This window comes from Euprymna scolopes, chromosome 19 (genome assembly GCF_053919585.1).
Source record: "Euprymna scolopes isolate OS-2025 chromosome 19, ASM5391958v1, whole genome shotgun sequence".
Lineage (NCBI taxonomy): Eukaryota > Metazoa > Mollusca > Cephalopoda > Sepiida > Sepiolidae > Euprymna > Euprymna scolopes.
The window spans coordinates 130,133,036-130,277,214 of NC_136500.1; the positions used below are offsets into that span (position 1 = coordinate 130,133,036).

A 144,179-nucleotide genomic window follows, 5' to 3' on the forward strand; every position below is an offset into this window, starting at 1 on the left:
CAATGACGTGTACGGGAGACAACTGCTAACTGACTTGGATTTGAAAAATTGTAAAGAGAAGTTGTTTAAAGTATATTAGTTAGGACAGAGTTAGTTCCCTTTACTTAATATTCTGGATATGAACTTTGAAGAGCAAGGGAGATAACCCTGATACTAAAGGGAGATAACCCTGCTTCATTTAATCTGATTTCATTTTAGATAAAATAAATACATCGTTTTAGATTTAAGGAAACATACTTAAATGAAACAAATTATAATCATTATTTTCACTTGTGTTCATACATATATATTCTATAACTTTTTTTATAAATTAAACTACGTTGGCACTAATAATAAACTGAATATAATACACTTTGCATATTATTTCGACACTATTTAACCAAAGTCATATTCAGTAAAAATGCAATTTTCTTTTACTTTTTTTTTTTTAACATATATTGACATTTTTCTAGCGTATTTCTTATTAACAGAATTAATTGAATTTTCTCAATCTATATATCTATCAAAGTTAAATTGTGTGTGTGTGTGTGTGTGTGTGTGTGTGTGTGTGTGTGTGTGTGTGTGTGTGTGTGTGTGTGTGTGTGCATTTCCCTACCAAATTACTCTTTCAATTCTCAGTCTCCAAAATCGAGATTTGACATTTTTAATTGATTTTCTGTCAGAAATTTGGCTGTCAAGGCGTCAAAATCCAATGATTTGACCTTTGGAAACTCTACCAAACTCGTTCGCCAATTTTGGGTGTAAACACTTGAAATTTTAGATGTAGGTTACATGAACATTGATCAAACATTTTAATTTGATTTGAGCCCAAAACAACAAATGTTTGAGGGCCAAAATTGGAGTCAAAGTTTTTAAAAAATTGACCTCTGAAGTCTCTACTAAATTACTTTGCCATTTTTTCTTTTTTTCTTTTAAATTTTACATAAAGGGTATTCAGATGTAGGGCAAGCTTTTTTATCGGTTTTTGACCGAAAATTTGGCTGATAAAGAGTCAAAGTCAAAAAGATGTCACCCTTGTGGTCTCTAGCAAACTACTCAGCTAATTTTGAGTCTGAACATTTGAAAATTTACATATAGGATATTCAGACATGCAGCAAACATTTTCATCAGTTTTGGGGCGAAAATTTGCCTGCAACGCGGTCACAGTGGAAAGAGTTGACCTTTATAGACTCCACAAAACTCTTACGCCAATTTTGGTCTAAACACTGGAAAATTTAGATGTAGATTATCTGGATATTAGTCAAACTTATATATATATATATATATATATATATATATATATATATATATATATATATATATATATATATACATATTCACATAAAATTATGAACAATACAGAGGGCCCGAGCAAAGCCAGACATAACTGCTACACGAAACGATTATTTTGTTTGTCATATTTTAGCAGTTATTTCTCTCTCTCTCTCTCTCTCTCTCTCTCTCTCTCTCTCTCTCTCTCTCCTTGTTTCTTCCTCTTCCTTTCCCCCTTACTCTCTCTGTCTCTATCTATCTTTCAATCCTCTCTCTCTCTATATATATATATATATGTATATATATATATATATATATACATATATATATATACATATATATATATACATATATATATATATATATATATATATATATATACATATATATATATACATATATATATATACATATATATATATACATATATATATATATATATATATATATATATATATATATATATTGCTGTAATTATGTAAAAAGGAAATTAGTTACATTAATTTCCCAAAATTCAAACAAATGACCATTTTTCTTTCTCACTGTACACATGTAATTTGAGTTTTAATATATATATATATATATATATATATATATATATATATATATATATATATATATATATATATATATATATATATATATATATATATATATATATAAAACAAATATCGGAGCTTTTTGCTTCTTGTCTTTAAAATAAAAATGATAAACTCGTATTAAAAAGAAATCTATTATTATGTATGTGTATTTTTATATTTTAGGGAAGCAGGCCAAATATTTTTTCAATGTAACTAAATGTGTTTGGGTACGACTCGTTTGTTGTCGATAGTCGTAGCCCCGACACATGACACCTCCGATGATTGACTGGACTCTAAACGCCTGTGTGACAACAGGCCATCTACACATGAACACGTGTAGACTATCAAACAATATTGTTCTGAGAAGCAAAATTGTATTATGATTATTTGTTTTGTATTTCATTTATTGTATATTTTTGTTTCGATTATTTTTTACTTATAAAAATTCGGTCAATTTTATCGACTGTTTTATTTGCTCTTCAAAGAGATTCATGTCTTTTTTTTTTTTATTTCCTCTGTTGAATAAAACAAATGTAATGTTCTTGAAGAAAATTCGTCCAAGTTTTTTTTTTTTTAATTTATTTTCTTAGTTGTTGTATTCAGTTGGGAAGCAGTCCTGCAGTATTGTGTTCTTAAACATGAATTTTACATTTAGTTTTAGGTACACATGAAGTTACGGTTAGTAGTAATGGTTGCCACATGGATTTTCATTTAGTGGTAAAGACGCGACGTTGACTTGTGGTAAGTTGTAAGGTTGCCAAAAAAACTTGTTGTTAGTAGAAAGATTGCCACAGGGACTTAATGTTAGTAGTAATATTGTCACATGAACTTGTGGTTAGTTTAAGTTGTCACATAAACTTATGATTATTAGTAAATGTTGCACATGGAATCATAGTTACTACTAAGGCTGCCACATAGTTTTAAAGTAACGTTGGTAAAGTAATGTTGCCACATTGACTTAGGGTTAGTAGTAAGGATGCCACATGGACTTTTGGTTAGTAATAAGATTGCCACTTGGATTTACGATTAGTAGAAAGATTGCAAAATGGACTTGTTATTAGTAGTAAGGTTGCCACATGGACTTAACGTTAGTCATAAGGATCCTTCATGGATACTCAAGGTTAATAGTATGTTTGCCGCATCGACTTATCGTAAGAAGTAAGGATTCTGCATGGACTAATGGTTATTAGTAAGGATGACACATGGATTAATGGTTATTAGTAAGATTGCGACATTGATTTATGGTTAGTAGTAAGGTTGCCACATGTACTTATGGTTAGTATTAATTTTGCCACATGCACTTATAGTTTCTAGTAAGGCTTCCACATGAACTAATTGTTAGGAGTAAGGGTGCCACATAGACTTAAAGTTAGTAGTCATATTGCCACATGACTTAAGGTTAGTAGTAATGTGGCCACAGGACTTATAGTTAGTAGTAAGGTTTCCACATGGATTTATGATTAGGTGTAAGCTGCAAGAGAGACTGAGGATAAGTAGTCATAATGCCACATGGACTTATGCTTAGTATTAAGGTTGCCACATGGACTTAAGGTTAATAGTAATGGTTTCCGAATGGACTCATGATAAGTTGAAATGGTGTCTACATTTGCTAACATTTATTTCTTGGATAAATATTTTTCGACTACTTTTTTGTTGATTATAAAATGCCCTAAAAATGCCCTAAAAAGCCCTAGAATCATTTTCTAAGTTAGGTAATCGAAGAATTATTTTTACCCATTATGATATTGATAAAAAATGTAAATTAAAATCGCATTATGAGATTGAATCAATCCTAATGCATTTCGGTTTCTTCGTAAGTAAACAAGATAAAAAAAAAAGGCAATAAATGTTAGCTAAATCCTTTTTAGGAAACATGGCCACCAGCAATTATAACATGAAAATAGCGGGGAGGAGGAGGTCTAAAATTCGAGCCTCGCTTTCAGTTTTAGAAAACATAGGTCACGTGATATTCCGTTGATGGTGTCACAGCAAATAACATAGCCGCCTCTGTTCTGATCCGTTTTAGCACCCCACCCCAGCCAAGCACCTCTCTCTCTCTCTCTCTCTCTCTCTCTCTCTCTCTCTCTCTCTCCTCCGTTTTGTCCGTCCTCCTTTATCCTCACTTATTTGGTGTGATGACTGTTTATAGCGACACACTAGAAAAAAAGATGTGATACAGCCATTTTATTATTGTTATCCGTTATATCTTCTCAATCATCATCATCATCATCATCATCATCATCATCATCAACAACAACAACAACAACAACAACTTACTAGGAGTTTTCACACAAGTCGGCATCAGTGATTGCTCACTGACAATAGCCAATAGTAGTCCCTGGAATCTCTCTAGATCTTTCAATAAATATTGCAAATGAGTTTGCGTTATCGCAACAGCCGTTACCATTGACTTCTTACTGGCAACGACCTCCTCAAGTCGCTATCCAGTAAGTTCTTATTCTTAAATTATCGACTTCATTTTTATATCGCCGCCGTAGGTGTGTCAGAAACTTTGTGAAAATATTGAATAATTCGACCCCCTGTCCTTCCAAGCTTATAATTACTCGAAAAATGTAATTCAACCCCTAATTTTTTTTTTCAATTAAAGGAGCAAGGATAAGAAAAAACAACGTAATTAAAAAAAAAAGGAAGGGTTTTAAACTTCAGACTTTACAGGTAAATTTCTACAAAACACTAGTTTTTTTTTAGTTTTTTTTTAATTTGAATATATTATTTATTGATTTTTTATCTTCAATTTGTGATATATAAAACTTTGGTGAGTAAATTAGTTATTTACTTTTTAATAGACATTTCAAAATGGGAGGCGTGAATTAAAAAAAAAAAAAAACGTTAGTCTAAAATATTCAGTTTATTGGAAAGATCATAAAATTTCACATTGACCCTAAAAATATCGTAAAAATCAAATCAAAAGAAAAATTTTGATAAATTTTTAAAGTTTAAAAATTGAAAAATACTGAACTCGTAAAATTCAATTAATTTCATTACTGTTTTTTAAAAAGCAAAAAAAAATATTTTTCTATTACTTTTTATACAACTTTAATAGTTTATTTTGGAATTATAATCCATAAAGAAAATAAACAACCCACTTTTAAAAGAGAAATTACGAGTTTTTTTATATTTTATTAGCAGTTTCGTGTTAGGGGTGACGTGCTTGGGGTGGAGTGCTGAGCGCACCCCTCCCCAAGCATCTCTCTCTCTCTCTCTCTCTCTCTCTCTCTCTCTCTCTCTCTCTCTCTCTCTCTCTCTCTCTCTCTCTCTCTCTCCTCCGTTTTGTCCGTCCTCCTTTATCCTCACTTATTTGGTGTGGTGACTGTTTATAGCGACACACTAGAAAAAAAAAAGATGCGATACGGCCGTTTTTATTACAGTTATCCGTTGTATCTTCTCACTCATCATCATCATCATCATCATCATCATCATCATCATCTTACTAGGAGTTCTCACACAAGTGATTGCTCACTGACAATAGCCGATAGTAGTCCCTGAAATCTCTCTAGATCTTTCAATAAATATTGCAAATGAGTTTGCGTTATCGCAACAGCCGTTACCATTGACTTCTTACTGGCAACGACCTCCTCAAGTCGCTATCCAATAAGTTCTTATTCTTAAATTATCGACTTCATTTTTATATCGCCGCCGTATGTTTTCCTAACCGTCCATTTAAAAAGAGGCTTGATGTATACATTAATTATTGTTGTTATTAATATTGCTAGTCTTATTGGTCAGCCTTGCACGTGCGTTGAAAACAGAAATCCATTTCAAACTGAACTTGTCAAGGCTGTGTTTCTTCTTCAAAGAAACAAGAACGCCGACAATCGACATTTTGTCGCCGCTCACTGCTCACATCTTCGCACTAGTACGCTAATAAAATTGTTCTTTGTGTATATATTTTAATGGGATCAAAATGGTGAATCTCAATTTGAATTGAAAGTCAAGATAGACACAAGAACATTTTTTTTTAATCATAGCTTTTAATGATTTAATCTATTAAATGTAATAAGTTTTCCAAACTGTTAAGGTTTGCTACGAATTTTATCAAACTTTTCGTGTAATTTAATGTCAGATGCAGTCCGAGCATTAATTTTGTATTGTTTTACGGTATAACCCTTTTCGTTTTATTTCATGCCAGTTGCAGTGGTGGAGTTTGGTTTTGTCTTCTGTATAGTCTTACAACATATCAACCCAGCTAGGTAGAAAACGGGCACTTAGAAAAATCAATTTCATCCTTTTTAAGACAACAGTAAATAAGTAAAAATGTTCTTTTTTTTAATATTATGGGAGTGTAGTCTCTTCTTTTTTTAACAGAATAAACGTTTTAAAATAAGTTAAACCACTAAATCTTATCCAGCTAGGTAGAAAACGAACACTTAGAAAAATCAATTTTATCTTTTTTAAACAACAGTAAACAAGTAAAAATAGTAAAAAAAAAAAAAAAAAAAGAAGTATTATGATGGGGGGGGGGTCGCATTTAAAAACAATATCCCCTTCAAGAATAGTCATAAAATATATTTTCAATCGATATTAATCCAATAATGGCCCAATTTTTCCACCTAGCAAAAATCTTCCATGGACAGGTTTTCTTAAATTTATGAGGAGGATAGTTACAATGGATTTCCGTCCCTCTGGCCCTAGGCCACGCATTTTAGGGGAATGAGGAGTGATTGTTTAGCTAAGTGTACACATCTTGATATGTATTCATTTTATATATATATATATATATATATATATATATATATATATATATATATATATATATATTCCACAGCCAAACAACGTCGCAACCCACAAGAGTCATGACAGTCAACGAACCGGACGTCCAAGACTCGAGTTTCGCCCTCATTTGGGCTAGTCAGTTAGACAAATCCGAACTCAGGATTCATTATATACAATTTCTCAAATTCTGAAATACATATATATATATATATATATATATATATATATATATGTATATATATATATATATATATATATATATATATATATATATATATATATATATACACACACTCATGAGCAAAAAAAATGGGCCAAGAGTGAAAGAAGGAAGAAATTGATTTTTCAATATTTTTCCATGAATTTTTGTTAATTTTAACTGAAAATTTCTATTTTGCAGATCATTATTATTATAGCATATAATAATAAGTGAAAAAATGAATCCTAAAAATGGTAAGACCGCATCTTTAGCGAGGATATAAAAAAACGAATTGCAGGATTAAGGCTGTCCAAAATGACTTACGGGCATATTTTTGATATTTTAAGAAAAGAAAACGTGAAAACATCTTTTTCTACAGTGAAGCGAATTAGTCAAAGATTTGAAGTCGAACGCTTGGTAAAAGGGACATCTGGAACTGATCGCCCTATAGCATCCACTTTGAAGGACGACCACAGGCTTAAATTAACTGTTTTCAATGATCGAAAGAAAACATGTTGACCATAGCAAAGGATTCAAAACGGGCTGGAAATTCTTTTTCTAGATATACAATATGTAGATGAATGAAAGAAATGTGATTTTCCTCTAAAAGGTGTGCAAAGAAGCCATTTTTATCTAAGAAGAACATCAATGATAGAAAGAGGTTTTTCTCATATTATGGAAAGAAACATACAGACTGATTCAGAAATGTTTTCTGGTTAGATGAATCAAGCGTTTGACTTGTTAGTGATGCTCCCGATGCTCCCGAATGGTGCAATCAAAGAACTGGAGAAAGATTTTTGCCAAGTTGCATAAAAACGGCAGTTAAACACGAGAATGGAGGGATAATGGTATGGGGAACTTTTAGTATAGCAGGAGTTGGAGAACTTGTTAGATGTGAAAAGTCAATCAATGCAAAGGAATACATTTGAATATTAGAAACAGAACTGTTACTAAGTATTCAGAAGCTGGGAATATCCCAGAACATTATTTTTCAACATGATAATGCCCCTGCACACACTGCTAAAGTCACAGATAAATTGTTTTCTGATAACTCAATTGATATGATATTTTGGCTATGTCAAAGCCCCGATTTAAACCTAATCGAGATATTTGGTTCATAATATCTCGTGCATTGGCCGGAAGAACTTTTTTGAACAATGACAAACTGTGGGAAGCTGTGCAAAGCGAGAGAAATAGCATCTCCTCTTCATAGTGTTCCACTTTGGTTGAGAGCATGTCTAAAAGGATTGATCTCTTAAAGAAATCAAAAGGGAATGCGATTCCATCCTAAGCATTTATTAAAGTAAATGTCTTGTTCTGTGTTATTAGTCTCGTTTAAGTTTCCTTGTTCAATTGTTCTTTGTTCAATATAGCTTTTAATGCAATAAAATGTATAAAATTTGTTTGGCCCATTTTTTTGGCTCACGAGTGTATATATATATATATATATATATATATATATATATATATATATATATATATATATATATATATATATATATATATATATTGACAAGTAAACATAAGAAATCTAACGACGAGTAAATGTTTAGGATAAAATACACTTTTATCCGTTGCGCCACTGGTACAAAACTATTTTCTCCTTTTTGACGGAGTAGAAGTGTCGCTTATCGATTACTTGGTTGTAAATTCGATAACTGGCTTTGATGAGTTTTAGTATAGCAACATTTACGAACGCAGAACAACAAATAACAAAGGTTTTCCTTAAATTTTTTAAAGGTTAGTCCTCTTGTGATGTAATCGGCTGGGCTCTCCTTAGTTGGCACGTATTGGAAACTCAACTCCAACTTCATCTCCGACCTGATTGTTGCAGACATTTGCGTTATATCTTGCAGCCTGTTACGCGCAAAGATGTTTTTTTGTGGTTATCGACTTTGATAGTATCCAAGCTAATAGCACTTGAGCGTCCGTTAGAACATATACTTTTTTCTATCAGGGAGTTCTTTAAGACTTCCTTTATAAAGGAAAACATTTCAATGTCAGAAATACCGACAACAGCTCCAAAGTGGGGAGAGATTTACCTTGTAATGGTGCTACTTTGGCTTTAGCAAACACCAGTGCAGACTGTCCATCTTGTACGGCATATGCTGAAAATTTTAGAGGCATCACAAAATAGGAACAATTTTAGTGGCTTGTTTTTGTCTAGGACTCTCCTTGGAAATGATATAGAACCCAATTCCGTTAAGTCCTTCGCCAGAGCTTTCCGTGTTTTTTTTTTGTTTTGTTTTTTTTTTTTTGTTTGTTTTTTTGTTTTTTTTTTTTTTACTCCTCTGGAACTTCATCATCCCAATCCAACTTTTGCCTCCAAAGATCTCCTATCAGCATTCTGCTCCTCACTATTACTGGAAGACAAAAGGACAAGGGAGCAAACATTGTGGAAGCTTCAGACAGCATTTTCCTTTTTGTTGATGCTATTACATCGCATTGATGTTTACAGACCTTCGTAGTATCATGTTGGGTGCTGTATAAATACCCTAAAACTTTCTCCACACTAGAATCAAACCTTGACAGAGTTCCATCTGCCGCCATCTTTTTTCGGAACACTGCACTGTTGGAGTTAAAGGATTGTATTTTAAAGTTACCCTCTTGCAGTCGCTCCTTCACCGTTGTGTACAACGTAAATGGATTTTTAACGTCATTTCCTGTTTTCACCAAATTGTCCACATAAAAGTTCGACCTGAGTACCTGGAAACATTCATCTGATTGAAATTTTTCTGCATGATATTTTAAGACATAATTTAATATAAATGGACTTGCATTGAAACCAAATAAGATGGTAGAGTATCTGTAACAATGCAAGTTGTCGCTTTTCTTTAAAAAGAAACAGAAACGATTGCTGTCCTTTTCAGTTCTAGACGAATCATAAGGAATGCTTTCCTTATGTCGGCCAATAACACATATTTGTTGGCCCTAAAGCGAATCAACAGTTCTAACATGTCTCCCATTAGGTTGACTCCTGGATAGGCTGCCTCATTCAGAAATATAGCATTTGCCCCCTTGTAGGAACAATTGAATACAGGTCTCACCTTCGTGGTCGTCTGATCAGCCAGTTTGAGTACCAGTCTGTGCGGAATCCATATGTAATTTTGAAAGTCTTCTGGAGTCACCATTATTTCCTCTATAATTCCTTCGTCTTCCTGTTGTCTAAAGACGTCCAAGTATTGATCATAGAGACCTTTCTTCTCCAGGTCTTTAATTACTCTTTCTAGTATTCTAAGCGCGGCATTGTGGTTAGAAGGCACATACTTCACTTTGTCTTCATACCATGGCAGCTGTACATGGTATCGGCCATCTCTGTAGGATATAGTGTTCCTAAACTTCTGTACCATCTCTTCATCCACGGAGGAGAATTCCTCTGTGACAAGTAAACCTCGTGACTCCATGCTAAACATACTTTCCAGTCCTCTCTGGACGTTTCCTTTTTCAAACCAAGCTTTTAACGGGCCTGTGTATTTCTCCACTGGATTCAGCACAAAATTACTTTTGTACTCTGAAAGTAGAGGTGTTTTTTCCAACAAAGAGGTATAATTAATTTTTGCTCCTCTCTCTACTTTGTGCCTTAGTTTTAGTTGATTCTCATACATGAGGCAACGACAGTTACCAAAGGGTAAAAGTCCTTTCGGAGTGGAAAAGGCGGCTCTATACATGCAGGGGACGATTTGAAACGGTTCTGTGAATTGAATGGCGTCAATTCCCAATAGCCCCTCAATTTTAATATAACTGTCCCTGCGATTATACTTTATTGCCAATCGATGTCGTTTCAGGTTTTTAACTATTTGTGGAAGCTCCAGTAACTCATGTGAAAGATTCAATTCACAAGAAAAGAATTTGAAGAGTGTGAACTTTCTCAGGGATAAGTTTTAATTCCACAGAGGTCTCCTTAAAATGTCTTGTTTCTGAGCCCAAAAAGGTTTTCACTTCCAACCTACTTGCTTTAGCTGTAGAAAGGCAATTCAGTTTTTCCAGCACAGAGGTATCCAAGTAGGTCCGTTGGCTTCCGGTGTCCAGGAGATAATTTATTTCCAACTGACTATTTCCCTTTCCTACCACTATGCTGATTACAGGAGACATGAAACCATAGCTGTAGTCATTCATATGTAAACATGTGTCCACACGCACCTTGCCTCTCTTGTCTCGGCACATTGCTGTCACGTGGCCCTTAACAGTGAAGCTGCTACAGCTATTATTTCTAGCTGTTCTCAAAGGGCACATTGCTCCCTTTTTTAGGCATCTAAAACACATCCAAAGTTCCTTGCGCCTTGTAATCCGGGCTTCATGGGGGATGCAGTTGGGACAACTTTCCGAAGAATGTTTATGCTTCTTACAAACTCACATTTTTGTGGTTTTCATTCCACTTTGGTATTGAAAGCCTTCAGGGAGGAATAGGATTCATCTTACTTTTCTTTCCTAAGTCTCGGGGGGGGGCTCAGCTTAGCCACAGGGTGTTGTTAAGGTTTCTTAACAATCAAAAACCGCTTAATAATTTCTGCGCTCTTCAACAGGATTACTGACAAGGTTGGGTATGTCTTTCCAGCAATCCTGATCAGTTTATTTTTTTATGATGGGTGGTAACTTTGCAAACAATACCTGAGAAATTATTATGGCACCTGCCGACATGTCATCATATAAATCACAGCTGTATGATGCTCTAAGTTCCCATACATCCGCCTGCGTTTTTATCATGAAGTCCTTCAATCCTACTAAATCTTTAGGATTCTCCAAGCGAAAATATAATATATCTTGGATTATTTCGACGCGTATTTCTTCCTCATCCAAGTATTGTTCCTTCAACAATGTTAGAGCCACTGGATAACTGTCTTCGGAAACTGAAAGGTGGTCAATAAGTTGAAAGGCTCTCCCCTCAAGAGAACACCTAAAAAATACAGCTTTCTTGTTGCCGATGGTATTGACATAGCACGATTCTCAAACTTGGTAAGAAAGGCCTTAAAACTTCTATTTCTTTCAAAATCTCTTCCACTAAAATGTGGCCCTTTCAGTTTGATTTTAAAAGGTTCTACTGAAAAGGAAGACTGTGCGGTTGGGTTGAAGGACTTGGTTGGGTCTGGGATACTAGTGGATTCCTGACTATGAGGGTTGAAGTTTGGTTCAACGTTGGGGGACCTCCTATCTTTTATAGGGACCTCTAAAGTATTTCTTTTACTGGCTGCTCGTACAACCCCCAGTCGGTGTCGCACCTCTCTCTTAAATTTAAAAGAAGCTTGAAATAGTTCAGCAAGCGATTCAGCTTCCTCTTCGGCAGCAAGTTGTTCCTCCATACTCCAAGACACACCCTCTAGCTCTTCTAGCCATCCTTCTATATACTTAAGGATAAAAATACATTCAAGGACAGAGGTTCCTCTTCCATCCCCATCACAGTTGTCATTATTTTTCTTTGAAGAAGGTCTAGCCTTCTCTCTAGTTCCTTTCGAGTAACAGGGTCGTTCATTTTTTTTTTTTTTTTGCGATTCGGTGCAAAGTGTCGTATTTTAACCGATTAAAAGGGGGAGGGGTAGGCGTTTCTGAAACTCAACGGGTTAAACCAGAACTCGACGTAGAAGGAAAAAAACAATGAAACTCTTGCCTTGCGTGGTGAACCTTTCACGCCTTTTCTTGATCAACAGGAGTTGCATCGAATTGCCTCGTTGCTTACAACGACAGATCGTCTTTGTAACAATAACTATGAAACGGGCTGCTAGACTAAAACAAAAAGACCAACCAAAACATATCGACGATAGGGTGTGTTTTTATACCCACTAGTGGATTTTATGCAAATGTAAAGTCCGATCCACGTGAGTGGACAAAAAACAAACACTAATATTAAAGCAGTCGACCAAGCACTTTCAAACCTTTTGCTTGAACGACTGCCACACTAGGTGTGTCATAAACTAACCTTACAAATGTGTGAAATATATTGAATAATAATTCGACCCCCTGTCTTTCCATGCTTATAACTACTCGAAAAATGTAATTCAAACTCTAATTTTTTTTTATTAAAGGAGCCAGGACCAAGGTTTCATTAAAAAAAAAACAACAACGTGGTTGAAAAAAAAAGGTTTTATACTCTACGACTTTATAGGTAAATTTCTAAAAAAAACACTACTTTTTTGTTTTAAATTTGAATATATTATTTATTGTGGTGGTAGACAGCAAACCATTAGAGTTTAATCTTTTGGGGATGGGCGTTATCAAGAAATTTGGCGGCATGCAAAGGGAGGCAAAGCACATTTTGTTAGGACAGCTTTTGCTTTGGGTGCGAACATTCAGCTGGAACAACCCGACTTTTGCACGAAATTCGACCAACACAGCAAACCTGGACTGTGCCTTGGAAGTTGTCCGGTAATCAGCCACCACAAAAATTATACAATAGAGTGGCATCCCTGCAAAAGCCGGCAGAGGCTGTGATACTGAGCTCCAGGCCTGGATTAATAACGGATGGTTGGTTCCATTTCCAGAGAAGGAATTGGGGCCCCCAAAGGGTCTAATCCCACTAATGGCGATTATTTGGCAGAACCAACAAAAGGTGAGGCCGGTGTTCGATTATCGGGAGTTAAATAAGCATACAGACTTATTTACGGGTTGTGCAAATAAATGCACTAAAAAATTGAGAGAACGTTGGCAAGCGGGATCAAATGTACCGATGTTGGACCTTCGCAAGACATGCCTTCAAATAAGCATGCACAAATCACTGTGGCCATACCAAACAGTAATAACCAAATAGCAGAGATATTGCTTGACCCGTATAGGGTTTGGACTCAATGTAGCACCATCCATCATGCAAACCATTGTTGATGCTATCCTGACGAAGGACAAGCATATATAGCAGGAAACATCTGCTTATATTGACGATGTATATGGTGGACGAGTGCTTGGTTTGCAGGTCTAGGGAGAGGACAATGCTCTGCATTGTAGAAGAGGAAACAAGATCCCAGATATACCTATCGTCATGCCACGAAATATATTTTCACTTTGTGGCAAATTGGTTGGCAACTTTTCCATGGGTAGTTGGCTTCGTGTCGCTATGTCATTTATCAAAAACAGAGCATCTGACAGGGTGGGACGACAAAGTAAATGACGCCTTTCTCAACACCATAATCAAAGAGGTTCTCACCAGACTCTAAAAAGAAAATCCAGTCCAAGGCAAATGGTGCGTCAAAGGCCAAGCTCTTGCCATCTGGATCGATGCAAGCTCTCTCCCTACCGGTGTGTCATTGATATATAATGGGACTGTGATAGAGGATGCATGCTGGTTACGTCCAGAAAAGGACTCCCAACATATAAATTTAGCAGAACTCGATGTCATCATTAAAGGAATAAACTTGGTAATCTTCTGGAAAATTACTACCTTACACTCATTCACCAATTCTGCATGTGCTCATAAATGGGTCTCAAATACACTTATCAGCTGAGTCAGGGTATGGACTAAAACTACGAGTGAGATGCTCATCCGACGGCATCTTGACTCAATAATAAAACTGGTGAAGGAATATGCATTGTCTATAGTTGTAGTCTTGGTCAAATCTAGCCAAAACAAGGCGGATCAATTAACGAGAATGCCGCAGTAATGGCTTGATGCGATTAAGAGAAAACACTGAACCTATTCAACCTACCTGCACTGCATTTGTGAACTCGTTCGGGTTAGATCAGATTAAAATTGTTCACCAACAGAGCAGTTATCCTGATGTGAAGCAGACACTCTACTTGAAGCAAGTTAACCCTGGGGTTTCCAAAAATGCTGTTGAGAACCATCCTCTAAGAATGTGAAGAGTGTCAGTCGATCAATCCGTCACCCATACACTGGTCAAAGGGGAATTTGGACGTTAAACAAACATGGCATAGAATAGCAATATCACTCATTCTGATGGGGCCTATTTTTGACATTTATTGACTGTGGCCCTGCTGTTTGCCGACAGGATGCAAAATGTATAATCAATCAACTAAAGACTTTTTCAATGAGAGGTCTGCCATCAGACATTCTAATCGATAATTTTTCATAGCAGCTTGTTTAAAGCCTTCATGAACGAATGGAGAATTAGACTTCGATTTCGTTCTGCATATGTTCCCTCTGGTAACGACATCCGCAAAGCTGTCATAGAAGTTTCAAAAAGATTGCAGCCAGAAAACGGTGTACTATACTGGAAGCAATATATTGGTACAATGTTACGCCAAAGGATGATTTGTTCTCTGCTACAGCACCTGCTAATATGGTCCATACGGCTTAAAAGAATTGATGGAATATCAGCACTGATAGACAACAACAATCTGTCTACAAAACAGGTGACCGAATGTGGGTAAAGGCTTCACACGGACGACGTACTACAAAGTATGGAGTGAGATGTGTGACTGGGAATATCAATATGCAAAATATATCAATCGATGGAATGCCATGCCATGTCAGAAACCTGCGACCTATAGTAGGACTATTGACCTGCTCTGACATGCCTTTGTAAAGTGGAAGTGAGAGGTTTGTGACCATCAATGAGACGCTGGGTGAACAGATACCCAGTGTGAGTGAAGATGACGACTTAGTCGATGACATTCCAGATGAAGGCACAGTAAGTGTTGGAACTATTCCTGATGAAGAACCAATGATTGTGCTGCCACAAAGAAGCACAATGTGCAAAAGACCCTCCTCCCCGAGTGTTCCATGTGTGATCATAGGATGAGGGGGAGTGTAATAGTAATTTTTCTAATGCACTTACCTCCAAAAAGCAAAAAGTCTGTTCTGTTTGCTGTCAATACACAGGGGCTGGGAGGAAGAAGAGGTAACGTGGTTGGTTTTATGGCAAAGAGGGCGAGACTAACTGCAAGAATTTGCATGATTTGAGAGGAATAAAAGACCAGACTCAGACGGATGGGCGACTATGCTATTGCGCAAGCAGAGAAAATGGTGAGAGAAGAGGAAAGTTCCTCCCTAAAGAAAGTTTCGGCTCAAAATGAGAAAGAAAGTGAGGCAGAAGGACCCAGCAGTTTTCAGATATTTATTGAGAACACCTTACAAATATAGAAAGAGCGAATGAATAAAGATATTTATTGATAACAAACTACAGTGTAGAAATAGCAAAGAAATAAAGGCATTTATCGATAACAAACTACATTTATACAAATGGAAAAATGGCGAGGAAATAAAGACATTGTTTTAAAACAACAAACATTATACAAATGTAGAAATAGCGAAAGACTAAAGACATTCATTGAGAACAATTATACAAATATAGAAATAGTAAAAAGGCTTAGCCATTTAAAATCTACAATTCATGAGCATTTAATGACATTTAAGTGGAAAAACTGATGCGATATTTTGCCGATATCTTCTAATATGCAAGGATGAAATTGATTATTCACTGTAATTATGAGAAAACCATTACTGCAAGTAACAATCTTTAACCATCCAAAATAACGTTTTTCCCCGAATTACGTTGTGTTTAGTAGAATTTATAATTCTGTAAGACCAACTACTTGAATTCATGTACATAATGTATTTATTAGGATGAGGGGGGATAGTTATTATTATTTGGATTGGACTCAAAGTCCGTTAAAAATGGCCGTTCACTAGTTATGCATGTCAAATTGTTTTCCTACTTGAATTCATGTATATAATGCATTTATTATTGTTATTAAGGACATTTGTTGTATTAGACACAGAAACATTAAATCAACAGAGACATTACCTAACGCATACAGATTATTGTTGACAAAAATATTTATTTTTTAAACTATACAAATCTACTCAGAGAATTTGTGGGAACGCAGGCTTACCTCTTTAGCGGCATCAGTGTGCACTTTGCCGATGCAGCATCATGATGCTGAAAAGGGTCCAAGATGGCGCCTGCGGCATTATATAACAATTACTGAATCTCGTGTGCTCTTGCACACATGCAAATTTAGAGGACTTGTCTTTTATAAAAACCGGCCATTGAAGCAGATGACAGAGAGGTGAAAACGAGTCCACAGAAAGTACTGACGGACAACGCTGCTGCAGTGAGTTGAAGTTTAGTGTGCTCTTTTTTTTTCAACGTCATATACAAAGTCTACTGAGAAAAGATGAAATACACTGAATTCTTATAGTTATTAATCGTTATGTTCTAATGCATAATGATTCTCTTTTATAATTATCATAGAATATAAGCGAGACTTATGTAAATTCTGCATTTTCATAGGTGATATATTGTTGTTGGGCACTCCTTGGACATCCAGTGTGATTGTAGATACTGTGATATTAATTTATTTTTTTTGTTAAAACTGAAAAAAAATTTTTTATCTAAGTTATCTGGTTCTGTAGTGTCAGAATATATCTGGTTATTACGGTTTATCTCGAATTATATACAGTGCCGGCAAAAAGAAAGTCCGCACTTGTAACTTTTTCAAAAACTGCAAACTTAAGCTAAATTTAATGAAACTATTTAAACACCATATATGTATTTGATTCGCCTTTTATTCCTCTATAATTTTACCTGTTTATATTTGACTTTTTGACTTTTAATTGAAATATTCTAGTGTTCACTTCAATTTAAAAAAATAATTTTTCCGTTTTTTTAGTACTCTTGCATAATTTGATCTGAATTCTCATGAATTCCTGTCAAGCATGGATCAGGCGAGACCGGCAATCATCAGTGTCAGCCGAGCATCGTAATAAACACAGACTAATGGGGGGGAGGGGGAAACAAGAAAAAATGCCAGTAATTAATAACAAAAAACCTACCTTGAAAAATGAAAAATGTTTATTTATTTTTAGTATGTAATTGTTTATTTATTTATTTTATTTTTTTGTAAAATATTTATCAACAAAGCCTTTTTTTTCTTCCAGAAAAATTTTTTTTACCGTATAATTGTTAGGTGTAAGTACAAGTTTTTTGTTGTTGTTGTTTTGTTTTCTTTTTTTGTAACCATATTATTTTTTTTTCTTGTTTTTTTTATTTTCACATTTTTTTCAGTCAATGTTTGGGGGTGAAGGGTCCACAGAAATTAAAACATTTTTTTTTTCAAGAAAACTTGAGGTGTTTTGTTTTTTTTTGCTTGTTAATTGCCAGCGGAAGAACTTTCTTGAAATGAGAATATTTCCTTAGGAATCTTTTACTTTGATCGACTGTTGAGCGGCCATCGACGGCAAAGATGGAGGAGATGGGGTAGAGGAAATATTATTTAGGGTTGCCATTTCGAACGCCCATAAGTGATTTTTATTATTGGAGGAATTGCATCCCTCTGCCTTTTCTACAAGTATTTTAGTGGTGAATGCTCTGACGAACTGCAATCACTTGTGCCCCCACGACGTGAGCACCCACGAAAAACCCGACAGGCTGCTAAATCCCACCCCCACACTGTAGAGATCCCTAGATGTAAAAGATCTTTTTACTCCAATAGTTTCTTCCCCAGAACCGCTAGACTCTGGAATTCCATTCCAGGTCCCTGCTTCCCCAACAGTACTGACATGCAGAAGTTCAAGTGTAACATGAACCGACATCTTGCTGCCCAAATCCCTACATAGTACCCCAGTAGTTGTTGCCCCTGATAGTAGCCCCCTACACCAAAGTGGCAATTTGCCTTGTTTGGGGTGAAAATGTAATAAAAATTTTTTTTTTTTAAATCTTGAACTTGGATTGCGCAAAATAAAAACGATCATGTGCGAAAGGATATCCATTGTCTGCACTGTCTATTTGTTCATCTCCAGGAGAAACCATCCTTTACACACAATCATTTTTTAAGTAAACATTTGTGTTTACAATTGTTGCACCTCATATTTTTGGGCAGCAATTTCTTCTCCTGACAATATGAGATTGTCTGCATCAGTGTTTTCATTTCTTTTTCTAACCTGCATAGATTTATTTCCTTGCCTGTCATTTTTCTGTTTGGCGAGTTTGGAAATATATTTACCTGTCAACTTCTTTTTTTGTTTAGTCACTTTCTTCCAATTCGAATATTATCTGCTTCCATTTAGATAGCGCTTTTTCATTGGCTAATCAAACTCCCAGAAATTGAATTACAAAAAAAAAGAAAAAGTAACTAATCAGAAAATAAAAAAAGTCCCCATCCGTTTATATCACCTTAAAAATTACTAAAAATGTAAAAAAAAAAAATAAAATAAAATAAATAAAAAGTTTAGTTAGCGTTTCAACATTTGAACAATGCTCGGCTGACACAAATTATTGCCAGTCTCACCCAATCTATGCTTGACGGGAATTCACGAGAATTCAGGTCAAATTATGCAAGAGTACCTTTTTCTTACATCAGTTAATTTTAAGATATAAAGAATTTCTCCTCGACCTAACACTTGATTCCATTAATTATTTACATTTATATACAAAGGCTTTTTTTAAGAATAGACGCTGTTCCCTTTATGGCTGTTACCTGTATTTTGTTACAGGTTATTTTCCAATGATTGCTCCTAAGTATTTCTGAAGATTCTTTTTAGGCCATTTGCTCCAATGACCACCGGTATAATATTTCTTTCTTTCAGAGACCATATAGTTTTTAGATCATTTTAGGTCCTGATATTTTATCTTTTTCCATTCCGCATAATTAAGGCCTAGGTCATATTTTCACAATGTGAGTTCTCATATGTTTCACATAATTTGATTTTGCAAGAATATGGCTTTTCCTTTTTTTTTAAAATTTTTCTTTCTTTGAAGATTGTAATGCTAAGTATAGAGCAACCAAACCAGCTGCCAACATTGCCCTGCTTTTTATTGAAACCAACCGAGAGCTCTTTTTAGTATCCTTGCTGTTCCTTTAACTGCAATTGTCTTGATCTCTTTTGCACTTGGTTCACCAAGAATATTAGTAAGGTAAGACTTCAGGTTCTTCTTCATAAGCCCTTGTGCCACCTATAATAACTGGCATGATTGATATTTTTCTAAGATTCCAGTTTCTTTTCATATCATACATGAGACTATATTTTGTCTGTTTCTCCCTTTTAGCTCTGTTCAAACCTCCATCATTAGGAACACTCACTTCAACCAAGGTTGCAACTCTGACTTATTCCATATAACTATGTCAGGTTTCACAGAAGCATTTTCTAGGTAGGTTGCTGTAGGAATTACATAGTCGAAATGTATGATATATAAGTCATTTCCAACTGTTCTTTCCGGTTGATATACTCAGGACTTGTTGCTACATTGGATGTTTAATTTTTTACATATGGTCAAGTGGAGGTATTTTCATACTCCATCACGTCTTATTGTGTAGTGGCCATCTCCCAAAAGAACCTTGCAACATGATACAAGATGACTCACACTTTCCAATTATGTATGGCAAGACCTGCATCTGTTGTCATTACTGATATATGCCATCTTCTTGAATGCGTTGGTCATCAATCCCTGATCTTGAGCAGCCATTATTACCCTTTCCTGATTGAGGTGGAGGCCTTCTCTTTTGAGCCAGTCCAAGGAACCTTTTTAGTCTATGTATTCCTGGGAGAGTTCCCCCAGAAAATGTTTTGCATGCTGGAGTTGGTCCCACTCTTTAAGGTTCATCCTTTGGAAGGTTTCAGTATATTTCTGCCGGCTTTTTTTTGCTATTTCTGTGGCAGGCTTGTTCGGGGTTTCGTCCTCATCTGTGAGACAGCCCTAACCAAAATGCTTGGCCAGCTTGGTGACTGATGTTGTTCTGCTGGCTCTTGTCTATTGATATCTGTATATTATTGAGAGGCTATGATTCTCGGATACTGATCTGTGCTCATTATTGTTGCTCTATGTTGATGGTTGATCTCTGAGAACCCCAGTCCTCCTTCTCCGCTGGGTAAATACAGTCTTGGTACACACTTATTTCTATATATTATTTTATGAAGTATTAATAACTTCCGTGTTTTTACATCTAGCCGGTTGATGTATTCTTGTGGCCAGTAAATGGTTGATAGCAGTCATTTTTTATTTGTTAGCTGTGTTTTGCATATTTTCCTCACACGGTGTCCATATTCTTTACTAATCTTCTCCCTATCTTGACATGCTGTATGCTCTTCTAGTTCCCTGATGTCGATGTCTTCATTTAGCTGCATATTTTCTGTGCGTGTTTTCTTCCCAGCCCTGAGTGTACACTTGGTACATTTATCCAGACCAAACTTCATCTGATTTCATTGGAGAATGTGTGTACTACCTTCAGAAGCTGGTGCAGATCCATGTCAGAGCTAGTATAAAGCTTAAGCTCATCGATGAAGAGCGTGACTTTTGATGTTTTAGAACCGAAATATCAAAACACTTCAGAAGATTTTCATATCTCACTAAATCTGTTTTGTAGCACAAGAATATCTACACACGTCACAATAATATAGATTTTTCCCTTGTGTGAGTTCTCATATGTTTCACTAACGTGACCTTTTGAGAACAAGAATATCCACACACTTCACAAGAATGTGGCTTTTCTCCAGTGTGAGTTCTCATATGTGTCACAAAATTTGATTTTTGAGAAAAAGAATATCCACATACATCACAAGAATGTGGCTTTTCTCCAGTGTGGGTTCTCATATGTTTCACTAAAGATGATTTTTCAGAACAAGAATATCCACACACTTCACAAGAATGTGGCTTTTCTCCAGTGTGAGTTCTCATATGTGTCACAAAATTTGATTTATGAGAAAAAGAATATCCACACACTTCACAAGAATGTGGCTTTTCTCCAGTGTGAGTTTTTATATGTGCCAATAAATGAGATTTTCCAGAACTAGAATAACCACACACTTCACAAGTATATGGCTTTTCCCCAGTGTGAGTTCTCATATGTTTTACTAATGATGATTTTTGCGAACAAGAATATCCACACAGTTCACAAAAATGTGGCTTTTCTCCAGTGTGAGTTCTCATATGTGTCAGGAAATTTGATTTTTGAGAAAAAGAATACCCACACACTTCACAAAAATGTTGCTTTTCTCCAGTGTGAGTTTTCATATGTGTCACTAAATGTGCTTTCTGAGAGCTAGAATAACTGCACACTTCACAAAAATATGGTTTTTCCCCAGTATGCGTTCTCATATGTATCACTAAAGATGATTTTACAGAATAAGAAGATCCACAAACTTCACAAGAATATGGCTTTTCCCCAGTATGTGTTCTTATATGTTTTGCTAACAATGATTTTTTAGAACAAGAATATCTACAAAGTTTACAAGCAGGTTGCTTTTTCTCAGTGTGAATTTTCATATGTGTCACTAAATTTGATTTTACAGAACAAGAATATCCACACACTTTACAAGAATGTGGCTTTTCTCCACTGTGTACTTCCATGTTTCATATAATCTATGCTAAAATGAGGTTACCACCATATTTTTAATTTAGTATTTTTCAAAAAATTTAAATATGTGTATCAACTTTAAGAAACCTTTCTTCACAAACCTCATAAGAATAAGACATTTCCCAGTGTGATTTCTCATATGTGTTTCTAAGAGATTTTTCTTGGTGTTATGGTTTCTCTTACTGCATACAAAAGCCACATTTTTTTCTGAATTTGTCTTATGATCTCTTTCATACGTTTTAATATATTTGTACATCTATAAATATGATAGCGAAAATGCTTGTGTGTCTGTGTGGATTTTCGTGTATGTCCAAGAAAGTCTTTTTTCCGAGAATCAATCGGTCGCCTCACAACTTCTTAAAACTTTTTATATCACGCCTCAATGATAATATCTACGAGTTAACAACCGAGGTCGCCTGTCTATTTAATTTGCCTGACTTTCAAAAGATAAATATTTAACAATTTTCGACCACCGCATGTGAATTTTTTGTATAAAAAAAAGAAGTGAACAGACTTGCAGAGCACCCAGGCTGGTTGTGTGATTTTTTTCAACTATTTCCGTGAATTTTTATATAGTAGCCTCATGAGAAATAGATATTCGCATAGATGTCTCTGTTGTCTCGCACCTATGCTCTAATTGTATATAGAATTGCATGTCAAGAAAATGAGGATCCAGGTATTTAAATAAAGGCGTCTAAGCTGGAACATCTGTAAATAAAAAATAAATATAATTCAATATATTTAGTATCACAGTCCACAAATTAGTATTCTATGTTAAAAAATTTGATTGGACTGAACTTGAAACCTCTGAATTAATATAAAATTCCTTACTTTATTTTCAATTCAAATAGTAATCCTATCATACACATATGTAAAGGCTTTCACATATTTCTGGTTTTGCCATTAATATGGAGAGGGTGTTCAAAAATAACTATGTACAAACACAAGTTTTCATTCCTTAAAGAATGAACAGAGATGATATTCAATTCCGAAATAAGACTTTCCTCAGAACCCTCTAAAATCTGTACTTTTCAGGTCTACAAACACTATAGAGTTCCTGATTACTTTCCCATCACTTTTCAGGAACTTAATGCAGCATAAATATCATGTCAATCATTCCCTAGTATCCGAAAAACACAAAGTTGTGACTCACCAAGTGGTTGATCATTTCTATTGAATTTTATTAGTATATTAGTATATTATTATTGTATAACAATGAAATTTTACGATGATTATCACATACCTTGTTCTATATAGACATTTAAGTAAGTTTTTGATCACCACATTTACAGTTCTCCATTGAAATAGTCATTCCTGGGGCTTTACCTGACAATACGTCTATATAATTCTCAAAGACTCTTTTAAAGTGAGTCTGTGAAAGTTTAGAAACCTCCAATAATGAACCCTTCAAAAAGACAGTGATGGCATTCACCATATTAATAAATCTGACTTTCTTCAGAACCCTCTGAAAAGCTGTTCTATTTACAGAGTAAACGCCTTTTCAGGTCTGCATACACCATATAGAATTCCTGCTTATTGACCCGTCACTTCTCAGAAAGTCAATGTAGTGCAAACATGTCAATCACTCACCATTATGTGAAAACAACATCGTGACTCATTGATCATTTCTATTGATTATCCCCTGCATTTTATTAGCTAACTATAACAATCAAATTTTTCGATAACCTTTTTCACATAATCTTTTGTTATAATTGTTCTATATAGCCATTTCGCCATAAGATTTTATTATGGTCATTTGATCGGCACATTTAAATGTCTCCAATGAAATAGTTGTTCCTTATAATTATAGAATTATATATTTCAAGTGAAAGCTCAGAAAACTAAAATGAACCCAACAAGTTCGTCATCAAACTGAGATGGATAATTAGTTTAACAGTGATTGAAACTATTCGATCCAACATTTCAACAGATCGCCTTCGCTTGTTTGGAGTGTTTAATCATCGAAGGATAAAATAAGTGTATCACTTATTTGCCAAAATTTGGGCATCAATTCATGTGAGATTCTGTTTTTTTTTCAGAAATTTCACCTATAGTTATAACGTCAAACCAATTTTGGTTAGATAAGGAAATTTTGTCAGCAATTCATGTGACATTCCAGTTTATCAGAGATTTCATCAAATGAATGTTGGTGTTTCCGAACAGGAAGGCCAAGAACACCAATGAAACCTCATGCACAGCTTCATGTAACACTTTTCTTGATTGTCAATATTACTGGCAACTTCAACAGTGCTAATGGCTTTATGCATTTGTTTAAGAAGTTCAGACCTTTTTCTACTGATGATTACAGTGGAAAGATGTAAACATATTTTGGTGCTTATGATTTTATAAGATAAAATGATGATTTAAAAACAGCAATGGTGAAAAGATAGATTTTGGCAATATTAGACTAAATGGAAAAACGTATTGATTGACGTGATTCTTATTCACTTTTACCAGAACAATATAAACCAATCCCACTTTTACTCCTTCGAGTTGTTAATACTTCAAGTCCACCACCCATTTGTACTTTTTCAACTCCAAAGCAAATAACATAGTTTTATCTGGTGCCTCAACATTGTCAGAATAGTATGAACATTTCTTTGAACCTGAATTGGGTTATATTATTTAATTGGAATTCATTATTGAAATGAGTTTAGTTTTATTAATTTTATTTATTGCAGACCATTATCCTCATTTTTTTCTTAGTTTTTTTCACAACATTTTGGCTAACTGACAATGGCCAGAGGAATAGTTGGCCGAAACGTTGTGAAACAGCTAAGAAAAGATGAGGATAATAGTCCACGATAAATAAAATTAACTGAATTGGGTTCTTTATTCGTCAATGTGTTTTGACTGTGAATTGAGTAAAAAGAAAGCTGCGGTGCGCTGCCAAGTAAAATGTAAACAAGCATTTGTTAAGGGTTTCTTTTATCGTGCCCTGGCTTACATGCAAACGCAGAGCAATATCAGAAAATACCTGATTTTCCATCTTCAAGTGGACATGAAATGCACAATTGTTCATATTTTTTTGCATAAACTGCAATCACCCAGGGATCGGCACTGTGCAGGGATCGAAATAAGGTCTGCCAAAAATATTTTTCATCTGCCTCTGTTGTCATCATATCATCGAAAGTTGAATTTTATGGAATCATATAGTCCAGAATCAACAAATCTATAGTTTCCTAAAGGTGATGGCTTGTGTATGACAATCTACATGTTTTTGAGTGTTCTGTCATGAATGACAATCCTCAAGATTTTTTTGGTGACATGACTACTTGATAAGTTACTGTCTTCAGCTCAGCAAGGCTAATCTATCTTCACAAAGGGAGAGATTATCCATGCCAGTCCTTATTCTGAAATTTCTCAAGTGTCGATATATATATATATATATATATATATATATATATATATATATATATATTGAGATTTTTATTTGAAGCTTAAATGATTAGTCTTGCGCCAGTTGACACGGTTAAGATTCGGATTAAAAATTGTTATAAAAATAAATACAATTTGGGCGCACAGTGTGATTGTAATTGTGTTGGCGCATGAAAAATAAAAAATAACTCCCACGCAAATTCCGGCGTGGCCTTATATATTAAATCGACTCAAAACGAGCAGACGTAGTACAGAGCACCCCACGTGATGTTTCCGTCCAATGGGATTTCTCCAAGGACATTTTTCTAGACTTTTCTTTTTAAGCTCGCTGGGAGCCGGTCCAAATAGTATTTAAGCACACACAAACATCAAATCTCTCTCTCAACTGAATTTTCATTCGGACGTTCCACGCGTGTTACTATCACTCTTCCATTTTCACCGCTCCACGCGCTTCATACAATTTCACAGGCGAACATTACCTACTGCCTCTCTTAACATGTTTTAACATATAAACAGTTCAACAAAAAAAAAAAAAAGACATTCTCCTTTTTTTATACGAACACTTAAAAAGGACTTCTGAACTCATTATAACGAGAATTATATTTTATTTGTTAATGGTTGGTTTCTGTTAATAAACCTCCGTTTGTTTTGCATGTAAGTCTTCTTTTTATTTTTATTTATTTGTGGAGGAAGTTAGTTCCTAAAAAGGCCTGACGACCCCCACAGTCTCTATAATTATTATTTAAGTTTCTCTGAGACTTTTAGGTCTGAACTGCTTACCTGTTATTAAATAGCATTCCTTACATGAACATTAATTATGAACTTCTGTAATATCGTCTGAATGCGAGAACTGAATACTACAAAGAGCTGTAAACTTAGATCTTCGAAGACAGATAAACCTGTTTTCAGTTCCTGTTGAAGACGAAAGACTATAACTTTTTGAGGTTGTTAACATCTCTTTTCAGCGGCAAAATTAGCATTCCTTTTTGCAACCGAGGATCAATAAAATTTGTATTGAATATTAAGATATATTGTTTGTCTTATTTTGCCAATGTCAAGGAGCAAAGAGCGGGTGAGATAAAATATATAACATTGCACAGTAATTTATTATAATTGACAAAAAAAATCAGTAGAAACCATTTTTTTATCTAAAAACTCTACATATCACCTACAAAATTTCGTTCTGATAGTGTAGAACCGCCAACATTTCATTATTATTTGGATTAGACTCAAAGTCGGTTAAAAATGTCCGTTCATTAGTTAAGCATGTCGAATTGTTTTTTTTATCTCAAAACTCTACATATCACCTACAAAATTTCGTTCTGATAGTGTAGAACTGCCAACATTTCATTATTATTTGGATTAGACTCAAAGTCGGTTAAAAATGGCCGTTCATTAGTTATGCATGTCGAATTGTTTTCCTACTAAGTTTATTATATTTGCCAATGTTTTGATTTCTTTTATAATTTTATTTTCTCTCTAATTAACTAAAAACTAAAATGTATGAAGATATATTTAAAGACTGAAAATTTCATTATTATTTCGATTAGTCGAGCTACTATTACCATCAAGATGAGAACACTAGTCCCAATGATCCAAATGATCCTCATATAAAAAATTGCAAAACAGAATATTTCGCATAAACAACTCAAATAAGAGGAAGCAATTGCACAAATTGTAAAGTCAGTGAAATAACATAAATAAGTTTGGACCAAGAAAGTAAACAATAACCACATGATTTCATTATGGAATTTGTAACTCATTGTTATCAAACCCAAATGGCTTAAACTTATGATACCCTTCCCTTTGTGATTCAAGACATAATCCTGGGTATTATCATCGATATTAAACATACTATCAGCATCCAATCCATACCAATTAAATTTTAGTACAGATAATGTTTTTTGTTACATAATAACCATGTTGTACACACTCCCAGGCATTATCCCTTCCTTTGGCAGCAACGTAGCTAATTGTAAACAGATGAGGTGCCACTACACGGTAATTTCCAATGTCTATATCTCGGCTATTTTTTCTCAGCTCGGATAAGTTATCTTTTTTCCACATTAAATTGTTTTGTCTAAAAGTTTCGCACAAAGTACGAGGCGTGTGCAATAAGTAATGCCCCTGACCCACTTTTAGTTGTGTGATCTAGCTGAAATTTTGCATGTGCAATGATTTATATCTCTCGGGATTATGTGGCAAATTACAACTGTTTGAACTGAGTCAGGTGTGAAATGGAGCCTGTTGAATGTCGAGCAGTGATCCGGTTTTTGTATTTGAAAAGATGCACACCACAGGAGACTTTTGATGAAATAAAAGAAACTTATGGTGATAATGCCCCATCATATGATCTTGTAAAATGCTGGTATCGTGAATTCAAACATGGCCGGAAAGCTGTAGAAACAGCTCCCAGACCTGGTCGCCCCCCACCTGCCATTGATGAGGCATCTGTCCGTCAAGTTGAGGCTGCCATTTCGGAAGATCGGCACATTCTATTTGCCAAATAGCCCAAGATGTCAAGATTAGTACAGGGCCTGTTGTTCCTGACCATTTGCATATGCATAAGGTGTCTGCCAGATGGATTCCCAGGTTGCTCACACCATTTCAGAAGCAAGTACACGTCGAGTTCTTGGGGATGAATTTGGATATGTGCCAAGAAGATGAATCAAAGTTTTTCAAAAGACTGATTACACAGGATGAAACCTGGGTCCATCACTATGATCCAGAGACCAAAGCCCAGTCAATGCAGTGGAAGCACTTGTACTCACCACCTCCAAAGAAGGGAAGGGTGCAGCCCTCCGCTTGCAAGGTCATGCTCACAGTCTTCTGGGACCAGGACGGAGTAGTGATGACAGATTTCCAGGCAAAAGGTATCACAATTACACGAGCCTATTATGCTTCACTTTTGAGGAAATTAAGGGAAGCCATCAAAATCAAGAGGCAGGGCAAGATCAGCAAAGGTACCCTCCTCCTGCAGGACAACGCTCCGGTCCACAACTCATATGTCGCCAGATCAGAAGCAAGGACATGTGGTTATGAAATTCTCCCCCATCCTTCCTACTCTCCTGACCTAGCACCCTCTGACTTTCACCTCTTCTCAGCCATGAAGTTGTTTTTTAAAGGACAGTGTTTCCCAGATGATGCAGCCTTGATTTCTGAAGTCACATCGTGGTTGGAGGACCAACCTGGGGTGTTCTACAAAAACGGTCTCCAGAGCTGCATCAAACGATGGGAGAGATGTATAACCCAGGGTGGTTCCTATGTAAAGAAAGACTAATAACAGTGCCAAGTTTCGTTGCTCTACTGCTATGGAAAGTGAGTTAGGGGCATTACTTATTGCACGCCCCTTGTAAATCAATAAAAACTACTTCTGCTCAAATTGTTTTTAGTTTCACTTTTTCACTTTACACATTATCCCCATACAATATAATGAAATAATCTTTCACTGTACACTTTATAATGAATGAAATAACCTTTATAATGAACTATGTTGGAAGCCATGTTTAGTTTCAGAACAGTTTCCGATGGTTAGTTGTTCTATACATGTCCTGGAGGTGACTGGTTTTCAGTTTGGAAGCCATGTTTAGTTTCACACGTTTCCAATGGTTAGTTCTTCTATACAAGTCCTGCCAGTGACTGGTTCTCAGTTTGGAAGCCATGTTTAGTTTCACAAGTTTTTAATGGTTAGTTCTTCTATACAAGTCCTGCTAGTGACTGGTTCTCAGCAGACAGTTCTTTTGGTAAGGTTCCTGACTTTATAACCTTTGTAGCCACAGAGCAAAAGATTCTTCCCATGCTCACACGGAGAAAACATATGCAAAGTTGCTAAAGAAAAAGGTTTAATTTTTATGGAGCAATTCTGGTTTCTGATAGGTTGGTAGCAGAACGTGAATTAATTTGATTCATCAGTTCCTAGCAGTGTCGTTTATAAATAGAATCTTCCCACTGTGAGGGGCCATAACCCCAATTATTGATGAAAAATATTGCAACAAGTGTAGTGCCTGTTTTTGTTTTATCAACTCATACCAGAAATATTTTGCCTTATTATTCCGGCAAATTAAGGCAGACTTTGCTTTGTTGAATGAAGTATAGTTTGGTCTAGTCTCATGAGTTGCATCATTCCATGAATTATCTCCATCTTTCAGACAGAAGTTGCTAATTGCTTATAGTTAAAGTACCGTTAGATATAGCAGTATGGGTGATGATTAAAGAGAGGGAACAAGATACAAACTGTGGAAGCACCCCAGAGCCAATAGAACGAGGTTATCTCCCTTTTTATTGGGCACTTCTATAGTATACTAGGGGGCTCCAACCGATTTTGAAGGCCAGGGCAAAAAATCCCGTGACGTCAGACTGGTGTTAAGTATACAAATTTTTTTTTCATGAGTATGGAATAGCAGAAGTGACTTAATGATTTTTTTTAAACCTTTGTTTTTCTTTTTCAAACTGCAATCTTTGTCATAATTTTTTAAGTTTGTAAGATTTATACTGTTAATGATTAATAATGTTATATTTGTGTATTAAATATAAGATATTAACATTCCAGGTAAAAAGAAAAAAAAGGAACTACAATAAAAAAAGCTAAAATTATTTTTATTTTTCATTAATAAATCATAGATTTTTTTAATAAAAATGGTGCTTATGCACTTATACTACCAAGCTCTCCAAGTTACAAAATTCCCACTGTTTACTATGCTAAAATCACAATGACTAATGTATACCTATTAACCCTTATCCTTGAGTGGCCTCTGGGCCTTGATAAGTGGTGACACCCATGTAAAAAAAAAAAAGCTATTGTTTTAAATCATATTTACCAGTACATTTGGGATTTACGATATTATTTTATCACCTTGTTAGATGAAAGTACAAAATTGTTGAAAAACTCCCTGCCTTCCCTATGTTAAGAATGGTTTCTAAATAAAAACATTATTTTAGCACGTTAACATGAGTGCATACGTTCCAAAATAAGTAATTTCTCATATATTATGAAAAAAAAATCTGTTTTAAATTCAATGTAACTGTAAGAAAAAAAAACGCAAAACAATAAAGATTTATACGTTACTAAATAAACTTTTTATACGTTACTTATGTCAAAATTTATGAATAAATAAACATTTACAATAAAAAATGGTACTCATGCACTTATTGATCCGTGCTGAAGTAATAAAATTATTTAAAAACCCATTCTTAACATGGGGAGGGGAGGGTGTTCTGTACCTATTCTGTACTTTAACCGTATAATTGAATAAAAAAAAACATATCATAAAACTTTAATTAAACTTAGAAATACGATTTCAAAAATAGCCCGGATCAGTAAGTGCATTAGCACCTAAAAAATGAATAAAAAATATAAGACTTACGTGGGGCGTGCAATAAGTAATGCCCTTGACCCATTTCCAGTTGTCTGATCTAGCTGAAATTAAACAAATAGTTTTCTTTTTAACGAATTATACAGACAAGAGTTTACCGTATTAAATAACTTTTACCATATTCTGTGTTGACAAAAAATAACGGTACTGTTAATTAGAGGCCTCCATACATTTATTTGAAAAAAAGCGCAATAATAAAAGTTAATTAGAGGCCTCCATACATTTATTTGAAAAAAAGCGCAAAAATAAAAGTTAATTAGAGGCCTCCATACATTTATTTGAAAAAAAAAAGCGCAATAATAAAAGTTAATTAGAGGCCCCCAGACATTTATTTGACAAAAAGCGCAAAAAATAAAAGTTAATTTGAGGCCTCCATACATTTATTTGAAGAAAAGTGCAAAAATAAGTTAATTGGAGGCCTCCATACATTTATTTGAAAAAAAAGCGCTAAAAAAAAACTAAATTGGAGGCCTCCATACATTTATTTGACAAAAAAGTGCAAAAATAAAAGTTAATTAGTGGCCTCCATACATTTATTTGAAAAGAAGCGCAAAAATAAACGTTAATTAGAGGCCTCCATACATTTATTTGAAAAAAAGCGCAAAAATAAAAGTTAATTAGAGGCCTCCATACATTTATTTGAAACAAAAGCGCAAAAGTAAAAGTTAATTAGAGGCCTCCATACATTTATTTGAAACAAAAGCGCAAAAATAAAAGTTAATTAGTGGCCTCCATACATTTATTTGAAAAAAAAGCCCAAAAGTAAAATTAGAGGCCTCCATACATTTATTTGGAAAAAAGTGCAAAATAAAAGTTAATTAGAGGCCTCCATACATTTATTTGAAAAAAGTGCAAGATAAAAGTTAATTAGAGGCCTCCATACATTTATTTGAAAAAAAGCGCACAAATAAAAGTTAATTAGAGGCCTCCATACATTTATTTGACAAAAAAGCGCAAAAATAAGTTAATTAGAGGCCTTCATACATTTATTTTAAAAAAAGCGCAAAAATAAAAGTTAATTAGAGGCCTCCATACATTTATTTGAAAAAAAGCGCAAAAATAAAAGTTAATTAGAGGCCTCCATACATTTATTTGAAAAAAAAAAAGCGCAAAAGTAAAAGTTAATTAGAGGCCTCCATACATTTATTTGGAAAAAAGTGCAAAATAAAAGTTAATTAGAGGCCTCCATACATTTATTTGAAAAAAAGTGCAAGATAAAAGTTAATTAGAGGCCTCCATACATTTATTTGAAAAAAAGCGCAAAAATAAAAGTTAATTAGAGGCCTCCATACATTTATTTGAAAAAAAAAAGCGCAAAAATAAAAGTTAATTAGAGGCCTCCATACATTTATTTGAAAAAAAAAGCCCAAAAGTAAAAGTTAATTAGAGGCCTCCATACATTTATTTGAAAAAAAAGCCCAAAAGTAAAAGTTAATTAGAGGCCTCCATACATTTATTTGAAAAAAAAGCCCAAAAGTAAAAGTTAATTAGAGGCATCCACACATTTATTTGAAAAAAAAAGCGCAAAAGTAAAAGTTAATTAGAGGCCTCCATACATTTATTTGAAAAAAAAAAAGCGCAAAAGTAAAAGTTAATTAGAGGCATCCACACATTTATTTGAAAAAAAAAGCGCAAAAATAAAAGTTAATTAGAGGCCTCCATACATTTATTTGAAAAAAAGCGCAAAAGTAAAAGTTAATTAGAGGCCTCCATAAATTTATTTGAAAGAAAGCGTAAAAATAAAAGTGATACTCCTTCAATTAAATCTATCAAATCCAAACTAGCTTTGTGTAGGGTTCCTTTCATTGTTCCCTGGCTTACACACCAACAAAGTGCAATATATGAAAAGCCTGTGTTGACTAGCAGAAGAAACTGGTTATTTTTTAGATATTTTTCTGTACAAGACAAATTAAATTTGTCACACAAAGAGACACACATGTTTACCAGGAAATAACTTAACAAAAAAGACAATTTTTGTGCATGAACTGCCATCACGGAGGAACCTGCACTGTGCCAGGATCGAAGTAGAGTCTGGTGGATGATCTAGAGAATTGAGGGAGATGGGTGGATGATGTAGAGAATTGAGGGAGGTGGGTGGATTATGTAGAGAAATCTACCAAATCCAAACGATTTTTTAGGTCGATGTTGGATTTCCGATTTTAATGTTGCCTATATTCATACATGCTATTATTTGAATATATAAATATTTTTTTTAATATTGTAAACTTGTTATAAAAAGTGTATGATTAAACTTCATATCGGGAAATATTAGAATTTAATGTCATTTATATCTTTTTAAGATTAATTATTATTTAGAATTCTGTTATTCCGTTGTAATTCAAATAATATTGAGACAAAATATCATTGAGAAAAAGCCTGGAGTTTTTAACATAATTTTGATTTTATGTCCATTTTTTTTTTCAACTTTAAGGTAAGTAAAATAAACAATGGGTCTATATCAACTTTAAAAATGTTGCAATTTTTATGAGCCTAAATTTATTTTTTTTTACACAGACATCACCACATTATCTAGGCCAAGAGGCCACTCGAGTATAAGGGTTAAAACGTGTACAGTAGAAATTGGACAATATAGTAATCAATTCGGTAAATTTGTTAACTTATATAGAACGGCTCATCAAGAACTTGTTTACGTTAGACTTGAAGACAACCATATTGTAGTTTTCGTAACATGACTTATAGGGGGAAGACCATCTAAAAATGTTTCCCCTTATATATTAAACGAAACGTACTTTTTATATATGAGTTGATTTAAAAATGAATAAGTATAAAAAATATCATGAAAAATCTGACCATTCGTTGATTTTTCTAGATTTTTTATGGCTTTACAATCCTCAAACTTATTAATATCATGAAACACGTTTGTAGTATTAGACCTAAAAACTTGAAAAGGCTAGAGGTGATACCTATCTTAGACAAACAATTCTCCACAATAATATTTTTCTTTATTATAAAATTAGTAACAACAGTATACATATTAAATGAATGTTTTATTTAAAGAAAATATACTTTATTCAAAACAGACAAGGAAACTAATAAGAGAAAAATAAATGATTGTTTCTTTCTAACTTTCAAACTTTGGTGAATAAAATAAACGATTATACGTGGATACAATACATTTATTTTAAACTAAGGTTATTCAACGGTGAAATAGTTGCAAAAATTTAATTGATAATGAAAAATATAAAAATTCAAAAACGAGTGAAACATGAAAATGAAATCATAATGATAATGATAATGATAGATACAAAATCTGTATAAATCAAATATATTTAAGTTTATTTTACGACCAGGTCAGTCATATATTGGGTACAATATAATAATCAATGGACGAAATCTGCATAAATTAAAATATCATACAGGGTTGTCACTAGAAAAGCGGGAAATTTGTCAAATGGTACTATATTTTTACAAAAGCGAGGAATTGTTTTTTTTCTTTTTTGTTTTTTTAACTCGTTCCTTTTTGACAAGTAACAACTGCTTCAATACATTTTCGTTTCAAGTTTGTTACAATATTATCAAACTGATGCTTTGTAATCGTTAAAAAAATGATAACAAAACTAGATATTTTGTCTGTCCCTAAATCGAATTTTCATTTTTGAAAAGAATAATCCTATGCCTTTCAAAGTCTGCTGCCATCCATAATTTTGAGAATCAAGAAGCAAATAAATTAGACGCACGAGCTATAATTTCCCGCTTTTCTAGCGACCACCCTGTATTGAAGCATATTTTACGATCGGGCAACGGAAATCATTTTTTTGGAGGAACTTATGTTCAGACTATCAAGAATGTCTAGGAACAAAAAAAGTCAATTTCCAATAGTGCCACATGTTTCTTTGGGTCGCCATAGACCAATACCCAAATCTGGGCTTAAAAGTTCAATAACTCAGAAACAGTTCATTTTCAGAGGTTTTAAACGTGAGTTTTGGATTCCTCATGTGGAAAACCTTGTCCCTGCAAATTTTCAAGGTTCTACCTAGTCTAGAATTTGATATATGCCCAAAAAACGTAATTTCATAATTTTGCAAATTTGTGCCTCAACGCGATATAAATAAAATACCAAAATTGTGATATTTCCGGAACCGCTTGGTGTTAAACGCTCAAATTGTCAGGATTCCCTAGTTTTTATGATACCAACATATGGTGAAAGTTTGGAAAAAATCTGAGAGGTAAGGGTGTTATGGTCTGGATGATTTGAGATGGAATTACCCTATAGTAATATTAAAAAATATCATTTTCTTGGCATTTGTTATGGACTTAGTACGTAAATTTTATTAAGAAAAACTGTTAAAATTATGCGTCTATACAACTTACATTAGCACATGGATTATGTATTGTTTCAACTTCCATAACTATTTGCAACTTAGATAAATAGGAAAGAGTTTTAAATCAAGACTCTACCCTCTGGCCCATTGAAATACTGTTTTACATATATTTTAATGAAATGTGTTCAATTTTACTTCCACAACAAGACAAGATACAAATTCTAGTTTGAAATAAAAAAAAGTAAGTAAAACAACTTCTCGAGGAGAATGTTGTAGTTTGCTTGAAACATTGTGTGTAGTGTTAAAAGACTTTTTTTAATGTAATTTTTCCCACTGCATCTATGCATTTACAAGTCATCGAAAGTATTGAAAAACATTCATTTTTAGTAATTTTCTTTATTACTGCTTGGGGTGTATTTAGTATTCGTAGCATGGAATCTAAATTTTCAGAAATAAAATCCTATTGTCAAGGATGATGTTAGAACAAGGGATGTTTCGTCATAATTTTTCTCTTTAGTCGGCTGTGATTGAAACGAACGCAGATTAAGAACAAATCAATATCGATTTAATGTTTGTTAATTCAATATTTTAACGCATGCATGTACATTATATTTTATTCCTTTATTTTTTGTTTATTAAACATTTATAACATGTTTATTTTTATTTTACTTTCAATTTAACCGTTTTTATTATTTTATTAGTGAAAGTGCATAACTCTTGTTAGTGAAATGAACGGTTTATTTCACTTGTAAATAATTTGTGGAATTTCAAACTTTTTAATATTATTATTATTATTATTATTATAATATATAGATAGATAGATAGATAGATAGATAGATAGATATAGAACCGTGTATGTTTGTGTGTATGTATTGTAAGAAAATAAATAAAATAAAATAAATAAAAAAGAAAATTGCTTACGTGGTGGCGCCGGCCTCGAGGGCGGAATTCTAATCTGATTGGTTGAGAGGACGAGTCTCTTATAGACTTGGAGGAGTAGTGGGAGGCACAATACTTCTGTTATAAAAGAATTGTGTCTCTGACTAGTACCAGTAGTGTTAATGACTTACTGGTCAACGGTTGGCACAACTTAGTTACTCGCTGCTCGCCGTACTACAATACTTGTTACTCGACCCAGTAGGGGTGGGGGTCGCATAGGGCATCCTTTGCAACCCCTCAGAGCTTACGCTATCACTGGCTAATCTACTTTACTAAATAGTTTTTTTTGTTCCACAGTGTGTGCGTGATGGGGTGGAGAGGGTTCCCGTAAGCCGTGGTGAAGGCAACCTTTCTAGGAGAAGCAAATCTCTGATTTAAAAAAAAAAAAACATAAAGCGGGAAACCAGTACCCGCATTAAGGTGGTCTGCAGTTTAACTTGTTGCTGGCTATTTTGCTCTTGCTTGTTGCTGGATCTTAAAATTTTGAACCTAGAGAGAGACTTAGCTGTCGTACAAAGCAAAGACTCTGTAATATCATCTGTGTATAGATACTCTCTCAGGTATTTGTCTTTGAAAATGGTCTTGTGGCAATGGACATCATTTTTGGGCTCAAGGACTTTAAGTGTCTGAGAGACTGGCACTCGTCTGACAAGGCGTTGCAATCATCATATATATATATATATATATATATATTATATATACATTCCTTTTCTATTTATTTGCTATGTCTATGATTTATTTCCTCTTTGTCATTCGTTTAGCATAATTTTTAAATTTTCTATTTTAATTGAATTTGATTTAAATGTTTTTACTTTTTGTTGTGTTTTTTGTCTCTTTTCTTATTTCGTTACTAAAATGGAAAGGTAATCTCCCTTGATAATAAGTTTTATTTTATTATTGTTATCATCATTATTATTATAATTTTTATTATTTTTATGTAGTATAAATGTATAGCCATATAATATATATTTTGAAATGTAATGTATATAATCGTGTCTGTTTTGTATTGTATACTATAGTGTTATTGTATTGGCCATTTATTTAAACGTGAGCTTATATCAGTGTTGTATCTATTTACTTTATATAGTGTTAGTATGTTAACAGTGAAACTGTTGTAGTTATTTATCATAATATCATGAGGAAGTTGTTATTTGGTTCCAATCTACTGTTTTCTTTTGGTTGAGGACTGTTTTGTATCGATTTATTTATAGTAATATGTATATGGTCTTAATTATACTAAGAGGTTGTAATTCAGTTCTGTTCTCTTATTCATTTTGGGTGTGACTTTTTTTTTATTAATGTTGCTTCATTCAATATTAAGTTCCTCTGATGCCTTTCCATGGCTAATATTTTTATCTTTATGTCTTTGATTGTGTCTTTGTGAATGATAATGTCTTTGTAGTGGTGTGTTCTTTTATGCATATGTGTAATTATACTCCTGATGTAATTAAAAAACTTAGTATGTGCGTCCACAGTTTTATGTTGTTGTCTTCCAGAGTGTGTGAGTTTGATGTTAAGTTATTCTCTGCGGATTGCTTTATCACTAAAGTGTGGTAGTTTAAAGAAACATGTGTTGGAGTGTGTGCGCGATTGTTGTTTTATAGGTTTTTTTAGGGTTGTGTATGAATTTAAGGAGGATCGGTTCAGTTTTAATATTTGTTGTGAATGTTTAGTGGTAGTGATTTTGTCTATTTTGTAAGTGTATTTGTTATGGATGCAATTGTTTCATGTAGTGCATATCCTAATTATGATTTAATGGGAAGAGTTGATTTATATTTTATAAAGATGTCTCTGCAGGCGTCTTTTCCATAGAATTTAGTGTGTATATGTCATGTTTCAATAATGTTTAGGGTGAAGTCTAAGGGTGAGAAGGGTCTTCTTGAATCTTCACATCTAATTCATACAGAAGGTAAAATTATTTGTAACCAGAGGCATTTAATTTATCAATGTGTTGAATGTATGATCTTTAAATATCAGTAAGTATACATATTTAAATTATTATTTAGGGTTTATCCAAACAATTTACGACAATACTACAAACGTAGTCTTGTATTGATGTATATCTGTATTGATGCTGGTATTTTCTTTACTTAGTATATTTTGTATTGCTTCTCATATATTTCTCAATGATCAATTCTATTATCCTAATGATTTGAATGAGAAATATTAGTAGACCCTTTTTTTTTTTTTTTTACAAGGTGGTCACCACTTATCAAGGCCCGGAAGTCACTCGGGGATAAGTGTGATTGCATGTACAGTACGTTCGTATTAGAGATTTGATAAAGTATCTTACTTAAGGGTGCGGTTCATCAAGAATTTGTTTATGTTGGAGTTGAAGATATCCAGGTTGTAGTCAGGTGGGAAACAGGCAAACGGAACAGAGTTCCACAGGCATGCACTTCTAAAAAAGAAGCTTTGTTCATGGAATCTACGTTTTAGTTTTGGCACAGATAAAGAGTCGGGGAAATTTTTAATAGTGGTTTCAGTAAGACGGGTGTTTTTCATGAAAGATTGGTGAGGGGGGACCAGGGATTAGAGCTCAGACAAGCACTCTCCATGGAAGTAACGATAAAACAAAGATAGGCTTGCAATGTCTCTCCTGTGGGAAAGAGGTCGCAGGGAAGAGAAAAGGGCATCCCCCATTAAGACACAAAGTTTATTTTGTAACTCTGTCAAGGCAAGATAGGCTGTTTTTAGCAGCTCCTTCCCAGATGTGGAAGCAGTACTCCATCCTTGGACGTATTTGGCTTTTATATAGATAGAGAATTGCATCAGCAGTGAGATCTTCTGGAGCGGTAGCAGAATCCTACCATTTTTCCAGCGACCTTGGCAACACACTTGATGTACGTGTTCCATTTCAGGTCAAGAGTAAAGGTCAAGCCCAGAAGCTTAGCAAAACATGGAGCTTCCCCTAGGCGAGAGCCATCCCTTTCAATTGACGCCAGAGGAGATCAAAGTGTTGATGATGTAAAGATAGGAGCTTGGTTTTAGATGCATTAATTCATATGAAGGTTAAACATATTTGTAATCACACGTGTTTAACTTATTGAATATTTGATTTTTAAATATCAGCAAGACTTAATTTTTAAATTACTAATAACAGATAATAAACACCTAACTGTCTTTCGGTAAGCTTTTTTACATAGACAATGGACATGTTTGTTATGGATGCTTTTTTCAGTTTTTAGCAACTGCATATATATATCTATAAAAGTGAACGTGTCTGTGTATCTGTCTGTCTGTCTGTTTGTGTCTGTGTGTGTGTACATTTCCCTACACAATAACTCTGCTAATTTGAAGTTTACAGACTCGAAATTTGATATACAGGGTACTGAGATTTGGAAAAATCTTTGTAATCCGTTTTCGGTCAGAAATTTGGCTGTTAAGGGGTCAAAGTTCAACGATGTGACCTTTGAGAACTCTACCAAAATCCTCCAACAATTTTGGGTCTAAACATTTGAAATTTTAGATATAGGTTCCTCGGACGTGGATCTAAATAACTTGCTTTTAGCCCCAAACAATAAATGTTAAGGATTCATAATAGGGGTCAAAGTTAAAAAAATTGACCGCTTTTTTTTGTTTTTGTTTTTGTTTTTTTGCTCAACATACACCTCCAAACACCCGGGCAACGCTGGGCTGAAATACTAGTTATAAATAAATTCACTAATAAAAAGAAAATTCTCATTCACCGCAAATATGGTAAATTCCTCCTAAAAGTAAAAGTAAAAAACTATTTCTTAGAGAGCATATAAACAGAAACATTCTAAGTGAGTTGATCAGCGATATATTAGTTCACATCACATTTTAATTGCTGCATGTTCAGAGAAACTAGAAGCAGAGTGAAAATTACGAAGGAATTTAATTAACTGCTTTCTTCTTTTCTCCGTTGTTACAATTAAATTTGAAAAGAGGAATACTAAACAAATATGTGCAAAAGATTAAAAATATGCAGACATTAATCCATAACATTTAAGCAATGCTACACTAGGTGTATCAGAATTTTTGTAAGAATTTTTGACACCCCTAACACGAAACTGCGAATAAAATATAAAAATCTCGTAATTTCTCTGTTAAAAGTGCTTTATTTATTCTCTTTATAGATTATACTTCCAAAATAAACTATTAAAGTTGTTTTAAAAGTAATAAAAATATTTTTTAAAACAGTAATGAATTTTACGAACTCAATATTTTTCAATTTTTAAACTTTAAAAATCTATCAAAATTTTTCTATTGATTCTATTTTTAAGATATTTTCAGGGTCAATGTGAAATTTTATGTTCTTTCCAATAAACCGAATATAATATTTTAGACAAACTTTTTTAAAATTCACGCCCCCCCCCATTTTCAAGTTTCTATTAAACAGTAAATAATTAATTTACTCACCGAAAAGTAAATAATTAATTTACTCACAAATTGAAGAGAAAAGGTCAATAAATAATATATTCAAATTTAAAACAAACAAAAAACGTAGTGTTTTTTATAACTTTACCTGTAAAGTCCGAAGTTTAAAACCTTTTTTAACCACGTTATTTGTTTTTTCTTTTTTTTTTAATGGAGCCTTGGTCCTTGCTCCTTTAATTGAAAAAAAAATTAGGGCTTGAATTACATTTTTCGAGGAGTTATAAGCTTGGAAAGACAGGGGGTCGAATAATTCACGCCTCTCATTTTGAAATGTCTATTAAAAAGTAAATAATTAATTTATGTACCAAAGTCTTATATATCACAAATTGAAGAGAAAAGGTCAATAAATAATATATTCAAATTTAAAACAAAAAAAAGAACGTTTTTTTTAGAAATTTACCAGTAAAGTCCGAAGTTTAAAACCTTTAAAAAAAAAAACACGTTTGTTTGTTTTTTTTTAATGAAACCTTGGTCCTTTAATTGAAAAAAAAATTAGGGCTTGAGTTACATGTTTCGAGGAGTTATGAGCTTGGAAAGATGGGGTGGAATTATTCACTATTTTCACGAAATTTCTGACACACCTAATGCTACACCTAACTGATAAATATATGAGTAAAATATGCAATGTTTTTATTTTATTTTCCTTTTCTTTGCTATTTTATAATAATAATAATAATAATAATAATAATAATAATAATAAGGTACTCATGCACTTATTGATCCCTGCTGAAATAATAACGTTATTATTTAAAAAGCCATTCTTAACATGGCGAGAGGAGGGTGTTTTGTACCTATTCTCTACTTTAACCTTACAATTGAATAAAAAAAAAAACATATGATAAAACTTTAATTAAACGTGGAAACAAAATTTTTAAAAAATAGCGCGGATCACTCTCTGCATTAGCACTAATAATAATAATAATAATAATAAAATTAGCTCGGCATTATCTTGTCATTTCATCGCCCCTTCACACACACGTTTCTGCGCATCTAAAAACAAGCATGGTCGCCACGTTACTTTTATACATTTATATATGAAACATGGGGAAAAATATTTGTAATACCGTGAAAACTAGTTGCCGGCCCCAATTTTAAATGCGATATTCGTTTTCAGTACACCTGAAAACTCCTAGAGACGTTTTTAAAGGTAGGTTGTGGGTTAATTAATAATTAATTCATTTTTCGTTTTATTTCCCCCCCCCCTCTCATAAAAAATAAATAAATAGCGTCGTTTAATCCCTAAAAAAATGAAGATCTACTTAAACAGCCTTTATGAATACTATGAAAAGAGAAATTTGGTATTTCCCCCATCCCTCCACGAAAATTAATTTTATTGTGTTAATGTTTTAAATTCACCACCCCCCAACACTACTAAATTTTAATTAAATATATCGTTATTTTATGTTTCAAATGTTATCCTCTCCCTCTCCCAAAATTGTCATGTTTGCCGCCCTTACACACCTCTCCCCGCACTCGCCAAACTTGAAATAAAGCTGCGGTGACATGTCTCGTTGAACGTCAAGTGGCCAAGAAGTGGGTGATCACTTTAGGTTAAATTTATATCAGAAAATGATCCCCCACTCTAAAATGTTATTTATTTATTATTTATTTATTTATTTTTTCAATATTTATCTTTTCAGGGTGCAAGTGCAGAGAGTGATCCGCGCTATTTTTAAAATCGTATTTCCAAATTTAATTAAAGTTTTATGATATGTTTTTTTTTATTCAATTGTAAGGTGGAAGTATAGAATAGGTACAAAACACCCTCCCCTCCCCATGTTAAGAATGGCATTTTAAATAATAACGTTATTATTTACATCCGGATCACTCTCTGCACTAGTGCCCTTTTCAGTGCTTCTACACTTTATTGCCGAAATCAGAGACGCCATTTTATTTCATGCACCTGCTGTCCAAATGCAAGGGAGATACCATTATTTTAAACTATGGCCGAAGCATGAAATAAATAACAAAAAAATTAAAATGGTGAACGATTACTTCCGGAAAGGGAAAGAATAAATTAACTTAAAATTAACATTTATTACTTCCAGAAACGTGGTACAATCGACATTACTGGAGAAAATAAATCTTGACAAGATTACTCAAAAAGACATTTTTTTTTTTCACAGATAATACCATCAGGATGATAGACTTTCTGTATGTTTAAAATTATTTATTTGTTCGAAAAAAAAAACTATATTATAAAAATCCAATGTTGCTTTCATTACAAAATTGTTTTATTAAAATTATATTTTCTCATGCAAACTTTTCAATAAATGTTTTTACAATTATATTGCGATTCCCAGTTAAAAAAAAAAAACAATAAAAAAAACAACCCACTTCTCCGTTAAAAAGAAGAAAAAAACAATCATTTAAATTAATTTGTTGACCCTTCAAACTTGCTTTAATGTGTGGGAAAAAAATGAGTTGGATGAATGTTACTTACATCTGGCATGCTCAGCTTCGTGGGATATTGTAACTAACTTGAATGTCTATCTACTTCTGATATTTATAGTCAGGATTGAGTAGGAAGGGGTGGGAGGTGATTACAATATATATTCAGGGTTGGTCTCTCTCTTAAGGATGATTTCTTTTTGCAACCCCGATTGCTGCCTGCACCTTTAAGCATCGCCCTTCAACCTTTTTTTTTAATCAAATTGCAAAAAATAATTTTTAAAAATTATCCTTTTTCGCTGACCTGTGACATAATTTATCAACTCGTTATTCAGCATGGAAGTTTCCAGGGAATAGATCCTTCAACGGATAACTGGACTGAAGATAAAGGTTGAGGAACGGTTGAAGCTGTGTCATGGAGATAGAGTGACCCCGCACACTTATGCCATCTTCCACAAGGATATTTTGGAGTATATTTATGAAATGGAAGTATGCATCACCAAGCTGGTATTGACTCAAATTCTAGAGACAGATGTACTGGAAACAGAAGTTAGTTGGGCATCACAACTCATGGAATACCATATAGAGTTGGGTGAATTGGATGATTCCTTGGCTGCACATACTGCCAGTTCTTTCATGGATACAACTCCTCATTCGACATCAGGAAGAAGTTCAGCTTCCTTTGTAGTTAAACTTCCACAGATAGAGATCACCATACCCACATTTGGTTGTTCTGAGATGGCCACCGATCACGAGTTTCCAGAATTTTTTGTCAAGATTTGAAAACTGTGTGGTTGGTATGGCTAACGACACTGAACATTTAAATTTCTTAAAATGCTCCCTTACGGACAGAGCCTTAAGGCTAATCAACCATGTGAGCTGCACAGATGCAAATTATCAACGTGCCCTTGCTTTCCTGAAAAAGGAATATTTAAATATCGATGAGATCATCGATCAAATATTCCAAGACATACTTGATTATACACCAAGGAAGGAGATCTCCTACTCGGATTTTGGCGAGTTTATTTCCAGGACTGCTCCCCTCTTGGAGGAGCTAGGAAATGCTTATTCCTGTGACTTTTCTGTGAATACTTCAGGTGAAGCTCGTTTAATGACCAAGATTCTGTTTTTGAAGTTTCCTAAGGAGCTAAAGGGGCAAATGATTGGGCTGACGGGGATCAGCATACCGTTCTTGTCTTCCATATTAGAGCTCACCGGGGAGGCAATTAAACGACTAAAGGCCAAGGTCGGAACCTCTGCCAGTACTTCATTTGATAGGGGAAGGAGTTCTTCTCAGAGAGTGGCACGGAGACCCAAGACTACCTCATCATTGCATATAAACACTAGCCCCCAGACGTGGCCTGGATATTCTCGAAGCTTGCCCCCCATTTTGTTTGTGACCTTCAGCAGGGGAAGAAAGTCTATTGCAATCAATTGCCTCCTGGACACAGGCAGTAGGAGGTCATATCTGTCTGCTGATGTACTGCATGGCTTGGGCTCAATAGAGATAATTGGAATGGATTGCCAGATTAGGTTATCCACCCTGCTTGGCGAATGTGATAGAAGTTTCAAAGAAGTTGCTCTGGACATCAATTTGGGTTGTGGAAATCCAGTGACATCTCATGTTTTGGTAGCCGAGATGATCGATTTGTCCGACTAACAAATTTGGAACTCTAGTTAGATGCCTTCTGGGATGTTAAATGTTCCCTGGCCGGGAAATTTGAAACTGGCTCGGACTTCATACCAATCAAAGGTATTATCGGTTTGGACCTCCTACATCAATTGCGGCTTTTTCAACTCGTTCCTTGTCTGAAGGGATGGGCCTTCTCCACACCAGCAGGTGTTGTTCCATTTGGAACTGTGGAATCCTTCTTCTCTGAGGATTAAACTCCCTATGAGGTAGCACACCTCTCGTTTAACTCGGTAATGATGCAGACTCCACAAGTGCATTCCTCCCACCTGTGTTTTGTTCTTGAGAGCCAACCCACATACTTAGACCCCTTGGCAGAGTTCTTCCCGAATAGTGAAGTACAGAGGAGGTTGGAACAGATGTTCAACCTGGAATCTTTGGGAATACATGATGAAAATACCTTCTCTGACTTTGATCAAGAGCAGATAATGCACTTTCAAAATGCCATAGAGTTCAAAGATGGCACATACTATGTGGAGCTTCCCTGGCATGTTGACAAGTTAACCAGAGTCCCATCTAATCATGCTGTCTCTTTACGTATCTTGGACCGGGTGACTAAGGACCTGATAAAAAATAATATGTATCAGGACTACTTGAAAGTGTTCCGGCAACAGGAGCAGGATGGTATAATTGAGATCTTTGTACCCATCCACGAATTTTAGAATTATGTATGGATACCACATTGGCCAGTTGTTAAGCATGACCTTACAGCTACGACCAAGATCTGTTCTGTTTTCAATTGTAGCTTGAAGACTGGTAACGGAATGTCCCTTAATTAAGCCGCTTACTCTGGCATCAACCTCACAGGAGACATGCTAAATTTGTTGATGAGCTTCAGAACTAATAACTACATTCTGTTGGCGGACATTCGAAAGGCATTCTTAATGATACATCTCAGCCTGGAAGCTGACAAGAACAGGTTCTGTTTCTTCATCAAGGATGGAGATCATTTTTGTTGTTTAAGATATTCTACGTTGATTTTTGGGTTCACTGCCAGCCCATTCATATTAGGGTGTATTCTTAAATTTCATGCAGCTCAGTATCCATTGGATGATTGTCCAAAGATGATGGAAACACGATTTTATGTGGACAACCTTGTTACAGCTGAAGCAGATCCGCACAAACTTGTCGAACTATATTCCCTTACAAAGAAACGTCTGCGGGAGGGAGGATTTATCATCCAGTCATGTAACACAAATGTTGACACCCTCCGAGATAGGATGAAAAGTGATGGTACGCTAAGTGTACATGACAAGGAATGGGAGAGGGTATTGGGGTATCAATACAATCCCCTTTCATAAAAAATGCATGTGGCACCTATTCAGTGTGATCCTGGTGCCTCAACAAAGAGAAGGATCCTTTCTGAAGCTTCTAAACTATTCGACCCACTGTCTCTCTGCCTCCCGGTTACAGTGTGAAGTCATGTGCTTATTAGGACTGGAAGAATCATTTTGGTTGGGATGATCCTCTTCCTCCTGAGATTTTGAGTGGTTGGAAAGAACTTTCTAAGGACCTGTCAGGGTTAAGTGATCTTCATTTTGATAGACAGGCCCTTGTTGCGGGACAACCTGGCGACCTGTACATCTTTTGTGATGCTTCTAAGGAAGCCTATGGATTTGCAGCATATGTGTTGCAAGACTGCCGATCTTGCTTGCTATTCGCTAAGGTAAAGGTTGCCCCAATGAAGGAAAAAACTCTGCCTGTGTTGGAGCTAATGGCAGTTTATCTTGCACTAAAATACCTGCCAACCATCCTGAATAATTGTGAGCAGTTTATCCCAGCTAGGTTGGGCGTGGCCACCGATGCCCAGATAGTCTTGGCTGTTGTCGCAATCTATGGCCAGCAAAAACATTTTTGCTAAAAACAGACTGAAGGACATTTTACTGATGAATCGCGAGTTGGAATCACGATATAAACTAAAGTCTATTTTTAAATATGTGGCCACAACGCATAATCCCGCTGATATGATAACAAGTGGATTAACGATGAGACGGTTTCTGTCCAATTTTGTATTTTGGTGTACTGGTCTCTCTTTGCTAGGCAAAGGACTCCTTCAGTGGCCAGCACAGGAGTTACCATGCTTAAATGAACATAGCTGACGGATGGCTCATGCTTCGATGAACTATTCACTGGTCATGGGCCAAGAATACCCTTCTATCATACCTATCCATAGGTTCTCAACCTTTTCTCGTTTGCTGAGAGTCACCTCATTGGTCTACAAGTTTTTAGCTATTAAAGTGGGGCGTGAATGGGACAACAATTAATTCCAAAGCGGCAGTTTATTTGCTAAAATTACTCGAGAGACAGGAATTTCCTGCAGAGATTGAGTATCTGACAGAACCTATTAGGAACCAGGAACTCATGCGAGTTCATGCTTTGGATCTATTTCTGGATTCTGATGGACTAATCCTCTCAAGGGGAAGACTTGACTGATTTTCACATCTGGCATATGAGGTAAAAAATCCCATTTTGCTTGGAAAACATCACCCAATTGCAAAACGTATTGTTGTAGACTGTCATGTGAAATGTTCACATTTGGGAACCAGAGCAACCTTTGCTGAATTGAAGCAGAGCGACTACTGGGTTCCACAAGGTAGACAAGCGGTAAATAAGGTCTTGGCATCTTGTGCAAGATGTAAACGATACAATTCCAGATAGGTGCTTCCCAATGCTGTGGCTAGTCTCCCGGCTCCTCATGCTGATTTTGAAGTGCCTTACCAGCATACAGGCGTTGACTTCACTGGCCATGTCTGGGTGAAAGAGGGAAACTCTGACAGAAAAATGTATTTGTTAGTTTTCACTTGCCTGAATGTGAGAGCCGTCCATATAGAGGTGGTTCCGGACATGAGCGTGCTGTCCTTCTTTCATGCTCTGGCTCGCTTCACAAATCAATATGGGATTCCAAGGCTAATTTATAGCGATAACTCCAAGACTTTTATTGGAAGTGGGAAACTTTTTAGCCGTATTTTTCTAATGAACAAATATCAAGATAAATTTGGCTTGTGTTGCATGAAACTTAAGACTATTCCCTTGTTTTCACCATGGTATGGAGGAACTTGGGAACGTTGCATCAAGACCATAAAAACCTGTCTATTTAAGATCATTGGCAAAAGAGCAAATTGGATTATTTCACACTGGTGACCGTGATCTCCGATATTCAGAGATCGGTTAACAATCAACCTCTAACATACCAGGTGTCTGCAGACAATAATGCTACAGCTATTACTCCCAACATGTTCTTGAAACCAAACAAGAGCCCTGAGTTATTGTTATAATTGAGGCAGAGAGATCTTGCTACGGCAGTGCCACCCAGCAAGGAGAGACTGATCAGAACCATGGAGCATAGAACCAATGGTGTGCTGATTTCCATAAATCGTGGTACAACGAATACCTTTTGGATCTGGAATGGAAATCTCCAGGGCACTCACGATTGCAATCAAAGAATCACCTTCAAAAGGATGGTGTGGTCCTGGTTGAATCTTTTAAAACCGAGACCATTTTGGATTTTGGGAACCATTGTGGATCTTATACGAGGCAATGATAATGTAGTTAGATCCACCCATGTCAGGAGAGAAGATGGTCTTGTGGAAGTCCACTCATTGAAACATCTGTATCCTTTAGAGCTTTCTGTGGCCCCTAACAATATTTCAGAAGCAGAGCTCACCAATTCTATTGAACCCACCGTGGATGAGCCAGTTGTTGATGGGGATGGAGAGCCATCGTGCTTATCTTCCATTCCAGAAGACCCCCAAGAAGACTGAAATGGTACTGCCCTGAGTGTGCACCACAAAAACAACGTAGACGAAGACCAAGCCTGCTACCTGTTTAAAAATGTAATCAGCAATAGCATGTTGTAAGGGACAAGGAGGATATCATGTTCCTTATAAACAGTGGATTGGACATTGTTATTTTATTTCTTTTCTGAGCTTCAGTTTAATGACTTTTTTCCCTTTTGAATTTTTTTTTCTTTTTCTTGTTGTTGGGAGTGTGTGGGAAAAAAAACGAGTTGGATGAATGTTACTTACATCTGTTACATGTTAATTACAGTGTGTAGCAGGCTCAGCTTCGGGGGATATTGTGACCAACTTGAATGTCTATCTACTTCTGATATTTATAGTCAGGATTGAGTAGGAGGAGTGGGAGGTGATTACAACCTATATATTCAGGGTTGGTCTCTCTCTATCGGTTCTCAGTCTGTACTGTGTTATCATAGAGACAAGACCGTTAGTCTTCTACTCCGGAATTTTAGATAGTTCTGTTACCAGACCCCGTTGGGTGGGTCGTTAAGGAGGATTTCTTTTTTGCAACCCCGAGTGCTGCCTCCACCTTAAGCATCGCCCTTCAACCTTTTTTTTTTTTTTATCAAATTCAATAAAATGTTTAAAATTATTTGTTCGAAAAAAACTATTTTATAAAAATCCAATGTTGCTTTCATTACAATATTATATTAAAATTATATTTTCTTACAGAAACTTTTCAATAAATGTTTTTACAATTATATTTTGATAAGTTTTTATACGGTAAATGTTTTACGGTCCTGGATATGACCTAAAACTATATCCGATGGTGAGGCCCCACCTGGCGGGCCTTGGGGAGTGTGGAGCCACCCTTTAATTGTCATTGCTCCCAGGTCCACTCTGACCCAGAGTGGTAGTACCTGTTAGGGTCCCAACTATGGGTTAAATAGAATCTGATTTTAAAAAAGAAATATACTCCATTTAAAATCGTTCCTCAAAATAACTAGATTCGGCATTAAATAACCTGAAAAAGGTTGATATGCCGTAAAACAAAAACAACCAACCAACGGTAAATGTTTTGGTTTTCATTTCCCGTTTTCAGTAATTTATTTACTTTTTTTCCATAGTTCTTTCCGGAAGTTTAATTTTTTTTTTGTTATTTATTTCATGTTTCGGCCATAGTTTAAAATAATGGTGTGTCTCTCTTACATTTGGACAGCAGGTGCGTGAAATAAAATGGCGTCTCCAATTTCGGCAATAAAGTGTAGAAGCACGCTCTTTTCATATTATTCATGAAGGCCTTTTAAACGTAATAGGAAAAAAAGAGCAGATCTTCATTTTTTTTTTTTTTTAAGGGGTTAAACGACGCCGGCTCGTAAAAATTGACCCATATTTTTTATTCATCTCTGTTCTAAATCGTGGTGTAATCAATATTTTTATTGGGTTGCAATAAAAGGTTATTTGAAAAGTTATTGAATGGAATATTCTGAAACTTGCAAAAAAAAAAAAAAAACACTTACCTTTCATTCCAAGGAATTCAATATAAAAAAAAAAGCGGGATGAATTCGTTTTTTCTTTGTGTTCGAAACAAAAAAAAATGTTTCATTTGTTAGCATTTTTTTTAATAAATACATACATTTGTTTTGTGTATCCAATTCATTAAGAAATAAATATGGAAATATAGAAAAATCAAGATATTAAAAGATTAAAAACACAATTTAAACGTGAAATAATTTCAAGAAAAAAAATCAACTGCTAAAGAACAATTAAGCTAGGTCATCGTAACACGGTGTAATCATTATTTCGTTCCTTGTGTAAAAATATCCGTTCATTTAGTTAAGTGTGTTGAATTGTTTTCCGGGTTTATTTTTTCATACTGAACATTTAATCATTATTTGGATTAGTCGAATTTCTCAATATGAGAACAGCAGTCCGAAAAATCCAAATAATCTTGGCACGCCGTTTAGTTGTACAAGTCGAACCCTATTATAAAAAAAGGGGGGCACGTTGGGTCGACATATATATCCAGAAGTGTGTTTACGTCAAATTTATTTTAGATTAACCACATTCATTGTTTAACGAATAAAATGATTTAATGTGTTTCATTTTATGTCAAATTTTTATTCAAAACTTAAAACATTGAACAATAAAAATTACGTTGTTTAATAAATAAAAAAAAAAAAAAAGAAATAATGAAATGTGAAATTTTAAAATGATTAAATGTGTTTTATTTTATAATTTGGTAAATTGGCAAATGTGTATTTCAGCTGCGTAAATTATTTGACATACAAAAATTTATAAAAATTATTTATTTTTATATTAAACACATTATTAGACCCTAAGACTGAAATAAAACCCGAAAAAATGTAATTTTTATTCTTTTTTTTTCAACATGTTTTATTAGACTAAATGTATGACAATCGAGGCCGCCATCTTGTTTGGAAAATTTAGCCTTTTTAAGACCAAATTTAGCCTTTTTAAGACCAAATTTGGCCTTTTTACGCTCTTGCATGGGACCATGATTTTGGCTGCCGTTATATCGGGGTGGGGGGCTTTTTCTAATTTTTTTTTTTTTTTTTACATAATAGTCACCACTTATCACGGTCTGGAAGCCACTCGAGGATAAGGGTTATTGCGTGTACAGTAATCAATGGATAATATCGTAGTAATAGTTAGTAATAGAGACTTGATAAAGTGTCTTATTTAAGGGGGCGGTTTATCAGTGCACTTCAAGTGCGTAAATTATTGTTAAGACATTGGTGGCATTTTTTTTTTTTTTTTCAAATTATCATTTATTTATTTTTTAAATAAAACATGGACACAAAGATCATTCTCCCATGAAAAGAGCCCCCCCCCCCACAAAAAAAACATAATAATTTGGAAATGAAAGAATGGCAAATGAAGAAAAAAAATATGGCCACCAATGTCTAAACAATAATTTACGTACTTGAAGTGCACATTTAGAAAAAGACCCCCGCCAAAAAATAAATAAATAAATAAACGGCAGCGAAAATCATGGTTCCAGTCTTGTGCGTGAAGAAATATGTGTCACCATATTTGAAAAATAATCATATTTTACTTATCAGTTTTGCCTTGAAAATAAAAACACTCGAGGATTTTTTTTTTCCTTTTCTTTTCTCAAAAAAATACATGGGTTTTTGATTTAATATATTTAATTCTTCTTTATGGAGTTTTTTTTTTTAAATATCTAAAAAAAAAAATTGAATGAAATAGAAAAAATTATCTTAATTCTAGGAAATTTTCTGGACAATATAACAAGATTATAAGGTTTCACTTAAAAAAAATCAATGTAGTTGTGGTTTTAAAAAAAAGGTTAAACTTTGGACTTTACAGGTAAATTTGCAAATAATTGTTCTTTTTTTATTTAAATTAGCTTATTTTATTTATTGATCTTTTATCTCCAATGAGTGATATATAAATTTGAGGTGAGAAAATTAATTATTTTCATTTGAATAGACATTTCAAAATGGGGGTTCATTTAAAAAAAAACGCTTGTCTAGAATATTATATTCAGTTTATTGGAAAGAGCATAAAATTTAACATTGAACCTGAAAATATCGTAAAAATTGAACCAATAGAAAAATTTTGATATATTTTAAAAGTTTAAAAATTGATAAAATTTAGCTCGTAAAATTCAATTGATTTCATTACGTAAAAAAACATGGCTGCATGAACGCGCGCAGGCACTTTGTAAACACTTTCTTTTTTTTTAATAATATTTCTATTATTTTTTAAACAACTTAAATAGCTTATTTTGGAAGTATATTCCATAAAGAAAATAAACAATCCACTTTTAAAAGAGAAATTACGAGTTTTTTTATATTTTATTCACAGTTTTGTGTTAGGGGATGTCAAAAATTCCTTAAAACTTCTGACACACCTAGCGATCAACTTCCTATCAATTATAGTTCAACAATTCTTGTAGTAAAAAAATAGTCAAATCTTAATCTGATCCAAATAAAAATGTTCGAATTAAATATTTCGAAAGTGTAAACCTTACTATTCGCAAATTAGTCAAGCAAGTAACTGCTCGACAAACAAAATGTTACTTGAAGACTACTATTGAGTAATGACGCCGTAGGTACTGCTTGAAAAACAAATTTTTGATTTCCTCGCCAAATATTTAACAAATTCCTTTCGAATACTACTACTAATAATAATATCCATGTTCTTCTGCTTCATTTCAGATATTATTTTATATAATTTGATATAATATTGATTTAAAAAGAAATCTTTTTTACAAAATCGGTTTTTAAGAGTTTTCCCGCGACTATTCATACTACCATAACATGACATTTAACTGTCTGCTAAAACTACTACTACTACTCTTTATAACAGCGTCGCTGACTGCTTGCTAGAATTAAAGAGAGAGAGAAAGAGAGACGGGCGTGAGTGTGGAAAAAGGCAGTATGTTTATACTCTCTCTCTCTCTCTCTCTCTCTCTCTATATATATATATATATATATATATATATATATATATATATATATATATATATATATATATATATATGTTTTAGTGCATTGAAATGTATCGAAATGTATCGGCAACTGATAAAGCTATGTATTATTTTTTTTATGAATATGATCAGCCATGTTATAAGGTCGTTGCATAGCAACGAGAAAAAAATCGACACGACAATGTAATTTTCGTTATGGAATTGTTCGTACTAATTCTAAACGCACACATGCACACACAACCATGACAGCGTGTTTTTTCTTTCCTTCTTTCTTTTTTGTTTGTTTGACGACATTCTGTACCCTGTGTGTGTGTGTGTGTGTGTGTGTGTGTGTGTGTGTGTGTGTGTGTGTGTGTGTGTGTGTGAGCGTATATTTTAATTATTTATTAAACAGAAAAAGGAAACAATTTTCAGAAAGCGGTTTATTGTCTTAACAGAACAAAATATAATACAAAAAACTTTGTCGTGTGTAAAGCGTAAAACTTGAAATAAAATATTTTAAATACTTGATAACATTAATAATTTGTAATATCGTGATCAAACTTTAATAATTCATAATATCGTGATTTGATGGTTTTACCCTCGATTTAATTTTTTTTAAATATTAAAATACTTTTTAAAAGCGTGAAACTTTGCTGTGCGTAATAAAAGAAAATACAAGTAAAAATATTAAACTAATTTTTTAAATATTTCTTTATAAAATATTAATTAATTATAAGTAAATAATTAAATATTTTTACTAGCATTTTAGCCCGGCGTTGCCCAGGTGTTTGGAGGTGTATGTTGAGAAAAAAAACCAAAGCGGTCAATTTTTTTTTTTACTTTGACCCCTATTATGACCCCTTAACCTTTATTATTTGGGGCTCAAATCTAGTTAAGTTAGATCAATGTCCAAGGACCTTTATCTAAAATTTCAAGTGTTTAGACCCAAAATTGTCGCAGGAGTTTGGTAGAGTTCGCAAAGCTCAAATCGTTCAACTTTGATCCCTTAACAGCCAAATTTGTGGCCAAACACGAATTACATAGATTTTCTCAAACTTCAGTACCCTGTATATCAAATTTTGAGTCTGTAGACTTAAAATTGACAGAGTTATTGTGTAGAGAAATGTACACAGATACACAGACACACAGATACACACACAGACACGTTCACTTTTATAGATACACTAGCATGGGTGCCCGGCGTTGCCCAGATGTTTGGAGGTGTATGCTGAGCAAAATAAAACGGTCAATTTTTTTAACTTTGACCCCTATTATGACCCCTTTAAATTTAGTGCTTTGAGTTCAAACTAAATTATTAAGTTTGATCAATGTCCAAGGAATCTATATCTAAAATTTCAAATGTTTAGATCCAAAATTGTCGGAGGAGTTTGGTCGAGTTCTCAAAGGTCAAATCGTTGAACCTTGACCCCTTAACAGCCAAATTATTGTCCAACAACGGATTACATCGATTTTCCCAAATCTCAGTAACCTGTATATCAAATTTCGAGTCTGTAGATTGAAAATTAACAGAGTTATTGCGAAGGAAAATGTACACAGACACACAGACGGACAGACAAACACACATAGACAGACAGACACGTTCACTTTTATAGATATATAGATAGATTTTATGTTTTAAAACTAATAATTCGTAATATCGTGATCTGACGGTGTAAATACTGATGTGACCCTTCTAGAGTTGTTAAACTTACTTTCAAGTTTGTCGGTCTTAACCGCAAGATTTCCCAAATAAATACCATATATGTGTATTATGTATGTATGTATGTATGTATGTATGTGTGTGTGTGTGTTTACTGTACGAGCCTTTATAGTCTCACACAAAAACACGCGTTCACATCTCAAGCCATATTTCTTGTCATATACATACACGCACACAAACATACACGCACACAAACATACGCGCACACATACACACACGTTCATATATTCACGTTTGCATACATACACTCACATTCACATGCATACACACACACGCTAACGTACACACACACATGTATGCACATGTACGCACACATGGACAACGTCACTTCCCCTTTAAAGGAAATCAACACATGTGCAAAAGACCACCGGAAACAACTATAAACACAAGAGCAATAAGCTGCTTTCTTCTTTTTCGACTCGCCTTCCGAGCTGAGCGGTCGACAGACCAACGGCCCCGTTTGGGGGCGCGTGCGCCCGCACGCCTCATGTCACCTGCTACTGTGTGGGGCAAGAGCTAACAGACAGTACATATACTTTATACGCTTTTTCTCTCCATTAACTGAATTGACTTTCTCACTCTTTTTTCCCCTTTTACTTTGATCCCACAACCAGACAAGTTCACGTCCACAGCTAGTGGCCTAAAGACATTTCCACGTGGACAATGACCAACATGTACGGGCAGCTTTACTGAAGTCAACCCTCTATCTTTTTCTTTGTCTACACGCTGGACTGTCATTCCCATTTCCACTACTTTATTCCTGTTTTTCCACGCGCGGACATGAACACGTGTTACACCTAAAACATTCCTTTTTCAACATAAAATAAACGACATGTATATTTCATCCAGCAATTGAATTTTATTTCCTTCTTTCCATTCGTTTCATTATTTTCTATTTTAGCGAGTTAAGATATTCATATCCTGGCCTGCAACAGTATTTTCTATTAAAGATACCAAGTTAATAGAAATAGGTAGAAAGTTTCTGAAAATTAGTAAATAAGTGGGTGTCTACTCCTATTAACGTGATATCATTATTGAGCTACCTAAATACGTACTTTGTTATGTATTCATATGTGAAATCATTGTCCCAAGTAGTTAAATTACATATACACATGTGTGTGTGTGTGTGTGTGTGTGTGTGTGTGTGTGTGTGTGTGTGTGTGTGTGTGTGTGTGTAAAGCAACAGTAAAAAAAACTATTATTAAATCACTAAGAGTGAGAGAAACAAAAAATAATTTAATTTAAACGTCCGTAACTTACAGTTTGGCGATGGATGGACACAACATGATGTCACATTTTTTTCCTCGCGTTCTTTTCCTCCTTCGCGAACATGCCTACCTACTAACACTTTTTTTTTATTATTGTTAAACACACACCCGAGCAAAACCGGACACTCAGGCTGGTATATATATTCATACTACTATAACATAACATTTGTGGGGGTCTTCAGGCCTTTTTAGGAACTAACTTCCTCCACAAATAAATAAAAATAAAAAGAAGAAGACTTACATGCAAAACAAACGGAGGTTTATTCACAGAAACCAACCATTAACAAATGAAATATAATTCTCTTTATAATGAGTTCAGAAGTCCTTTTTAAGTGTTCGTATAAAAAAGGAGAATATCTTTTGTTGTTGAACTGTTCATATGTTAAAACATGTTAAGAGAGGCAATAGGTAATGTTCGCCTGTGAAATTGTATGAAGCGCGCGGAACAGTGAAAATGGAAGAGTGATAGTAACACGCGTGGAACGTCCGAATGAGAATGCAATTGAGAGAGAGATTTGATGTTTGTGTGTGCTTAAATACTATTTGGACCGGCTCCCAGCGAGCTTAAGAAGAAAAGTTTAGAAAAATGTCCTTGGAGAAATTCCATTGGACGGAAACATCACGTGGGGTGCTCTGTACTACGTCCGCTCGTTTTGAGTCGATTTAATATATAAGGCCACGCCGGAATTTGCTTGGGAGTTATTTTTTATTTTTTACATGCCAACATAATCATAATCATACTGCGCGTCTAAATTGTATTTATTTGTATAACAATTTTTAATCCGAATCTTAACCGTGTCAACTGGCACACATTTAATACCTGTCCGCTAAAACTATTACTACTATTAATCTTTATTTCTAACAGCGTCAGACTGACTGCTTGGTAGAATTGAAGAGAGAGAGAGGTGAACGAGGAAACTGCTAACTTGTGTGTAAGGAAAGTTAGAGTTGAATCTGCCTTAGATTTTTAGGCGGAAGAAAGAGTCGTTATTCGTACTGATATTCATTTACCTATTTATTATTTTTTACACTTTTCTTTCGTTCATTTCTACCCTCCTTCCTACCGAAATTAACACATACACGCACGCATTATACAATTTATAAAATAAAAACAAAATAGGTTATACTAATCTTGCATAAATAAAATTAAACTACATTAACTTCTCTCTCTCTCTCTCTCTCTCTCTCTCTCTCTTTCTCATCCTGTTGTAAATTTAATTGCTTCCACTGCATGAATTCTTAGCCCCTCTTCCATTAACAAATTACTGGTTGGCAAACCTAAACTGCTTAAGGGGGAGATAGGCTCTGTCTATCGCCCGGCTTTCATACTCCTTCTTTGCCTATTAGCCAGGAGTAGAGGTGCTATCACGGGAACTCGACAAAATCACCCAATAGTCGAACTTGTTTCCTGACTAGGGCAATGAACGCCGTTTTCCCCACTCCTGCTAGATCCCATTCTCATAAACTGGACACTGGGGTGCTTCAGTACCATATAAGCTGGTACAGTTGGACTGGGCTGACTTTTGTCTGATGGGTTGTGAGTACCTGGTTTACAGTTCCTGGCTGCTGTTTCTGACTGATATTACAGATGCCCTAACTCTTTGGTAATACTTAAGCGGCTGCTCCATCAACAGTTGTACAATATCCGGATGTTTGTAGTGCCATGTTGCGCATGTAAATTACACTCATCCCTGGTGGGCTTTCCTGGGGCCACAATCCTGTAGGTGAAGACAGCTGATGGTCTACTTGTATTTCATGTCTGATATTCTGCACAACCACTCGTCCAGCACGCCTCACTCGCCTTAACTAAAACTTTAAAATTAAATTAAATCGAATGACAGTTCAATCAAAAATTACGTTGAAACCAGGACCAAACTCCAATTAAAAAAAAGTAACCAGCCTCCTCCCTTTAGGCTTGCATTTACGAATATTCACAGGCTTAAAACTAACTTAGATGACATTGAATCATTTCTCCAAGTAAACACCTCGAATATCTTAGCATTAAGTGACACTCCTCCATTCTCTCTAACGATTTTAACATGCCTGGTTATCTCCCACTGTGCTGCAAAGATGAAGACAGACATATGTACGGACTTGGAGTCTATATAAGTAACAACCTCTCCCTGACTAGAGAAACTAAACTAGATTCAGACGATCAGGCCTTTAAGTTTTAAGCATGGCAAAATCTTAGATTATTAGTAATTATAAGGCTGTCTAAAAGTAATGATGTTAATGATTATGATTTTAATTAAAAAACAACAATTTCCATTATTTGAACTGCTTTGAAAACTTTCCAGCCGGACTATATGCTTCATTACACTGGATTTAATTTTGGACTCTATTCTCTCTAAAGAACTATTTTCGCGTTTTGGATTACCTTAAGAGAATTTTCCTGCAAGTTGAAATATTGTGCGGAGTTTGTTTTTATTTATTTATTTATTTTTTTTACATATCCAACACTTTTTCACTTGTTTTTCTTGGCAATTTATGACTATAATGAATTGCTGCTTCACTTAATGCCATAACTCGCAAATTCTAGCAGTGCTACAAATATAATTTGCTGATTACTTTCTGTCCTCTAATGAGAAGCATATCATGAATAGCATTCTTTGAAACTCTGCAGAATAAGGACTTTGTAAATTGTTTTTGGAGTATTCAGTCGAACAATAAATTTGGATTGTAAAGTTCAACTTACTGTTTTAATTTTCTTTCTCTTTATATATATATATATTTATATATATATACATATATATATATATATATATATATATATATATATTGCCTACCTAATCCCTGAAGTTAAGTAACGATGAGGCTGCCCAGTACAAGATGGTTGTGCATTTGAGGAATGCTAGGCCTCGTATGTGTTGAAAACAACTCCTTCATCTAGTATCACGACTGGGCCACCATAGGTGAATAAACAAGAAATTGCAGCAAGAAATTATTGTATTTTTAGCAAAATGCACCGTTAGTAATCGATTTCTTTTTATATTTTGGTATCAATTCTTCAAAGCATTTTCTATTTAATGGTATATTAGCAATATTGAACTCACTAAAAAAATTATTAATTTATTTTTCAAATATTTAAAAGTAGTGTTTTTTTGCAAAGGTAATGGAATATATTTTTTGTGCTAATCTAAATAATGATTATTATTACTAACATATTCAACGAATTTCACACTTCAAAACACAAAAGATAAAAAATAAAACACATTCCAAATTCAGATTTTCAATCTTAAAATCTGATACGTTTTTTGTTTGTTTGTTTGTTTGTTAATCTACAATCCTCACCCTCCCCACAGTACAATATATTTTGTTCAGTTTTGGCTGATTATTTAAATCATACTTCTACCTACGAATGAAGAAGGGGTTTGTAGGCAAAAATATATTTAAATATCGATTATGAAAAAAGTACAACATTATAATCATTCTTAATCGGTGGATAATTACTTAATTTTTGGCAGATTTTTAAAAAGAGTCTCCCTTATTTATGACTCGGAAATCTGAAAGATTATGTTATATCGATGTATCTATAAGCCAGTTACGATCGGTGTAATCACACTATCTGTGGAAAATGCAAAATTGCTTCCAGTGACAATGATAGCAGTTAGGACTAAATATTTAGAGAGAAAAATTTGTCTAATGATGTTGCATTTGTAATGGTGTTGCTTATCAGATGCAATGTAGCATTTTACTATCACAACTGAATGTGCCTATAATAGTGTTCGAAAACTACATAAGATAGTGGCTAATAGACTAGATACATTGAAATTATAAGTGGAAGCTGTTCTTGCAAACTTAGGATACTTTGCTCCAGAAAGGAATTTCTGCAGTCATTTTTTTAATTATATATATATATATACGAGCAAACAGTTAATAAAACATGTTAAAACACTTTGAAAAAGAGTGTTGCGGACTAGGATATAAAATACCCTAACTCGCTACAAGAAAAAATAATGAAACGAATTGAATAAAGAAAACTAAGAACTCAAATGCAGGAATAAAATAAACATGTCGTTTATTTTCTGTTGAGAAATGAAAGTCTTCGGTGTACAGGTGTTCATTCAGCCGTTGACGACTACGCGCGTGGAAGAAAAGGGGGGAATGCAATAGAGAAACGTGAAGTGGGAAGCCGTCTGTAGGAAGAAAGGGTTAAGCTCAGTAGAACGTCGCGCACATGTCTGTGTCGATGGGCCAAAGTGAAGGGGAGATAGAGTGAGAAAAGTCAATCCAGTTCATGGAGAGAGAAAGCGTATAAAGTGTGATTGCACTTGCCCCACATTACAGTTGCTGGGAAAGTGACGTTAGAACACGCGGTCGGTTCGTCGACTAAGCAGCTCGAACGCTGGTCCAAACGAAAAAGGGAAGTTAACAGGTTTTGTCGACTTTTATACTGGAGTTAGTGTTCTGGGTGCGCATGTCTGGTTTTCACTTAAAAGGAAGTGACGTCACAGCCCGGCTGTGTGTGTGTGCGTTAGCGTGTGTGTGTATGCGCATTAATGTGAGTGTGTGTATGATATATGTGTGCGTGCGTGTGTGTGCGTACGTGCGTGCGTGCGTACATGTGGATGCGTATATGTAAGGGAAAACATGTTCGAACAAGACTCCCCTTCTGGGGAGAATATATATATATATATATATATATATATATATATATATATATATATATATATACACACACACAAGAGGAACGTATTTCGTTTTTGTTTTTATGTATATATATATTTTTTAATAAGTTATATATTGTTTGAAATGTTTTGGCCAATGAACTTTTCAACCAGTTTTTGTTGTTGTTTGTGGTGTCTTGTTTTTTTGTAATCTCTTTGTCCGTTTCTGAGTGTGTATGTTCTTGTATTGGAGTAGGAGAAATGTGTAATTGTTAGACTATGAATGCAGGTTTAAGTCTATCTATTGCTATAGTGTCTTTTTTTTCTCTTTTTAAAATAGTACAATACTTTTTACTCCTGTCAAGAACTAAATAAGGTCCGGAATAATTTGGACATAGTGGGTTTTTTACTGTGTCGTTCCTGATAAAAACGTATTTACATGTGTAAATATCGCTTGAAATGAAAATGCTCATGTCTGGCTTTTTGGTTGGAGTAAATTTTTATTCTGACATTTTGTGTTTTAAGTCCGTCACAAAAGTTGTCGTTGGGGAAATGTCTGCATTGTTTTCGCAGAATTGTCCTGGTAAAATCAGTGTTGATCCGAAAACTAATTCTGCAGGTGTGCTCTGCAAATCTTCTTTCACAGTGTTGCGAATTGCTAAGAGAATGAGTGGCAAAATGTCTGACCAGTCCGATCTCTTTTCGTTCATAGCCAAAGATGCTTTTAATTGTCTATGCAATCGTTCCACCATACCGTTTGCGCAAGGATGATAGGCAGTGGTCTTAATGGGCTTTGTTCCCAACAAATGATTAAATTCAGCGAAAAGAGTTTATTGGAACTGTGAGCCCCTGTCCATCCGAAAATCGCTATCCAATCTTGTAAAATCGCTCTGGCTATTGTTGCGGCTGATGTGTCATTCATTGGTATTGCTGTCGGCCATCTGTCTAATCTATCGACTATAGTAAGGATGTGGGTATGTTCCTTTGAAGTGCGCAAGGGTCCAATCAAGTCGATATGCACATGAGAAAACCTAGCATCTGGTACACCAAAAGTTCCTGAAGGTGATTTTGTGTGCCTGTGAACTTTGTTTGTTTTTTTTTTGGCAAGGAATGCACGTTTTGGTCCAACTACGAATGTCCGTATTCATATTCGGCCAAACAAAACGTTTCGCTATTAATCTAACGGTGGCACGTTTTCCTGGGTGGGACAAATTGTGGAAGTGTTGGAAAACTTGTCGTCTGAGGCTGGGTGACATATAAGGGCGAGGGTGTTTTTGTGAAACATCGCAATAGAAAGTTGTTGTTCCGAATGGTATCGGCATTTCTTTTAGCTTCAGAGAAGTTTTGTCCATTATAGCTGGGAGCGTGGTATCGGTTAATTGCTCTTGTGCTATTAATTCCATACTTAGTGGAGTGGAATTTACAGACGCAATTGTTACGAGAGATAAAGCGTCAGCTACAACGTTTTCCTGTCCTTTTACGTACCATATATCGGTAGAATATTGGGCTATAAATCCAGGTGTCGAATTTCTCGTGGACCATATTCGTCGACATGTGTGTGTAGAGCAAATGTTAGAGGTTTATGATCCGTATAAATGGAAAATTTTCTGCCCTCGAGGAAATGTTTAAAGTGCTTAATTGCAAGGTAAATTGCAAGTAACTCTCTCGAGAAAGTGCTATATTTAGTCTGCTCTTTGTTTAACTTGGCAGAGAAAAATGAAATAGGGGTCATTTTGTCGTCAGAAATTTGGTGAATGACAGCTCCTACTGCTATTTCCGATGCGTCCGTCGTAAGCGTAAGTTCCGTGTATCGCTATCTTGGATATATGTAAGTTTGGTGAAGTTTCCCAAAGCAGTTTTCGAATGTTGGAACTCCTATAGCGCAGGTCCTTCCAAAACTAATTGTTGGTTTTTGGTTCGGATTTTTAACAAGTCCGTTAAAGGTGCGAGTAACATAGAACAGTTAGGCAAAAAACGTCGGTAATAGTTAATTATGACTACAAAACGGCGTACTTGTCTGACAGATGTCGGTAGAGGGATATTCGAAATAGCACTTACTTTTTCAGGCAAAGGGGAGATTCCATCTTTGTCAATTAAATGACTGAGAAATTGAACTTCCTGGTGGCCAAAAACACATTTATCGGTGTTTAGTTTAAGACCGAAATGTGACAGTCTTTCAAAAGTTTGTTCCAGGTGTAGACGGTGTTCTTCGAGGTTTCTGCTGGCGATTAAAACGTCGTCCACATAAGCAAATATGAACGGCAGACCTCTGAAAACTTCGTCAATCAAACGCTGGAAAGTTTGACAGGCGTTTCTCAGCCCAAAAGGCATCCTTAGGAACTCATAAAGCCCAAATGGTGTGGTTAATGCGGTTTTATGAATGTCTTCTTCCGCGACTGGAATTTGAAAATATGCATCAACGAGGTCCAGTTTGGAGAAAATTGTGGCGCCTTGGAATCCATTGGCAAAGTCATGGATATGGGGAATAGGATATCTATCTGGAACAGTTTTTGCGTTTAAACGTCTAAAATCTCCGCACGGGCGCCATGTGGTGTTGTCAGCTTTCTGTACCATGTGGAGTGGTGATGACCAAACACTTTTCAAGGGCTGTATTATTCCCATGTGGAGTAGGTTTTGAAACTCGGAATTTTGCCAATTTGTATTCAGTTTCAAGCGTCTGGGGGTTGAATAGACGGGCGGTTCTGTTGTCTTAATATAGTGCTTAGCGCTGTGTTTGATGGGGTCCGTGTTTTTAAACGGCTGGGAAAGTTGAGGAAATTTTTGGAGTAACCGACGGACGTGTAAATCTTCGAGTAAGGTAGTGCTGATTCCGGTGGTTAAAAATTTCAAGGTAGTTCCTTTCACTGAAATCTTCGTTTTGTTGTCTGTCAATGTGTGATGAGTCATGTCGACAGACAGGTTGAAATGGGCTAAAAAGTCCGCCCCCAAAATTGGAGTGGTCACGCTGGCCATGGTGAAATTTCATAAAAAATTCCTCCGCATTCCATGGTTCAAATTTAAAGTTTTTTCGCCAAAAGTGGGTATTTTTGTACCAGTGGCGGCTTGTAAGTTGAAAAATTGGGTCCCTGTTGAGTGGCGATGCGGTGTCGGTATGACACTGATTTCCGCTCCAGTGTCTATTAAAAAGTTATATCCGTGAATTTTATCTCGGATATAAAATAGACGACCTTTTCTGTGTGCTCCAGCTACAGTCGTCGTCGTTACTGGCTGGAAGGTTCGTTTCCCTGTGCTGGTTTTTTGAACGCGCAGGGTTTAGTGCATCTTCTCGTGTCGACGCCGAATCTCCTGTGATAGAAACACACATCTTGTCTATGTCGTGACGTGGATCGGTTCCTGCTTGAACTTCTTCGGCTGTAATTTCGCCGCGTGTCGTCGTGGTTTCTGTGAGAATGTTGACGTGTTTGAAGTGCGTCGGCTAGCTGCTTCGAAAGCTTCTCAACCGCCGACTTTAATTCTGCCAATTCCTCGTCTCGGTTTTGGTCAGGTTGCCATTGGTGGGCGTATACTTGTCGGCTCCAGGAACTTTCGTGAATTCTGTCGGCTATGTCGGTGAGCTTTTCTGTTGCCGTCTCCTCCAACATCGGAGCGAGGATTTGTTTGGTAGTTAGGGGTAATTTACCCAACCATAGACTCTTCATAATGCTGTCCGACATTTTGTTGTCTCCCAGCAAGGCTTTCATGCAGCAAAGTAGTTGAGACAGTGTACGGTCTCCTAACTCCACTTGTGTGAACAAGTTATGAAGCATGGCTTGGTTAGAAACACCGGTTCGTTGCAGGATTGCTTGCTTCAATGTGTCGTACAGTCTTTCCTCTGGTACATTTTCGAGGAAATCCGTGACTTCCTCTACCACCTCCAACGGCAGGTTTTCCACTAGATAACTGTTGTGGTGGCAACCACTTATTTGCATATGCGAATAACATAACACTATAAATGGAAAGCCTAGGTTGGCCTTGGGTGTCTTACTCAAATGCCACCGGAAGTGACGCCGAAGAGCGTACATGTCCTCCCACCAAGACTCTCTGACTCGACACCGTCATTTGTACATATTGTAAATATACCTTTTCCTTAATACACTTATTATTGTGTTATCTTATTGTTTGCGTCTTCATTGTATTTCCTTACTAATTATTGTTCAACCTTGCAACCACAACAGTTGGCGACGAGATATGAAGCGTCAAATATAACAGTTTGACGAAGAACTATTTAAAAAAAAAAGAAAGTACAACGCAAAGGTTGACCATTTTTTTAAGGAATGTAAAGTGTTGACGAGCAAACGGATTTTACGTTAAAGAGAAGTTTCAACGCAAGTGAAAAAAAAACTCTAACGTGGCAAAAGCGACAATTTACGCCGTTTTCTGGGAATCCGACTTGCAAACGAATGTAAAAGTGAATTTTTGTTTGTCGCTACACGACAAATCTTACTAAAGGACCAACTTGCAAACGAAAAGCGAACTTTGTTCTGTCGCAAAAACGACAGGTCAGACCCGTATTACGAAAAGCAAGGAAGTAACCTACGAAAAAAGTTCACCAGTCGATTCTAATTACTGTTCTCCGTAAACAAAACAACAACTAAAGGACTTTTTAATTAATGTTTTAGTTGACGTCGGTACTAAAAGGAAATACCACAGCTAAAACTAAAATTCAAGGAAAGGATTTTTTTTTCTTGAAGTTGTCACTGAATAATGGATAATACAGTAAAACGTCACGAAAAAAAAACGTAATCTCAATTTAAGAGGTATTTTAATTACTAAAATACTAGAGAAAAAAAACTCAAAGAACTAAATGTACTGCATACATTTATTCAATTGTGACTCGATTAAAAAAAAAAAACCAAACTTTTATTTTGTGGAAAGAGTTACTTATTAGTAAGTGCCTAAAAACGGAAAGTCAATTCCATTTCGTGATTCCAGATAAACCTGTTTTATTTATTTATTTTTTGCAGTGTGACTCGCAAAAATAGTATATTATTGCAAGCAGCGATATTATTATTGAAAACAGGAGCTTACAGCAATTTGCTTTTTTGTTGTAACCCAAACCGGTGTATATTGTACATGGTATAATATTTTTTTTAACTACACACTAAAAAAAAAAACATGGAAGACTTATCAAAAATGTTCATGCAATTTTTACAAGCACAGGCTGAGCGGGATGAACGCAGACAAGCTACACAAAACGAGCTTTTGCAAACACAAATACAGGCACAGGCTGACCGCGAGGAAAAGAGAGAGGACAGATTATTGAAATGGCAGCAGGAACAAGAAGAAAAGCAGAAAATGGCGCAATTAAAGCAGAAAAAACTGCAATTGGAACAGGAAGAAAGGCATAAGAAACTACAATTGGAATATGAAGAAAGACAAGATGAACGTTTTGCTAAAACACTGGAACTACTAAAGAGTAATCGAGAAAATGTTGACAGTGTTAATTTCTCCCATACAACTATTTTTAATAGCATGGACACATTTCATTATGTGCCTGAGGAAGAGAAGAATTTTGAAGCATACTACACAAGATACGAGGATGTTTTTCAACTGGACTGTAAAAATTGGCCAAATAGTCAGAAAGTGAGCCTCTTACTCAGAAAATTGGGTACATCAGAACACAGCAAATTCGTAGATTACATATTACCTAAAAAAAACTCCGGAATTAGAGTTCATGGAAGCTGTAAAATTACTAAAAGAATTATTTAATCCAAATATATCTCTTTTTCATAAAAGATGGCTGTGCATGAATCTAAGAAGATGGACAACCAAGATTATTTGACATACGCATCAGTTGTCAATAAAAACTGCGATAATTTTAAGCTTGCAGAACTAACGGTAGAAGATTTTAAATGTCTAATCTTCGCTCAAGGGTTAGTTTCCGCGAAAAATGCAGAAATACGCAGACGAGTGTTGTCTAAGCTGGAATCTGAGCAAGATTTAACCCTCCAGAAACTAGCAGAGGACTGTGAAAGGGCCATTACACTAAAAAAGGATTTAAAAAATATAGAAGAATCCGGAGTGGCATATGTAAGAAAAGTTAGAAAACCATACGCACCAACCAAGAACTTTACAAAGAAAAGCAATGGAACGGGATATTCCAAAGATAATAACCATAAATATAGTACACAATATAACAAGCCTCTTCCTAGATATAACTGTAAGAGATGTGCAGAAAAGCATTGGGAATCAGATTGTCCTTACAGGAAGAAAAAGTGCTACATTTCTAAGAAGGTGGGACACAAAAGCGATTGCTGCAGATATAAAGATTACACCAGAAAGAGAGTACAGCAAACAAAATCAAATACAAAATTAGACAAAGATCGGCGAAAATACGTAAAAGTGGAAATATTTAAAACATCAATAAAGTTACAACTCGACTCCGGCTCCGATGTTTCTATAATAAACCTGAATACGTGGAAAAAGTTGGGAAAACCGGCCATGATGAAAACTAGTAAAGCAGCCCGGACGGTAACTGGTGGTGGTATAAAATTTGAAGGAGAAGTTGTCCTCCCAATAAAATTGAAAGGAATTTCGAAGAAATTAAAAATATTCGTACTAAAAAATAGTGAAAATCTGTTTGGAATAGATTTAATTGAGAAATTCGGACTATGGGATAAGCTACTCAATACATTCTGTAAAAAATTAGAATGTTCTTCTCCAACAACAGTAAATATAAAAGACGATTTAAAAGAATTATTTCCTGAGGCATTCACGACTAACTTAGGTCGCTGCAATAAATTCAAGGCCTCGTTTGAACCTAAAGAAAACGCCAGCCCAATTTTTAGAAAAAAGCGAAATGTTCCGTTCGCTGGGTTGGAAAAGATTGATAAAGAATTAAATAGATTGGAACAGACGGGAATTCTATCAAAAATAGAACACAGCGAGTGGGCAGCCCCCACTGTATACGTAAAGAAAAAGAATGACGAAGTTAGAGTGTGCGCAGACTTTTCGACCGGGATCAACTCCCTATTAAAAGATCACCATTACCCCCTACCAAGCCCAGAGGAAATATTCACGAAGTTGAATGGGGGTAATATCTTCTCCAAGATAGACTTGAGCGACGCGTATTTGCAAATACCGGTCGAGGAGAATTGCTCAAAAATACTATGCATCAATACGCATAAGGGATTATACAAATACAACCGATTGCCTTTTGGCATCAAAGTAGCGCCTGCCATCTCTCAGCAAGCGATGGACACCATGCTAAGTGGTATTGAGTGCGCATGTGCATACCTGGACGACATTGTTGTCAGGAGCAAATCCCTAGAAGAACATAAGGAACATTTGAAACAAGTATTTACTCGAATACAAGAATTCGACTTTAAAGTAAAAGAAAGTAAATGTGACGTTTGTACGAGCGAGATTAAGTATCTTGGACACATAATAAACAAACATGGACGACGTCCAGACCCAGACAGATCTGCGGCAATAAAAAATATGCCAGCACCCGATAATGTAACAACCTTGCAGAGTTTCTTAGGACTCGCAAATTATTACCAATCTTTTATTGAAGGAATGCATAACTTGCGAGCCCCCTTAAATAATCTGCTTAAAAAGGATACACCGTGGAACTGGACGCAAGAATGTCAAACCATTTTTGACAAAATAAAGAGCGCACTAACATCTGAATTATTCTTAACGCACTTTGACACAAACCTAAAAATAGTCGTCGCTAGTGACGCTAGCTCCTTCGGCTTAGGAGCATGCATTCAACATATTATGCCGGATGGGTCTAGAAAACCAATAGCGCACGCTTCGAGAACGCTGATACCAGCCGAAAGGGCATATTCACAAATCGAAAAAGAAGCGTTGAGCATAATCTTTGCCGTGACTAAATTTCACCGATATTTATATGGTAGACAATTCATACTTGAAACCGACCATAAACCGTTAGTCACGATCTATGGATCAAAAAAAGGATTGCCGGTATACACCGCAAATAGATTGCTGCGCTGGGGTACAATACTACGTAATTACGATTTCCAGCTATAACATCTAGCATCAAAAGAGATTTGCCATGTGGATGGACTGTCAAGACTGATACCACAGAAACACAATCTGGAAGAATCAGTCATTGCAGCAATTCGGACAAATGTTGAAGTAAAAAATATGGTAGCAAACATCATTAAGGAACTACCCGTAACTTTGTCGGACATTAAAAGGGAAGCCGAGAAAGACAAATATATAAAGGACATAAAAGAGAAAATTATAACGGACACAAAGGTGCAGGAAGTTTTCTCCATATGTGACGATGTGTTACTGTACAGCGAGAGAGTGGTATTATCCAAAACATTGCAGAATAGGATGTTAAGATATTTCCACACAGGACATCCGGGGATAAATCGAATGAAGTCGTTAATGAGAAGCTACGTGTACTGGCGTAACATTGACACTGACATAGCGACAACAATTGATAAATGTAAAGGATGCCAGTTAGCGGCAAAATCTCCACCTATAACACAAACCTTGGCCGAAAACCGACCAACCATGGTCGAGAATCCACATGGACTTCGCTGGTCCAGTAGGTGAAAACTATTATTTAATTGTAGTGGATAGTTTCTCAAAATGGCCGGAGGTAATGCGTTGCAGGAATCCAACAACGAACAACTCAATAGGGTTCCTACACGAGTTGTTTGCACGATTCGGTGTACCAGACACACTGGTCACTGACAACGGAACACAGTTCACATCTGCAGACTTTAAGGAATTTTGCGACACGTTCCGAGTGAAGCACATCACGACTCCGCCGTATCATCCAAGGTCGAACGGCCTCACGGAAAGGTTCGTGGACACGCTAAAACGAGCATTAGAGAAATCCATTGGAACACCAACAGAAAAAACTTTGCAACAATTCTTGCAAGTATATAGGATTACACCACATACACCACATCCTAGTACACCATCAAACATATCACCAGCTGATCTAATGTTTGCCAGAAAGGTAAAATCAGCGTTTGACAAACTATTGCCAAGGCAGGCAATTATCCGAAACACTACACACACGAGAAGAAAGAAATATAACTCGGGAGATCGAGTATATTTTAAGTGCTACAGAAATAACGCATCTTACTGGGAATGTGGAGTAGTGGATAAACGCATTGGTGATTGTACATACATGATTAAAGGTCCACAGAATATACATAAAAGGCACCTAAAACAGATAAAAATACGTCATATCCAAGATGATGATGATACGACAACAGTCGAAGAGGAGGACACCAGAGATACCATATACGAATCTTTTAATTTGGAACCGCCTCAAAATGCACCTGAACCCCGAAGATCAAGTAGGAAAAGAAAAGTGAATGAACCATTAATGGTAAACCCAAAAAGAAAAAGATATTGAAATCTGTGTGACTTCAAATCTTGGGAGGGGGGTGTTGTGGTGGCAACCACTTATTTGCATATGCGAATAACATAACACTATAAATAGAAAGCCTAGGTTGGCCTTGGGTGTCTTACTCAAATGCCACCGGAAGTGACGCCGAAGAGCGTACATGTCCTCCCACCAAGACTCTCTGACTCGACACCGTAATTTGTACATATTGTAAATATACCTTTTCCTTAATACACTTATTATTGCGTTATCTTGTTGTTTGCGTCTTCATTGTATTTCCTTACTAATTATTGTTCAACCTTGCAACCACAACAATAACAGTAATGTGCTCGTTGTAATGTTACCCGTTTAGCGTCAAATATGGCTTGTAATTGTATGAACCATGTTTTTGTATTTGTCGGGTTGAAGGGTGGAATAGTTTCGTTGTAGGAATCCGTCTGATGAAGTTTCATTTTGATTTTTTGTTTTCTTGAGAAAAATTATTTTTTTGTGCGTGCCGTGAATTTTTTGTGGGAGAGTCTTGTTTGCCGTATGTTTTGTTCACTCACATTCATTTCATTCTTAAAATAAAGGGGTCACCATTTCATGTTGTGGCCCAGGATATAAAATACCCTAACTAATTAAATATATTTCTCTTTCGATGAAATTTTACAGATCATGCTGCTCCTGCTGCTGCTAATAATAATAATAATAATAATAATAATAATAATAATAACAATAAGAAGAGGAAGAAGAAGAAGAAAAAGAAGAAAAACAAGTGTGTAGAAATTCTGGAGTTGAATTGAAATTATATAAAATCTAGTCTACTTATTAAATCATAGCAAGTTTTACTAACGTGAGAAAAAGAAATTTAATCTACAAAAAGAAAGGCTAATAATAATAATAATAATAATAATAATAATAATAATAATAATAATAATGTTGATGATGATAAAGAGTTCATAGCATAGAATCACCTCCAAAAGAAAAATAATGAAACGAATTGACTGAAGAAAACAAAGAACTCAAATGCTGGAATAAAATAAACATGTTTATTTTCTGTTGAGAAATGAAAGTCTTCGGTGTACATGTGCTCATTCAGCTGTTGACCACAACGCGCGTGGAAGAAAAGGGGGGGGAATGCAATAGAGAAACGTGAAGTGACAAGTAGAAAGAAAGGGTAAAGCTCAGTAGAACGTTGCACACATGTCTGTGTCGATGGGCCAAAGTGAAGGGGAGATAGAGTGAGAAAAGTCAATCCAGTTCATGGAGAGAGAAAGCGTATAAAGTGTGCTTGCACTTGCCCCACATTACAGTTGCTGGGAAAGTGACGTTAGAACACGCGGTCGGTTCGTCGACTAAGCAGCTCGAACGCTGGTCCAAACGAAAAAGGGAAGTTAACAGGTTTTGTTGACTTTTATACTAAAGTTAGTGTTCTGGGTGCGCATGACTGGTTTTCACTTAAAAGGAAGTGACGTCACAGCTCGGTTATGTGTGTGTGCGTTAGCGTGTGTGTGTGTGTATGCACATGAATGTGAGTGTGTGTATGAGGATGTGTATATGCGTGCGTGTGTGTGTGTGCATACGTGCGTGTGTACATGTGGGTGTGTATATGTAAGGGAAAACATGTTCGAACAAGACTCCCCTTCTGTTGGGCAAAATGGAGGTAACCACAGGGGTGATAACTGATGCGTTGGTTAAAAGTTGTATGCATGGATGTCTGTGCGGTTTGTTTAAATACATGTTACATTAAAAAGGCATGCTCCTATAATACTCCCCCACCAGTTAGTCAGAGAGTAGAAAAGTAAAAAGGTTTACGACAGGAAAATATCACAAAAAGAGTTCAAATAGTTGTGTAACTGTGGAATGGTCACAGGAACGACTCATGAGTTGAGTGCGAGTGTTGCAGTCATAGACTGTATTACCGTGGAGTCTATGAAGCGTGCGCAAGGGTCAGCACGGTGGGTTGAAGTTGGTTTGCGAATGTGTCGACTACACGCTTACGGTAACAAGTGGATCTGGGAGGAAATTGGTCCGTGCATAGAGAGCTGTTCAGGTGATCGGCATACTCAGTGGGTCAGTATGGGTCTGAACGTCCAGCAATGAGTGTATCCGTGTGCATGATGCAACTTACTCATGTTAGCTGGAGAACTTCAGTGAGGTGAGATGAGGTGAGTCGTTGTGAGATCCTGAAGTACACAATGTTTGGTGAGCATCTTTGTGAGTTAATGTCAGAAAAAGTTGATATGCTGTAACATGTCGTAAAAGGGTTGATATGTCGTAACAATTTGAGCTTGACTTATTTCAAACATTGATCTGAAGTCAGAAAAGACTCAGTGTTGTTGAGATGATTTGTTAACGAGACAACGCGAGTCGCGTGTGTGTATACGCACATGGCAATTCTTGTTCCCTTTGTGTGAATGCATAAAGATGAAATTATTGCTATTTTTTTTTAAGTCGTGTGGTGGCATGATGTCGCTTGCTCCTTCCATTTTATAACGAAAATTGGAGTGCAAACAGCATGAGAATCGGTATTTGCGTTTTTCTGGTGGCTTGTTGCCACGTTTTCCATTATGAAATTGAAAAAATTTTTTCTATTATTCACGCATGGCAAAAAAAAAAAATTTTTTTATCTGGACAGCGAAGAAAAGGTTCGAGGGTTGTAAAGAAGTTATTTATTTATTTTTACCTATTGTTTCTGTGCGTGCATGTGGCGAGAAAAAAAATGTGTGTGTGTCTATCAGTGTGCGTGAGGTTGACGCCATTTTTGCTACACACGTGCGTTGAGTATTGACTAGTTGCTGACGTGTCAGAGAAAAGAGATATTTCTTATTTTTTTCCTCTTGTACTCGTCAAGGAGAATGTTTAATTGCTGATGTGCAAACGAAGCCGCCGTGGAAGTTATGATGTTAGCGAACAATGAATATGACCTTCTGCGTTGGATAGTTTTAACGTCGGGATTTAACCATTTGTTTCGAGGCTATATAAAGCATGTTCACGACTTAGTAATAAGGAAAACATTATAATAAGTGCAAGGAATATTTATTTACACAGAAAGGTTACGCACATTACAGAGTGTTTGCATGTAGATAAACGTTCTTTGCGTGTATGCGCGTATGAATGTACGTGAGAATCCGTAGAAGCATACACTGGAAGTTCATTGTCTGTGTAAGAGTTTGTACGAAACCTATCTTGAGAAAAGATAAATGCCCTGTCGAGGCGTCGACCTAACTTGTGTGCCACTCACATTTGAGGTTTGAATTGAAGGCAAATATGTGTTGTCAGCTCCATATCTTGAGTGGAAAAAAGGGGGAGAGGAGAGAGGGCACGGAAGAGGAAATGGAGGGCCCCCACCTGTTGAGCAAAACGGAGGTTACCACAGGGGCGATAACTGAGGCGTTGGTTAAAAGGTGTATGCATGGATGTGTGTGCGGTTTGCTTAAATACATGTTACATTAAAAAGGCATGTTCCTATAAGTATTTGATATTGTAACTGTGTCTATCTAATTTTTTAAAAGTAGTTGAATAGAATATTGTGAGGTGTTCATCCTAGCTTAGGGATAGAATGAAAATTTAAGGTAAAATTCAAAGTGATATAAGGAATTAAATGAAGATTAGATGTACGATCACTGGATGTTGAACTGATCGGTATATATATATATATATATTACAAATTTGGTTGAGTGGGACTCCGCTCAACTGTAAGGACAAAGTAAGGTAATGTCCAATTCCTATTGAATCTAAGGTCCAGAGTGCTTGATAGCAGAAACAGATTAGCGGAAGTGACGTAAGGAATAGTTCATATTCAAAAACTGTACAGTTGACAATCAAGAGTGAATGAGCATTTATATTTGCAATGTAGTGAGATTTGTTTCTTCAGACAGTAAATTATTATTTTGGAATTTTCAACAGTAGAATTCCCTGCCACTATCTCTCACCCCTCAGGGATAATCCTGTTAATCAACTGGTGGGAAAACACTTTTTTTTAACTCCAGACAATAATTGTTTATAGATGTTGTATGTAACCAGGTGACTGAAGAGCTTTTTTTATTCCAGATGAATGAACAACTTTTATATTCGTCCCTATTTGCTAGGGTGAATTGCCTGACTGTTATGATATGATATGAGAGTTGTTGTTATTCATGCTTCTGTTACTTCCTTTCCAATCAATAAATTGATTAAAGAACCACTATAGTTGCCAAGGCGTGATGATAATTCTTCAACCAGAAATTTACTAGTGTCTCGATAAGGATTTTGGGTAATCTCCAAAAATACCGTTAGGGCTTACAACATGGCCGCCAGAAGAGTCACGTGATCCGGTTGATCCAAAACATGAATCGTGCAAATGGAAAACGCGGCCTTGAAGGCAAACTTTGACAAACAATCACAATTTGTTTGTATTTAATTTTTTGTTGATATAATGTTATAAAAATAGGAAAACTTTGAGAAAAAATCTTAGGTTGTTTTTAGTTAAAACAGTGTTTATAAAAAGTATTTTATTCAGAACAAACAAGTGGTTGCACTGGTCGACGGAACGCAATTGAACCATGACAATTCCTGGAATTGAACCACGACGATTCCTGAAATTGGAACTGCTACCTACCTCAGAGAATTACAAAAATATCAATGGCCCTTAACGTATCACCCTTGTTTCTCGTTCCTTGTGTTCATGACAATAACGCTATACTTGGCGAAACTATGACATTGTCTCGGCTAATGTTAGCAATGCTAGATGACGTGCACATATTGACATGGCTTGCACAGAGACGTCTGATAGCCAATTCATGCAATTGTCAAATTTGTGGGTCACCATGCGTGTTGGCTCAATATTACGAATCCAAGGATGGTTGGAGATGGCGTTGCCGAAACGATGGATATCGTAATACAATTAGAACAAACTTTTTTTTTCAAAGAAGCAACCTCAATCTAAGAACCATTGTAATAATTATGTATATGTGGAGCATGGATTTTCCACAAAAAACTATGGCAACAGAAAGTGAGGTGAGTGCCAACACAGTGAGCGACTGGTGCAACTTTTTGAAGGAAGTATGCACTCAGTACATTGAACAAAACCCAATTCAATTGGGGGGTGTAGATGAGACCTGGACCCCAAAAGAGGTTGAAATAGATGAAAGCCATTTTTACCCTCGGAAATATCACAGAGGAACTGTCCGACGTAGCTATTGGGTGTTCGGCACCATCGAACGAGGCTCTAAGAATTGCCTTTTGATCGAGGTTCCAGACAGAAAACATGAAACTCTGGTCCCTATAATTCGCAAATGGATCTTACCCGGGACTCGTATAATAAGCGATGGGTGGAGCGCTTATGCAACCGTAGCAGACATTGACTTTGGTATTTACAGCCACGATGTTGTTGTCCATGAAAGAAATTTTGTGGAGCCTAACGACGTGACTATAAATACTCAACTTATTGAAAATACGTGGATGCGAGCGAAGAAAAAACTTCGTCGTCAATTCGGTACATCAAGGGTTCTCTTCACTTCATATTTAAATGAATTTATGTGGCGTGAAAGAGTCGGCCCAAATAAATTTTGTGAGCTAATTTGTTGCATCGCCTCCATCTATTCTGTCTAAATTTATAAAATGAAAATTAAAAATATAAACTGTTTTTTTTTACATCATATTTTTATAACATTACATCTTAAAAAAAAGGAACGCCTTGTTTTAAATACCATTTTTATGAAAAACTCTGAATAAAATATTTTTTATAAACACTGTTTTAAAAAACAAACAAACTGTGATTGTTTCTCAACAAAAAATTAAATGACCGTTCTAAATAAATTATTTATTATTATGATATTGAAAAACTGTTTTTGTACTTAATTATTATGCTTGTTTGTCAAAGTTTGCTTTAAATTTGCGTTTTCCGGTTTCGTAATACGGCGATTCATGTTTTGGATCAACCGGATCACGTGACTCTTCTGGCGGCCATGTTGTAAGCCCTAACGGTATTTTTGGAGATTGCCGGATTTTGTTATGCTGGAAATCATTTCAATTCAACCTCGTTTTCTTCACATTGAGATATGTTCAATATCTACTTGCTCGCTTGCTTATCTTCTTTTTTTTCTAATCATTTAGTTCTAGCTGAGATAGAGCATCCTAGCGGATGCCAAGCAATCACTTGCTATCTAATACATTTCAACCAAGAATTCTTCGTAAGATCTTAATCATCCCTTAAAGCGCAATTGCTTGAATAGATCTGTTACTTAGTGTATATTTATAGAATAGTTTTTGAATATCTCTTTCATAAGGAATGTATAATTATATGTATAATTAAATTTGATTTTACAGGAGTTGCAAGAATATGCCTATTATGAAGTGTTTGTTATTTCCACAAAAGTTTATGATGAGAATAGAAATATTGATATAGTGTGTAAGAATAGAGCTAGGCATAGTGTATAAGTATTTGTTAACCTTTTGATTAGTCTATTTGCTCTCACAATAATCGGTAAAATGTTTATATTTTTTAGAGACAGTGTCGTTTTTAAATAATTCTTTACTTCTTCATAGTGTAGTATATTTAGCCTGACAATGAAAATAGAATTTTAGAATAGTTTCAGCAATCATGAGTCCTTTCAGATTTGTGTTATGCAATACTGCCTGGCTTAACTTCCTCATGAATAAATGCGAATTCTTAGAAATAAACTATACACATATTTATAACAAAACTTGATTAATGCAAACAATAACATCCGTGGCTTTTCTTCAGTGTGAGTTCTGATAAAATGTGCATCTATAGGAGATAATGCCTGGGAATGTGTGCACTGTTTTTGTTGGTTTTGAAGCTGCCTCTTCCCCCCCCACAGTTTAACAGTGGTGTGACGTCAAGAGAAATAGGGTGAGAGAGAGGGAAGAGTAAGTGGGTGAGAGAGAGAGAGAGAAAGAGAGAGAAAAAAGAGAAAGACGGTGTTGGTTTTGTGAAAAAAGTTGTTATTTACAATTGTTCGCCATTAGTGGATGTTGACATCACGTCACGTGACATGACTAAGCGTTTTTTTACGTATGAATAACATTTTTTGTTTTAATTATAAAGTCTACACTTAATTTTATAGAAAATAATGTATATATAATAGAAAAAAAAATTTACTGGTTTTGTTGGATTCAAGTGGATCCCCCCTCCAGTTTAAGAGATAGGAAGTCACGTGGTAATATACAAAATGGCTAGCGTAAATATAAAGATCGGTTTTATTATCGACGAATATTTTGAAAGCTGAATTTTTTTATTCCTGTACATTTTTTCCTGACATTTTTCGTTAAAACTCTTGTATAAATACTATTTTTAACCACTTTACGAGAATGTGATTTTTCCCTTCTTTTGGGGCTAGAGGCAGGGTATAGGGTTAGGGTTAGAATCAGGGTATAGGGCAGCTAAACTAGCTGCCAACATTCTTCATTTTCCCCTTAAGCACAATTGTCTGTATCTCTCTTGCACTTGATTCATCAGAAATACTGGCTAGATAACTCTTCGTCATAATCTCTGTGTCACATATAATCAATGTGATGATTGATATCTCTTTGATTTCAGTTTCTCTTCATATAACACATGAGACCTTGATATTTGGTCTGTTTCTCTCTTTCAGCTCTATTCAGACCTCCACCATTAAAGACTTAAAGACACGTTCTTCAACCAAGATTGCCATTTCCTCTCTCTCATTCCATATTACTATGTCAAGTTTGACAGGGGCATTTTCAAAGTGGCTGAAGGGATTTCCAACAGTTCTTTCAGGTTGATGTTCCCAGAATTTGCTGCAACATTGGATATTTAGTTATTTTTACAGATGGTCCAGTGGAGATGCATACACATACAATCATGTCTCACTGTGTAGTAGCCGTTTCCCAAGAGAACCTGGCACATTGATACCAGATGGCTCACACGTTTATCTTATGTGTAGCAGAACCTGTTCTTAAAGACATTGGCCAGCAATCCCTGATCTGGGGCAGCCAATATAACCATCTCCTTGTCATGGTGGAGGGCTCCACTCTTAAGCCAGTTTAAGAAACCTTCTTTATCTAGGTATTCCTGTGAGAATTTCCCCAGAAAATACTTTGCACACTGATTTTGGCCTAACTAATCAAAGATTCCTGTTTTGGATGGCATTGCTATATTTCTACGGCTTTTTCTCACTTGTTTGATGTTTAAGTTTAATCTGTGAGACAGCCCTGTGCAAAATATTTGGCCAGTAGGATGACTTATAGAGTTCAGCTTGCTCTAGTGCCGTGATGTTTATATTTCATTTTAAGGGTATGGTTCTCATAGCTTCTCAGATACTGTACTGAAAATAGTTACTCTATGTTGCTGGTTGATCTCTAACAAAACCAATCCTACTTTTCACCTATGCAAGTACAGTACTTTGAACAAACTGTTTTCTGTATATGAGTTTATGAAGCGTTAGCATCACTGCATATAACTGTTATGTGTTAGTATCATTTTCCCTATGGTGTGTTCTCGTATGTCTCACTAATTTTGATTTTCGAAAAAAAGAACATCCACACACTTCACAAGAATATGGTTTTTCTCCAGTATGAGTTCTCATGTGTCTCACTAGATTTGGTTTTTCAGAAAATGAATATCCGCACACTTCACAGGCATGTGGCCTTTCCCCAGTGTGAGTTCTCATGTGCCTTACTAAGTCTGATTTTTGAGAAAAAGAATAACCACACACTTTACAAGAATGCGGTTTTTCTCCAGTGTGAGTTCTCATATGTGTCAATAAATTAGATTTTTCAGAAAATGAATATCCACACACTTCACAAGCATGTGGCTTTTCCCCAGTGTGAGTTTTCATGTGTCTTACTAAGTCTGCTTTTCGAGAAAAAGAATGTCCACACACTTCACATGCATGTGGCTTTTCTCCAGTGTGAGTTCTCATATGTGTCATTAATGATGATTTCCCAGGACAAGAATGTCCACACACTTCACAAGAATGCAGCATTTTCCAAATGTGAGTTCTCATATGTGTGACTAACTTTAATATTTTAGAAGCCTGACAAGAAGGTGGCTTTTCTTCAATGTTAGTTCTCATATGTCTCACCAAATTTTATTTTTCGGATCAGCCTTTTTCAAGCTGAGAATAGAGCATTTATAAGGTGTTACTTTTCTTCTTTAGATGTTTCGTAAGATAAAGTGTAGTTGAAATTATATATAGCATGTTTTCTGATATTTCTTCGTGCTATAGTTTCCAGCATGCAGAACATATTTGAACATTAGACACATAGTTAACAAAAATTGATATTACATTCAAGTTGTTTTATGCTTTTGTCATTATTTCATAAACTTCATTAAATAGGTCTCATATGTCTCACCAAATTTTATTTTTCAGATCAGCTTTTTCAAGCTGAGAATAGAGCATCCTACTAGATGTCAAACATTTATATCTTATATATTCAAACAAAGATATCTTTTAAGTGCAATTGTTTTCATGATGTATTTGATAAGAAAATATCCACACACTTCAGAATGTGGTTTTTTCAACTGCAAAGATCACGAGATGTTATTTAGTGGAAAAATATAATCAGAAATGTGGCTTTTCACTACTCTGTATCCGCATATTTTAATAGAATTGATACTTGAATAAAATCATAATTTAGTTATATACATTATTGTATTTGTTTTTGCTTTTTAGTCCTAATTCATAAATGTTGAAGCAAATTTGATTACAATCAAAGGGAATTTTCAGCTACTCATAATAAAATAGCATTTATAAGGTGTTACTTTTCTTCTTTAGATGTTTCGTAAGATAAAGTGTAGTTGAAATTATATATAGCATGTTTTCTGATATTTCCTCATGCTATAGTTTCCAGCATGTAGAAAATATCGTAGTTTCAAAAGCTACATACTTTTCTGCAATTTAAACTGTCATTACTTTTAGATTTATTTGAACATTAGACACATAGTTAATAAAAATTGATATTACATTCAAGTTGTTTTATGCTTTTGTCATTATTTCACAAACTTCATTAAATAAATGTCCAATAGAAGAAATCCTCCCGAAAATGTCGCTGTAGTCTCTCAAATAAGATCCTTACTGTTTATAGGATAACGTTTTAAAATGATACTGCATTGAAATACAATAAAAGGTTTCAATCAGGAACATCTGCAAAAAACTGTAGAAATTAAATATTTTTATTAGATTTCATTCACAACTGGTTCTATTTTCTTGATTGTTGTCAATATTAGATTTAAGTCACAACTGGTTCTATTTTCTTGATTGTTGTCAATATTATTAGATTTAACTCACAACTGGTTCTATTTTTATGATTCTTGTCAATATTATTAGATTTAACTCACAACTGGTTCTATTTTCTTTATTGTTGTCAATATTATTAGATTTAACTCACAACTGGTTCTATTTTCTTTATTGTTGTCAATATTATTAGATTTAACTCACAACTGGTTCTATTTTCTTTATTGTTGTCAATATTATTAGATTTAACTCACAACTGGTTCTATTTTCATGATTGTTGTCAATATTATTAGATTTAACTCACAACTGGTTCAATTTTCTTTATTGTTGTCAATATTATTAGATTTAACTCACAACTGGCTCTATTTTCTTTATTGCTGTCAATATTATTAGATTTAACTCACAACTGGTTCTATTTTCTTGATTGTTGTCAATATTATTAGATTTAACTCACAACTGGTTCTATTTTCTTTATTGTTGTCAATATTATTAGATTTAACTCACAACTGGTTCTATTTTCTTTATTGTTGTCAATATTATTAGATTTAACTCACAACTGGTTCTATTTTCTTTATTGTTGTCAATATTATTAGATTTAACTCACAACTGGTTCTATTTTCTTTATTGTTGTCAATATTATTAGATTTAACTCACAACTGGTTCTATTTTCTTTATTGTTGTCAATATTATTAGATTTAACTCACAACTGGTTCTATTTTCTTTATTGTTGTCAATATTATTAGATTTAACTTACAACTGGTTCTATTTTCTTTATTGTTGTCAATATTATTAGATTTAACTCACAACTGGTTCTATTTTCTTTATTGTTGTCAATATTATTAGATTTAACTCACAACTGGTTCTATTTTCATGATTGTTGACAATATTATTAGATTTAACTCACAACTGGTTCTATTTTCTTGATTGTTGTCAATATTATAAGATTTAACTCACAACTGGTTCTATTTTCTTGATTGTTGTCAATATTATTAGATTTAACTCACAACTGGTTCTATTTTCTTGATTGTTGTCAATATTATTAGATTTAACTTACAACTGGTTCTATTTTCTTTATTGTTGTCAATATTATTAGATTTAACTCACAACTGGTACTATTTTCTTTATTTTTGTCAATATTATTAGATTTAACTCACAACTGGTTCTATTTTCTTTATTGTTGTCAATATTATTAGATTTAACTCACAACTGGTTCTATTTTCTTTATTGTTGTCAATATTATTAGATTTAACTTACAACTGGTTCTATTTTCTTTATTGCTGTCAATATTATTAGATTTAACTCACAACTGGTTCTATTTTCTTTATTGTTGTCAATATTATTAGATTTAACTTACAACTGGTTCTATTTTCTTTGTTGCTGTCAATATTATTAGATTTACCTTACAACTGGTTCTATTTTCTTTATTGTTGTCAATATTATTAGATTTAACTCACAACTGGTTCTATTTTATTTATTGCTGCCAATATAATTAGATTTAACTCACAACTGGTTCTATTTTCTTTATTGTTGTCAATATTATTAGATTTAACTTACAACTGGTTCTATTTTCTTTATTGCTGTCAATATTATTAGATTTAACTCACAACTGGTTCTATTTTCTTTATTGTTGTCAATATTATTAGATTTAACTCACAACTGGTTCTATTTTCTTTATTGTTGTCAATATTATTAGATTTAACTCACAACTGGTTCTATTTTCTTTATTGTTGTCAATATTATTAGATTTAACTTACAACTGGTTCTATTTTCTTTATTGCTGTCAATATTATTAGATTTAACTCACAACTGGTTCTATTTTCTTTGTTGCTGTCAATATTATTAGATTTAACTCACAACTGGTTCTATTTTCTTTATTGTTGTCAATATTATTAGATTTAACTTACAACTGGTTCTATTTTCTTTATTGCTGTCAATATTATTAGATTTAACTCACAACTGGTTCTATTTTCTTTATTGTTGTCAATATTATTAGATTTAACTCACAACTGGTTCTATTTTCTTTGTTGTTGTCAATATTATTAGATTTAACTCACAACTGGTTCTATTTTCTTTATTGTTGTCAATATTATTAGATTTAACTTACAACTGGTTCTATTTTCTTTATTGTTGTCAATATTATTAGATTTAACTCACAACTGGTTCTATTTTCTTTATTGTTGTCAATATTATTAGATTTAACTCACAACTGGTTCTATTTTCTTTGTTGTTGTCAATATTATTAGATTTAACTCACAACTGGTTCCATTTTCTTGATTGTTGTCAATATTATTAGATTTAACTTACAACTGGTTCTATTTTCTTTATTGCTGTCAATATTATTAGATTTAACTCACAACTGGTTCTATTTTCTTTATTGCTGTCAATATTATTAGATTTAACTCACAACTGGTTCTATTTTCTTTATTGTTGTCAATATTATTAGATTTAACTCACAACTGGTTCTATTTTCTTTATTGCTGTCAATATTATTAGATTTAACTCACAACTGGTTCTATTTTCTTTGTTGCTGTCAATATTATTAGATTTAACTCACAACTGGTTCTATTTTCTTTATTGTTGTCAATATTATTAGATTTAACTTACAACTGGTTCTATTTTCTTTATTGCTGTCAATATTATTAGATTTAACTCACAACTGGTTCTATTTTCTTTATTGTTGTCAATATTATTAGATTTAACTCACAACTGGTTCTATTTTCTTTGTTGTTGTCAATATTATTAGATTTAACTCACAACTGGTTCTATTTTCTTTATTGTTGTCAATATTATTAGATTTAACTCACAACTGGTTCTATGTTCTTTATTGTTGTCAATATTATTAGATTTAACTCACAACTAGTTCTATTTTCTTTATTGCTGTCAATATTATTAGATTTAACTCACAACTGGTTCTATTTTCTTTATTGTTGTCAATATTATTAGATTTCACTCACAACTGGTTCTATTTTCTTTGTTGTTGTCAATATTATTAGAATTAACTCACAACTGGTTCTATTTTCTTTATTGTTGTCAATATTATTAGATTTAACTCACAACTGGTTCTATTTTCTTGATTGTCGTCAATATTATTAGATTTAACTTACAACTCGTTCTATTTTTTTTATTGTTGTCAATATTATTAGATTTAACTTACAACTGGTTCTATTTTCTTGATTGTTGTCAATATTATTAGATTTAACGGACAACTTCCTGATCAATTTCATTTAAAAGTTATAAAACACATTTTAAAAATAAGCAAGTATTTTATACCTTGACAGAAATTCAATCGATCCAAGATATAATCTAGTGAAAAAGTGATTTTAATTTTCATTTTCTCATACTTTTTATCTTATATATTTAACAATGTAGCAATCCTGTTAGTCTATCTAAGGTTTGTTTGAGGAAATGTATCCGTTCATTGATCTGGGTATAATAATTACTTGCCAGTAGAGTCGTTTCGCGAGTTGATTGTGACAATGTATTCCTTTCCATCAAGAGATTATTGCGTTTTTTGTGGATTGTAACAATTTTTTCCTTTAATCATTGCGTTTTTTTGAAATCCACTTCAATGAAATTAATCTATTTCATAATAAGTTAGCTTGTTTATGTGTAAGTTGCTGCAGACACAGTATAAACTCACTTGCTTTAATTATAAAATAACTAAAGATGATCCACGTAACGGCAGTCAACCTTTGTCTTGAAAAGACCAAGGTAATAGGTAAGAAAAACACAGATTTGGAAAAGAAGCTATTAGAACAGCGAGATGATGAAGACTAGATCAACAAGTTGAATGAATAATATTTAGGTTAAGAAGACCAACTACTCTTAATGTTCCAACTAATATTATAATGAGGTAACGGAACAGCAAGATGATCAACAAGTTGAGGTGAGATAACCTGTAATAAATACTATTTAGATTAAGAAGACCAACTACTCTTGTTAGTCGACTCACCAGTTGTTGGTAGTTTACATAGAGTTGACAGTCAACCCAAAGTTAACACTTCTCTAAACCAGTATGTGTATCTGAGTTCTTAAAGATTTATATTATTCAACTTTTCTAATGACCCCTTTTCAGACGAAGGATTAAATTTCTGCCAATTAAGCACATCAGTATTGTTAATGTTCCAACTAATGTTTATAAAGCATGTACACGATCAATGTATAGAGATAGTTTTGATCTGCTGCAAACAATTCTGAATGTAATTTAATAAATGCTGGCTGCGGTGGTATAACATCAAAATATTATCAGTAGAAATACGAGTTGTTCAGAGAAAAAATATTATGGATAACTTAAGTTTAAAGAGTGTGTAACCACTCACAACTAAATCAACATGCCCTGAAAATGGGTCTGGAAAGATGGACAGACACCAGATGATTAGGATTTTATGGAGTTATTCTGTCTGATCCATCAGCCTTAATCTGACAGGAACAGTTTAAACATCTCGGACATTTTGGTCCCATAAACATTTGCTAATACGTTGTATAAAGATTACTTCCAAATCACGAAATAATAATACACTATGCAGCATGTATTGGATGAGACAAAGTTACCTAACTGTTTGGAGCTTCCACTATGTTGTCTGTAATTTAGGTCTTTCAAACTATGAAATTATTCAATTAGAAGTGTAACACAAGTTGTTCATGGTAGATACAGGTGTTCTATGTGTTGCTGCCATATTGCAAGACGGCTTCATCAATATTCAACAAACACTGAGGACTCATATTGTCATTTATTATTGTTGTCTGCACAAATAATTAACAAGAACACGAAAGTAAAGGTATACAATAATATATTAGGAAGAAAAGTTATATACATATTAACATGTCTTCAGATATACTTCAGTTAGAGATATTCCGGCAGGTGGCGTGTTGCATGTCTTACTGGAGGCAGCATAAGCGTTTTGCCTATTTGACGGTCATTGCCAAACTCCCCCGGTATTGGTGATCAACACTTTATATATCTCACTCACCCACCTATGTTAATTAGTGAGCGTCTCCACAACAATTATCCTCTTTGCTCTTTTACAAAACGCTTTTTTCACTCATTAAATCGAGGTTATGTCATTATGAATTGTATGTGGTTCACATATAAGGTCTTAAGGAAATGATGAAATATGTTGGAATTAAATTTGTCGCACCAATTTTAAGGACTTTTTAATAGTTATTTTTTTTTAATAATCAAAACTTTTTTAACAAGTTTAGTACAAATGTTAAATTTGTATATTTTTGTGAGAGTAATAATTTGCCGTTTGCATATTCCTGCATATCTGACCATGCTTACAATTTGTTTATTGTTTAACGTCAATTAACTGTTCATCTATTAACCCAATCTAAAAGCGTGTATCAATTTTAAACATTTTAAAAACTTGCAAATTTATTAACCCTAATTTAAAAATGTCCATCGGTTTTAAACATTTTTGAAACTTGCAAAGAAGTCTTTCATTTTATACCAAATACTTTAAATCCCCCCCAAATAATTTTTCCATCGTTTTCCATTTTTTAATACTGCATAAAAACTTTACATATTTTCCAGAAAAAGGAATCTATAATTCTTTCAAAATTTAGCTTACTACTGATAACAAAAAGAGTTAATTTTGAAACACCTCAGAACTTGCAATTTTTAGTTGAACACTAAAATACCTCTTAAGCTTTGTACTGAGAAGGGAAAATGGAATATGTAATTCTTTTGTGTATAGATATTTAGAGAGAGTGAGAGAGAGAGAGAGAGAGAGAGGAAGACAATGACGGACGACATTGTAAAATGAGTTTATTGCAAACAAAAGTTAAACAATTAAAATGAACTTTTGTCAAACATGACTCAATTCCTACACAAAATAATACCGTTCTATTATATATTTTATATATATATATATATATATATATATACTTTTTAGGTTATAATGTAACTATTGACATTTAAATAGATAGGCTACCTGATGAAGTAAAACATAGAACAATCGTTATTTCCATGGCAAGTGCCCGTCTGAACTCCAATCTCTGGTCCCCCCCTCGCCAATCTTTTCACGAAAAACACCCGTCTAGCTGAAAAATTTCCCCCACTCTTTATCTGTGCTTAAATCAAAACATGGATTCCATGAACAAAGCTTCTTTCTTAGAACTGCACGCCTGTGGAACTCTGTTCCGTCTGCCTGCTTCCCACCTGACTACAACTTGGATGTGTTCAAGTCCAACGTTAACAAATTCCTAATGAACCGCCCCCTTAAGTAAACACTTCATCAAATCTCCACACTAACGTACTGTACTTGCAATAACCTTTATCCCTGAGTGGCTTCCGGGTCTTGATAAGTGGTGACGTCCGTGTAAAAAATAAAAAAAGTGACCCCAATCATGTTACAGGATGGAAACGATAAAATTATTGCCTTAAAGAAAACAATATTACATCTTTATTTTCAAACTTTTATCAAAAAAAATCAATTTAGTTAAATTAATTATGTAATAGAGCTGACATTTATTCAATGTAGCAACCTTCAGTCTCAATCACCGACTCGATACAGATCTTGGGAGTGTGCCTTTTCCACAAGCGCCGCTGGGAGCTCAGCGAATACATGGAAGATAGTGGCGATCAGGCTTGCTTTGATGTTCTGGGAGGTAATGTTGCTGTTCTCAACATATAATCAAACAAAGTAGGTCAGCAGGTTCAGATCGAGGGAGGAGGGGAGCAGTGAGAAGGAGTACAAATTCGTAGCACTCCTCCTAAATCCAAGCTTGAGACTCTTTGAACTTGGGGGTCGGTACAGAATGTGGGGACCTAGATTTTCAAATGTTTTAAATACACAGTGAACTGATTTTTGCTATTCACCGTTGAACACATTTTCTTTTGTCCGAAACTGAAATTCTCCGTTCTTATGCAACTGTACCAAAACTAATTGTATACATGCTGTTGTACCATAGTTTAGAATTTTAGCAATTAAAAAGGGATGGTCGGTACGTCCCTCTAAAAAAATATGCCAAAGAAACATTGTTCACTAAAATTGCACCCTCTCTCACGCACACAAAATATGTTACTGTTATACAAAAACTAGAAATAAAAACAAAGTATTTTGGTAAGTTTTTCTAACTAAACATAGAAACTTATTATTATTACTTATATAAACAATTTATTATTATTTATATAACCAACTTGTTATTTTTATTTATATAAACAACTTGTTATTATTTATATAAACAACTTATTATTATTTATATAAACACCTTATTATTATTTATATAAACAACTTAATATTATTATTTATATAAACAACTTATTATTTATATAAACAACTTATTATTTATATAAACAACTTCTCATTACTTATATAAACAACTTATTATTATTTATATAAACATATTATTATTATTTATATAAACAAGTTCTTCTTCTTATTATTATTATTTATATACATAACTTATTATTATTATTTATATAAACAATTTATAATTATTTATATAAACAATTTATTATTATTTATATAAACAACTTATTATTATTTATATAAACAACTTATTATCATTATTTATATAAACAACTTATTACTTATATAAACAATGTATTATTATTTATATAAACAACTTATCATTATTTATATAAACAACTTATTATTATTATTTATATAAACAATTTATTATTACTTATATAAACAACTTATTATTATTATTTATATAAACAACTTATTATTATTTATATAAAGAACTTATTATTTATATAAACAAATTATTATTATTTATATAAACAACTTATTATTATTATTTATATAAACAACTTATTATTATTTATATAAACTTATTATTTATATAATCATCTTATTATTTATATAATCATCTTATCATTATTTATATAAACAACTTATTATTATTATTATTTATAAAAACAACTTATTATTATTATTTATATAAACAACTTATTATCATTATTTATGTAAAGAAATATTATTATTATTTATATAAACAATTTATTACCATTTATATAAAAACTTATTATTTATATAAACAACTTATTATTATTTATATACATAAGTTATTATTATTATTTATATAAACAGCTTATTATTATTTATATAAACAACTTATTATTATTCATATAAACAAATTATTATTCATGTAAACAACTTATTATTATTTATATAAACAACTTATTATTATCATTCATATAAACAACTTATCATTATTTATATAAAAAATTATCATTATTTATATAAACAACTTATTAATGTTACTTATATAAACAACTTATTATTATTATTATTAATAGAAACAACTAATTATTATTTATATAAACAACTTATTATTTATATAAACAACTTATCATTATTATTTATATGAACAACTTATTATTATTATTTATATAAACAACTTATTATTATTTATAAAAACAACTTATTATTATTATTTATAAAAACAACTTATTATTATTTATATACACAACTTATTATTATTTATATAAACAACTTATTATTATTTATATAAACAACTTATTATTATTATTTATATAAACAACTTATTATTTATATAAATAACTGATTATTATTATTTATATAAATAACTTATCATTATTATTTATATAAACAACTTATTATTACTTATATAAACAACTTATTATTATTTATATGAACAACTTATTTTTACTTATATAAACAACTTATTATTATTATTTATACAAACAACTTACCATTATTTATATAAACAACTTATTATTATTTCTTTAAACAATTTACTATTATTATTTCTATAAACAACTTACTATTATTATTTATAAAAACAACTTATCATTATTTATATAAACAATTTCTTATCATTACTTGTATAAACAACTTATTATTATTATTATTTATATAAACAACTTATTATTATTTATATAAACAATTTATTATTATTTATATAAAAAACATATTATTACTTATATAAAACATTTATTATTATTTATATGAAAAAATTATCATTATTTATATAGACATGTTATTATTTTTATTTATATAAACAATTAATTATTACTTATATAAACAACTTATTATTATTATTTATTTTAACAACTTATTATTATTTATATAAAGACCTTATTATTCATATAAACAACGTATTATTATTTATATAAACAACTTATTATTATTTATATAAAAAAATTAATATTATTCATATAAAAAACTTATTATTATTCATATAAACAACTTATTATTATTTATATAAACAACTTATTATTTATATAAAAAACTTATTATTATTATTTATATAAAGAACTTATTACTTATATAATCAATTTATAATTATTTATATAAAAACATTATCATTATTTATATGAACAACTTATTATTATCATTTATATAAAGAATTTATTATTATTGATATAAACAACTTTTTATTATTATTTATATAAACAACTTATAATTATTTATATAAACAACTTATTATTACTTATATAAATAACTTATTATTATTTATATAAACAACTTATCATTATTTATATAAACAACTTATCATTATTTATATAAAAAACTTATTATTATTATTCACATAAACAACTGATTATTATTTATATAAACAACTTATAATTATTTATATAAACAAATTATTATTATATAAACAATTTATTATTATTTATATAAACAACTTATCATTATTTATATAAACAAATTATTAATGTTACATATATAAACAACTTATCATTATTTATATACACAACTTATAAATGTTACTTATATACACAACTTATTATCATTTATAGAAACGACTTATTATTATTTATATGAATAACTTATCATTATTATTTATATAAACAACTTATTATTATTACTTATATTAAAAACTAATTATGATTATTTATATAAACAACTTATTATTATTATTTATATAAACAACTTATTATTATTTATATAAACAACTTATTATTATTTATACAAACAACTTATTATTATTATTCATGTAAACAGCTTATCATTATTTTTATAAACAACTTATTATTATTATTTATACAAACAATTTATTATCATTTATATAAATAACTTATTATTATTATTTATATAAAACAATTTATTATTATTATTTATTTAAACAACTTATTACTATTTATATAAACAACTTATAATTATTATTTATATAAACAACTTATTATTATTTATGTAAACAACTTGTAATTATTATTAATATAAACAACTTATTATTATTTATATAAACAACTTATTATTATTTATATAAACAACTTATTATTATTTATATAAACAACTTATTATTATTTATATAAACAACCTATTATTTATACAAAAACTTATTATTATTTACATAAACAACTTATTTTTATTATTTATATAAACAACTTATTATTATTATTTATATGAACAACTTATTATGACTATTTATATAAAAAACTTATCATTGTTTATATAAACAATTGATTCTTATTATTAATACAAACCACTTATTATTACTTATAAAAACAACTTATTATTATTCATATAAACAACTTATTATTTATATAAACAACTTATTATTTATATCAACTTATTATTTATATAATCATCTTATCAGTATTTATATAAACAACTTATTATTATTATTATTATTTATATAAACAACTTATTATTATTTATATAAACAACTTTTTATTATCATTATTTACATAAACAACTTTTTATTATCATTATTTATATAAACTTATTATTATTATTTATATAAACAATTTATTATTATTTATATAAGCAATTTATTATTATTTATATAAACAATTTATTATTATTTATATAAACAATTTATTATTATTTATATAAACAACTTATCATTATTATTTATATAAACAACTTATTATTATTTATATAAACAACTTATTATTATTATTTATATAAACAACTTATAATTATTTATATAAGAAATTCATTATCATTATTTATATAAACAACTTATAATTTTTTCTATAAAAACTTATCATTATTTATATAAACAACTTATCATTACTTCTATAAACAACTTATTATTATCTATATACACAACTTATTATTTATATAAACAACTTATTATTATTATTATTTTTAAAAACAATTTATTACTATTATTTATATAAAAATTTATTATTATTTATATAAACAACTTATTATTTATATAAACAACTTATCATTATTTATATAAACAACTTATTATTACTTATATAAACCATTATTTTTATTTATATAAACAATTTATTATTACATATATAAACAACTTATTATTATTATTTATATAAACAACTTATTATTATTGATATAAACAACTTATTATTCATATAAACAACTTATTATTATTTATATAAACAACTTATTATTATTCATATGAACAACTTATTATTATTATTATTTATATAAACAACTTATTATTACTTATAAAAACAACTTATTATTATTTATATAAACAACTTATTATTATTTATATCATCAACTTATTATTATTTATATAAACTTATTATTTATATAATCATCTTATAATTATTTATATAAACAACTTATTATTATTATTATTATTTATAAAAACAACTTATTATTATTTATATAAATAACTTATTATTATCATTATTTACTTAACCAACTTTTTATTATCATTATTTATATAAACAACTTATTATTGTTATTTATAAAAACAACTTATTATTATTATTTATATAAACAACTTATTATTACTTATATAAACAACTTTTTATTATTATTTATATAAACAACTTTTTATTATTTATATAAACAACTTATTATTATTATATTTATACACAAGTTATTATTATCATTTATATAAACAACTTATTATTTATATAAACAACTCATTATTTATATAAACAACTTATTATTATTTATATAAATCACTTATTATTATTATTATTTATATAAACAACTTATTATTATTATTTATATAAACAACTTATTGGTATTATTTATATAAACAACTTATTATTATTTATATAAACAACTTATTAATGTTACTTATATAAACAACTTATTATTTATAGAAACAACTTATTATTTATGTAAACAACTCATCATTATTATTTATATTAACAACTTATTATTATTACTTATATAAACAACTTATTATTATTATTTATATAAACAACTTATTATTACTGATATAAACAAGTTATTATTATTTATATAAACAACTTATTATTATGTATATAAACAACTTATTATTATTTATATAAACAACTTATTATTATTTATATAAACAACTTATTATTATTATTATTATTTATATAAACAACTTATTACTTATATAAACAACTTATCATTATTTATATAAACAACTTATTATTATTTATATAAAAAACTTATTATTCTTATTTATATAAACAACTTATTATTACTTATAAAAACAACTTATTATTATTCATATAAACAACTTATTATTATTTATATAAACAACTTATTATTATTTATATAAACTTTTTATTTATATAATCATCTTTTTATGTATATAATCATCTTATCATTATTTATATAAACAACTTATTACTAATAATTATATAAACAACTTATTATTATTATTTATATAAACAACTTATCATTATTTTTTTATATTAACAACTTATTATTATTACTTATATAAAGAACTTATTATAATTTTTATTTTTATAAACAACTTATTATTTATATAAACAACTTATTATTATTATTTATATAAACAACTTATTACTTATATAAACAATTTATCATTATGTATATAAACAACTTATTATTATTATTTATATAAACAATTTATTATTAATGATATAAACAACTTATTATCATTATTTATATAAACAACTTATTATTTATATAAACAACTTATTATTATTTATATAAACAACTTATTATTATTTATATAAACAACTTATCATTATTTATATAAACAACTTATCATTATTATTTATATAAACAACTTATCATCATTATTTATATAAACAACTTATCATTATTATTTATATAAACAACTTATTATTACTTATATAAACAACTTATTATTATTACTTATATAAACAACTTATTATTCTTATTCATATAAACAACTTATTATTATTTATATAAACAACTTATTATTATTTATATAAAAAACTGATCATTATTTATATAAACAACTTATTATTTTTATTTATATAAACAACTTATTATTATTTATATAAACAACTTATCATAATTTATATAAACAACTGATTATTATTTATATAAACAACTTATTATTATTCATATAAACAACTTATTATTTATATAAACAACTTATTATTATTATTATTATTATTTATATAAACAACGAAAAATCAAAATCTACTTTTTTAGGCAATTACATTTCAACAGACCTTAAAATATCAGCACTGAAAGAAATTATAAAGATATTTATATTTTAGAGTGGGGCATCACTTCCCTGTATAAATTAACACCTACTTCATGCCCAGGTAGCGGCCAACCAGACATGTAACTGGTTGTAGTTTTAAATTTTTGCTGCAATTGGTGGGGTAGGGGTTATATATGTTTACGCTTTCTTACGTTTTTTTTAGAGAGGGATAAGAGTTTGTGTTGTTAACTATTCTGTACCTTTATCTAACAATTTAATAAACAAAAGATACAGTATAAATATCGTTGTTGGCTTTCTTAAATTTTAATATTCAAATTCATATTTGATGTTTTAAAAAAGTGCCATCCTATTTATTGTTGTTTTATATTAATTTTTTGGGTGCTAATGCAGAGAGTGATCTGCGCTATTTTTTTAAATCGGATTTCCACGTTTAATTAAAGTTTTATTACATGTTCTTTTTTATTCAATTGTAAGATGAAATTGTACAGAATAGGTACAAAACAACCTCCCCTCCCCATGTTAAGAATAGCTTTTTAAATAATAACGTTATTATTTTAGCACGGATCACTCTCTGCATGAGTACCATTTTTTGCTTTATATGAAAAAAATAGAGTGGGTTATATTTTTTTAAATTTCAATTTTGAATTTGGAGAAAGGGCATGTTCTATTTTCGTTATTTAAAAAAAGAAACACCCCCACTCATTAATAATAATGTTATAATTTAGAAAGCTAATCTTAACATGAGAAATGAGGTCCTCACCAACTAATCTGTACTTTCACCTAACAATTTATTAAATACAAGGGACATTTTCTCTGTTAAAACTTACTTTGAAAATTATTACTGAGTCTTATGTTAAAAGTAGAGAAATGGCGGATATAAAACAGTAGTTTTACGGTATCTTTTGTTTATTAAAAAGAAAGTACATAATAATTAAGAAGGCATTGGATCTTACCCCCATCCAAAACAACGTAAGAAAGCAAAAACTGATATGAGACCCTCCCCTCTTCTCCCTCTGCCACAAAAATTGGAAACTGCGAACGATCACAGGAGTCATTGAGTGCTAAAATGTCACCAAGTGGGTGCTCATTTTATGTAAAATTTATATAGGAAAGTAACAACCACTCTAAAATCCTTAGATGCTAATGAACTTACTGATCCGCGCTATTTTTTAAATCGTATTTCCATGTTTAATTAAAGTTTTATGATATGTTTTTTAGTCAAGTGTAAGGTTGAAGTACAGAATAGGTACAAAACACCCTCCCCATGTTAAGAATGGCTTTTTAAATAATAACGTTATTATTGTTTACCGATGTATTGGAAAATGTAAAATGGCAGCTGACTCTCTCTTTGAGGCGGTAAGTTTGGGAAAAAGAGTTATAAATAAAAAACAGACAAAATACTGTTAGAAACTCCCTCAACATATATTACTGTACATAGGCCGACATATATTCGACGGGGTTTTAACAGTATTTTGACTTTTTTTTTATTTATAACTCCTTTTCCCAAACTTACCCTCTCCGAGGGAGAGTCGGCCGCCATTTTGAATTTTACAATACATCGGTAAACACTATGCTTTTCGAGCTGAATAAACATGTTACATTAAATATAAACACTAAAAACATATCCAGTTGGGTAGAAAAGTAACTTATCTTGCCTTTGATAACATTTATTTGTTCTATATTTGTTTTGTGACAACTTTTTCGAATCTATGTGTACAGTAAAACAAACCCGGATTTCTAAATAATAACGTTATTATTCCAGTTCGATAAGTACCGAAATCTAAATGTCAGATTGAATAATATATTTTTAGAACATTTTTTTTTAATCGGAGATTCATACTTTTTAATTTTATTTTTTATTATATTATTTTGTTATAAAGCATAATCATTATATTTTATTGGATTGCAAAAAAAAAATCTCGTTTATAAGATTATATTAAAAGTTATAAATATATCTTTAATGTTAAAAAAAAAAAAAAGAAAAGATACCGACTTACCTTTCTCTCCAGGAATTCAATACGGATAAAATATTTCAAAAAAAAATTATTTTTTTTTTTAAACCGCAGAAAACTTTGGGATGAATTCGTTTTTTTTTTTTTTTTTTTTTTTTTTTTTTTTTTTTTTTGTGTGTGTGTGTTCAAAACGGAAAAGTTGTTTTGTTTGTAAGTATTTTTGGATAAATCGATACAATATATGAAAACATACTAGAATCAAAATTAAAAGATGAAAAACAGGTTTTAAATGTGAAATTATTTACAAAGAAAATCAACTCCAAAAGACTAATGATTTTAGTTTATCTCAACACGGTGTAATCATTATTTCGTTCCTCGTGTAAAAATGTCCGTTCACTAATATAATGTGCCGAATTGTTTTCACACCAAGTTTAAATTATATTTATTAATGCTTCAGGCTTGTCGCGATTTCTTTGGGTTAACATTTACGGATATGGTCCCAACATCCCGCCTCATTCTGAGTTCGGAGAGAAGCCGTCTGACTTAAGTGGTGTTGGGCCAGAAAATTACCCTAACCCTAAAACCCCTTTAGCATGGATTTAACAAGCATTTATTTGAACTGTTTATTTTGTAAGATTCCAATTATTTGAACTGTTTAATTATCAAAAATTCTAATTATTTGAACTGTTTATTTTTTTATTCTAATTATTTGAACTGTTGAATTATCAAAAATTCTAATTATTTGAACTGTTTATTTTTTTATTCTAATTATTTGAACTGTTGAATTATCAAAAATTCTAATTATTTGAACTGTTTATTTTTTTATTCTAAATTTGAACTGTTTATTTTGTAAAATTCTAATTATTTGAACTGTTTATTTTTATATTCTAATTATTTGAAGTGTTTATTTTTTTAAATTCTAATTCTTTGAACTGTTTAAAATCAAAAATATTCCAATTATTGGAACGGTTTTTTTTTTTTTTAAAGTTAACAACTCGGCACTTTATTGAAGGGGTAATTTTCTGCCTCGCCTCCGCTTACGGCAGACGGCTTCTCCCCGAACTCAGAACGAGGCGGGACGTCGGGACCATATCCGTAAATGTTAACCTTTCATTGGTAAATTTCTCTTTTATATTTTATTTTCAATTTATAGTAAACGTCTTTCTTGTATGTCCATTTTATTAAAATTACAAAATTACAAAATATATGAAGATATAAAAATCCGGTTTATTTTGGAAGACTGAACTTTTCATTATTATTTGGATTAACATCCAAGATGAAAACTGTAGTCCGAAAATTCACACAAAACTTGCAAAACTGAATATTTCACGTAAACAACTCAAATTAGAAAAAGGAACTGCACTGTGGAGAAATGCGTGACTTACCTGGATAGACCACGTGCGGGTCGGTCACCAAAAATAAATAAAAAGAAAGAAAAGAAATGGTCAAGACTCTTATTTATAGAGTAGTGATCACGTGAGTTAGAAGAATAGGCAAATAGAGGTGAACGATTTTGCGATATAAAAAGCCTGTGTTGTTAAGAGGAGGGGCAGACTGTTGGCAGAAGTCAGTGCTGTCAGACGTGCTTTAGAGTTTTGTTATTATATGCTGTGTTCGATTGTTAGGAGAGAGAAAAGAGAAGAGGAGGAACCAAGAAGACATTCTGCAGATACTTGACTTTGTGTTGGTTTCAAGCTATTTCGGCGCTTGGTGTGCGGTTACTAACAATGGACAGATTCGACATTCGCTTAATACCCGAGTTCGACGGATCTACCACTGGACCGGCTGTCGTTGAATGGATTGAAAAGGCAGAGAAAATCTGTAAACTGTGCAAAATTAAAGAACCAGCCACAGTTATCCCTTTGAGGCTAACCGGAGGGGCCTATGCAGTCTACCAACAACTCGGGGATGAACCAGACTGGGATGAAATCAAGCAGAGCCTGTATACAGCGTTTGGTACAGATCCATTTGTTGCGTGGCAACAGTTCACGAGCCGGACACTTCAACTCAAGGAAACAGTCGACGTGTACCTAGCCGACCTGCGAAAATTATCTGTACCGTTTGGTGGGGTCAACGATAAAATATTAAGCTGTGCTTTTTTGGTAGGCCTACCCGAGGAGGTCAGTAAACTGTTGCGGGCATCATCAAGAATCGATGAATTGTCAACTGATGAGTTATTGGCCCGAGCTCGAAACATCTGTAAGGAACAGGAACCAATTGCAGCAGCAGCTCGTTTTCGACATGGAGGCAATGTGGACTCTCTTCCAGATAGTAATAAGCATGCCACCCCAGTGTGCTATAAATGTGGGGAGGCCAATCATTTTGCTAAAGAGTGCCGGAGTGATAGGAGAGGTGTATATCCACAATCAAAGAGACCAGTGCAATGCTATCGCTGCAATAAGTTTGGGCACATATCTCGCAACTGTTCGGGAAACGAAGTTGGGGGCAAGGTACTATCGCTACCCTTGCCCCCTGCCAACCAATAAACACAGGATTGCCTGTCATTAGCGTTAAACTTGATGATGTGCAGTGTTCAGCACTTATAGACACGGGGTGTTCCCGGTCTATAGTTAGTGCCCATTGCTGTCCGGTGTGGCGGAGGAACCCAGTTGGTGTTATGACCATCAATGGCTTATCACGGGTATGTTGTGGTGAAGGGACAGTCACAATCTGCACTGAGAAGGGTGACACAGCTAAAGTTGACGTTCTGGTGATGCAGGAGAAACCCCTTGGCTACGACATGTTGCTTGGAATTGATGCAATACAAGCACTAGGAGGCGTTACAATCACAGCAGCTAGAGGTAGCAGGCTTGGAGAAGGGAAAGACGTCTGTGCAGCCATGTCGATTGAAGAAAAGGACTTCTGTGCTACATTTGATGACAACGAAAGGGTGTGGACTGCAAAGTGGAAATGGGCCATGGGCCAGGAACCAGATCGGCTGTGCAACACGATTCCAGAGTATGCAGTTTCTACCAAGAATAGGGCCGCATATGAAGAAGAACTTCAGATGTGGATTGACAACGGTTGGTTAATACCATACCCACAGGAACGTCTGGGACCACCCAAGGGATTAATTCCGCTCATGGCTGTTGAACAACCTACCAAAGAAAAAATTCGTCCCGTAATGGATTACCGAGAGTTGAATCGGCATGTTGATGCGTTTACCGGAAACGCAGATGTGTGCGCTGCTAAACTGAGAGAGTGGCGTCAAAAAGGGAGCAATGTAGCACTTCTGGATCTAAAGAGGGCCTACCTGCAGATACGTGTCCATGAGTCATTATGGCCGTTTCAGACAGTACTACTCAAGGGAAAACTATATTGTTTGACACGTTTGGGTTTTGGCCTAAACGTAGCACCCTTGATTATGACAACCATTATTAAAACTGTTTTGATGCAGGATGAGACCACAGCAAAAGCTGCTTCAGCCTACATAGATGACATCTATGTTAATGAGGACATAATGTCTGCGGATGCAGTTCGAATAAAACTGAAAGCGTTTGGGTTAATAAGCAAAGACCCTAAGCGCCTAAAGGATGGAGTGCCCGTGCTAGGCCTCGAGGTCTGGGAGGAGGGCAATACGTTGCGATGGAAACGAGGGAGCCCACTTCCAAAGTTACCCAATGTATTAACAAGACGTACTGTGTTTTCTATCTGTGGTAAATTGGTAGGACATCTACCTGTCTGTGGATGGCTCCGATCGGCAACAGGAGTGGTGAAAAGACGAGTGACTACAGTAACAAAAGGATGGGACGATGTTGCGGATGATGATTCTCTCCAACAAATGATGGCTGAAATGTTGTCCAGAGTGCATAGGAATGACCCTGCCCGGGGTGAGTGGCAAGTGTCTGGAAACGAACTAAATGCATGGGTTGACGCAAGTTCGTTGGCTACAGGTGTCGTGTTGGAGCAACTAGGTGTTGTTGTGGAAGATGCATGCTGGCTTCGTCCGAAAAATGATGCCCAACATATAAATTTGGCAGAACTTGATGCCACGTTAAAAGGTCTTAATCTCGCATTGCAATGGCAGACTAATGTTGTGCATCTCCACACTGACTCATTGTGTGTTTACCATTGGTTAACCGACACCTTGACTGGAAAGGCTCGAGTTAAGACTAGAGCTGCAAGTGAAATGCTAGTACGAAGGAGACTAGCAATAATTAAGCGTCTAGTTGACGAATACAGCTTGCAGGTAGACATTACGTTAGTCTCGTCGATGCAGAATTTGGCTGATAGCTTGACTCGAGTACCAAAGAGGTGGATCGATGCAATGAGGCAGGGATCCGATCTTCAACAACAAACATGCGCGACTGTAACGGATCAATTAACACCTGACCAGATCCGTATGATACACCAGCAGATTGGACATCCTGGAATTCAGAGGACTGCATATTTTGTCCGAAGAGTATGCCCTGCAACTACAAAAGCATCAGTGAAAGCAGCCATACGTTCGTGTGAAGAGTGTCAGAGAATTGATCCGGCACCATCCCAATGGCAAAAAGGGAAGCTCGAGGTGGAGGGCAACTGGCAGCGAGTAGGGATGGACATAACACATTATGGGGGCAAACATTTTTTGACCATGACGGATTGTGGCCCGACGCGTTTCACAATATGGCGCCTGTTGACACGACATGATGCAGCCAGCATTATACAACAGTTGAGAGCCGTCTTTTTTGAACGTGGTGCCCCGATTGAAATTCTGACTGATAATGCCGCCACATTTCGATGTCAAGAATTTCAGAAATTCGTGCACGAATGGGGGATTAAAATGCATTATCGGTGTGCATATTATCCCGAGGGTAATGGTATAGCAGAACGGTGTCACCGCACCATCAAAAGAATTGCAGCCAGGACGCAGTACTCTATTCCAGAAGCTGTGTACTGGTATAATATAACACCCAAGGACAATGCAACACCAGCAACTGCACCAGCCAATGGGATTTACCAATATGAACAGCGTGTGAAAGGAGTTGATGCCATACCATCAGTGGTGAGTGTTGTCAATACACCATATCAGGTGGGAGACCTTGTTTGGATAAAACCCCCAAATGCTGGGTGCACTACGAAATTTTTCCGGGGAAAAATAGATGAAATCATAAGTCCTCAGACCATGTTGATTGGTGGCATACCACGTCACGTAAAAGATATCCGCCCTTGTTATACCTCTTCTGATTCTGAGGACGATGAGGAGGATCACACACCGTTCAGAGATGATCCTGATCACTTACTGCCCCTTCAGGTGAGCATAGAAACACCACCAACAGAACCAGATGAGGGAATGATGGGACATACTGATGACAATAGTGAGGAGAGCGATGGACACAAGGAAGTAATGCCTCATCGAAATACTCGACAGAGACGAATACTGCCCACCCCCCGTGATTGCGAAACCCAGCGAGAAGGGATGATGGAGCATACCGAGGAGATGACGCCTCCGATTCTTCGGAGAAGTACCCGACAAAGACGGATACTGCCCCCCTGCCCTGATTGTGAGACACCGCCTATGGAACCACGAGACGGGATAATGGAACAGACTGGTAGTAATGATGGTGGTAATGAAGAAAACAGCAATGAGGAAGTGCTTCTTCGAAGGAGTACCCGCCAACGACGATTGCCCGCATGTCCTGTTTGTGATCATGAGATCAGGGGGGAGTGTGGAGAAATGCGTGACTTACCTGGATAGACCACGTGCGGGTCGGTCACCAAAAATAAATAAAAAGAAAGAAAAGAAATGGTCAAGACTCTTATTTATAGAGTAGTGATCACGTGAGTTAGAAGAATATGCAAATAGAGGTGAACGATTTTGCGATATAAAAAGCCTGTGTTGTTAAGAGGAGGGGCAGACTGTTGGCAGAAGTCAGTGCTGTCAGACGTGCTTTAGAGTTTTGTTATTATATGCTGTGTTCGATTGTTAGGAGAGAGAAAAGAGAAGAGGAGGAACCAAGAAGACATTCTGCAGATACTTGACTTTGTGTTGGTGAAATCAGTGAAATGAGAAAAATAGATTTGGACCAAGAAATGAAATTATAACCGTGAAACTTGCAACTAATTGCTACCAACACCGATTTGGTTAAACATATGATGACCTTTTGTAATGTCTTGATCAAAGGGAAAGACCTCCCAAAAGAGTTACCTCCCCTTGGTGATATATAAATGTAAATAAAACAGTGTGCAGTCAGTCAAAGCCTGGCAGCGGTTGAATATCGACTTTCTGCGTTCCTGTTACTTTTGTCTTTGAAGCATTACACACGCGAGCAGGGGACACCTCGCAAACATTACACATTTCCTTATTTCCGACTTAATTTGCAAATTAGCCTTCTTGTTAGACATACAATCAGCAGCAGCAGCACCCACCGAACAGCGATAAAACTGCAGTATCTGTTCCTTGTTTTTATGCTCCAGCCATGTTTCCATATGAAATGTTAACTGGCTACATTCTTCGCAGAATTCTAAACTAATAAAATACATTCACTCCTTCTTTAAAAAGAAAGTTAACTAATTTAAAATAGCTGAGGAGGCACCGACAATAGGTGTAATAATTCTAATGTAGCCTTCCGGGTCATTTTTTTTTTTTTTTTTTTTTTTCAGGTGAGACTGGCTCCTTCGAGCTGTTTTCATATTAAACGTTAAATGACTTAATTCCTTGGAGAATCATGAACTAATAAAAGTCATTTGTTTATGTCTTGTGTGATTTTTTTTTATAGGTTTGCCTTTTTGGTAATCTGGCTGAAAGAGAGAGCCTGTTTCCTCCGCTTAACTATAGGTGGCGTTACTTTCTGTCCACCCAGTTATGGAAGCATAAAATGTATATAATGGCACCCTTGAAATAAAAATAAATGTTTTTGTTATATTTTAATTTTAAACATGTTTTTTTGTTGTTTTTGCAAACATATTCAAGTTTTATTGTTTTGCAAACATATTTACGTTTTTTTTTTGTTTTTTTTTTGCAAACATATTTAACTTTTATTTATTCAAACATATTTACGTTTTGTTGCTTGTTTATTTTCAAACATGTTTAAAATTAAAATATAACAAAAACATTTATTTGTATTTCTGTTATATTTAGGAGTCTTATTAAGAGAGATGCTGTTGAAAGAGATGGTGTTGTAAGAGAGATTAGATGTTGTAGAGAGAGATTGTTCGTGTTATGACGTTATTCATATATATTAAAAATGTTCATGCTTAGAAGTGTTGATATGAGATGTAGAGTTCACATTGTCGATATGTAATGTCGAGACGTGTATGTAAAATGTGTATGTAAAGACATTTCAAACCACATGATATACAAGACATATAATAACAATTTTCACTTTACCTTTTGGTAGAATTACAACACAAAGACAACGTTTATAAAAACACATGATGGGTTTATTTCTTCTTCCGACCGGCCGTGGTTTTCATCATCAAGAATTCAAAGCTTCACATATTAAGTTTCAAAAGTGACCGTCTCGCTTCTAGACGTCCGAATCCCAACTACAGACTATCGTCTGTCGTCCTCAAACTCCCTCTCTGTTTCTCCCCCAGTTTCTCCTTGCTTCTAACTATATCTAGAACTTCCCATTTTCCATGACGTCATACACATGTTAAAACATGTGTCTTCTTTCACGTGTTCTGGACATGCGTGTCCAAAACTTTTTCCTTTGTTTACAAAAAGAATTTTAACCTATATTCCCAGTAACCTATATTTCCGATATGTTAAAAACATGTTTATTAAATTATCTTGTAGTTGCATTCCTCAATTGAATTTTTCATAACAGAATTGACAATGCACATTCTTCTCTTGAACTATTTTATCTCTAAGCTAAACAATGGTTTATTTTCACATTCCATTGCTAATTCTCTCTCGTAATCTATTTCTAAACCTAAATTACGAGGTTCGAATTTCGTCTATTCTATTTCATTTTCATTTTAACTAAATCTCTCTTTTTTTATACTTACATGAAAAGGGGACAGCCCTTATCATGTAACATTTCAAGGATGCCATTATATACATTTTGTGCTTCCGTAACTGGGTGGACAGACAGTAACGCCACCTATAGTCAAACGGAGGAAACAGGCTCTCTCTTTCTTCCAGATTACCACCTTTTTTTCACGGTTAATAAATTTGTGTGTAAAAAAAAGTGTTTTGATTGTTTTGAAATTAGTTTATTTGATTGTCGACGTTTTCACACGCTTTCATGAAATGTTAATGAAATCCGGAGACAGTAATCTAAAATGAAAGTGTAGTATCTGTTTCTGATTTATGTATTCATAGCAACCACGTTTCACACTATCATTATCACGACAGTTTAAAGGCATGTTTTGCTTGTTGAATTTTTTTAGAGTTAAGCTGAGTCTGATGAGTTTCACCATTTTTTTCATGTTTCAATCAAAGGGACATAACTCCCAAAGGAGTTACGTGCCCTGTTAACGGTATTTAAAAGGAACAATGCCGATAGCCATTAGTCGCGTGTTCTTGTGTAATGAATGAATGCGTGAATGTAGGATTGGCATGAAATTCTTAAAGATAAACTAAAATGACCGAAAAATGGGCTGAAATGACTTAAATAAATAAAAAGTAAATGACTTTAATGAACTTAAGGATGAATTGAATGACATACGTACAGCATGTAGTAAGAACAGATACTACACTTTGATCTTCATATTTAAGAGACATATTGAATCAGCGCTTATCGCAAATTCAAGCACATTTAAATAATGTTGAAATTTCTGTAATGTATCGCCATTAATAAGAAAACTTCTATTAAAAGATCATAATTTAATTGTAGACACGGGTTAACCCTCTCGCACCACATCCTATAATAGTTAATACATATAATCTCAATCAATAAATTACATAACAACAAGGCCGTGTAATGAATGAATGCGTGAATGTAGGATTGACATGAAATTCTTAAAGATAAACTAAAATGACCGAAAAATGGGCTGAAATAACTTAAATAAATAAAAAGTAAATGACTTAGAATGACTTTAATGAACTTAAGGATGAATTGAATGACCTTAAGAATGACTTGAAGGCTTAAAAAAATAACTGGAATCCTTCAATAACAACTTGAATGATCTGGAGAATGACTTGAATGGCTTTGAGACTGACTGGTTGTAAGGAGGGTGATCATTTTACATCAAATTAATACAGAAAAGTGATCCCTTAGTTTATATCACAAAGTTACAAACATATGTACATCATGTAGTAAGAACAGATACTACACTTTGAGATATTAAATCCTTTATTCATGTTAAAAATACAGTGAAAATCATCAATGAACAAAAAACTTAGGCAACTCAAAAGGGGGGATTGTGAGGGTCGTTGGTTATCCTTGTCACTCCAAAACTAAACAAAATCAAAAGTTTCTCCCAGCTAGTATCTTCTTTCGCCATAATACTGCATTCACTCTTTCATTCTGGGGGGCGACCTACTAACTCCCAATTTTTAAAACATTTTTTATTGCCATGTAAAAACAAAAAAGATAATAAAATGGTACAATCATTCATTTGTGTCGAGGACGGGGGGAAGAAAAAACAAAAGGTGATTAGTAGGACCCTCCCAACCCCGTCTAGTTGATGGACTGCCTGTTCCACTAGGTTTGTAAAAGGAACCTCGCTTCTGCAGGTCAGTCTCTAAGTGGGGATGCCCTCTAGATGCGGGTGAATGGAGAAAAGAAAATTTTGTGGGTAAAGGATGGGGGTTAGTTGTATTTCTTTCTCTCCAAAATGGGTGAAAACAAAATTGCAAGTAGGAAGGGATGGGGATCTTGGAGGCTTCCTAATCGGGGAGGGATGAAACACACTCAGCTAGCTGAGAGGCTACTTGTTTAATTTTACTTTATGGAACTGCACCTTCCACACCAAGGCAGGGAAGACATATTCAAATTTGGCTCCTCTTCGTACACACAGACGTGTTACATGTATCCATCTTCTGTCAAATGCCGCATGATGCAGCCTTCTTCTATCACATCTGATCTTCACCCATAGTTGGTGTTTGAAGAAAGTGATCAAATCCTGATTAGAAAAAGACAACACCCTCCCCCCCGGCAACCTTGCAGACGCGACATCCACATCACCATTCTCGCCACAGCCAGGATCGTAACGTAGACCATTTGTCTTTCCCGGTCCTACGCTGGCCTCACATTGTCCACGACATTGGATACGGTAATTGGGCGAGGATGCTCAGGATCGATGCGAGCCGTCACCTCACTGACATATGACCAGTACTGGCGGAGTTTGTGGCAATCGAAGAAAGCATGATCAATCGTTTCTACGGCCATTGTCCCACAACGGGGACAATCAGGTGACTTCAAAAACCCGGAACTGCATTGTATGTTGTTGAGTGGAAGTGCATTTCAGGCCAATCGCTAGGTCAAAGAGAACTCCGAACTGTTCAGATGACTCGAACCTGGCGCCTAGCTCCTCACGGAGCAGATTTCACTCTGCTGCCAACCCAAACATAGCGGGTCGTCAGAGGCCCCCTTCACTACAGTCCTATGGAGTTCCCTACGGGTAGCAGTCACAAGGTCGCTGGACCTTGATAGTCATTTTAATGCAGCTCGGCACTCTTTCATGTAGGCAGATTCTCCCCGCAGACTGCAACGGCTCTTGATAGAAGGGTCGAGAACAAGGTTGGGGAAGGCAGCAGTGGCTCAGGAAGACCAGCTTCTCAGTGTCTCGATGACACTTCAAGTCCGGCATTCCCAAGCCTCCCTCACACGGACGTTGAATACAGACCTGTCTGCTCACCCAGTGTCTTCCTCTGTCCCAAAGAAGCAAGGACAAGAGTTCGACAAGAGCTGTTAGGTGTTGTGCCACTCCAGGCGCCCAACAGCAGTCCTACCGACTTGTTGCGGTTTATCTTGGTCCCTGTAATTCTTTCGTACTGAGCGAGCGCCTCCGACACGATCTTGATGTCTCTGAAGCTCGACACAAAGACGACTGTAACATTATTGGCATGACCGTGACATCTTTGATCTTGGCTAAAAGGCCAAGAAAAGCTTTGAAAGCTAAGAACAGCATCTATTAACAACAGACCTTTGATCTTAATCAAAAAGGCCAAGCACAAAAGTGTTACGGACAGACCGACCAACAGACTGACGGAGTGTCCGACGGAGTGTCCGACGGACCGACGGAGTGACTTATAGAGTCGCTTACACACGACTAAAAATAAAAAAGCTTGCGAGTTCATTAATTATCGATTTGCATTCTGTTCTATTTTCTCGTATACTCATCCACGAGCCAAGCCTTTTTACAACATTTTATCTGGCGAGAAGAATAAAAAGATTGTAAGGGTTTAAAAGCAGCTATTTCATGAACGCGTGTAGTGCTTAGAAAAAGATATAAAGTATTTACAAGCAAGAATCAAAAAAATTTTATGATTGAACATGAGTAGTTTTGTTTTTCTTTGTAAGAATATGATTATAACGGATATGTATGTACTGTTCTCCTTTGCTCGAAGACAGTTCAGGATTTAAATTTAAAAACAACAAAAAAAGTTGTTTCGTATAATCACATGGAAAGAAAGTAAATGATGTTAGTTTACTATTGTTTCCAACGTTCATTGTGCACGCTGACTATAACACAACCAGCATTCATTGGAAGAAATCTATTCATTGCCTTAGTCATTAGCAACAACAAAAGGAAAACGACTTCTTCATTACGCGATTAAGTGTTAGACATTTTTCACAATTTTACAGACCACAATGTTATATTATGCATGAGCGTATGGTGGCGAGAAGGAACCAGACAAACAATATGTGTTTAAATGTTGAAATGATTGATTTCTCAATCATTTATTTAAAGAAACAAACTTAACGAGACAGTAAAAACAAACAAAGTGTTCAAAGTTCGTAAGGATGTGAGAATGTTCAGGATAGAAGGTTTTTGGTGTAAAGTTAATGTTTGTAACTTCTTAGGAGAGAAAAGGTGGACGCTAGTATGGTTCAGGATGAAATGGGAATGTGAGTGTTAATTCTTGCTGTTGGTGTTTTCACGTGGAGAGGTTGATGGATGATGTGCGCGAACATGGGTTTAACGTCGGGGGCGGGGATCCGACGGAGCCGATAATTATCCCATGCTGGTTGACTGACTGTCTCTGGGCTCGACTGACTTTTTGTCGCGACGGCGACTGTTTTTATAGTGGAGTTGCGGACGTAGGTGAAGACACAGGGCAAATTGATAATTAGCTTATATTTTGCTATCTTAATTGTGTTTGTTTATCGTGCTATACTGTGTTGTAGTGAACCGTCTGTTTGGTCTATGTATGCATGTGTTATATCGATTTGAAGCTAATAAAATTGTGAATGTAATCTAGTCGGTGTTGTACGGTTGCATTGTTATGTGAATCATATATTGGCGTTTATATGTTTAGGAGTTGTGTTCGTGTTTTGTATTTTTGTTTTGTCTTTTGCTGTGCAGCTTTCTGTGGCGGTTTTCCTTGTTGAAGTAAGGTGCGAGTTATTCTAATTATGTGCGTATCTAAAGAAATGGGATTTGGAGTTGTCATGTGTATTTATTGAGTTCGTTTGTATTCACTCGACGAACAGATTTTTGTTATCGTCGCCATTGTTGTTGCCGCGCAGCAACTGCTGCTTTTCTGGTTTATTCATGTGAATATTGAGGGATATGTGAATATAACAACAAGAAAGGAAGAGGCGTGACAACTATTCCATCCCAAAATGATGAAGTACCGACATGAGGAAGGCTAGCAAAAAAGCTATCCAAAGGATAAAACATCTTATGCTGACAGTGGACGATTTAATTGCAAAATTAAACGACTCGAAAGTGTTCAGCAAATAAATTTAGCTTATAACTTATTTTAAAAAGCAATCCCGGGGGTAAAAAAAAAAAATTTTTAAACAAAAACATGTCCGAATTTAACACAGTAACAGCCACATTAGACGTATTAAAATAGGAGATGATGTAAAAACCAATTACATGTAACCATTTACAAGTAAGACAAGGAGAGAGAAGAGGAAGTAAAAACCACTTGAAATGGTTATAAACTTTTATTTAAAGAGGGAAAAATAAACTAAAAGAGAAGGGAGAAAAAAGTAAGGTAAATGTTTACTTTAACTACAACAGAACACCGACCAATAAAATTTGTTTTTTGTTAATAGGTTTTCCGGGTCACTGACAACGAATCTGATATTCAAACCCGTCGCAAATTGACCATTTGCATGGTATTAACCCCAGAACCCTCTCACTATTTTGTGCCAACTCACCGCCATCGTTTGTTATTCTTACATGATGCGTTCGCGCATGGACGCGCGTAGTAAGGTGACTTGTCACATCGCGGAAGAATTTTTAAGCAGGCATTTGAAATAATAAGAAAGTTTTCAAAAACAAAGTTAAGCTTTCACGAGCGATTTACAAAAACATTTTTATTTTTCGTTTTTTTTTTTAGCAGGGGGTATTCAATTATAGAACTTGTACAACATTTAAGAGGTGATTCTGCAGTTTAATTTACCATTTCACCGTAAATAACACGCCGACATACACCGAGCAGAAGAACTATTTAATTCTTCACAAAAATTCAGTTTACATTGGGGGGTAGGGACGAGTGGTGTTGCACGCGCCACACCACCCGTACCCCCTGCCCCTGCACAGTGTATGTCGGCGCTTTACTTACAGTAAAACGGTGGGGAGGAGGGGGAGGCGGAAAAACGGTAAATTAAACTGCAGAAGCACCTCTTAAATGTTGTACAAGTTCTATCACTGAATACCCGCCCTTCAAAAAATAAAAATGCTTTTGTAAACTGCTCGTGAAAACTTAATTTTTTAGATCAATTAAAAAGCATCAAAAACTACGTAACACAGAAAAATGAACCACTTTTGTGGTTTTTGAAAACTTTCTTGTTATTTCAAATGCCTGCTTAAAAATTCTTCGCAATGTGACAAGTCACCTTACTATGCGCATTCATGCGCGAATGCATCATGTAAGAATAGCATAAACGATGGTGATGAGTTGGCACAAAATAGTGCGAGGGTTCAGGGGTTAATACCATACAAACGGTAAATTTGCGACGGATTTGAATATCAGATTCGTTGTCAGCGACCCCGAAAACCTATATAAAACCAAATTTTATTGGTCGGTGTTCTGTTGTAGTTAAAGTAAACATTTACCCAAAGGAATAATAAAGTCTGAAGTTCATCTTTTAACCTTATAAAAGACTGTATTTGACTGCTAAAAAATGTCCCCTTTTGGCGAACCTTAAAGGTTCTAGTGACAGTTCAGGAGAGAGAAAGAATAGAATTAAAAGATAAGAAAAGATTAAAAAAGAGGCAAAACTTACTTTGAGGTAAGAATATTTTTTTTTAAAGCAAGGATAATTTCTACGGATTTTATTTTTAGAGAGAAGAATTGTCATTCCTGCTTGAGATAGCATGAAAATAAAAAATGTCTCGTTGGATTTTTTTTCTTTTTTATCAAACAAATCTGCATCTTCTTCCACTTTCTTTTACTCATATTTCTCGGGTTTTAATTGGGAGGGGGGAACATTACTTGACCTGATGTAGCTTCAACAGTTTAGTCGAACAAGAACTTTTTTCTTATTAGAGAAAGCTATTTCTTCTTGCTGCACCATTTTAGATTACAGTGGACGCTCGTGCCTGGAGCTGTGGAACTGCAGCACCCCCAAGTCATTTCTACTCAATATTATCGATACACATTAAAAATACGTTTATTTTTTTTCTTTCTATGTGATAATATATCACACACACACACATATATATATATATATATATATATATATATATATATATATATATATATATATATATATATATATAATCCTGAAGCTTAATGTCGATAATTGTCCCCATACTCATATAAGCAAAAAACAAAACTTTGTTTGGAGCTGCGAAATTCACAGTTACACATTCTTAGTGAAGTTCGCTTGTGCACATGCCCGATCTAGAACGACCGATATGAGCCAATTTGGAACTGTAGTTTTCGCAGTTCCAAACGCAGTGTTTGCGCGTTTTCGCTTATTTTTTTTAAGAGGCTTGTTTACAAATGTTTTCTTTTTATTATTATTAAAAAGTGTAACGTGTTCTTGTAAATAAAATCTCCACCTTAAAAAATAAATTCTTTATCATGCTAAAGAACTGCTCTCGTCGATACCGATATCCCCCCACACACACACCCTTTGTCTGTGAAGTGATATCTGTAATAAGGAATGAAGACGAAGCCTGATTGAGGAAGGGCTGGAGCAGCATGTTTATTTTCCAAGGTACAGAAACCGGAACTTCCGTTAGTCCCGCACATATAAGTGCGCCCGCGCATATGATGTTTCATATTACAACTCCCCCCTGTTTAGTTATGCATTTGTGTGTGTAAGACTCAGTTCTAAGTTACTTAAAGTTCTACTGAGAGGGTGCTAGATAGGGTGTATGGGTGTAAAGTGGTTAGTTTGTTATGTTGACCTGTTTGGGGTATTTAGTGTGCAAGTTGTTTATATTTAGTCCTTGAATCTGGTTTTTTTTTTTTAAGACTTGTCCAGATGGAGTACGAGTTGGGCTTTCGTGGACTTGGTCATCTTTTAGTGTGTTTTTTGTATTGTTGTAGGCTGTGATAATTTCTTTTTGGCCGGTGTGTACATAGGGCTGTTCCACGTTCTGTGCTCTTGTTGGTATTGGGGTGACAAAGTGGACTTTCTTCTTTGTGGTCGGTATTGGTACAGCACAGAGGTGGGCTCTGTTGCGGCGGAGTCTTGTCCCATTTGGTGTTTGTACAATGTGTCTCTTTGGGTTGTCATCATCCTTATGGACTATGGTCCCAGGGTACCACACCCTGTCGGCTTTGTTTATTATGGTCGCATGTTGTCCTGGGGTAATGGTGGTAGGTCTACAGATTGCATACTACTGTCATAGTTTCTCCTCATTTCTTTTGACATTTCCTCTAATTGTTGCCTGTGTTCTTCTTTTCCTGACTCTACTTGGCTGGGTAGTGTCGTGGGTATAGCTCATCCGAATAGTAGTTCAGCAGGTGATGGTAACTTGCTATCAGGGTTGTTCTGATCACCAGTAGTGCTAACTGTATGTCACCTTTGCCTTTAAGGCATTTTTTAATTACGGATTTGACATGTCGTACATGTCTTTCAATAAATCTGTTGCTTCCAGCAAAGTATGGTGAGCTGGTGTTATGTTTAATACCCCATGATGTGGTAAAGTTCTGGAAAGCTTGTCCGGTGAATTGTGGGACGTTATCTGTCATGATCTTGTCTAGTCGCCCGAATGGTGATGTGTAGCTCTTGATTTTGTCAGCTACTGCTCTGTTCGTTACAGGTGTAGGAATTTCATCAATCACTGGGTATTTCGAGTATCTGTCGACAGTAAGGAGGTGCTGCGTCTATTTCTTTCGAACAGGTCCGATGCAATGTGTTGCCACGGTTGTGACGGAATGTTGTGTGGTTTACGTTTATTTGCATCCTGGTGTTCCTGGCAGAGCAAACACGATTGGCACATTTTTTCAATATCCTTGTTGATGTTTGGCCAGTAGATACTCTCCTTGCAAGGTGGCGGGTTTTCTCGATGCCTTGATGGGCTTCATGGAGTTGATGTAGAATGGCATCTCTATAGTTTCTGGAATCAGAACTTGTCGTCGTTTGAAAAGTATTCCTGCCTCGACAGCCCGATCATCGCGGAAGGACCAGTATACTCAGATGTCGGTTAGTAGATCTCTGTTTCTGGCCATCCTTGAAATACAATTTTTTCAGGGGATTCAATGTTCTGTCTCTTGTTGTTTCTTTGCATATCAAAGTTCTTTTCACCATTGAGAAATTGATGGTTGTGATGGTATGATGTCCATCATCAACTTCTGTGTCTATGCCATCAATTCTTTCATCCAGTTCAACAAAACTGTTGTTTTCTGGGTTGGGCAATTTGGCTAAGTGTGTCTGTAAGGATCATATCTTTGCCCGGACGGTAGACTACCCTGAAGTTGTAGCCTGTATCTTTAAAAGCATACGTTGCAAACGTGGTAATACTGGGTGTAGTGGCTTTGCACATATAATGTCGAGCAGTTTGTGATTGGTCACTACTGTAAATGTCCTTGTGTATAGGTACATATAGTAACGCTGGATACCGTGGACAATTGCTAGCATTTCGCGCTCAATGTTACTGCATCTAGATTGGCATTCAGTCAGCATTTTGGAACCAAATGCAATTGGTTTACCTTCCTGTGTCAGGGCTACCCACAAACTCTTCTGCGATGCATCTACTTCCAGTGATAATGGCTTTGTTTGGTTGTAGTATGATAAGAGGGTCGGCAGTGATTATTTCTTTTAGGTCGTTATAGCATCGTTGGTAGTCTGGATCCCATAATCAGGGTATTTGTGATCTTAGGAGGCTACACAATAGGTGAGCTTTTTCAGCAAAGTTTGGTATATATTGGGAAAGATCGTTTAATATCCCTAAGAAGCGCTGTAATTCACTTTTGTTTTGCGGTTTGAGCATTTGTTGAATTTCACATACTTTGGCAGGGTCTGGCTTTATGCTGGTAGGTGTGTATATATTGCTGAAAAATGTAATACTACATTTTCTGATAGCACATTTTGTACTGCCATAAACAAGACCAGTTTTAGCTGCTTGGTTCATTAGGTTTAACAAGTTTCTGTTATGTTCTTCTTCGTCCTCTCCATATACTGCCACATCGTCAGCTATGCTAGAAACACCTAGACCTTCAAGGATCTGATCCATATTTGCCTTGAATATGTCTTGCAAGACACTTATGCCAATGACAATCGTTTCCAGCAAACCCTTCCAAAGAGTGTTCTACAAGTTGTCAGTATCTGAGATTGTTCATCCAGGTGGATTGACCAATATCCTGCTTTGGCATCTAGCTTACTTTTACCTTTGCAAACTTCGGGTTCAATTCTTCTCGCAAGAGTTTTGCAGTTCCACTTAAGTTTTCGATTCTGTTGAACTGTTCTGGGCATGTATCCTTGAGTTGCTCGAAATCGCGGATGGGTGTAGGAGGTGGTTTTGGTGTTGTATCCTTTATAGCATCGACATTTTTCGTAATGAGGTTGAGTTGTTTGCTTGTAGGCAAACCTACAACGGCTTGTCCTGGAACATTTACAACATAAAAAAAACGGCGTCTATCCATTTAGAATCTTTGTAATGGCATAGGATATCAATGGCTCCTGTGCAGGTGATTGTGTCACCACTATATGACGTGAGTCTTATGTGTGGTGTTGGTTGTAGGATGTTGAGGCCAGCCTTGTTTGTTCCATACATTTGTCGAAAAAAATGCAAAAAATACACATAATCTAATGGCCTAGTGGAAAGTACAATTCAACCAGTGATAAAAACATTGCAAAATGCTTCCGAATGGAAATGATCCACAATTTGCATTGCTATTCTAAAATTGAGGGAACCATCTCCTAGCTTTACTGACATCAAACGCATCGGCTTCATAAACGGTCAACAAAAGGAATTGAATGAAGCATCTATTCAAAACAGATTATCAAAATTATGTTCTTTTAAGGTCATATCCAGGGCCTCAAACTTATGTTAATAAAAAAGAACATTTTAAAGCATTTTGTCCACATTAAGATAGTTTTTCATATGATACTGTTAGATTTAAAAGATATGTGAAAAATGATCGTCCCATTCACTTACAATCAAACATTTTGGAAATCAACCAATTTTAATGAGATTTTAAGTATTTATTAATTAACGATGATAGAATATAAGAAATTCATTATTTTCTGTAATTCTAGTCAAAATGCATTATTTTGTCTAAACAAACACATTTTTACTTAAGTTATAGTTTTAACTATAATTTTTGCTTTTTAAAATAGAAATAAAGTATTGTAGATTTTAACAATAATTTAAAATTAGGAATTTAATAATAATTTGAAATTAGGAATTTTGCAAAGAAACTCCTAATATCCGTTTTAATCAAATTAAAATAAAAATAAATCTGTGTTAAAAAAATCAATATTAATCGTATTCAACTATTTTTGTCAGTACCTAAATTAGTCTAGAATATTTGGTAGTCTAGAATATTTGATAGTCTGAACTGGGGGGATGAGGAGTGATGAGAGGTGTGGGAGGAGTAAGGAAGTCAAAACACAATAGTTGATTTGACAAATAAAAAATATCATAGGGAAGGACCGTCGCGTGTCTATAGATGCAATAAGTTTGCAGTGAGAGTGGGAACAATACACACTATTATTTGGGAGTAACTGTAGATGCAGATTTGTGTAAAGTTTGTCCCAAGTCTTCCCAAAGAAAATCAGAAAATAAGATGTTGTCATAACAGCAGGGAAATGGTCGAGCTGATCAATTCAGATCCTGCAGCTCTTGATGCTCTGGTGGCCTACAATGAAAGCTGTATCTACTGCTTTTAGCAAGAGATTAAGATACAAAGTTCCCAGTGGAAGCATGCTGGCTTTCCCAGACCCAAGATGGCAAGTCAGAGCAAATCCACCCAGAAACTTATGGTGATCCCTTTTTTTTTACAGTACAGGAATGATCTAAGCAGTCAAGAATGAATACTATGATGAGGTTTTAAATGAATTCAGGAAGTGATTTTTCAAACCGGATTAGTGTTATTTCCACCAGGATATATTAACCAGTTCACAACTACATCTTTGTCACAGATCTTTTGGCCAAGATGGCATCGACAATCCCTCATCCTCCTTATAGTTCAGATCTTGCTCCCTGTGACTTTTTGTCATTCCCTAAGCTCAATTAAAACCTTAAAGGCTGTTGTTATTAAATAATTGACGAGATGAAAGAGGCTGTGACGAAGGTCCTTGACATGCTCATTCAAAAGAACTTCCAGAATTTGTTAAAACAGTACAAGTGCATTGCTGCCAGATGAGATTACTAGAGTTTCAATAATGTGTACTTTTCATACGAAAAAAGTCTGTAAACTTATTGAAAGCATCAATTAAACTAAAAAATCTTGAGAAAAAGAATGTAACATCTCCAGTTTTTATAATTTGGATTTCTATTTCCATTTTATTTGGTTTTTCTGATTTTCTTTCATTATTTTACTTCAGTTAGTTTTAATAGATTAGTCCCTCTTAAATTCCATTACAATTTTACGTTATATCCAAGGACTGTTTTAAGGATATATCTTATGGCTATTATATGTATTTTGTTACAGCTCACTCTTTCAGGATTGCTTCTAAATATTTGTGAATACTGCTTTTTTTAACAGGTCAGATGCTCTTATAATTACCTTTATGTTTTCCAGTGTGAATTCTTATGTGTCAGTAAATTTTATTTGGGAGAATGTAGCTTTTCTCCGGTGCGAGTTCTCATAATAATGTTGATTTTTCAGAACAAGCATAAGCACACAAGAATGTGGCTTCTCTATTTTTATATTTATTTTACTTCAGTAAGTTTTAAGAGATCAAGGGACTCCCTCCTGCAGCTAACACTTGATTCAGTTATGATTTAAATTTATATCCGAGGACTACTGGATGGTTCAGAATCCATTCATCAACTAGCATTAAAGCATCCCCCGGTACTTTGCACATGCTTATAGGGCAGCCTCCTTAATGGCTAATCCCTGACTATCAGACAACTAACGTCAGCCCAGTCAACACGTTTACCTACACCACCCTTATTAGTGACATGGTTACAAGGATAGACATAGAAACAGAAAATTTCCGACATCTCAGGCGACCGTTCATGCAAAAGTACTGGCGACCTTGAACACAGCTTTTTCTTCTCCTTTTGTCAGAAAATCATCCATGCTTAAAAATATTTTGAATATTGTTTTTTTTTTATCATAATTACCTATATGTTTTCCCAGTCTGAATTCTTATATGCGTCACTAAATTTTATTTGGGAGAATGTAGCTTTTCTCCGGTGTGAGTTCTCATATGATATAATAATGTTGATTTTTCAGAACAAGCGTGACCACAAACGTCACAAGAATGTGGCTTCTCCCCAGTATGACATCTTATATGTCTAACTAAATGTGATTTTTGAGAGAAAGAATGACCACACACTTCACAAGTATGTGGTTTTTCTCCCGTGTGAGTTCTCATATGTTTAACTATATATGATTTATCAGAACAGGAATATCCACACACTTTACAAGAATGCGGCTTTTCCCCTGTGTGAGTTCTCATATGTCTAACTAGATCTGATTTTCTAATACAAGAATATATACACACGTCACATGAGTGTGGATTTTCCCCAGCGTGATTTTTTTTATGTCTAACTAAATCTGATTTTCTAGAACAAGAATATCTACACAGATCACAAGAATGTGGCTTTTCCCCTGTGTGAGTTCTTATATGTCTAACTAGATCTGATTTTTTAGAACAAGAATAGCCACACACTTGACAGGAATGGGACTTTTCACTGTGGACATCCATATTTCATAGCATTGGGGCTGGGAAAAGATTTACAACGTAGTTATATATAATATACAAGTTTATCCTCACATTTCAATCAAAATTTGAGATGTATCCAAAACACTGCATTGATCTTCTGTAACATGTTTACGAAACATTTCTTCTGTAACATGTTTACGAAACATTTCTTCTGTAACATGTGTACGAAACATTTCTTCTGTAACATTTGTATGAAACATTTCTAAGTGATATCGTTTTTCCTGATGCAAAAAAATATTCTTTTCAATAGACATACACTGCAATTTTGATTCTCTTCATAGTGTTTATATATTTGAACATTTAAGAAAATTTGTCGCAAATGTATTATAATCTGAAGATTTTCTCCATTATTTTAGACAATAATTAAGTAATTAAGCGGCGTCATGAAAAATGAATTTTTTGCAAAAATAACTGTGCTGTCTTCCGCATAAGGCATTATTTTGTATATATGAGTAAAGAAAATAGAAATCAAGTAAAGTTGAATAAAGGTGTTCAATCTGGAACATCTGTAAATAAAAAATATAATTCAATATTTTAGTATCACCGTTCAAAAGTTAGTATTTTGCTTGCTTATTGCTGTAAATATAGAATTGAACTAACAACCTAGAGATTTAGTCTAAAACGTCATATGAGATACACTTGACACATAATGAAATATTCTCTAGCCAATAAAATTATTGTTAGGATATAGTTTAGAGCAATATTATTATATGATAATCATTGTGGTGAGAAAACCAGAAACATTATATATATATGTGTGTGTATATATATATATATATATATATATATATATATATATATATATTTATGATTGTTGAGCTGGATTAAATCCGACGATATGAAATAAAATGGAGGGGAAAGGACCTGGATACTCAACGTTTCGCCCGTATTATGCGGGCTTCTTCAAGAGGGATGGTCATTGACGAGAGAGTCGGAGGATTGGGGCTATATATAATGATAGGGGAGAGCAACGTGTTTTCCTTATGTAAATTAGATGTCATATATACATATATATATACATTTTATGAGAGAAAAAATAAATTAGAGTAAACTAGTGTAGTGGATTACGTCTAAAAGTTAAAATATCATAGAGATTTTAAAAAAATTTTAAAAATTGTGTTTGGAAATATAGCGGTGATAGATTAAATAAATAAAATGACACGAGATTACGAAAGATCTTTTTTTTTTAGTCTCTATGATATTTTAACTTTTAGACGTAATCCACTACACTAGTTTACTCTAATTTATTTTTTCTCTCATAAAATGTATATACATGTATATATGACATCTAATTTACATAAGAAAAACACGTTGCTCTCCCCCATCATTATATATAGCCCCAATCCTCCGACTCTCTCGTCAATGACCATCCCTCTTGAAGAAGCCCGCATAAATCGGGCGAAACGTTGAGTATCCAGATCCTTCCACCTCCATTTTATTTCATATATATATATATATATATATATATATATATATATATATATATATATACACACATATATATATATATTAAACTCCTGTCTTCCCTGACATATAAAGTACTAACAATAATATTGTTGACTGTTTAAATGATTGCTGACATTAAATTCTCGCTAGTTATTTGAATTGTATACCACAGCAATTGCAACTCTGATAAGTATTTGGATATCTCCATCTATCAGCATTCTCTTACATTTAGCAACTGTTTTCAGGTGGTGATTTTAACCTAGAGTAAAATCTAGAAACGATATGAAGCACGTTGCATAGTCATTATTATTATTATGAACACATTGCTTTGTTTAGCTATTATGTCACAAACACCTTCCATCAAGCTTTTCTCCAATTTATAATTCTATCTCGTCATACGTTTTTATTTATTTCATAATTAAACACATTTCATAATTAAACACATAAAATATAAGTATCTTCAAATTGCGTGAGTTTCTCAACTATTTCAGATAATTTATAAGTAGTATCTTGAGAAATAATTTTTTGTACGGATGTGACTGTTGTCTTCCACATGAGTCCATAATTGTTTATACAATAATTGTTTAAAGAAAATAATGATTGGTTACAATTACAATTAAATAAAAGCATTCAATTCAATAAAATACTATTGTTTAAGTCTCGTTGTTCTATTTGTTTATTGTCAATATTATTTGTTTAAACTCACAAACTCTAGATACATTAGATGAATTACTAGGTTTTTCTTACTTGAGATAAATCCAGTCAATACAGGTCTTCTAAGGATAACGTCTAGTGACCATCTATAAATATTAAAGCGAAAATGTATGTATGTATGTATGTACGCTTTTCCTCGATGCCCACAAAAGGCTGCTTTCAGAGAAGCGCTCGCTCGGTTCACAACTTCTTAAAACTTTTTATATCATCTATAAATTGTAATATCTCACAGTTAACTATGGAGCTCGCCTGTCTATTTAATTTTATTGACTTTCAAACGTTAATTATTCGACATTTCCCGATCGGCACGCGTTACATTCGGTTTTCGGTATAAAAAAAAGCGAAACTCGACTCTAATCACTGGCCAAAAGCCAGACCGGCCTGCGCGCCCTCCGGGGCCCAGGTGACAAGATCAAAGTGTAGTGTCTGTTCCGGCAGATGCTGCAAGCTAGGACTAGCTATGACTAGCAAAGACCAGATGTGGGGGCGACCCCACATGCCTGACCTTTAACCAGCTCCCATTTCCCACCTCTCGGGAGCTGGTCCCCTTTTCCCCTTCCCTTTCCCTTCACTCCTCACATTAAAAATCGGCCTTGTGCCTAATTTGCTCGGTGGGGGAGCAAATAAATACCCACTGGCCAAAAGCCAGTGGTCTCTAGAGAGCTAAATGACATTTGGTCAATGTCGACTTTGTCATATCAGACGGTAGCTTTCATTTCAAGACGAGACACTTCCCCTAATAAACAGGAAGCTGGTTTTCCCCAAACTTAGTTAAAAACAAACAAACCGATTTATTTATTTATTTAAAAAATGTCCCGCAGAAAATCGTAACTGCTGAATAGCTATCGCCGTCACGTCAATAACTCGTCAAAAACGTGCACCTATTTTTTTTCACACTTTACTATTTTCCAATTGCGCATCCAGGCTTCATTTTTTTTTATCTTGTAAAAAACGGGCATCTGTTTTTTTTTCATATTTTACTATATGCGTCAAGTCTTCGTTTTTTTGTACACACACCTACAAACAACCGGGCAATGCCGGGTAGACCTCGCTAGTCTATATATATAAAAGGCAAAATGTGCGTGACCATTTCATGTATGTCTCGCAAAAGCTTCTTTTGCACACACTCCCGGGTTTGTTACTATCGCTTACAACTGTTTATATAGGCCCTAGATAATAATATCTAGGATTTGGGAAAGCGTGTAGCATATAGATTTATTTACATCAACTTTTACAAAATTATTGCTATTTTAACTTCTTGCATGTTGATTGGGCTTATTCGTATAAAAAGCGAAACTAATTCAAAGCTAACAACGTTCTCGGCATCACGCCGGGAAACGTCCAGAAGCAATCAGCTTTGATCAATGTGGGCACAAACTCCCGGGGAGCTGCTTTCCCCCTCCCATCTGTTGGGGAAAAAAACAGTCAAAGTTGGGTAAACAAACCCAAGTTAACTGCGTGACTTCTATTTGACCTCAATAATTAGGTCAAATAGAAGCAGCAGAGTTAACTTTTATTGCTGCCACCTGTCAATAGTTAAATGAATAAATTCAAATGTGTTTCCCTTGTATGTCTCCGTGGCCTAGTGATTAACGTTGTATGTCTTTTTTTCACACTTTAATTTCCAACTTTGCCTCATGGGTTCGGGTTCGATCCTCATACTCACCTACCAAAACTTTTTTTTTTATTGTAACCCCCCCCCCCCGGAGTTTTGATTTACCTAAAACCACACACACCTCAAAAAACCCGGGCATCGTCGGGTACCCCCACTAGTCTATAATATAAATCTCACTTGTTTGTTTAAATGTATGTATGTCTGCCTAAAACTTTTGACGGAGACGACGGATTTCATGAGATCGATATCGTTTCTAAGCTCGACCCCTTCCACAATAAATATCAAAAAATTGACTAAAAAACGTTCACCCTAAACTGAGTACTTTTCTAGAGGGAGGGGTCGCTTTTTTCGCCAATATCGATTGCCGTAACAGCAAAGACATCACGTTTTTTTTTGCATTCTTTTCCTACTTTGCGGTATGGGTTTGAGCCTGCCTACCCACTACCCTCTTTTTTTCTTAACACACACCTCCAAACGCCCAGGCTAGTTTTAATTAGAATATTTAAAAGAGTAGTTCCTCATTGTTTACAGCTCTTCGGTGTGACTAGAAAAGCTAGGTCTACAAGCCAGGATTGAAACTCAACCATCAATCTGATAGTGGGTGTCTTTACATGTGTTTAACAAAATACTATCTTACACATGTCTATCTAAATACAACTTTCTTACATGTGTTTAACTAAATAATATGATCTTTACATTTGTCTACATACTACTATCTTTAGTGCGTTTAACCAAATACTATTATTTTACATGTATTTTATTGTCTGATGGGTTGAGGGTATCAGATTGAGTTTCTGGCTGCTCTTTCTGACTGATAGTACAGAAGTCATAACTCTTTGGTAGCATTAGAGCGGCTGCTCCATCAAGTTTCATAATATCGGAATGGTTGTAGTGCCATGTCGCACATGAAAAGGACCCTGTACTCATCTCCAGTGGGCTTTCCCAAGGCTACAATCTTGTAGCTGAGGAGTTGGCTGATGATCTACTTGTGTTACATAATTGGTATTCTGCCAAACCACTTTGTCCAGAACCTCTCACCCTAAAACTGAAGCTTCTAAATAAAATAAAATGGCAATTCAATCAAAAATTGCGATTAAATCAGGCTTAAAATCAAACAAAACCAATTTGCCTCCTCCTTGAAGCTTGCCTTCAAAAATACTGGTGGGCTTAGAACTAATTTAGGTGATCTTAAATCATTTCTCCTAGCAAACATCCCGGATTTCTTAGTACAAAGTGAAACTAACCTACATTCCTCAATTCATTCTAACCATTTTAGCATACCTGGTTATCTTCCACTTTTCTGTAAGGACTCAGACATATGCACGGACTTGGAGTCTATATTTGAAACACCCCCTCCTTGACTAGAGAATTAAAACTAGAAGCAGACGACCAGACCTTTATGTGCTTTAGACTTAACATATAACATAACATTAATTACTTATATTTTCTCTACCGCTCTCCCTCGAGCCAGGATTGTACCCTAATCAATCAAGTTTCTGACAGCATAGATACAGCACAATCCCTTGATACTAGCACACAAATACATGTATTTGGTGACTTTAATGTCCACCACAGTAATTGGTTTGGATTCTCTACTTACACAGACACAGCTGATATCATAACGCATAGCTTCTGTTCTCTATCACAGATGATTACATTTCCGACATGTTTCCAAGATCAGCAAGATCAACACGCCTCACTTCTAGATCTATTTCTGACTACAGTTCCAATGATTGTGTATTGAATGCCCATAACCCACTCGGGAATGCTGATAATGCTGTGATAATGGTAGAAATCGCCTTTAATTCTCGACCCAAAACTGAAGAGCCATTACTCAAAACGACAGAGTATTATAAGAAGGCTGACAGGGAAGCCATCAGGAATCTCATCAGAGATACCCCATGGAGAAAAATCTTTTCTCTTCCCGCACAACAGTTCACAAATGAGACCACTGAATGGTTCAAAATGGCAATTGAAGCATGTGTTCCCACACGGCAATTCTATAGCAAACCCCACTCCCCACAATAGTTTACTTCTATTTGTGCAACTGCCATTTCTCAGAGGCAGCATGCATACTGCAGATTTAACCGACATAAGTCCAATACAAACAGATAAAAGTCTACAGAAGCTATAAATAATTGTAAGAAATAGCAACAGCTAAGAGAGAATATACCAAAACCACCATAAAACACATCAAAGCACAAAAATTAGGAACTCATGATTTCTGAAGAATCTACAATAATGTAGTAAATAATTAGCAATCAACAATTCCCCCACTATCAAACAATCATGAGGTTGTTTGCACGGCATCTGAGAAGGCTAACATACAAGCCAGTCGGTTTGCCTCCTCATTGGACTCAACAAACCACTCCCTCCATGATTTATTTTTTGCAGACTGATGTCACACTAGATGATTTGAAAATCATCCCTTCTCAGATGCATGATCTCATAAAAACCCAAGTCCCTTTGATCTCGACCGTCTGGAACAGCCTCAGCAATTTCTCGACACGTATCTGCAGGAGGGCTCTTTGCAGGTCCAGGATTGCTGTGTATGCCCCCCTGCTGCCGTTACTCCCTCAATTTGTGCACAGACATCAGCCCTTGCAGTGTGTGGGTCGACGTGTTCATTAAGTTCCCGTTAATCCATGATGGGTCGGACCATCTGTTTATTCTCTTGCCTGACGGCAATCAGGGGATCAGCCCCCTTGGTGGCTTGAGCTCATCCTCTGGGTACAGAACCAGCCATTATCTATCCAAACCTAGAGTTCTGCCTCGTACTGGCCCCTGAGCCACATAGAGGGGGATACTCCATCAGCTGATCCCGCAAGGACACTGGTAGCTGGTCGCCCTACCACTTCCAGGATGCAGGCTACGCACTTGTGCCCTTGTCATATTCTGCATGGAAGTTGGGTTCATCAAGAGTGCTTGCTGCGCAGACCTGTTCCTTGCGTTGGAAAAACCTCACATCACCTGTGCCGTCCATGGTGTTTCCACCCAGCTGTGTAATAGTGTCCATTCCAAGGAGAAGGTCATATCCAAGAAGTTCCCTGTCAACCACCAACGCCTTCACAGCCACCAGGGGGCCATCACCAACGCTTATATCGACAATGCTCACCCCACAAAACACCAGCAAACCTCTGCTAACAGTCAATATTGGGACCTTCTGTTTTGTCCATGTGGTACAACATTTCTTGTGTATGAGGGTTTGGGTGCATCTGGTGTCAACCAGCGCTGAGTGCCTACACCCGTCAACTAGCACTATCACTACAGAAAGTGCCTTGTTCAGTGTTGCTTTGGGGAGGGTGTTGGCACCGTAGCTTCCTCCCCTTTCCCATTTGACGGACAATTCCATACTACATGGCCTGGCTTGTCGCATCAGTGACAACGTCCTTGTTTCCGTGCTCCATAGTCCAGGGTGCGCTTCACACCACTTCTGCAGTCTCTGGCAAAGTAGTTGGGGCCGCCACATTTGTAGGCGATTCCAGTGCATCAACTGCTGCCGAGACCTGCTCCACGTCGTCCTTAAGGACGTTTTGAGCTCTAGCCAACAACTAGAACCCAAGCTTGTTGAGCTTTGATGACGTTCGCAACAGCCGACTGGCGTCATCCGGGAACCCAGACAAAAAGGCACATGCCAATATTTGGTCCCTTGTACCACCGAAGGGAGCAGCAAGCTTCTTCAGGTCAGCCAGGTAGACGTCCACAGTCTCCCCTAACTTTAGCCAACGTTCAGAGAATTGCATCCAGGCAACAAAAGGATCCGCACTGAATACTCCGTACAATGCTTGTTTTATCTGCTCCATTGTTGCCTCAACGCCGAGCTGCTGCTACACGACATAAGCCCCCTTACTGAGCCTCAATGGAATGAACATAGCTGGATCCTTAATTTTGCACAACTGCCAAATGTGGTCGGCCTTCTCCAGCCATTCAATGACCGAAGGACCAGCCGGGGATCCATCAAACTCTGGTATCAGCTTCAGGTCGAATCTGTCCATGGTAAAAAATGTACGTCGAGATAGCTTGTTGTTGCAAAGAAAAAAGAGTACACAACATCTCAGCTCACTGCAGCAGAGTCGTCCTTCTGTACTTTCTGTAGACTCGTTTTCACATCTGTTCCCATCTGCTCTAGTGGCCTGTTTTTAGGTCTTATGTGTATCAGATATTTAGTAAAGTGAAATAATCAATTTCTACCAACCAATTTGTAAAGAGAATTCTTGTCTTGTTCTTTTTTTTTTTTACACAGTGGTCACCACTTATCAAGGCCCGGAAACCACTCAGGGATAAGGGTTATTGCAAGTACATTACATTAGTGTGGAGATTTGATGAAGTGTTTACTTAAGGGGGCGGTTCATTAGGAATTTGTTAACGTTGGACTTGAACACATCCAAGTTGTAGTCAGGTAGGAAGCAGGCAGACAGAACAGAGTTCCACAGGCGTGAAGTTCTTGTTCTTTTGTTAATCAACTTGTGAGAAGTCATAACAGTGGTCCCCCAAATATGTGGCTAGAAATCCAATAATTGTCGAAGGTCACAATCCTACTTCTCAACTTAGGCTGCATTTATACATCCTATTTTCTCATTTGCATGTGTGTGACGAGATTTCGCAAGACCGTAGCTTATAAAACCACAGGCAGCATCTTTAATCTCACTCTTTATCACCCTACCACGCCTGATACACACACATGTGGTAAGACTTGTTTCCTTGATTTAAGACAATATGTCTGAATACTCCTTTTCCAGACAGCTCCAAAAGAAAAGTGGAATGAGGCCAAACCTCTATTGGTAATCATGGCTCAATATTATTTTTCTTAATACCCGACCACACCCTAGAAAGGTATTTGCATTATCACTGTAAATGACAGTTGGAATGCCATACATGTTAGTTACTGCAGCAATGCCTATAGAAAGGCCAACACTCATGTCCAGTATGATCCCATCATGTAGCCCTACTACATGGAAAGCCATTTCTAATGTAGGCACATATTCTATACCAAGGACGATTTTGGAGCTCATATCAATTTGGGCTTTCTTATGTTTTTTGTTGGGGGGGCACATTTTGTTAACTATTCTGTATTTTCACCTAACAATTTAATAAACAAAATATACTGTAAAAATATCGTTGTAGGCTTTTTATTTAATTGTAAGATTCCAATTCATATTTGATATTTAAAAAAGTAGCATTCTTATTTCTTGTTTTATATTAAAAAAATGTTTTTTGTTGGGGGGGGGAATTTTGTTTTATATTAAAAAAAATGGAAGAGTGAAACATTTTTTTTTACATTTAAATTCTTACCTCTCCTCAATAATAACGTTATTATTTAGAAAGCCATTCTTAACATAGGAAAGGGGACCGTGCTAACTAATTTATACTTTTAGCTAAAAATTTAATACAGTTGAATTTTGTAGTATAAAAAAAAATCGTCAAAAAACAAATGTATAACAAATAATTGTTACCAAAGGCAAGATAAGTTACTTTTCTACCGACCTGGATAAGTTTGTATGTTGTAACTTATTTTGAAACACTTATTTACTTTGAAAAAAAAAACAAAAAAACCTGTGCCTTACATTAAAACAAAAAGTGGCTGACATGAGCGTATCATCTTGGGAGGTCTGATTAAAAATTTGAAAATTAAACAACATACTTGTAGAAACACATCACATAAATATCACGGCGATTTTTTGCAAAGTTTTGTTAAGGCTGCTGATATTTTTACGCTATAATTTGTTTATTAAATTGTTAGGTGAAAGTACAGAACAGTTAACAACTTGTGGACACTAATCTCCTTCAATAAAAAAAAAACTAACAAAGCAAAAACCATTATTGATACAACATTACAAAAAATTGGAAACTGAAAAAGTACATGTCTTGTTGGGCAGTGCTCAACTTGAGCACTAACTGGTCATGCAGTGGGTGCTTGTTTTTTGTTAAATTTATATCAGAAAATGACACCCCCTCTAATATAAAAAATTGATTCCTTATTGGCGGATATTTTTTAAGGCTTTTGAAACTTAATAGCCAAGAAATGGAAATTTAGGGTAAGGCTGGATTAAATTGTAAAGATTTATCAATATATATTTTCAGTTTCTGCTAACTAGTGATTGCCAATAAATGGGTGTTCATTTTACGTAAAATTTATAAAATCTAAAATATGTGATAAAAACATAAAAAAAACCTCATTTAATTCTCTAGCGACATAGTAGGTAAGTGAAAATAGAAAAGTACTTTAAAAATGTTAAAACGGTGCTAATGCACTTACTGACCGCGCTATTTTTTTTTAAATCGTATTTCCAAGTTTAATTAAAGTTTTTTTTTTATTGAATTGAAAAAACAAAAATAAAAAAAGAACAGACACTTTTTTAATTTATTGAGATTGTCGGACTGACTTCCTCATCTTGGTTGTTATAGTCACAACGTTTTGGCCGTTTTGCCCTCAGGCCTTCATCAATAAATGAAAACACCTCATCTCAAAAATACAGACAATTACTACTTTTTTTTTTTTTAATGACCAGACTATTTTACAAATAATTGAATGGGATTTATGTAAAAGTGTAAAAAAAACACTTACCTTTCATTCCAGGAATACGAAAAAAAACAAAAAAACAAAAATCGGGGATAATTCGTTTTTTTCTTTTGTGTTCAAAACAGAAAATGTTTTTTGTTTGTAAGGATTTCGGTACTCGTGCAGAGAGTGATCCGGATGTAAATAACGTTATTATTTAAAAAGCCATTCTTAACACGGGGAGGGGGAGAGTGTTTTGTACCTATTCTATACTTCAACCTTACAATTGAATAAAAAAACATATCATAAAACTTTAATTAAACGTGGAAATACAATTTTAAAAATAGCGCGGATGGATCACTCTCTGCTGCAGTGCTGCAGTGCTGCACTAGCACCAGGATTTCTTTAGTAAATTGATACAACTTTTGTTTTGTGTGTCCAATTCATTAAGAAAATAAAAATATGAAAATATAAAAGAATCAAAATTAAAAGATGAAAAACACGTTTAAAACGTAAAATTGCTTGAATAGAAAACCAACTGCTAAAGAACAATGAATTAGTAATCAAAACACGGTGTAATCATTATTTCGTTTCCTATGTAAAAATATCCGTTCAATAGTGAGTGCGCTGATTTTTCCCCATATCAAGTTTAGATTATATTTTGTCAATGGTTAAAACTTGTTGGGATTTCTTTTGTAAATTTCCTTCTTCTGTGCTTAATTCATTAAAAACACAAAATATATGAATATTTAAAAAGCAGATTTACTTTTTTAAACTGAACATATTTCATTAGATACGGGAAAAAATGGGCGGACAAAAATAGGGGGACAAAAATGGGCGGACAAAAATAGGGGGACCTAGTTTTGAAAGCCGATTTATCATAATTTTTTTTTTTTTGTAGGTTTCTGATTACTTTTTGATTGTATTTGAAAGATTAAAGACTAAACTTAATTTCCCAAAAGGAAAAAAATATTTGTACACGTGAAAAAAAAAAAAAAGTTATGAAAAATGTTTTCACGGCGAACTAACAAATTCAGTTAAATTTTAAAGTTAAATAAATTCATTGTAAAACTCCTTTAAAAGATAAATATTAGTTTTCTGGAGTTTGTATTACTGTACACATAGATTCGAAAAAGTTGTCAAAAAACAAATATATAACAAATAATTGTTATCAAAGGCAAGATAAGTTACTTTTCTCCCAAACTGGATTATTTTTCGTGTTTTTATTCAATGTAACATATTTATTCAGCTCGAAAAACATACAGTGTTTAGCGATGTATTGGAAAATTCAAGATGGCGTCTGATTCTCTCTTTAACACGGTATGTTTGGGAAAAGGTGTTATAAATAAAAAAAACTATACAAAATACTATTAAAAACCCGCCGAATATATGTCAATGTCACGGTAACATATATTGAGCGAGTTTTTAACAGCATTTTATCTGGGTTTTTATTTATAACACATTTTCCCAAACTTACCGTGTTAAAGAGAGAATCAGACGCCATCTTGAATTTTCCAATACATCGCTAAACACTGCATGTTTTTCGAGCTGAATAAACATGTTACATTGAATAAAAACACGAAAAATATATCCAGTTTGGTAGAAAAGTAACTTATCTTGCTTTTGATAACATTTATTTGTTATATATTTGTTTTTTGACAACTTTTTCGAATCTATGTGTACAGTAATACAAACCCGTTTTCTGGGTCTATTTAAAAGGTAATTAGTAAAGTCCTATCATATTGAATTGAATTTAAAAAAAAAAAATACCTTGTTTGTACAAAACATAGATTAATTAGCCCCAAAACCGAGTGATTTTGCCGTTCACAAACCGCAGCAAATTAAAATTTTGTATACACGGAAATTACGAAGACCCAAAATTTCAGGCAGTCGAAAGATCATGAACATGACGCCATGTAATTAAAAGGGAGTAAGGGGTGTGATATTTTTATTTTTTTCCCCATACGTGCATCCATACATTCCTATTCTGAACGTTTGTGTAAATATTTCCATTTTTTAATTTAATTATTTTTCTATGTTCCTGTTTTTAAATTAATTTTTTAAATTTTTGTTCAATATTATATAAAAAAAAATGTTACGCCGAAAGTGTCACATTCTTGCAAGCAAGGAAATTATTAAAACTTTGCATATAAAAATTATGCGAAATCTGTAATTTAAGAAGAAAAAAAAAAAAGTGAAAATATTTTTTTGCAATTATAATTTTTTTTGTGTGAAAATATTAAATAAACAATGTTTAATTCAATGGTAATATCGGTAGTTCAATAAATTCATTTTTCTTCGAGTTATATCGAATTCATTAATACGGACTTTAGGGGCTTTTTTCCTAATGTCCCTATAAAAATTATTTTATTTTATTTTTATTGTTACAAATTAGGATGCTTTATTTATATATAAAAAAACAAGCAAAAATAAATTCTTGCTTTTTTTATTATTTATTACTGAAAACCATAACTTTAGTAAATGTATTTTTTGTTTAAACAAAATAATACATTTCCACTAAGATTTAAATAAAAAATAATTTGTTCATTATATTCCGCGATCATTATTTGATAAATACTGAAAATTGCATTAAAATTGGTTAATTTCCTGATTTTTGGTGAATTTTTAAGTAAATGGGGGGGGGTCAAAATAATCATACATTCAGCATCGGCATTCATTTTGCCCGTACCCATATTTCATTGTTATTTGGATTAGTTGAAATACTGTAAACAGCTAAAATGTGTTGGAAAAAAAAGTCATATAACTAAGAGTAGCTAACCTGAAGTGAGGTTGTGAAAAAAATACAATCTTCTTCGCGACCTTCTTCTCAGGTCTTGTAATCACAGTAACATAAAAAAAAAAAAGGAATAAGGTATTTATTTTCAGAAAATTTACAAGTAAAAATTCAGAAAAATTTGGCACAAGGCCGAAGATGGGGGAGGGGAAAGGACGGTCTTCTCTGACTAGTGCTAACTAATCTAACCTAACTAGTTCCTACTTTCACTCTACTTACACCATAATACCACATTCATACTATACATCCATCAGCATATACATCCTTCATCAATCACCATAAGAACATCATACCATGATAACCTAATTAAAACCCATAAGAAAGGGGGGTTTGGGAAGATAAATTTTTATATACAAAATACAAATGAAATATTTACAATGTTAGTAACAAAAGACCCCCCCCCCCCGTTGTTAAACTATGGCAGATACACCGATTCGCCAGTCGAAAGGGTGATGCGGGTCTGAACGCTTTATTTAAAACACCTCTTACGAAAACTTCGAAAGGGAACCCGCATCTCTGGCGAATCAAGCGACCTGTCACCTAATTGGGGAGGGGAGTGGGGTTAAAAAAAAAAAAAAAAAAAAACAGGGACAAACTTAAAAGGGGCCTAATGATCGCTATCACACACTAGCTAGGTTATGAACAAAGAAGCCTAAATAATGGTCCTACTCTTGCCTATATTGTGACCTACTCTGGACTAAAAACGAGTCAGGGCTGACGTTCGTTCCTGTCACCCAAAATTCTTTTTCCTAAGGAACATCCAAGAACCAGTCAAGACTTGCTTCTCTCACCCGACACACACGCGCAACTGACACCCACTTTTCAACAAAGTCTGACGGAGAGAGTCTAACTCTCTCGGCCTTGATACGATCCTTCAAATAATGACGGAAGAGTCGTATAAGGTCGAGGGGAGCAAAGTCCTCAGATCCATAGACCACTTTCATACGTGTGTTCCAGATAACACCTCTCATCACAGCTAGCAAGGTCAAACACAAATCTTTTCTGAGCCTATCCATTGTCGGAGCCCAATTGCTACAGACATTAATAGGAACCAAGGTTAATGAGGATGTATTTAGTATGCGGACCATGAGACCTGTAACAAACTCAATCAGCGGCGTCACGATGCGACAATAAATGAAGGCGTGACATAAAGTCTCGTCCTCATCGCCGCACCGTTTACAAATAGGCGAGTCCACCAAGCCAGCTGAGTGGAGTCTCTTACCGACCCAGAGAGCATCCCGAATTACCAGCCAGGTCAGGGAAGCCTCGTCGTTAGTGAGGCATCCTGACCCAGGCGCCCAAGGCCAGATTGAGCGGAGCTGCTCCTTCGTCAAAGGGAGCCTCCCACCAATGACATCCGTTACGGATCCCCTCACTAAAACCCAATATAATGCCTTTCGGGACAACAGCAGAGTGTTAGAGAGGCTTTCCTTCACTCTTAAGAGGGACTTCAGTGCGCGCCGGCACTCGCGATAGAAGGGACATTCACCTCGGGGCAACCTGTGTGCCTCCCCCTCGGAGTAGTGCACCCCTCTCAAAGCCGGGAAGGCTTTTTTAGTGTCCTCCATCCAGAGGCCACCGTTTTCCCTATCTTGTGTGCACATTCGATCTAGGTAGTAGAGCCGTAGCGTGTATAGCCGAATCTCCACGTTTGGCATATCTAGACCGCCTTCAGAAGGATGTAGGTAGCAGACATCGCAACAGACCTTAGGGGCCCTTCCAAGCCATAAGAAGTTGAAAAGAGCCCTCTGCAAATATAGCAGTGTATCTGACGGGATTGGAAGCACTGATAGACGATAAATAGCGATTGGATAGATGTGGGTATTACACACCTCCGCTCGCCCCTTTAATGAAAGGTTTCTACTGATCCACCGTGAAGCTGCAGACCGTACCGCTTTCAGAACCTCCGACCAATTTTTCTCCAGCTGGAGGTCAGGACCAAACCAGACGCCGAGTATCTTGCAAGGCCCATCGCTCCAACTAAAAGGCCCCTGAAGGGGCATACCCCTCCAGGCACCAATGCGCAAACCCGAAGACTTGTCGCAGTTAATTTTGGCCCCTGTTACCGTTTCATACAATCTGATTTCTACACCGACAACACTAATCTCAGCACTGCTCGTTACAAGCACAGTTACGTCGTCGGCATAGGCGGAGTACTTCGCCTGGGCATCCACACCTGGCAAAGTGATTCCGCGTAGGACCGGATTCACCCTTAGCCTGCGCAAAAATGGCTTGATCGCAAGCACATATAGCATGGGTGATAACGGGCACCCTTGACGAATGGAACGTGACAAACTGAAGGGTCTCGACCTCTTCCCATTTACTTCTACCATCACCGCGGGGTTAGCATAGAGAAGATGAACCCAAGAGAGAAATTGTGGGCCAAAACCGGCCGCCGATAAAACAGCCCCCAAGTACCGATGGTCAATCTTATCGAAGGCTTTGGACTGATCTAAATTGATCAGCGCGGCCTCAGTGTCGACTTTTTCTATCATCAGGCGTATCGAGTGCAAGTTATCCTGGATTGTCCTGCCCTTCACGGCACACGTTTGCTCGGGGCTAATAAGACGAGCCAGGACAAGCTGCAGACGATTTGCGAGAATCTTGGCCAAAATCTTTAACTCAGCGTTAAGCATCGTTAAGGGCCTGAAATTACCTAACCCATCTTTGCTTTTACGAACAAGCTTTATCACACCCATGGTAAAGTACTTGGGGATTGAGCCGTTCCTAAACCATGAGTTAAACAAAACCGTCAGTAAGGGGACAAAGATGTGCGACAACCTCAAATACACTTCGTAGGGAAGACCATCGATCCCCGGTGACTTATTAAGGCCGACCCGCTTTAAGGCTTCAATGACTTCATCCTCCGTTATGCCACCTTCGCACCTAGCCTCTTCGGTCGTCGAAAGACGAGAAAAGTCAGCCAAATAGGTGTCGAACTGTTCTAATGACAGACCGGGTTCCATGGAAAAAAGCTCCTGGAAATGGGATCTAAACGCCTCCAGCACACCCTGGTTTGTGGTCACGGTATGCCCGTCCGGCAATGTGACACGAGCGATGTGCCTATCAGCCGCTTGCCTAAGCTCCTCTGCACGCAGTTCAGCGGCCATGTTTGTTGCTTCCTGGGGCATTCTTTTTAACCTAGCCCTAATCGCTAATGGTTGGTGCTCCTTTTCAGCAAGGGCGGCAAGCCGAGCCCTAATTATATTAGCGCTAGCACTATCCCCCTCCTCCACCGCCCGATCTAGTCTAGACTCTAGTGTCACTTTAGCTGCCCTAGAATCTAGTTTGAGTCTTTTGCTAAAGTCGGCAGCAAAGGACCTAATGGCTTCCTTAACTTTTACCCACCACTTATTCCCAATAATTGCCCCCGTCAATTCGCGCTGTAGGGTTAGTAATAGCCCGTCACGTAAGCCCTTCATATCGAACAACGACGTGTTGAGCTTCCAGTAACCGGCTAATCTAGGCTTAGGTCTATCTAAGTTTACCCGTACACGAACAAGTCTGTGATCCGAGTAAACTATATTGTGGAAACTTGGACAATCCAATACTCCTACGTCGACTCGCCTAACTAAGAACCGGTCGATATAGCTCGAGAGCTGTATCGAATCGGAGCCGCCTCTACCTGTCCAAGTCCACACTAAGTCACGGGGCTTTTCATTTCGGAATTTGTCGATAAGATCAAACTTATCCACAAATTCACGAAATAAAACAGCATCCCGATCTCTGTTAGTTCCCCTAGATGTTAACCCAAATCGATCTAACTCAGGATCCAGGACGGCGTTCCAGTCTCCCGCTAAGATTACCGTTCTGGAAACATCTATGAACTGCTCAATCCGCCGAAAAAAACCAGCCAGCTCAGAATGGCTATTGGGCACAAACCCCAATAAGACGTAATGCCTTACCCTTTATGGTAACATCCAAAACACATAGTCTTCCCTCCGGATCCAAGTAACACGGGTCACACGACGCATCTAGAGACCTTTTAACTAGCCAGGAAACCCCTCTCGAGCGAGAATTATAGTGCACTGAGTAAGCCTCAAAGGTCTTAGACAGTGCACCCAAATGGTCACCAGGAATAAGGTGGGTTTCCTGCACACAACAGATATCCACTCTGAGGTGCTGCAGGTCCAAACTCAAGCGCCATTTGCGCGAGTTGGCCCTTAGCCCTCGGACATTTAAACTAGCAAGCTTGAGATCCATGGTGGTGCCTTAGGGTTGGAAACCAGGAACGAAGATCGCGGTCGTGAGCATGCCGACGGCTCTCGTGAGGGAATAAGTACCCATCGTAGTATCGATGAGGCTGTCACGAGAGATACCACTGACATGCAAAGGATAGGTTAGTTTTGCTATCGTATATAGGGAGGGGTGCATTTTTACCGGGACCCTCCCAACACAACATTTTTTAAGGTTTTTTATATCGCTATCTTTAAACACAACAAGGGGAGTGGGAAGGTTAAAGGCTTTATTTGCTTCTTCGAGCATTAGCCAAAGGTCCTTGGCCTCTTCTTTTTTCCGAACGACGGTTAGGATTCTTTTAGCGTTTGGGAAATTTACAGGGGTATCTACTAGTTTCCCCCTCACCTCCTTGAACTCAATTAGTTTTGTGAGGTCAGTTCCTTTAAAGTTTTTATGGTTGTTGATGGCGGCTTGGTTTAATATGCAAATGTCTTTGTCAGGGAGGTAGAGAGTCTTTTTTTTGTGTTCAGGCGAGGGGGTAATGTCCATAGCAGAATGTGTGTTTTTAGAAGGAGATGCAAGGGGAGTGTTGTGAGTGGTCGCAGAGGTGGATAGAATGGGAGAGGAGGGTTTGTGTTTTTTTGAGGGGCTTAAATGTGTTAGTTTGGGCTGTTTATAAGGGATCGGAGTTGTAACTGGAGGAGGCATTTTGAGGGGGGAAGGAGTTTTTGGCTTTGTAGGAGACTGGGTGATAGGGTTGGTTAGGGATTTGGGGCTTGGTGTCGGAGAAGTGGGTTTACATGGGGATTTGGGCGATGGGCGTTGAGCGTCTAGTTTCTTTTTTAATTTGACGATTTCGAGATACTTTTCTTTTCCGGGGTCATTTTGCAGCATTGCCTGTTCTTTTATTTCGTCAAGGCTCAGGCGTCCAGGGGTTTTTCTTCCAGGGCGATTTGCCAGAGCCCTGAGGATTTCGTCCGATTCTGTTTCGTTGGTGGGCGACTTGGGAACGTTTTTTGATGTGGATCCCAAGTGTTGTCCAATGGATTTTTAGTGTTTGGTGGTGGTTTTTTTAAGGGGCACTCTGACGTGAGGTGGCCAATTTCGCTGCAATTCCAGCATGTCGGCCTTCTTCCAGCCACTATTATGCCTCGAGGAAGAAAGGGATCGTATCGAAGTTTGCCTTATCGAGGAGGATGTCATAAGACCATATGCCGTGGAACTCGTCCACCTGAACTGAAACCATTTCGCCATATTTTAGAAGGAAGGCGCCGATGTGTTCTCCTTCAATGTGGTGAGGTACATTAAAAACGGACACCGTAGTCCGACGTTTTCCCATATATTCTGATCTTAGAATATAGTTCTGAGTTATTATCTCTTTTTGTGAGATAGTTAGGCAGTCTTCTTGGGAGTTGAAAAGTTGAAAAGTACACTCCATGTGTTGTAGCCCTTGCACTTGACGATGCGCAAGGGTCTAAAACCAGCTGTAGCCAAAAGGTTGGTGACGATATCTGCATTTGCTCTTATAACTTTTTTAAACTTTCTGTCGACTATAAATATAGTCAGACACTTTTTTTGGATTTCCTCCAACCTTGGCATGTTGACGATTAAACCCTTGTCGGTGACAAGTTCCAGGCATTTTTTTGCCTTTTCAATAAATTCATTGACGTTGATATCCACTTTCGGTGGTTTGGTCCAGTTGTTTGGCGTAGCAGTAGTGCCGTTTTCCGCTTCAGTAATGTCGACGAAGCGGCCATAGCCGAACCGTTAAAAAGACGGTTAAAAGAAAGTCCAAGAAAAACAAACAACTGTTAAAAATAACAGTAAGACAACAGGAAAAAAAAAGCGTCGTGTAGAAAAAAAAATCCGACGGTAATAAAAATAAAAAGTAGAAATCGCTGGTAGAATAACGCACAGGACAAGAGTCAAAAAAAAAAGGAATAAGTGACTCTTCACAAAGGAGGAATGTTTTTATAACAATTACCTTACTCTATTAGTATAAATAACCACAAGGCTATTGTTCTTCTTGATTGTTGGAAGACCATCCTCACCTCCGGCAGCTACACTCAGGTAAGCTATGTATTATTCACCACAGATGAGAACAGTTGTCCGAAAATTCCAAATAAATCCAACAAATCGTCATATAAAAAATTGCGAAACAACAAACAACTACGAATGGCAATGATTGCTGAAAATGACGTCAGGAAATTCGAAGTTCCTATCTGTCGCGGTTACCACCTGACAAAGGTCAGAGGAATAGTAAGCCGAAACGTCATGAAAAACAACAACTAATAAAGATGAGAATAATAGTCCGAAATAAAATGCGCGCGCCATAAACAAATCTACGCGCATAACAAAGATGGCCGCCAAAGAATACAATGCATAATACAACTTTTTATATTTCGATAACTAATTATTTCTGCAAAATTTCAAGGCGCTTTTCGTATTCAGCATGGCCGAAAACCTTTCAAAGTCGTCATTTAAAAGAAAATTGTGGAGGTGGACCTAACCTGAAAATTTACCATTAATATATATAATGCTCATCTCAAAAATGAATTCCAATTAAGGAATAATGGGTTTGTATTACTGTACACATAGATGCGAAAAAGTTGTCAAAAAACAAATATATAACAAATAAATGTTATCAAACGCAAGATAAGTTACTTTTCTACCTAACTGGATATATTTTTCGTGTTTTTATTCAATGTAACATGTTCATTCAGCTCGAAAAACATGCAGTGTTTACCGATGTATTGGAAAATTCAAAATGGCGCCCAACACTCTCTTTAACATGGTAAGTTTGGGAAAATGTGTTATAAATAATAAACTAGACAAAATACTATTAAAAAACACCGAATATATGTCAACTTATGTCACGGTAACATATAATGAGCGAATTTCTAACAGTATTTTGTCTAGTTTATTATTTACAATATCTTTTCCTGAACTTACCGTGTTAAAGAGAGTGTCGGCCGCCATTTTGAGTTTTCCAATATATAGGTAAACACTGTATGCTTTTCGAGCTGAATAAACATGTTACATTGAATAAAAACACGAAAAATATATTCAGTTAGGTAGAAAAGTAACTTATCTTGCGTTTGATAACATTTATTTGTTATATATTTGTTTTTTGACAACTTTTTAGAATCTATGTGTACAGTAATACAAACCCGGAATAATATCAATATCTCACGTTAACAACTAAACTAAAAGGAAGGAATTGCATAACCGAGGAAGACAATTGACAAAAATAGATTTGGCCCAAGCACTAGGTGTGTCAGAAAATTTGTGAAAAATATTGAATAATTCGACCCATGTCTTTCCAAGCTTATAACTACTCGAAAAATGTAATTCAACCCCTAATTTGTTTTTCAATTAAATGGGCAGGGACCAAGGTTTCATTAAAAAAAAAAATACAAACAACGTGTTTAAAAAAAAAAAAAAAAAAGGTTTTAAACTTCGGACTTTACAGGTAAATTTAAAAAAAAAACTGTTCTTTTTTTCTTTTTAAATTAGAAAATATTATTTATTGATCTTTTATCTTCAATTTGCAGTATATAAAACTTTGGCACATAAATTAATTATTTACTTTTTAATAAACATTTCAAAATAGGTGGGGGCGTGAATTTAACAAAAAAAAACGTTTGTTTAAAATATTATATTCGGTTTATTGGAAAGAGCATAAAATTTCACATTGACCCTGAAAATATCGTAAAAATAGAATCAATAGAAAAATTTTGATAGATTTTTAAATTTTAAAAATACTGAACTCATAAAATTCAATTAATTTCAATACTGTTTTTTAAAAAATAATATTTCTATTACTTTTTATACAACTTTAATATTTTATTTTGGAGGTATAATCCATAAAGAAAATAAACAACCCAATTTTGAAAGAGAAATTACGAGTTTTTTTTATATTTTATCGCAGTTTCGTGTTCTGTTAGGGGTGTCAAAAATTCCTACAAAAAATGCTGATACACCTACCAAAAAGCACTGCAACCACATGATTAGATTATGAAAGTTGCAACATGTTGTTGTCAAACCTAATTCGGTTAAACTTAAGTTATGTGAAGCATATGATAAGATTGTTTCGATAATGAACGGATGAGACGAGCGCTAATTTATCTCACGAATTATTTACGAAGCGTTATTTTAAGAAAAAAAAAAAAAAAAATCAATAAAATCTAAGGGCAATAACTCTTCTCTCCATCCGAGTTATACAAGGGACATAACTACCACATCTGCCGTGTTCAACTGACAGTTACTTAACAACATTTAATTTTTGTGTACTTGACCTTTTGCTCAAGATCAAAGTGTAGTATCTGTTCCTCAGATGCTGCATTTCCATTTCTTGTTCTCTGTCAGTGGAAGAGAAATCCTTTACAACTGAGACAATTTTTATTTTTGTTCCTTTTCTCCACGTTAAAAAACGACCCTGGTGTCTAATTCTGTCCCGTGGGTGGGGAGACATTGTAAATAGGAACATTTAATTTTTGTTTATTATTTTATACTTTATTTTTTTATTTATATATTTTCTTATTTGTTTATCGTTGAATATAGAGTTAATTTGTCTAAATGGTTGGGGAGTTTTATAGATGTAGTCTCTGTGTGGCTACCATAAATTGATTTTGTCATGCTGGACATAGACATTTTGCCTTTTTTTTTTTTTCATTTTTCTTAAACTTTTTCTTCTAGGGGATGGGGCATCCAACCAGATGTCTGACATTTACCCCTATTTTAGTGAATCCAACCAAAAGATCTTTTCAGGATTCTAGCCGTCCCTTTCAGTGCAATCGTTTGTATTTCACTTGCACTTGGTTCACCGGGTATGCTTGCTATGTACTTTTTAAAGTTCTTTTTCATAAGCCCAGTTGCTCCTATGATGACTGGTATAATTGAAACGTCTTTTAATTTCCAATTTCGTTTCATATCATACATAAGTCCTTGATACTTTGTTATCTTTTCCCTCTCAGCTCTGTTAAGCCCTGCATCATTTGATACACTGACCTCTATTACGGTCGCTTTGTTTGCTCTGTCCCAAATCACTATATCTGGTTTAACAGCTGCGTTTTCAAGATCTGTAGCAGTAGGGGTTATGTAGTCATAGTGAATAGTGTAGTTGTCATTCCCAACTGTTCGTTCGGGTATATGTTCCCAGGAGTTTTTACTACACTGAATGTTGAGTTTCTTACATATCTTCCAGTGAAGGTATTTGCAAACTCCGTTATGGCGATCTGTATAATAACCATCTCCAAGTAGGACTTTGCAACCAGAAATCAGGTGGCCCACACTCTCAACCTCAGTGCTACAGAACCTGCATTTATTATTGTTGCTTAGACCACACATCTTTTTGAAGGCGTTTGTCATGAGGCCCTGGTCTTGTGCAGCCAATATCAACCTCTCTTGGTCGTAATGGAGGGATCCTCTTTTGAGCCAGTCCAGGGAACCATCCCTATCAATATATTCTTGGGATAGTTCAGTCGGTATGTAGAGGTGATTGTGGTCTGACAGACAGTAGCTGTTATGACTTGCAGTATAACAGACCACTGGTCTGTTAAACTGCCAGTCATAACAGCTACTGTAATACTGTTCTTGACTGCATATTGTCTGTCGGTATGTGTCAACAACTGAACAATTCTCCTGGGGCGTTGTCTGACTCTGCATGGTAGGTACAGGCAAAAATGTCATAATAAAGATAGGGAGACATAGTTTTGAAAGTTCATCATAATTCTTATGTAGGTTTCCAACTACGTTTTTTTATTGTATTTGAAAGAATAAAGATTAAAGTTAATCACCAATAGGAGAATAATACTTGTACACGTGAAAAAAAAAGTTATAATGAAAAATGTTTGTACAAAAAATAGCTTAATTAGCCCCTAAAGCGAGAATCATGGATCACGACAAACAGAAGTTTTGTACACATGTGGAGGCCAAATGTCAGACAGTCTTTCGACTGTTTGAAAATGACGTCAGGTAGATAAAGGGAGATAGGGGGTACATGTTTTCTTTTTTTCCTCCCAGCCGTAAATCCGTACATTCCTGTCGTAAATGTTTATATAATTTTTACCATTTTTTAATTCAACTATTTGTTCTATGTTCCTGTTTTTAAATTTAAAAAAAAAACAATTTTTTTTCAGGGTATATAAAAATTATGTTACGCCGAAAGTTTCACATTCATTCAACCATGGAATATATTAGAATCTTACATATACAAATTATGCGAAACATGTAATTTAAAAAAAATAGTAGTATTATAATTATGATGTTTACGTGAAACTATTAAATAAACTATGCTTAATTCAACAATAATATCAGCAGTTCGTTAAATTAATTTTTCTTTGAGTTATATTGAATTTATTAATACGGATTTTAGGGACTTTTTCATTATGTTCCTGTAAAATTTTTTTTTTTTTTATTGTTATAATTTATGATGCTTAATTTTCATATAAAAGCAAAAATAAATTCATGTATTTTTTACTACTAAAAACCATAACTTAAGCAAAGGTATTTTTTGTTTAAACAAAATAGCACATTTCTACTTAGATTTAATTAAAAAAATATAATGGGTATATTATATTCCCTGATCATTATTTTATAAATACTGAAAATTTCATTAAAATTGGTTAATTTCCTGATTTTTGGTGAAATTTAAATTAAAGGGAGGAGTAAAAATGTTTAGACATTTTGCGCATCAACATTCATTTTACACGTACCTACTATATGGCATCATGATCAAATAAACATTTTATACCTCATTCTTAAAGTATTGCCTTTATATTGTGATAACGGCTACTGATGAAGTAGAATGAAGGCGTTGTATGAATTGATGTCGGCTGTGCTGGTCCGTCATAAGTAGATATTTCTCCTAAGCTTTTGAGAATAAATCTGTGCCGATATTTTGCCAAGAGTAAATAGGAGTTTCATGCTGGTGCAGCGATTCGGCCTGGATACTGTTGCGTTAGTTAAGTTCCTTGGACAAAATGGAAGTTAGAAACTTAGATATTTACTGTCATGGCGTCTTTTGTAAATTAAGCCTTTCTTTAGCTCGTGTTCTTTCTTATCCATTCTGTATCACAACCATCCTATCAGATTACCTCCCACCCCACGTAACATGGTTTCAGAAGCGGGATTACAATGACATGTTTTTTATCAAAATGAATTGAATTGGAAAAAATGAATAAGCAGTGACATTTTCTTTTCAACATCAGTTAAAAAACACATGACTATGTGTGTAGCCGCTAAACACGAAAGGTAAGATTATTATCTTAAACCCAACCGATATTATTTGGTATGGCAGCTTTATCCCAAGTTCCACCAAAAACAATAAATTTGTCCAGTGCAAATCTCACCAAATCGATGGACAGATTTATTCAGCGAGTCAGGCTTTATTTTGAAGATCCAAATGCACTAGGTGTATCAGAATTTTTGTAGGAATTTTTGACACCCCTAATACGAAACTGCGAATAAAATATTTTAAAAAACTTGTGATTTCTCTGTAAAAGTGGGTTGTTTATTTTCTTTATGGATTATACTTCTAAAATAAACTATTAAAGTTGTTTTAAAAGTAACAGAAATTTTTTAAACAGTAATGAAATTAATTGAATTTTACGAGCTCAGTATTTTTCAATTTTTAAACTTTAAAAATCTATTAAAATTTTTCTAATGATTCAATTTTTACGATATTTTCAGGGTCAATGAAAATGTTATGCTCTTTCCAATAAACTGAATATAATATTTTAGACAAACGTTTTTTTTAATTCACGCCCCCCCCCATTTTCAAGTGTCTATTAAAAAGCAAATAATTAATTTACTCACCAAAGTTTTATATATCACAAATTGAAGATAAAAGATCAATATATTCAAATTTAAAACAAAAAAGTAGTGTTTTTTTGGAAATTTACCTGTAAAGTCTGAAGTTTAAAACTTTTTTTTTAAAACCACGTTGTTTGTTTTTTCTTTTTTTTTTTTTTAATGAAACCTTGGTCCTTGCTCCTTTAATTGAAAAAAAATAGGGCTTGAATTACATTTTTCGAGTAGTTATAAGCTTGGAAAGACAGGGGATCAAATTAATTCACGCCTCCCATTTTTGAATGTCTATTAAAAAGTAAATATTTAATTTACTCACCAAAGTGTTATAGATCACAAATTGAAGATAAAAGATCAATAAATAATATATTCAAATTTAAAACAAAAAAGTAGTGTTTTTTAGAAATTTACCTGTAAAGTCCGAAGTTTAAAACCTTTTTTAAAAATCCCACGTTGTTTTTTTTGTTTTGTTTTTTTGTTTTTTATAAAATGAAACCTTGGTCCTTGCTCCTTTAATTAGGACTTGAATTACATTTTTCGAGGAGTTATAAGCTTGGAAAGACGAGGTAGAATCATTCAATATTTTTTACAAAATTTCTGACACACCTACCAATGCACAATGTTAACGACTATTTCAAGATTAGATATCTTTTGTTATTAACAACGATATCAAGGTAAGATATCATTTGTTATGGGTTGGTGTAGAAGGCCAAGAAATGAGTGACACATTAGTCTTTCGGCATGTGGAAGAAAGGACAGTCGAAAACTTCATTAAATACTTTAGACAGTATGCGAACCTAAGGTCCATTAATCGCGTGGCAAGGCATGAACTACTGCAGTTCAGAGAAATTTGATACCCTTGTAGTCGATCTTTTCCTATTCGGAATTTATCTAAAGTCAGCGCAGAAATCCTCAGGTTGATACAGACGCTATGAGCAACTTTCTACCCAAGGAAATATACAAAAAAAAACTGCATGGAATACCACTCAAAGCAACAGTGGAACAGCGATTGACTAAGAGGGAACATGCTGGCTAGGGGTAAGATTCTGCAACAAATTTGTCGGTGTAACATTTCATGTTGTGAATTCAAAATGGCCACAATAATAGGACTACAGACATCACGGAAGTTAGGGCTAGTGACCCTTAACTTAGCTGTGAGGTCAGTTGATATAGACATTTAAGGTACAAACAAACGATGACCAAGAATCACAAAGAATACAAATGCCAAGATTGAGTTGGAAAGAGAATTTAAATGAAAGAAAAAAATCATTCAGGAATTCCCTGCCGTATTTGATGCTATTCGTTGTCTACCTGGTGAATATACTATTCATGTGGACCCGGAAATATTGCCAGTTGTACACCCACCATGACGAATCACGATTACTCTCAAAGAGAAATTAAAAAGGTAATGAGACCATTTAATGACACAAGGCATAGTATGATGGGCGAACTCATTTGTTTGTGTGACCAAATACAACGGTTCGGTTAGACTCTGCATAGACCCTCAAGACTTAAATAAAGCAGTGTGCAAAGCACATTATTCAACTCGAACATTGTTGAGCTAAATAGCGGGAGATGATCCAAAACTGTCGACATTAAATTGGGGTACTGGCATCTAAAACTGGACGAGAATTCCAGAAGATTTTCGACATTTAGATCACCAAATGGTAGATACATGTTCAACAGGTTTCACATGAGAGTAAGATGTGCCCATAATAAATTTCCGAGGGTTATGCAAAAGAATACGTCCTTTCTGTATGTGATAACATTATCATATATGAATTCGAAGGAGATGCTAGTGATCATGTCGAGGCACTTAAGCAATTAATGCTTAGGTCAAGAGAAAAAACTCCAAATTCAATTCAAATCTGTGGTAAAAACATCCGCCCTTTTTGGTCACATCATTTCAGAACAGGGTATCGAACCTGATCCTAAGAAAGCAGAGGCGATTATGCAAATGCAACCACCCGAGGATGTAAATCAACTCCCCAGTTTCCGAAGATTGATTAATTACCTGAACAAATTTTCACCACGATTCGCAACCTTGACTAAAACCCCTTTGTGACTTGATATCAAAAAGAAATGAATTCACATGGTCATCCCAGCTACAAAAGAAATCAAAAGGAGATCGGAAGAAATACATTTAGATATTCTGACCCAAAGGAACCCATTGTGTTACAGGTGGATGCATCGACTGCAGGTTAGGCGCAGCACTGCTACAATAGGGGATGCTAGTTGCATTCACAAGCAAGACTGTCAGGCCCAGAAACTTGATATTAAAACATCGAGAGGGAAATTTTAGCCTTCGTTTTTGGCTTGGGGAGATTTCACCATTTTGTGTGAGGTCGCAAAATAGCGGTCCACACAGATCATAAGCCATTGGAATCAATAGTGATAAAAAAAACTTATCACACTCACCTTCAAGAGTTGTAAGGATGCTACTGAAAGTGGAAGGATATAATTTTACGGTAAAAAATAAGGAAAGAAAATACCAGTTGTGGACTGCCTATCACAAGCATCACCTAGGCCTAGCAAGCATATTGAAGGAATTGACCATAGATCCACAGTATGGTGAAGTTCCTTAATTTTTCATCAACCAGAAAAATAAAATTAAGTGAAATTACGAATTTTTTTTTTATTTTACTTATTTACTGTATTTTATCATTATCTATTTTTAGACTCCATTTTATCACCTCCTATTCTTATTTTTAGACACCATGTTTTAAGTTACTGCGCTATTTTATCCCAATTCAATTATTTCTAATTTAAAAAAAG

At 34.6% G+C, this 144,179-nt stretch overlaps 3 protein-coding genes across 4 annotated transcripts; 2 read left to right on the forward strand and 1 right to left on the reverse strand.

Annotated features, from left to right (window-relative positions):
- Positions 1–15,789: 15,789 nt before the first annotated feature.
- LOC145239970 (uncharacterized) lies at positions 15,790–95,531 on the reverse strand. Of its 2 annotated transcripts, none has more exons than XM_080103561.1 (3): positions 95,044–95,531; positions 30,744–30,796; positions 15,790–22,710 (listed from the first exon to the last, which is right to left on the reverse strand). In XM_080103561.1, the coding sequence occupies exon 3, from the start codon at positions 21,993–21,995 to the stop codon at positions 21,033–21,035; it is 963 nt and encodes a 320-aa protein (XP_079959687.1). In that variant the 5' UTR covers positions 21,996–22,710; positions 30,744–30,796; positions 95,044–95,531; the 3' UTR covers positions 15,790–21,032. The 2 variants fall into 2 exon arrangements, with proteins under 2 accessions (XP_079959687.1, XP_079959686.1); XM_080103560.1 differs by lacking the exon at positions 95,044–95,531 and adding an exon at positions 49,714–50,251.
- LOC145240359 (uncharacterized) lies at positions 44,696–45,118 on the forward strand. The gene has a single exon (XM_080103939.1). The coding sequence runs from the start codon at positions 44,696–44,698 to the stop codon at positions 45,116–45,118; it is 423 nt and encodes a 140-aa protein (XP_079960065.1).
- On the forward strand, positions 47,238–47,597 carry LOC145240361 (uncharacterized). The gene has a single exon (XM_080103940.1). The coding sequence runs from the start codon at positions 47,238–47,240 to the stop codon at positions 47,595–47,597; it is 360 nt and encodes a 119-aa protein (XP_079960066.1).
- Positions 95,532–144,179: the final 48,648 nt, after the last annotated feature.

Excerpts from the sequence above, each read along its gene's own strand:
- LOC145239970 (XM_080103561.1), bottom strand. The coding sequence starts at position 21,995 with ATGGAAGTACACAGTGGAGAAAAGCCACATTCTTGTAAAGTGTGTGGA.
- LOC145240361 (XM_080103940.1), top strand. The coding sequence starts at position 47,238 with ATGTATTTGTTAGTTTTCACTTGCCTGAATGTGAGAGCCGTCCATATA.
- LOC145240359 (XM_080103939.1), top strand. The coding sequence starts at position 44,696 with ATGCAGACTCCACAAGTGCATTCCTCCCACCTGTGTTTTGTTCTTGAG.